Source organism: Trichomycterus rosablanca, chromosome 11 (assembly GCF_030014385.1).
Source record: "Trichomycterus rosablanca isolate fTriRos1 chromosome 11, fTriRos1.hap1, whole genome shotgun sequence".
Taxonomy (NCBI): domain Eukaryota; kingdom Metazoa; phylum Chordata; class Actinopteri; order Siluriformes; family Trichomycteridae; genus Trichomycterus; species Trichomycterus rosablanca.
The window spans coordinates 17,359,442-17,461,519 of NC_085998.1; the positions used below are offsets into that span (position 1 = coordinate 17,359,442).

Consider the following 102,078-nt stretch of genomic DNA (forward strand, 5'->3'; position numbering starts at 1 on the left):
TGGGAGGAAACAGGAGCACCCGGAGGAAACCCACACAGACGCAGGGAAACATGCAAACTCCACACAGAAAGAACCCAGAGCGCTCCACCTGGGAATCAAACCCAGGATTGTGTGAGGCGACAGTGCTTCTCACTAAACCACCGTGCCGCCACCTTTCCTATTAATAAGACTTTTTAATCGTTTGAGAATTAGAGGAATTGAGTCCATTCTTGTTTCATATGAGACTTCAGCTCCTCAACAGTCTGTAGTCACCATTGTCTGATTCTCCCCTTCATGATGCACTGTCTATTTCTATAGGTGACAGATCTGGACTGTACACAGGCCAGTCAAGCACACACATACCTTTTTTCCCCCAACAAAGTGCTGGTGCTTTTCCTGTGAACTAGCAACCCTTTTAAGAGCAAACCTACATTTAGACTGGTTTGAGAGCCCAACGATTACGTATGAGGATGTGGGTGTTCAACCATCCTACAACACAAGTTGGGAGACACTATAAAAAACATGAACACCCTCTTATTGTGCTGTCCTCAGAACAAAGGGATTGTCATAGACAAATATTACATCCAGGATAAAAGGCAAGTGCCTTGTTTGCTTTTTCTGTCATGATTGTGTACAATTATTTTTGCACCGACATCTGTGACCGTAACATAAACTGACCTCAGTGGGTCATTTCAATTTTTTGCATATTACATGTGCTTACACACATCAGGTTAAGTGGCTGCACTGTTTCTTATTTAATCTTTATTTCTCATGAGGACCCTTTCTGAAGTAATGTGTTAGTTTTCTCCACGGACCCCTGATGATTCATTACTGCTGTGTTTGCTGCATTTTGTTCTCCTGCTTTTAGTTGTACATGGCGAAAAGGCAGGTAAAAGGCAGGTAAATTGCCATTGGCCGCTTGCTCCACATGTTTGCTGGTTTCAGACTAGCAAGCTTATGGGGCCAGAATGGCACCCATTTTTCTGGGCAAGAATCTGTGATTTTGCAAAGTAAAAGCGCCAAACTGTTCAGGATTTTGGCACCAGCACTGGCACAAGGCCAGTGGAAAAGCACTAACACCTTGTTTCTACAGAGCACATGCAAAATGAGGCCTGGCATTGTCTTGCTGAATTAATCACAGACTTCTCAGGAAAAAAACATTGCTCTGATGGCAACATATGTCTCTCTACAGTACCAATGTATGCCTCTGCATCAGTGGTACCTTCACACATATGCAAGTCACCCATGCCATGTGCCATGGTCCATCTGAGATGAGCTTGGGCCCAGAGAACTCCAGACATTTGTGCGAATAACTGATGTACAGCTACGTATATCTTTGTGTATTTCAGTTTCAGGTTGCAGTGGTAGACTGTGTTAAATGACAATAGTTTTCTGAAGTACTCATGAGCCAATTAGGCTATATTTATCACAGTAGTATGACAGTTTTTTTATGCAGTGTTGTCTGAAAGCTCAAACATCATACATACGCAATGTTTCCGGCTTTGCCCTACACATAGTGAGATCTCTCCAGATTCCCTGAATCTTTTCACAATATTATGAACAGTAGATGGTGAAAGACTGAATTATTTGAATCTTGCATTGAGAAATGTTCTTTATAAACTGATTAGCAGTTCTTTCCTGATTCAAGTTGTGATTCACAACCCATCATTGCTTGTTATGACTGATCCTTGGTGGATCCAACTCTTATACCTAATCACCAATTTACTTGTTTATTGTGGAACGCTGTAACTTAAATAGTATATAAACTTTTCACTAGTGTTTTTTGCAGGCATCAAATTCTAAATGTGTTTTATTTAAAAATTCAACCTGAACCTGATCAGTGAAACACTAAAAATCTTGTCTTTCTACTTTTGTCAGTTAAATAAAGATTTAAAAGAATGAACAAATCACTTATTCTTCTTTTTATTGGATTTTACAAAATGTCCCGACTTTCAAAATTGGGTTTAGGTTGTTAAACAAAATTGGGTGTGGGTTGGTAAAATTTCACTGGTGTATGGCAACTCCATATAAATGCAAATGGTTTAAAAACTGGGTCTCCAACTGACTCATGGTCAGGTGTCTACATACTTTTGGCAGTACAGTGTGAATTACTGTAGTACAGAATCACTTCACCAGTGATATTGTTTAGTATTTTTTTGAATGTAACAATAATTTGCCACAGGGCCGGCGCTAGGGGGGGGCTGAGGGGGGCATTGCCCCCCCCAAATTGTGTCTTTGCCCCCCCAAGCACAATGCAAGCAATGGCTATTTTTAAAATTATCTCTGAACCAATCACAAAAATGCATTTTGTTTTACAGTGTGAAGATATTTCCTTGCTTATTCCTGATTGGCTCTTTGAGTCATATAAAAATCGGCAGACTGCCCCAAACAGTTCAGTTCGGCAGTATATGTTCTGTTAGTGTGAGCGAGAGGCAGGTATACTGGTAAACACTTTTTTTTTACAGAATTAGTATTCTTTTGTTTTCTTTATATTTTAATTTCCCAATAATATAAATATTCTCACTCATTCCTATTTCCACGTTTGAATATTCTCAGTCTGTGTGTAGGTACATTTGTCAGCTTTGACTTAAATTTGTATTAAAGCCTTTCAAGAAATAGAGTTGTTCTATTAGTAATGGCAATTTAATTAAGGGGGCGTATTAAAATGAAATACAATTAGATAATCTTTTTTCTCCATTTACATAATCAACATGTATTTTTTAATCATTGGGTTTTAAGTTTAAGTTCGAAAACATGCATTTTTATTTCTTTACCTCATACATCACTTTAAGCCAGTATCAATAGCTTGGCTGTCATCATTCATGCACAAATCAAGCCTTGAATATATTTCTGGCTTCAAAAACATGACTATCAACATGCCCCCTCATTAGGTTTTACTGCCCCCCCAAGCAAAGCAGTCCAGAACCGGGGCTGATTTGCCACATATCCTCACTCAGATCTGTTTGTTTCATGCTACTTGGAATTACCTAATCCTTTCCCCATTTCATGGTCCCCTGGGGGGTGGGAACCACCCAATTTTCCTTCTTTCTGACTAACAAACACCTCACTGTCACTGCTGGACTGAGAATAGTTCACCAACCTAAAACATACAGCCAACAGCGCCCCGTGGGCAGCGTCCTGTGACCACTGATGAAGGTCTAGAAGATGACCAACTCAAACAGCAGCAATAGATGAGCGATCATCTCTGACTTTACATCTACAAGGTGAACCAACTAGGTAGGAGTGTCTAATAGAGTGGATATAAATGCAAATGGTTTAAAAAGTGGATCTCCAACAAACTCATGGTCAGGTGTCTACATACTTTTGGCAATACAGTGTGAATTACTGTAGTACAGTATCATTTCACCAGCAACATTGTTGAATATTTTTTTTGAATGTAACAATAATTTGCCACATATCCTCACTCAGATCTGTTTGTTTCATGCCACTTGGAATTACCTAATCCTTTCCCCATTTCATGGTCCCCTGGGGGTGGGAACCACCCAATTTTCCTTCTTTCTGACTATTATAATCATCTCTATAATCTGTACCTTATTCTCTGTTATTTTTCCTCCCTTGCTTTATTTTTCAGCATTGCAGACACATTGCCTGGTATCCTCATTAGCATTGAAATGTAAAACACTCTAATTGAGTACTGATTGCAGCCTTTCACATGCTCTTTCTCAAGACGCCGCAGTACAGAGAAAGAGCAGCTCCTGAATAAATGAACCATTACCAGGGAGAAACCTCCGTCTCAAGGAGACCATACTTATCTCCCCATTCCTTGAGTAATTGCCTCTATTGTTGTCGGTCATTATCTGCTGCTGGTTTTACCAAACCAATCTGAATCCTTCTTCACTCTCCAGCTCCAAATATTTCATTCTGCATGATTTTCCCCCCACTTGTCTCTCTGAGAAATTGTAACCGCAATATAACAGACAATTTTCCCTTCTATCTAAATTCTGACTTCCTCCAAACAGATAAATTGTGGAGGGGAAAGGCAGAAAGGAAATTATCTTAAGCTGGTCTGTAAGCATAAACCTGTCTTCAGCCTTTAATCATGACAGATCTCATGGTGTTGGAATAAGGTGCTTCTTTATCAGGTTTCTGAACTCTGAGCTGGGGCTTTTGCAAACAAACGTCATTAATCCACCAGAGATGCCATAACCATGAAGGACTGAGAGATGTTACAATTAGTTGTGGCTTTGTTACATCGTTGCAGACCAACAGAGAAATGTGAGTGTAGCGAAAACAGCCATCTATCCAGTTTACACTGTTTAATTATATTCCAGTAGTATACAAAGAGGATAAATAAGAGATGATTTATAATTATCATTCATTCACACTAGCTGCAAACAAGACACTAATGTTGTTCATGTGGGATGCTGCTGTTAATAACCAACTAAAAATCTTTGGATAGACATAAATTGTGCCAGTGTAAGTGTTTAAGACACAACAACAGTGATTCACTGGGAATTTACACATTAAATAATTTCTTATATTAAATAAAATGAAAGTGTTCGTGTTGACAGCTAAACTATAGTTTGACATCAAAGCCTATACAGTGATTTAAATGTTGAGATGTCAGAAAATGTCATATACACCAATCAACCATAACATTAAAACCACCTCCTTGTTTCTACACTCACTGTCCATGTTATCAGCTCTACTTACCTTATAGAAGCACTGTAGTTCCACAATTACTGACTGTAGTCCATCTGTTTCTCTGCATGCTTTGTTAGCCCCCTTTCATGCTGTTCTTCAATGGTCAGGACTCTCCCAGGACCACCACAGAGCAGGTATTATTTGGGTGGTGGATCATTCTCAGCACTGCAGTGATAATGACATGGTGGTGGTGTGTTAGTGTGTGTTGTGCTGGTATGAGTGGATAAGACACATCAGTGCTGATGAAGTTTTTAAACACCTCACTGTCACTGCTGGACTGAGAATAGTCCACCAACCAAAAATATCCAGCCAACAGCGCATCGTGGGTGCACTGATGAAGGTCTAGAAGATGACCAACTCAAACAGCAGCAATAGATAAGCGATCGTCCACTCCTGCCTAGTCGACCAACAAGGTAGGTGTGTCTAATAGAGTGGACATTGAGTGGACACGGTATTTAAAAACTCCAGCAACGATGCTGTGTCTGATCCACTCATACCAGCACAACACACACTAACACACCACCACCATGTCAGTGTCACTGCAGTGACAGGGGGTCCTGACCATTAAAGAACAGAGTAAAAGCAAGTTAAAAAAGTATGTAGAGAAACAGATGGACTACAGTCAGTAATTGAAGAACTACAAAGTGCTTCTATATGGTAAGTGGAGCTGATAAAATGGACAGTGAGTGTAGAAACAAGGAGGTGGATTTAATGTTAAGGCTGATCAGTGTACATTCACCATAGGGATTCAAAAATGCTAAACTAAACCCTGTATTTGGCCTGCAAGATGTGTTTGCTAGATCATAAAATAACATCAAATTTATTTTAATCCTTATCTTGCAATATCATTTTTTATGGTTTAGTAAAGACATGGCTGACCTTTGTGGTTCGGTATGCTGGTGGAAGAGTTGGTGGTCAGTTCCTCTATGTTTTCTACAAAATCTTCACTTTCTTCAACACACAGAATAAAACAAGTCTTGTTCGTGTCCAACTGGGATTTCAAACAGACTTGAAGCCCCACATGCTGTTTGTACATGTAGCGAGTCTCCTTTGGTGCTTGAACTCCTAATAAATGTATGTGTCAGCCATTCAGATCTTACATGGGCCACAAATACATCAAAGCAGCCAATCTGTGTAAGGATAAGGGTGAAAGAGGACGAGAGGAAGAAAACGCGTGTACACGTACATATCCGGTGTCTTATCACCATACATCGTGCTTGTCATTGCAACTGCAGCAAGAAGGACAAGGGTTTCAACAATTGTGTGAAGCTTGTGTGCTTTTGTAATCAGGTGTGCCACTTCATATGAAGCTGCTAGGGCTCTGGTGGGTAGCTTGCCCATGTATTACAGTCTTTTGCACAGACAGAGCTGTACCAGATTGTGAACTTGATCGGAATGTCTCAAGCATTCAGCTTTTCTTGAATAAAGCGAGAAGGATCTGAGTTTGTGTAAACAGAGCATCTGGTCCATTTCCGTAAATTTCAGAGGAACATTAAGAAAACACTTAATCGTGCATTTCTAGCCTGCTTTATAGTTTTAAAGTAATAGATTTTAACATAAAAAAACATTAAAAGTTTAATACATTCAAACAGAAAATCATCTCGAGACCTCTCCCATTTTTTGGTGGCCCACCAGTTTGGCCGCTGCCCAAGAGCTTTCAAAAACTTGCCTCAAAGCCACTTCAGTGTTGTGTTGGCTCCAGTCCAATCTCTGCAGAGGATTTAAGATCTTTTAAAGTGACTCTCTGTTCTTTTTTACCCCCCTGTTTTTGGCCTGCATGCTCAGTTTCAAGGCTGGTTCAGGAAGGTTCAAGGTTGTGCAAAGCTTCTTCCATTTCAAAATGGGAATGTAGTTTTTTTATCCTTGCCCTAATGAATGCCTTTGATTGCAAAGCTGTACAGATGGTTATTTGGCCTTCATGGCTCATTTTTTCCCCCCTGACAATGCTGTGTAAATCTTGGGCTCTTATAGACCCAGGTATGTCCCGTTCCAAACTATGTACAATCAGTTTTGCAAAAGGTGGACTCCAGTTGAGTTCTAGACGTACAGTGGGGGAAATAAGTATTTGATCCCCTGCTGATTTTGTAAGTTTACCCCCTTACAAAGACTTGAACATAATTTTTATGGAAGGTTTATTTTAACAGAGAGAGACAGAATATCAACAAAAAATCCAGAAAAAATACATTAAATAAAAGTTATAAATTAATTTGTATTTAATTAAGGGAAATAAGTATTTGATCCCCTACCAACCAGCAAGAATTCTGACCCCCACAGACCGGTTATGTGCCCATGAGGCACACAAATTAGTCCTGTCCCTGTATAAAAGACTCCTGTCACAGAATCAGTTTCTTCCGTTCAAATCTCTCGACCACCATGGGCAAGACCAAAGAGCTATCAAAGGACGTCAGGGACAAGATTGTAGACCTGCACAAGGCTGGAATGGGCTACAAGACCATCAGCAAGAAGCTTGGTGAGAAAGAGACCACTGTTCCATCGAAAATGGAAGAAATACAAGATCACAGTCAATCACCCTCACTCTGGAGCTCCATGCAAGATCTCACCTGGTGGGGTAAGAATGATTCTGAGAAAGGTGAGGTCAGTCCAGAATTACACGGGAGGAGCTTGTCAATGATCTCAAGGGAGCTGGGAGCACAGTCACCAAGAAAACCATTAGTAACACACTTTGCCGTAATGGATTGAGATCCTGCAGTGCCCGCAAAGTCCCTCTGCTCAAGAAGGCTCATGTACAGGCCCGTCTGAAGTTTGCCAATGAACACCTGAATGATTTAGAGAAAGCTTGGGAGAATGTGATATGGTCAGATGAGACCAAAATTGAGCTCTTTGGCATCAACTCCACTCGCCGTGTTTGGAGGCAAAGAAATGCCCGGTGGGGATGGTGTTCTTGGGGTCATATCCAGCATTTCTCTGCTCCCAGCTCCCTTGAGATCATTGACAAGCTCCTCCTGTGTAATTCTGGACTAACCTCACCTTTCTCAGAATCATTCTTACCCCACCAGGTGAGATCTTGCATGGAGCTCCAGAGTGAGGGTGATTGACTGTGATCTTGTATTTCTTCCATTTTCGATTTCAACAGTGGTCTCTTTCTCACCAAGCTTCTTGCTGATGGTCTTGTAGCCCATTCCAGCCTTGTGCAGGTCTACAATCTTGTCCCTGACGTCCTTTGTTAGCTCTTTGGTCTTGCCCATGGTGGTCGAGAGATTTGAATGGAAGAAACTGATTCTGTGACAGGAGTCTTTTATACAGGGACAGGACTAATTTGTGTGCCTCATGGGCACATAACCGGTCTGTGGGGGTCAGAATTCTTGCTGGTTGGTAGGGGATCAAATACTTATTTCCCTTAATTAAATACAAATTAATTTATAACTTTTATTTAATGTTTTTTTTCTGGATTTTTTGTTGATATTCTGTCTCTCTCTGTTAAAATAAACCTTCCATAAATATTATAGACTGTTCAAGTCTTTGTAGGGGGGTAAACTTACAAAATCAGCAGGGGATCAAATACTTATTTCCCCCACTGTATCTCAAGGGTTAACAGATTTTGGGATGGCCTGATTGCTGATAGTATGATCTACATTTTGATGGAGCACATGTAGCTTCCACCCTTGAGCGTGGACTAGGATGTCAAAGCCATAAAACAGAGACAGGAATAACATGCTTTTAGATGTTTTATGTGCTGAAACACAATATAATGACTGTAATAAAATAGTAAATATGAGACTCTCAGGGAATGCTGTAAATTATTTTTCTATTTTACCAGCCACCAACTCCTGGTCAAGGTTCAGGTAAGTATAACATGACACGAAAAATGACAATGACTGGAAGAGAGTATTGAAACCTGGTCGACCAGCACCCATGTTGCTGAGTGGCAGCCATTCTATCAGTACTTTTAATGTACTGTACATACACTGATCATTCATAACATTAAAACCACCTCCTTGTTTCTACACTCACTGTCCATTTTATCAGCTTCACTTACCATATAGAAGCACTTTGTAGTTCTACGATTACTGACTGTAGTCCATCTGTTTCTCTACATACTTTTTTAACTTGCTTTCACTCTGTTGTTCAATGGTCAGGATCCCTACAGGACCACCACAGAGAAGGTATTATTTAGATGGTGGATCATTCTCAGCACTGCAGTGACACTGACATGGTGGTGGTGTGCTAGTGTGTGTTGTGCTGGTATGAGTGGATAAGACACAGCAGCGCTGCTGGAGTTTTTTTAAACACCTCACTGTCACTGCTGGACTGAGAATAGTCCACCAACCAAAAATATATTCAGCCAACAGCGCCCCATGGGCAGCGTCCTGTGACCACTGATGAAGGTCTAGAAGATGACCAACTCAAACAGCAGCAATAGATGAGCGATCATTTCTGACCTCACATCTACAAGGTGGACCAACTAGGTAGGAGTGGACAGTGAGTGGACACGGTATTTAAAAACTCCAGCAGCGCTGCTGTCTGATCCACTCATACCAGCACAACACACACTAGCACACCACCACCATGTCAGTGTCACTGGAGTGCTGAGAATGATCCACCACCTAAATAATACCTGCTCTGTGGTGGTCCTGTGGGGGTCCTGACCATTGAAGAACAGGGTGAAAGCAGGCTAAAAGGTATGTAGAGAAACAGATGGGCTACAGTCAGTAATTGTAGGACTACAAAGTGCTTCTATATGGTAAGTGGAGCTGATAAAATGGACAGTGAGTGTAGAAACAAGTAGGTGGTTTTAATGTTATGGCTGATCAGTGTAAATGCTAAATGTTTTGCAAATAAAATGGATTTTATTTTATTTGCTCATTTTCTTCTACTTAGTGTCATTAAATGTCTTTGAACAGCATTGAAATCAAAGAAGCCATGCTCACGTTTTCTCTAAAACCCACCCCAACAAAAAGGAGTTTAATCCACAACATTTATAACGCCATGTTGTCATATCTGTGACATTCATGGTAGGAATCGGTGTTTTATGCTGGTTTTATTTAATTTGTATTATATATACATTTTAGTTTGATATTATTAAGGACATTGAGGATTATTTCTGAATTATCTTGGGTGAAGATTTCTTTTAATGTATTGGGCATATGTATATATGATTTTGTCTTTCACTGTTGTATTTTGGGCATTCGATCAGAATGTGTTTTATGGTGATTGGCATGCGACAGTCTACGCAAAGTCTGGGGTCTTCCAAACTAAACATGGTGAAGCAGCATTTAGCTGTTGGGCTGCATATAACTGGAACAGACTGCCAGGAGATATTAGATGTTCCTCAAATGTAGAAATGTTTAAATCCAGGTTAAAAACTTTTTTTTTCTTGTGCCTATGATTGAGCTCGAAATTTTTGCTATTACCCTCATTTTACCATATTTCTTTTAGTTTTTCATGCTCTTAATAATTATTTTTATAGAGTAGTGTACATTCTAAATTGTAGTGTATATTTTACTATATTTTCTTTTAGTCTTCATGTTTTAATTGCTTATCTCTCTTGTTTTAATTTTGTATTTCCCAAATTGTAGGGTATATTTTACAATATTTTCTTTTAATTTTTCATGTTCTTAATTTTTTATCTCTCTTGTTTGAATTTCATGCTCTCTTAATTGTAACTAAATGTTTGCAAGAAGTCTTTCTGAGATTCTAGATCTCAGGAATGTTTTAATGCTTTTAATTAATTTTTTTTCCTTATGTAAAGCACTTTGAATTGCCACTGTGTATGAAAGGTGCTATACAAATAAACTTGCCTTGCCTTGCCCTAGTATTAACTGTTTGTGTGTAAATCTGGAATGGCCTGTTCTACATCTGTTGTATATTACTTGATCTGTACATTTTCCATAGTGCATTTTTGGTTTATTCTGGATGTTGGAGTAAATCTCATGTACTTTATTGTTTGTTTGCAACACAAAAAAGTAAAAATATTTATTACTCCATTACTCCATCTTACTTACTTGCGATAAATGCCTGTACAATCAACTGTCATTTTGTATGGTAATGTTTACTAAGGTGGGCACTGTCTAAAAGTTATTAGGCTGCATCTCGAACTGCCTACACAGTGTCCAACATAGGGTCGCAGCAGGGCCTGTTTCACCAGGAAAACCCTGGGTGCAAGGCAGATTTACCCTGGACAGGTCATCATTCCATTGCAGGGCTTGGGCCACACCCCCTTCTCAGACATAATCAATAATGTCTGCGAAAACGCCCAGCCGGCCGATAGCTCTGCTGGGATTCAAGCCCAAATGTCAGTGGTGTTCGGCTGGCAAAACAGACCACTCCACCATCCGAGTGCCTCTACATAGTGTGCAATTACAATATACCTTTGTGTACTAATTAGTAGAGTGCAGTTTGGGACTCGGCTGATTCTAATGGCATTAAACTTTGTCCTTCATCTTCTGGAGGCATACATTAGCTAATACAATTCAAACTAAACTTGTTAGCTTTTGTTCCCAGCCATTGTTATGTCATAATTACTTGTCAGATTTTCAAGTCAAAGTCTAGCCCCGCTGGACTGCAAATTTCTACAGGCCAGAATTGCCTCTGAATTGTTTTTTATTCTTTTTCTTTTCTTAAAAAAAAAAAAAAAAAGCAAATGTACCATGTCTGAATTCTCCTGCTGTCTTTGGAGTTTTGTATATTTTGGAGTTTGTATATTTTTATGTGACTGAAAGAATATTGCTTATGTGGGTTAAATAACGTTGCGGGGTTTTTCCCTGGAGCTGAGCTCACATTTTAATTGGTTCACAGGCCCCTTTTCATTGCCTGAATGAAAAGTCATTTAGCAACTTACTTTCTCAAAGAGGATTGTAATTGTCATTCCATTTTTTTCTGATCACTGCTGGCTGAGAAATTATATTCCTGTTTGCTACACAATACTGGGTCCATGTCTGCTGGATATGAAAATATTACTGTCATTACCATGACAATGGGAGCTAATTCCACTGTCCTGCCTCCAGTGCCTTTCATTCTCTGTCCGTCATTTACTGCATCTTATCAGGATGCCAACACAACCCAAATAACCAGGCGCTGTGACATTGGCCCTCCGCTTCAGTATGCATCCATCACTGCTCATGCCTTAAGCTTACAAAAATCTGCAATTCTGCACATCCTTATGGATATGCATGCACAGCCAAGCATTACATTAGCACAAACATGTGAACATCTACTGTAACATGTTCATTCCTCATTAAGCTCCCACCATTCGTACCATACGTATGAATTATTAAGAGTGGTGCTGAATCTTTCTTACAATTAAGATATGCCAACATCAAATCATGGGATTGTTAAGCATTCCTTTCCAAACCCAAGGGCATTAATATAAATTAAATTAGAGTATGTGTATGAAAATGTATGCTGTTTCAGTCAGAGCATTTGTGAGGTCAAATCCTTGTATGGAATGTTGGAAAAAGGTCTGGCCTGCAATCAACATTGTAATTTATCCTAATGGTGTTCAATAGGGATGAAAATCTAAGCTCTGTGAAGGCCACTGAAAAAAAACATTGTCTCTGAATGACAGAATGTGTTTTTTATGCATGAAGTGTATTTTGGATAACCTTAAAGCATGCTAATGATTTTTTAAATGCATTTTCTTCCCTTTTTTTCCCTGACTTTAGCGTATCCAATTACCCAATTGCATTATGCTTCCTCTCTACAGATGTTGATCTCCACCCTGGTTGAGGAGAGCCGTGACTAACACATGCCCCCTCCGACATATATGCAGTAGTCAACTGCATCTTTTCACCAGCATGAGGCGAATTCATATGCAGATCAGCTTTGTGTTCGAAAAGCCTCGTCTCTGCGCCATCAAGAGGTCAGTAATTGCATCAGTTATGAGGAATCCCCGTCCGACTCCCACCCTGGAGGAACAACAGCCAAGCGTATTTTACCACTGCGCCACCTGAGCACCTGAAGATTAAACTAGTTTTAAATACTAAAAAAAATTACCCAAGAATAGAACCTTGAGGAACACCTATTGTTAATTGCTTTAAAGAGGCAGTTGTGCTATTTTACTAAGAAAATGTCTATTTGGCAGATGTTAAAAAAATTTTTTGACAAGTTTAGTAATGGAGGAACTCTGCACAGAGCCTTAAAATCAAGCCCCTATTAAAACACTTTTGGGATGTTTTAAAACATTTACATTAAATTTGCAGCATTAAGCAAATGCTTTTATCCAAAGCAACTTACAATTATGACTGAATAATATTTGAGCAATTGAGGGTTAAGGGCTTTTCTCAGGAGCTCAACAGTGGCAAATTGGCAATGGTGGGGCTTAAACCAGTAACCTTTTGATTACTAGTCCAGTAACTTAGCTGCTGAGGTACCACTGTCCATAAAACATTAATTGCAAGCCAGGACTTCATGTCCAGCATAGATTTCTAACCTCACAAATGCTCTGTTGATGGATTGGAAACATGTTCACACAGACACACTTCACAATCTTTTGTAAAGTCTTTACAGAAGAGTGAGGGTTGTTATAGCCACATGGGGTGAATTTAATAACAATGCTCATGATGTGGAAGGGAATGTTAAACAAGATCACTGTCAGGTGTTCACATACTTTTGGTGTGTCCACATACTTTTTAGTGCCAAATAGTGTAAATCTATCTATTACCAAGATTACCTAGGTCGAACTGGAATATACAAATCCACTGCTTTGTATTTTCATTGACATCTCACATTCTGTCCCCCTGGAATTTCAGTTTGTATAAGTTCTGCAAGGTGTTTTAGTGGAGCATCTTACAGCTGCGATCCAGAGTTTGAATCCCCAGTGGTACTAAAGGCCGAGTGTCTAAAAAAGAAACACAGAAAGAAAAAAGAGAAAGAAGGAAAGTAAAGCAGTGCCAAAGAGAAAGTGCATGGAGGAATAACTCACCTCACAACAAAGCTGTTGGTGTGATGCAGAATCAGCCAGCAGCACCAACAGCCTCGAATTATCCGCAGTAATTTGTTATTTTCTATCTGGTCCTGAGAGGAAGATAAGGGTTCACTAGGGGGGAGGAACTAGATTACTGGTCTGTGGAGTGTAATTGATTTTGGACTGGGGTAAGACAGCAGCTAAAGTGAGAGAGAATTCAACTCGTGTCAATTGAATTTGTTTTTATTATCTGTGCTGCACAGAATTAACAAATATGTTCTTAAGAAAACTGCTGTGTATAAATTAGGGTGCTGATTCTGTCTTTGTCTCGTTAAATGATGTGCATTATAAGCATATGGACACACTGGGCACAAACATAAAACTGACCGGATTTATATTTTCACTGCGAGGAATTACTTACGTTTAGTTGATTACAATTCTCACAATGCATTTTAATACTTAATATATTATGAATGTAATATTTTTTCTTCAATGAAACAAACCTTAGGGCTTTCATTGCAGAGTAAATAAAGTAAAAGCAATTTCATATCAGAAAACCCCAAAAGAGCAAAGGATTTACATTTTAAACGTAAGTGTAAGTGTTAATAGTCTTCCTTAGTCAAATTATTGGCATGTCCATCACCTGTCAACCCCACATACTACACCCCCCGCTTTTTCTAACTTGCCCCTAGATGTCTGTGTGTGGTGTTTGTGTGTCTGCCCTATAATGGACTGGCGCACTGTCCAGGGTGTTTCAGTGTGCCTTGTGCCCATTGAGAGCTGGGATAGGCTCCAGCACCCCCCACTGTCACCTGACCTAAAGCCCATCTAAGCATTTACGAGAGCATATGAGGAGAGTAAAAGTCAAGCATTCAGTAACGTCACAAGATGCTCTTTGCAATGGAGCCCATGTCCGCTCAAGAGCATGCTGTCATAACAGCAAAAAGGGGGAACATACCAATCTAATGTCATATTTAATTAACTTTTTACCTAAATTATGTTTATATAATTTATAATTGCAAAACAAATGTATTTATTTTTGTATCTAAACTTCCAAAAATGCTTTTGGTGTGACAGGAATTAAAAAAAAAAAACATAGAGAAACATAAATATATGAACTTGTTTGTTTAACACTTGAGGTAAGCAGCAGCAGTAAAAGAAATGCGTGTAAGTGTTAAGTGGAATCAACTCTGATCTGTTTTGGCAATATAAAATGTATGACTTTTTTAAAAATTACTTTTTTAACTATTTTTTATTTTTAACTATTGTGTTTAAGATATAATGCATAATAATATTCATGAGTCAGATTGTTGTTTTTCTGTATGTACACATTTTCCAAAATACAGCATTACACATATTGCTAAAAAATCTTAATTCAGATTTATAATATCATATTAATATAATATTAAAATGAAAAGAGAAATGTAAGAGGTTTAAAACTGTATGTATGTGTCTATCTGTGACCCATAAGACTTCAGATATGCTGTTATAGAAAAAAACATCATTTTGGACCCACTGTCAGGTATGTGGACTTAAGGTTAAATATAGTGCGGATGTTAATTAGAACACACACTCAGAGCCGCAGTACATAAGCTCAGTAAGATTGACAGCAGGATTACAGTGGAAGTTTAGGTCCATATGGACAGCCTCTATTAATGAGCGGTGATTTATGAGAACTCGCTCACCACCCGCCCAGCCTTTCTGTAAGCACCAACTGGTGTTGGAGAAAAACAGAACACAAATTTACTCACATGAAAATCTCAAAAAGGACTTACAGTCTGGGCATCCTTGGTCAATTAATATTTTGCTGATTCCATAAGAAGCAAGCTTTTTATTTATGAATGTGGGTGGCACAGTATGGTGGCTCATTAGGTAGCACACAGCAAGAAGATCTTGGGTTCGATTCCCATGTGGAGCGGTTTGGGTCCTTTCTGTGTGGAGTTTGCACGTTCTCCCAGTGTGTGTTTGGGTTTTCTCCAGGAGCTCCAGTTTCCTCCCACAGTCCAAAGACATGCAGTCAGGTTAATTGGAGATATTTACTTATTTATTTCTTAGGATTTTAACGTCATGTTTTACACACTTTGGTTACATTCATGACAGAAACGGTAGTTACTGGTTACACAAGATTCATCAGTTCACAAGTTTAATCACGGCCAATTTTGTATCTCCAATTCACCTCACTTGCATGTCTTTGGACTGTGGGAGAAAACCGGGGTTCCCATATAAAAAACAATGCTGACAAAGGGAGAACATGCAAACTCCACACAGAAAGGACCCACACCACTCTACCTGGGAATCGAACCCAGGACCTTCTTGTGGTGAGGCGACAGTGCAACCCACCGAGCCACTGTGCCGCCCCAGTCATGGATTAAATTCCTATTGTGTGAAAACAGGGAAGATGTTAACAGGAGCAAAAACATAGTCCATTTCAGCAGTTTATAACAACATTTACAATGACTTTCCCCAAATGTAATCACACTGAAAAACTGAGATTAGATTGCAGCATTCCTGGACTGTTTTGATATTATTTTACTAGCAAAAGCTCTGCAAAATAAAATATCATGATACATACTATTTATTACAAACATGTCTGTTATCACAAAGCTATTGCACAGCCCAAATTTCAAAACACAATTTTTCATGGCTGTACAGAGAAGAATCCTTAAACTCTTCAGATTTTCTTTTATGGTAATTATAAAAAGCAAAAAAAAAAGTCTGCTGAGCATAAATTCTCCTTAACAAACATTTTACCTGTGAGTGAGCATGAAACAGGTGTTTATTTATCTCTCCTGCTGCTTGGCTGTACCAGCAGTTGGTTGCGCTCACACTGAGATGAGTATGATCCATTCTAATCAGAAACATCAGGCAGGAGAAGAAACAAGCAAGTGATTCATCACACATTTTTTAATAAATGCTTGTGCAGCTTTTATGAAGCATTGGCAGCTACATTTACAATTACAATGCATTGAATGACTGAGAGCTGTTTGTGAAAAGCGTTCGTCTGGAAAAATCTGCTACAGTAAAATATACAGTGAGGTAGAGTTGAAAGGACAGTGTGTATATACTAACTAAAATGTATCTAGACTGAGACTGCGGGGGAAAGAAATGGAATGGAGTGAAGGTGGAGGGGGAAAGACGGTGTGTGTGTGTGTGTGTGTGTGTGTGTCTGGTTGATCAGTCATGTGTTTATCAGTTAATTAATATGTATAAAGGGGCATGAACTTCAGAGTAGGAATTCACTACAGAGTAGGAAGTATTTAGGTGGTGGATCATTCTCAGCACTTCAGTGACACTGACATGATGGTGGTGTGTTAGTGTGTGTTGTGCTGTTATGAGTGGATAAGACAAGCCAATGCTGGTAGAGTTTTTAAACACCTCACTGTCACTGCTGGACTGAGAATGGTCCACCAACCAAAAATATCCAGCCAACAGCGCCCTGTAGGCAGCGCCCTGTGACCACTGATGAAGGTCTAGAAGATGACCAACTCAAACAGCAGCAATAGATGAGCGATCGTCTCTGACTTTACATCTACAAGGTGGACCAACTAGGTAGGAGTGTCTAATAGAGTGGACAGTGAGTGGACACGGTATTTAAAAACTCTAGCAGCACTGCTGTGTCTGATCCACTCATACCAGCACAACACACACTAACACACCACCACCATGTCATTGTCTCTGCAGTGCTGAGAATCATCCACCACCCAAACAATACCTGCTCTGTAGTGGTCCTGGGAGAGTCCTGACCATTGAAGAACAGCATGAAAGGGAGCTAACAAAGCATGCAGAGAAACAGATGGACTACAGTCAGTAATCGTAGAACTACAAAGTGCTTCTATATGGTAAGTGGAGCTAATACAATGGACAGTGAGTGTAGAAACAAGGAGCACATGGTTTTAATGTAATGGCTGATCAGTGTATATAGATGAAGGTCCATAAGAAAAGAAGCTGTCATTGAGTATGTATAAACCCAATTTTTTTTTTTAAATAGACATTTCTTTTTAAAGCAGCAAAATGTGATTTTTTTTTATTCTCTTAAACATTTATTTAACTGACAAAGTTTGCTTCTATCAAACAAGAATGGGCAAAAATTCAATTTCCAGACTGCAACAATTACAATCCTTAATAATTGTAATTGTAATAATAAAAAGGTGATGTAGCAAATTTAGAATTTGTTTATATTTACAAAATAGAATAAAGTTGGTCAATGAAAAGACTTGAAATCCTTTCTTACGTTTCTAATTGCATTCTAATTGCATCCTAACTTCTCTGGAAATGAGGTTTGCGTTACCAATACAATAAAGTCAAATTTTTACATACACTTATAAGTAAAATGTACGTCATGGCAGTTTTAGGATTTCAGTCATTTCTGCTTTAATTTTTTTTCTCTAAATGAGTGTCACACTGCCTGCTAAACCTGACCAGTTCTCTCATTCAACACTTTCCGCTATCTCACATCGGTGGGAGTCAGTGGGAGGTCACATGGTACTGCATTAGTTTATTTGTGCATATAACACAAGTATGTTTTTGGTTCTTTGCAAAGTATTGCCAACCTAATTTAATTACATACAGAGCATTATCTAATTATTTTGTCTTAACATGTATGGCCCTGCTTGTGTGCTTGTGCTGACCACTCTTTTGGAATGCCACTGTGAAAGGCTGGCAGCAAAACAGAAATACCCTGGCCACGGCACCAATCCATTTCACACAGCAAGTAGCAATCATGGGGTAAGCATGTGTGGTGTAATGGTGAGAGTCACACTACTGGTAACAGCAGCGCCAGAGTCCGGGGGGTTGGAATTCCAGGCTGGACTCACAAATACATAAATAAGTAAAGGAGCTTCAAATCATCTAAAGATGATTAAAACGTGAATGGAAAAAGCTACAGAGCTTTGGAAACCATCCTTGTCAGTACAAATGTTTCGATAAGTGCAAAGTTCACAATAACTACAACTCATATTGCACGCGCATGTGCTTTAAGACTACTTATAAGGAAGGACAAAAAATGACATTGCAGCATGACCTGAAGACAGTAGAAAAATCAGTTACAGAGTAATCTATAAGCAGTGAACTGCACAGCAATCTTTTTCGCTTCTTTACCCCAGTCTTATATTTGCCCACAGGTTTTTGACAATAAAATGTTAAACATGATTTAGGGCTTAAAATATAAAGTTTTTTAACAGTCCCTGCTGTTGAAGTAGAAACCAAAATCTCAAACCTCCAGGACTTCTGCATGTTTTACAGTATTTTGTCTGTATCAGTCAGAAGTCATACTTTTGCTTAAAACCTCTGATTCAGTCCAAGTAAATCTGACGCAGTCACAAAGTACTCATAGTTCTCATCGTCCGATCTCCCACAGAGCAACATGTTCTGGACCTGTGTATGAAGAAGAACATTAATTCAAACATACACACATACAGAATTTCAAAAATAGAACTATATCCAGTGACACAAAGAAAAAAACAAGACAATTTTATTCTAGTGTATGAAGGTTTTCACTCATCCAGGCTATTTAAAATTCCTACTAGAAGGAATAGAAGTTCTATTTTATAGGCCAATCTATCTGATTGCACAGCGATGCTGTTGGAACACATGCTACATGTGGCTTGCTTTTGTCTTGTTTAAATAAGCATGGACATACCTAAAAGTTGTTTGACCTCAGAAAACACAGCAACCATTATTATTAGAAAACACTGTGAAAGGTCGACTTGTCTGATTACAGTATACACTGATCAGCCATAACATTAAAACCACCTCCTTGTTTCTACACTCACTGTCCATTTTATCAGCTCCACTTACCATATAGAAGCACTTTGAAGTTCTACAATTACTTACTGTAGTCCATCTGTTTCTCTGAATACTTTTTTAGCCTGCTTTCACCCAGTTCTTCAATGGTCAGGACCACAACAGGACTGTGTGTTGGGCTGATATGAGTGGATCAGACACAGCAGTGCTGCTGTAGTTTTTAAATACCATGTCCACTTACTGTTCACTCTATTAGACTCTATCAGAGATAATCATTCATCTATTGCTGCTGTTTGAGTTGGTCATCTTCTAGATCTTCATCAGTGGCGACAGGACGCTGCCCACAGGGCGCTGTTGGCTGGATATATTTTTGGTTGGTGGACTATTCTCAGTCCAGCAGTTACAGTGATGTGTTTAAAAACTCCAGCAGCGCTGCTGTGTCTGATCCACTCATACCAGCACAACACTCCTGGGGGAGTCCTGACCATTGAAGAACAGCATGAAAGGGGGCTAACAAAGCGAAAGATGGACTACAGTCAGTAATTGTAGAACTACAAAGTGCTTCTATATGGTAAGTGAAGCTGATGAAATGTACAATATGTGTAGAAACAAGGAGGTGGTTTTAATGTTATGGCTGATCGGTGTATGTTTATTCATTTGTGCTGGAGTACAGAGTACACAGTGTTTACTGACAATGGTCAGTCAAAGTATTCCTGTAAAAAATCTATATTTACACTTACACTACAGCAAGTGTAAACAAGTGTTTATATTTTCATGGGACTGCATGATTATGACTTTAAGTTTATTATGAGTTACCTCCTATACCTCCTACTTCTTTGTTAGCCATTACAAATAACTACAGCTGGTGATTTCATACAAGACCACACATTTAAATGGTATTGTAAAAATAAACTAACAAGTAATCTAATACAAATTTAAGATGCTACATATATTATAACCAGGCAATTGATGACATTTTCAGAAACCCACAAGAAACTGAATTTACATTTATACATTTTGGACAAATAAGTACATAGTCTAATCACTTAGTTACAGAAACAAATCTTCAAGACTGTCATGACATGCATGTTTATGTAAAATCTATGTCAAATTTTGCATCCAACTGTACTTACAACACATCATCTAAACACTAACACACTGTTTTTAATTGCTTTGTGTGTGTTAATGTAGCCCCTCAATCTGCCAGGCAGAAGGTGGATACAGACAGACCAAAAGCAATTAATACCAGTCAGACTCTTTTCTTCCCACAATTTGTTGCTCCATTGAATTTACCCTTATGGAGTTTAATTCGATGTGTGTGTCTGTATCAGGTGTGTTTACTTCAACTGATCATTCTCTGTCAATCAACTCTCTTAAGAGCTTACAAACATGTTCTTAAAGTGTCACCGTGGCAAGAATTACAGCATAGAGTCATCACAATGAATCAATAACCACTTTACAACACAAAGCAAAACAGAGCGGAGCAAAAAGAAAACCAGATAAAAGCCACTTTGGTTTTAATAGGGCAGCGAGAAAACCTTCACCCCAGAGAGATTTTTTTGAAAGCAGCAGCACTGCTAGTGACATGGTTCATATTGATCCCAAAATGCTGTTCATGTTGAATGCCAGTCTTCTGCTAAGTGTGCATCATTAAGATCTGATGGTGCAGCTGATGTTTGTAGTCATACACCAGTGGCCTCATAAAGGAGAGCAAAAGAGAAGCTGTTACACATGCTCTCAACTGAATCTAAACTGAATAAGTTTCTACACTCATTAATTTAGGTAATTCCTTTCTAATAATGCCAATTTAGTAAAGTGGTGGAAATTTTATTGTGATAGTTTTTGAGCAATTTCTATTCATCCTTAGGATCATTGCACAAGTGATTTCAAACATTACTTAATGCCAGTTAGTGGGATCACAAACTTATTTGCAATATATCCAAGTAATCATTAGGTTTAATGTACTTGTTAACTGCTATTTGCTTTGTAAATGGACAATGGAGTTGGTCTTCCAGTGTAAAATTATATTCTCTGAACTTCTCTGAAGTGAAGTGGGCTAAGCAAATTATTTTAGAATATATTTTTTTATTATTTTAGAATGGTCTTCAGCCAGGGTTTTAAATTAACATATCTGAATTCTGAGCAGGCAACTTAGGTCAACAAATGAAGAGGCAAAGTCACGTAAAGGCATATGCACATCCATACGACACCTGTTTCAGCTTTGACAGCAGAGAACTTATTTCTAACTTATTTATTTCTTAAGTTTTTGGAAACTTGATTTTTAAGCTACATCAAGCAGAAAAATAAACTTTAATGTTTTACACACTTTAGTTACATTTATGACAGGACAGGTAATTACTGGTTACACAAGATTCATCAGTTCCAGTCTTTAAAGTCAAACACAGTCATGGACAATTAAGTATTTCCAATTCACCTCACTTGCATGTCTTTGGACTATGCGAGGAAACCGGAGCTCCTGGAGGAAACCCACGCATACACTGGGAGAACATGCAAACTCCACACAGAAAGGACCTGGACCACTCCACCTGGGAATCGAACCCAGGACCTTTTTGCTGTGAGACGACAGTGCTACCCACCCAGCCACTGTGCCACTAACTTTAGATTACAACACAGTATGAAGGAGGCAATGAAATACAGCATAAAATAATAAATAAATGTAATTATTACAATAAAAAACTTGGATCTTATTGATGCTAACTTGACCAAAACCCTATTTAAAAAATGCTGCTCTTTGAAATAAAGCGAGTTGTATTTAACACTGGCCTTAAACAGCATTGTATTAGTTTTTGTGTATTGTAAAATTGTTAACATCATTTGCTGCCATAGCTACTTTACCAGAGGTCTTGTTTAAACTGTCTTTTTTTCATTTAACTTAATTCTTCTTTAAGTTAATATGTTAGACTGTAAACCATGTCCATTCGAAGCCAGAGATTTATTATAATCTTACATGATTTGTTTACATGCAGGGGCGGATCTAGAAAAATATTTATGGGGTGGCAAGAGGGGGGCAGGAATTTTTGAGGGGTGGCAACATATGGCAGACGTATTTATACTGAATTTAATCACAGTTATCACAGTTTGATGAGAAATAGTATGTACACACTACAAAAGGGCACGGGCTGTCATTTACAAACTCATACAGACAAACTTAATCTCATGCAATCAATGTCTTGCATTTAAGGTTTCATGTGAAACAGTTCATATTAGGAATAAGTGACCATACAATGTAATCTCAATAATAGGAGATAAAAGTATGGTAGCACTACTGCAGGTGGGGCATTATCAAAGGAAAGGCATTAAGGTAAGACACAGGTGATGAGTGGCAGATGTATGAGAGGGAAAGCAAACAGTTTTTGACTGTGTCAGAGTGGCAGCGTTGCAAATTGGCCATAACTTTTCTTTTAATTTGTTGCTGCCAACTGGGGTGGCAGCAGGGGTGGCAAGGCTTTCTTTTAGGATGGCATTTGCCACCCCGGTAGATCCGCCCATGTTTACATGGCATATTGTAACAACTTTGTGCTGATTATTCACGAAGCTGCATATTAACAGCGTTTATTCTAGTATAGTTTCACACACCTGTTGCTGAAACAACTTTCAGCTGCCAAGAAAACCCAGACACCTTTTTAGTGTTGTCATTATAATGAACAGAAGAACATGTTCACTAGATCTGTATCTCTCTAATGAGAACTGCAGTACTCACCGAACTGGCAGATATATCTGTTTCGAGTCTTGCAGCGCTGATCGTTCCAGTTAAAAGCGCTGGATGCTTGCAGCTCAACACAGTTCCCAAAGCTCAAATCAGAGAGAAGAGGGACACCCAGTGGTCAAACTCAAACACTACAAGTCCTTCATACGTACTAACTTCTAAAACATCATTAGAGCTCCTTTACGAACCAATGCAGCTGTTTCATTAACACATCTGCTTCGCAAACACCACAGCTCTGTAACAGTCATTACAGCTGTTTTACAGACAGACAGTACAGCTTTTTCACAAACACTACACCACATCTTCCTTGCAAACACCACAGCTCCCACTACAATGCAGCTCTTTTTTAAACACTGCATCTTTCTAGCAGACACCACAACTCCTAAACAATAATTACAGCACCTTTACAATACATTTCTTTTAAACACTACATATCGCTTACAAACATCACTGCTTCTTAATCATTATAGCTGCTTTACATACAATACAGCTCTTTTACAAACACTACATCACTCTCGCAAACACCAAAGCTCTTTAACAATCCTTACAGTTCATTCACAAACAGCTCCTTTAGAAACACATCTTATTACAAACTCTACATATCTTAAGCATTAACACAAACATTATAACTTCTTTAAAAAATTTTGTTTGCTTGTATGTTTGTTTTTTTGCTTAGCATTGTCAAGTGTCCAATAATGTCTCATGCTATAAATAAATGCTATGTGGTAGAGGTAGCCCTGTTAAGAGGCTAAACCACACCACAATTTTTTATTTTTATTTAAATTTAGCTATGGCCTTTTTAATGAAACACAACCTGCTATTTTTTAGTTCTATTTTACTCATTGATAACATTGTCACATAGCAAGTATTCATTTTAACCACCACTGGTGTCCATCATTAATACCAAGCTTAGTAAAAATGAAGTTATATTAGTAGAACTTAACTAGAATACAGCAGAATATGAATATACGTAATAAACACTACAATGTTTTGACATTATTATACACATATAGCCTATGCAAATATTTTTATATGCTAGAGTTATAGTCATTGTAAAGTCATATAATTACACTTTTGAAAATACAGTATGTTGCATTGTCTTACCCCTGGTTGTCTGGTTGTCCAAAAGCAAAGCTGGTATATAAGGGAATTTCTCCTGTGTCCCAGCGAAATGAGTCTTTCAGTGGTTTATACGTCAGACCTGTTTTTATAACAAAACAAAGCTTACCCATTAATTAAAGTATTTAACCAAAACTCAATGCAACATTTTAAATAACAGATATTAAGTTCTAGCACAATGTTTTCAGTTCTCTCATACTTACTTCAAATGTGTTTGTGTGTATATGTATGCATTTAAATGTGTGTATATGTACACGTGTATTATTACATTAATAACATATTATTAATACATTACATACTGTACACACACATATATGGAATATATATGATGAATACATAAAGAGAAAAATCAGAAGGGAGGTGGTTGGCTGCTCAGCGTTCACAACCCTTCCCTTACAGTCTCATAATAACTCTTCATTCACTACAGTTGAAAGTGTAGGCTGTATTTGTAAATGCATTTTAAGAAAGGAAAGGACCCTTTTTAAACGTATAATTTTCTTTATTTAACTGATATAAAATATAGATCAGTAGCAATTTGCTCATCTATGCTTACATAACTCAAGTACTTAAATAATCAACTTCTGCTGCACACCACTGGTGTAAAATACAGTACAATGTGAAGTAAAATGGATAATCACAGGCTTTCGCAAAGTGCAGGATGAGGCATCCTCACCTATCCAGAAGTTGCGTGTCTCAAAGTCAGGGTCAGTGACCTCATTGGTGTTCTCCAGCTGGCCGAGATAAAAGGTCAAGATATCCTGGACCTTCTGATTGAGAACTTGGGCCAGAATGCCCCCTCTTTCCTGCCAGCACAACACACAACCAGGTCTATTTTCAGGCCTGATGTAAACTAACTGCACCGATATGTGCAAGTCACAGGAAAGCTGATGATAAGATTTATCTGCGTGAAATCTTCCTCACCTGACAGCGCAGCTTGGCTATGTAGTATGTCTCCGCTTCAGAGGACACCATAAAACACTTGCCATCAATCTGCAAGTCACAGCTGTGATGAGGAAAGCGTAGTTTCTCTGGAAACAGCAGCAAATAGGGGAATAAGAGAGCAGTTTTAAAAAACAAGGATTTATTTGTGATAATGCACTGCCAGCGACATTTGTCCAATTGATTTAGATGAGCTTTACATTTTGCAGTATTACAATATTGTAATCCTTTTTATTATAATGTGTATTAAAATTTATGGAAACAAAACCAATTCTAGCCACATCCACCTTGGTGTGATTCTTATGGCTTTCCAAATCTTTACCTGAAGCCATTTAACAGGCTTAGCTCTCACCTTTCAATATGGTCACTGGTTCTTGTATCTGACTCACTCATTTAATTTATCACTCTTTCAGCCTTCATAATTGTACTTGAGCATATGGTAGAAAGCCAACAGTAAACAGTAAACAGAAAACAGAAATTTTATATTTTACAGGCAAATGATATGAGGTAACCATAAGTGATATGTAAGTAGTTTAGATATTTAGTAACCACATGGTGCCACTCTTAGCTATGCTTTATAGCCAAAAGTCTGTAGACAGAACTGCTAACTACTGACTTAAGGTGTTTTAGTCATACCAATTTTTAGCAGTTATAAAATTATAAAACTTTATTTTATTTGATCTTGTTTAGGATGGTGGAAAGCAAGGTTCTACTGAGAACAACTTGGCAGGAATACCCTGGACAGGGCACTAGTTCATTGCCGGCTTTAACCACCCCAGACATGTGTTGGTGGACTGTAGTAACAGACCGCTGCTTTACCCAAGCACCAGAGTATAAAATTAATATATAAAAATTAGGGCTGTCAAACGATTAAAATTTTTAATCGCGATTAATCTCAGAATTTCATATAGTTAATCGCGATTAATCGCATTAAAAAAAATCTGTGTAAATGTTATAGAAAACAAGGATTTTTATGTGAAATGTTACAATTAAAATGGTGAACACATTTTATGCTAAATGTACTGATGTTAAAAACTGCTGGGACAAGAGAAAACTGTAAGGGAGTTTTATTCACTCACATACTAGGCAGTAAATGTCAGATTGTAGTTTAGAATTTCTCCATCAGCAAACACTGTAGATCAGCGGTGCTTTAGGTGGGATAAGGCGTAGTTATTGTAACAGACTTTTCTGTGGTTGTATTGTGACAATGGTTTGATGGCCGTTTCTACACGAAGTGAGTGTGTTTTGACCCTTTGGGGCTTCCATAGTGCATGGACTAACGTGCTTGACTCAGCTTTCCGGTATTTGGTACCTTAACAGAATAAGTTAATAAAAGTGTTCTGCTCCCGACAACTTGTGAATATAGCGTGTATTTATTTCTTTATAAGTGCATCACTACAACGCTCGGTTACATTATGTTAACAAACCGCAAATGAAAAACGGTGGCAAGTCCGACATTATGTCTCAACATTAACTAGAATTTGCGTTAACGGCACTATTATTTTTAATCGCGTTAAATTGAAATCGCGTTAATGCGTTATTATCGCGTTAACTTCGACAGCCCTAATAAAAATCAATTTCATGCTTCCAATGAGGCACAGTTTACAGAAAGACTCTTTTCTGTTTAAGCATGACTGCACCCCTGAGTTTAATAAAGACATGGTCTGACAGCTGGTATGGCATGGACGAACTCCAGTGGTCTATACAAAGCTCTAACCCCAGTATTTACATAATTTTAATAAATGGGTGTTAATGGGGAAATAAATCTTTAAACATGCTGTCACTGAAGCCTTGTATGTCTTCACTAAGCAATACCGGTTTCCAGATTTTTCACATTCAGACTTGTTACACTCATTTTTGGTCATTCTGTCATCCGTTCAAAGCAGAATGGAACAGAGTTACAGAAGTTATCATCCAATCAGCAAGTAGCGTAATGCAAACATTTGCACAGACAGATCAAGGTTCAACTAATGTTCAAATTAAAAATCTAAATCAAAAATTAAAAAATGAAAGGTCTAAGTAACTAAGTGACAGAGTCCTGGCTGTCGGTGTCATTCGAGCTAGTTATACAGGGTGGGCCATTTATATGGATACACCTAAATAAAATGGGAATGGTTGGTGATATTAACTTCCTGTTTGTGGCACATTAGTATATGGGAGGGGGGAAACTTTTCAAGATGGGTGGTGACCATGGCGGTCATTTTGAAGTCGGCCATTTTGGATCCAACTTTAGTTTTTTCAATGGGAAGAGGGTCATGTGACACATCAAACTTATTGAGAATTTCACAAGAAAATTAATGATGTGCTTGGTTTTAATGTAACTTTATTCTTTCATGAGTTATTTACAAGTTTCTGACCACTTATAAAATGTGTTCAAAGTGCTGCCCATTGTGTTGGATTGTCAATGCAACCCTCTTCTCCCACTCTTCACACACTGATAGCAACACCGCAGAAGAAATGCTAGCACAGGCTTCCAGTATCCGTAGTATCAGGTGCTGCACATCTCTTATTTTCACAGCATAGACAATTGCCGTCAGATGACCCCAAAGATAAAAGTCTAAGGGGGTCAGATCGGGAGACCTTGGGGGCCATTCAACTGGCCCACGACGACCAATCCACTTTCCAGGAAACTGTTCATCTAGGAATGCTCGGACCTGACACCCATAATGTGGTGGTGCACTATCTTAAGTGGTCAGAAACGTGTAAATAACTCATGAAAGAATAAAGTTACGTTAAAACCAAGCACACCCTTGTTTTTCTTGTGAAATTCTCAATAATTTTGATGTGTCACATGACCCTCTTCCCATTGAAAAAACTAAAGTTGGATCCAAAATGGCCGACTTCAAAATGGCCGCCATGGTCACCACCCATCTTGAAAAGTTTCCCCCCTCCCATATACTAATGTGCCACAAACAGGAAGTTAATATCACCAACCATTCCCATTTTATTTAGGTGTATCCATATAAATGGTTTTTGCCAGAAGGAAACGGTAAATAAAATTTCTCTAAAACAAATCTACATGTGGTTTAGACAAACTACGTACTTTTGTTTGTTATGTAGAGGACTTTATGTTGAAAGATAAAAGTGACAGATAAACAATGGCAAGTCTGACATAATGTTTATCCACTCACCTGCACACTCCGCTCCACCATAGCCAATATCACACAGACAGGAGCACTCTTCTTCTCTATAGCGTCCATGCACACACTGAACACTGCAGCGCACTGTAACATAACCACAGAACAGGGGTATTATTGCCCACAATAATAATAAAACTATCATTTTCAAAACTTGGAAGACACCAGCAAGCCTTCCTGGATATGTATCTACAAGCTTTGTACATCTGGATTTGGGTGGTTTATCACATCTAAAGCATTGAAAACTCAGATCTGATGCTAAGCATTTGTGAAGTGCCAATTAAAGGTCTCTTTACAAATACATGAAGTGAAATAAGTTTGAGCTTTGGCCACTTAAAGGCTGTTTTGGCTGTATGCTTTGGATCATTGTTGGGTTGAAAGGTGACATGTTGCCCCAGTCAAGTTTTTCTTCAAGAATGTTGCTGAATTCATCCATTCACCAATTCTTACCAGTTTCCCTGTCTCTGCCACTGAGAGGCACATGCACAGCATGATGTTGCCAACACTACGTCTTACTTTAGGGACTGTATTAGCCAAGTCGCATGCAGTACCTGTTTTTCACCAGACACAGTGCTTGCTGCTCTGAACAAAGTGTTCAGTTTTCTTCTCATCAGACCAGTGAATCTATTTTCTCATACTGAGAAACAGTCTTTTGTATGTATTTATTAAACACTAAGTGGGTTATCACATGCCTTTTACTCAACAGTGGTTTGTAACTTACTACTGCCATAAAGGCCTGATTTATGAAGTGCTGCAGAGATGGTTGTCTCTGCACAGGACTTTTGGAGAACTGATGGCTGTTTCCTTTTTGCCTTTCTGACCAAGGCCCTTTTTAGACAATTGCATTAAGGGTAAAGGTGATTTTGAAAAGTGATGTAAAGCACCAGTACAAAAAGGATGGACAATCACCCTGACAGAAGCGGCCAGTATATCCAGAATAACAGTGACACTGACATGAAGAAACGTTCAGCTGGCCATGCTGCCCACAGCTCATCCGGCATGGGTTTTGGGGCGTCTCTGAAAAAATGACAACACCATAAGTTACTGTAATTAGTTGCTTAAATTAATTGCCAATGTTGTTTATAATTGAAGATAATTTAAGGGGGCAACACTCAATTAAAACCTGCTCATTTGCTTTATCTCAAACAGAATAATGATTGCATAAATAGGCCAGTGTTCATGTTTAACTTTTAAACTTAGCAGTTAAACACAGCATTTCTTATTTAGAAAAAAAACAAGTTGAAAGCGCTTTATTTTTTAAAACCAACATCGCCACAAAAATGTGTCAGAAGTAACGTTTAAAAAGCTGCACTGTGCTTCCAGTCATGACTGAGCTTTTTATTATATGGGGTTTTTTTTTTTTCAAGGCATATTTATGGTACACTGACCTGCAGTAGATGTGAGGTTAACCTTACAGCATTTTAAGTAGACTGGCTCACATGAGACATATGGCAGGACTATCGTTTATTTACAGTAGACTAGCCAAAGGATTTTCCACAATTCCACAGAATCACCTATTTACCATTACTATGCATGCAGTTGAGTAAAAATACACATAAGTGATGTCTAAAAAAGTGTAGATCAAAATGTAATGAGATAACTGCAGTACAAACCTTCTATATACCAGACATAAACAAAAACAAGTCCACAACCTCACACCAATAATTGCTTGCTTAAAAGAGCACTTTCATAGAACCATATTAAAGAACAGATCTTCTTTTTCTCCAGTTTTGGTAGTATGAGATGCAGATATAACTTTATTTGTAAACATATTTTGAAGTAATCATAAGTCAAAAAGTATCACCAACTAAAATAAAGTCTCTTTTACAAGATAGACAAACTACTTAAAATGTACATGTCACACTTTTTAAGTTTCCCTATTTGTAGGGTCTTAGACAAAATTCAAGAAAAATTAAAAAAAATGGAGCCACCAAACATACTTAACTCTTTGCTGCTGACTTGCTATAAAATAAATTAAAGCAGAAATCCAAATGGCACCCCACCCAGTTACCCAATTACCTAATGGGGTGTGTTCAACGACAGCCTTGCTTTGACACAAAAATGTTCATTTGTCACTCCGTCATGCCATGCCATCACAGTTCATCAATTTCCAGTCAAGGTTCCTTGAGACCTTTCCCCAGTGCATGAACCAAGTTTCATCAACTGCTTTATCCTGGTCAAGGTCATGCCAGGTCCGGTTCCACTAGGAAACACTGGGAACAATGCAGGGATACTCTGGACAGGGCACCACACCATTGCAGGGCTTCAACCACCTATCTTACCCCCAAGCTCAGGTGTAGCCATGACATGCTTAGATGCCCTCAGGTCCTCTATTTGGCAACCTGCTCTTTCTCTAAAACCATGATACCGGGCTTGCTACGGTCCAGTTTTTAGCTGGCGTGGGATGCCAGAATACCTTTACCTTTGCATGGGAACCTGGTTATGAAACCGCTTCTGGAAGACTGAACTGCCCAGGAGCCGGCTTGATGTCCTTTGTCAAAGCAGACATATCAGTAAATCCATGTAGCTTAGTGGGGTTGGGGTGCCTATTGTGCATTTCTGTCACCAGCTTATCTTGGGGGTTTGTAATCGTTCCTCTTTTTCTGAGAACTGGGTTGTTGCAGATGGCTGGCGTGCTCTGTCATATTGTGACAACCAGTTCTCATTCTTTGCAATCCCTTTTCTATGAACTTTCTCTGTTGCAGGCTGCCAAAGTTTTTTGTGTCTTTCACTGGTATTTCATTTGGCCACTGAATTCATTTTACCTTACTCCTTTTTGTTTAAGTTTTTTTTGCAACAGTATTGTTCTACCTTGGTCAAGCATACTACACTTGGGTTCATTTTTAATTCTTGCAGTTGTGTGACCCACACCTTCACATTAGCACAGTAATAACTAAATTAAAAGCAGACGATTAATGTTAGCACAGCCACAACAGGAAAAAAATACTTACTAAAAATACCTGCAAATCTGAGCTGTTCATAAAGAAAGAAAATACAAATATAATGTCTCTCACCACACAAACCCCCAACGTGGTCCCAAAGACGCAAGCAACCAGACATTGACGATGTGCAGAGAGAGCAGTACAGTCCAGCTTTATAGGGCACCACCTGTCTGCCATTCACCTCCCAGTTTCCCCTGCACACATACAGTATATATATATATATATATATATATATTTAAATTAGTATATCATAATTTCTCTCAACACTTTCTCTTATCGATACTACTGCTTGTAGGAAACAATAAGTTAGCTTTCTGACTTACATAACCGTGCAATCTTGTTATAATTCATGGAGTGAAATCAGATTGTTGGATCAAGCTAAATATATCAAAAGACTGCAATTGCAACAGAACTAAAAAATATACAGCCACATAAAAAATAAACTCCACAAATAAAAGTAGACTCTCTTACCCAGGGTAGTACGCACAGACAAACATGTCCCAGTGCTTCACTCCAATCCTACAGACGTGCAGTGCACAGCCCACCTGACTGGACGTGGCCCACACAAGCTGGCTCAAAAAGGGTTTTGGGACAAATACATTCAGTCTTAGAAAAAGAACAGTTGCATAATTCATTAAAATCCCACAACATAAACATTCCTAGTTACTTGGACCACAACTGCAAATTTTAATAATAGCCACTGCTGTTTCTTTTAATAAGTGGTAAACATTTTTACCTGGGTGTAATGCTTGCAGGTGTGGTTGCCCTTGCACTGCCCATTTTGATAGATGTAGTTCTGGCCCTCTTGGAACCACAAGGTGATGATGTCAGCAAAGGAGACCACACCATGTGGAGACTGATGAATGTTCCACCCTGTGTGCTTCATGTCCTCTTCCAGCCCTACATTTTCCTTTGCGCAGGACTTTGCCTTTTCCCAAGCCAGTGTAGCTAACTTCACACTCCACTCCTAAATACGAACAATGTTATTAACCATTAGTAAACATTTAGCTGAAACAAATACCAGGAAAGTAGCACTCGGTGGTGTAGTGGTCTACTGCAGTAGCCCACCACTGCTGAGATCTGGGTTTGAATCTCAGTGGTGCGATTAGTCAGTTGGGCATTCAAACAGACATGATTGACTATGTCTGAGTGGGGTTGAGAGGGGGGGCCAAAGCCCCACGATAGATTGGTGCTCTGTCTAGAGTATTCCTGCCCTGCCAGTATTGTCCTGTGGAAACGGATCTGGCATAAGTGTCGTTATTTAAAATAATTTTACTTGTTACTACAAAATATCAGTGTTTTTTTTCAACTAATATGTAAGTTGTTTAGGCCAAATTCACAAGGTAATGTACAGCTTTAGTAGATTAGATGTTAATAAGTTGTACTTGTGTAGATGCCACCCACATATTCTCTCAAACTCCTGTGTCAATTTCATTAATAGGTCTGGCTGACATCCTGTGCCATGCCATCTTCTCTTGTTTTTTTTAACCTTTAGAAAAGAAGTCATAGCATGTGTATATCTGTAACACTAATCCACTTGACCTAGTTACTTCCTCTGACTCAAGAACAACATCATTGTGTCTGTGCGGACACCAGCATGATATGCCTGAGTATTCCTTTAGACACGGCTGTCAGTGCTGCAAAATCTATGAAATCAAAGTAGAGGGTAGTTTCCACAACCAGGTCCCATTTCAAAGATATAGTCTGGGAAGGTAAGGCGGAAAATATGGTCAGTGCTCACTAGCACAAATCAGTGGCCATTTAAGCCACCCTGTTGCCATTTACGCAACAGACATGAAACTTAGACACAGTCACTATAATTCTGTGATGCTACAAATGCACACTTTTTTACTAGTCTAACCACAGAAATGAGATGGTTTGCCAGAGATGGTTTGGCAAGATGGTAGTGGTAGCTCAGTATTTAAGGTACTGGACTAGTGATTAGAAGGTTGTCCACCACTGCCAAGTTGTCACAGTTGGGTTCCTAAGCAAGGAATTTAACGATGTAGTATTTAGTCACAATTGTATGTCGCTTTAAAAAGGGAAAGGGAGGCACACTGAAAAAGGGAGGCATTATATCTGCTTAAGTCAAATTGGTATATAATGTCCAAATAAATGAAATATATGAACAGTTATTGCCAAGAGTAATGTCCTTCCAGTCCAAAAAATATTCGGCAGTAGGTATATGGAGGTATGCATATTTAAAAAAAGCTAATTGTTTGTACTTAATACTCTACTGAGTGCATATACAGCATAGACTAATGGCCAACATTTTGTGAACACCATTCCCACTTATTGAGTTCAGGTGTTTTAGCCACACCGATTGCTAAAGTGTGTATAAAATTAATTATGTAACATTAATTATATTCATTTTGTGGCAACAGTTTGGGGAGGAGAAACTGTGCATGAGTTTGGTGTGGAGAAACTTCAATAGCTAGTACAGAGCACTAAAATAAGTCCTATAGAACAGTGGTCCTCAACCACCGGGCTGCGGACCAGTACCGGTCCGTGGGTCATTTATTACCGGGTCACACAGAAAGAATAAATAATTAGAAATCGCTACATCAGCAATTAAAACACTGCTTCCATTTCCAACACACAAGTGTTTATCATCTCATATCACCCCCAGGTGGAAGCAGCATCTCGTAGCAGCGAAAAAAGCTCATTTGTGAGCAGTATAGTTATTCTATTTTGAATCCCTCTCCCCCGCCGGTCAGTAAAATTTTATTTTATATGAAACCGGTCCGTGGTGCAAAAAAGGTTGCTATAGAACACCTTGAAATGAATGGGAACGTTGATCATGAGAAAGGCCTTCTTGTCAAGCATCATTGCTTGACTCTAAAAATGCTGTTTTTACTAAAGGGTCACACAGCCACAACTGACAAATTCTACATTCGTGTTCATGATTTTAAAACCGGATATCTAACAAGCTTATCTTCAGTTGCCCAGTTTAGCCATATGGTTTATTCACATGAATACACAAGGTTTATTCTTTTCACCACAAACCAGAACATACATGAACTTTAATAACAGCATTTGAAAGAAGAATTTAAGCTGTTCTGAGGCCAAAGTTCTCATTAGAGTCTTAAAATAAATGTGTTGTCATTAAGTTTTTGTTATTTTGTTCATTCTCTGTATGTAACTGCGGGGTGGCACGGTGGCACGGTGGCTAAGTGGGTAGCACTGTCGCCTCACAGCAAGAAGGTTCTGGGTTCGAACCCCAGGTGGGGTGGTCCGGGTCCTTTCTGTGTGGAGTTTGCATGTTCTCTCCGTGTCTGCGTGGGTTTACTACGGGTGCTCCGGTTTCCTCCCACAGTCCAAAAACATGCAAGTGAGGTGAATTGGCAATACAAAATTGTCCATGACTGTGTTCGATATAACCTTGAGAAGTGATGAAACTTGTGTAACGATTAACTACCATGTGTCTTTCATGAATGTAACCAAAGAGTGTAAAACATGACGTTAAAATCCTAATAAACAAACAAACAAACAAACTGTATGTAACTGCAGAGGGTAAAATATCAACAGTGAGACTGAGCAGTGGGTTTTTTTGGTTGAGTTTATTAGACCCCAATTTGCATGCTAAGCCCTTCTAAAATTAACATCTAATTTACTGTAGCAAGACTCTAGCGAATTATACAGACTGCACCTGGTCCTGCCGAACAAACTTAAACTGGTGGAAATTACAAAGCTGTCAACAACCTCAGGACGAAAAAGAAAACAAGTATATACAAGTATATAGGAATACATTTAAATAGAATATGTAAAGATTTTATATCATTGGACATTATGAGGGAAAGAAGAGGATTTGTGGATCGTCCATCATGTGTACTACCTTCATAAATAATACTCAAGTTTTCTCTGTGCAGAATGTGTCTGAATTGCACCTGATATTGAGGACAAAAAGCTTGGTACATCTAACCCTGTCTGTTAATTCAAATGCTCTTCACTCTCTAATAATCATAAGAGGGGTTAGGAGAAAAAGGACTATAATTTAAGAAATGATATGAAATTAGGAAATTTTATCTGTTTGAAAGGAGGGCTTAGAGCTTTAGTGCGAGACTCTAATCTCTTTACAGACACAATCAGGATGTGCATATGACTTCCTGTGCAAATCTTCATGAATGATAATCACAAAGCCGCTTCAGCCAAAAGCCTTTTTAAATTGATCACTAACGCACTTTAATATCCATTTTTAACTCCCCGGGAACTTACTTTAAGCAAATTATCTAACTTGCTAGAGACCTGAATATAAAACAGTGACTGATAATCACACTTCTTTCAGTCTTCATAAAAACAGCTATTCAAAACTGTAAACAATGTTTTTGTATGTACAGTGTATCACAAAAGTGAGTACACCCCTCACATTTCTGCAGATATTTAAGTATATCTTTTCATGGGACAACACTGACAAAATGACACTTTGACACAATGAAAAGTAGTCTGTGTGCAGCTTATATAACAGTGTAAATTTATTCTTCCCTCAAAATAACTCAATATACAGCCATTAATGTCTAAACCACCGGCAACAAAAGTGAGTACACCCCTAAGAGACTACACCCCTAAATGTCCAAATTGAGCACTGCTTGTCATTTTCCCTCCAAAATGTCATGTGATTTGTTAGTGTTACTAGGTCTCAGGTGTGCATAGGGAGCAGGTGTGTTCAATTTAGTAGTACAGCTCTCACACTCTCTCATACTGGTCACTGAAAGTTCCAACATGGCACCTCATGGCAAAGAACTCTCTGAGGATCTTAAAAGACGAATTGTTGCGCTACATGAAGATGGCCAAGGCTACAAGAAGATTGCCAACACCCTGAAACTGAGCTGCAGCACAGTGGCCAAGATCATCCAGCGTTTTAAAAGAGCAGGGTCCACTCAGAACAGACCTCGCGTTGGTCGTCCAAAGAAGCTGAGTGCACGTGCTCAGCGTCACATCCAACTGCTGTCTTTGAAAGATAGGCGCAGGAGTGCTGTCAGCATTGCTGCAGAGATTGAAAAGGTGGGGGGTCAGCCTGTCAGTGCTCAGACCATACGCCGCACACTACATCATATTGGTCTGCATGGCTGTCACCCCAGAAGGAAGCCTCTTCTGAAGTCTCTACACAAGAAAGCCCGCAAACAGTTTGCTGAAGACATGTCAACAAAGGACATGGATTACTGGAACCATGTCCTATGGTCTGATGAGACCAAGATTAATTTGTTTGGTTCAGATGGTCTCAAGCATGTGTGGCGGCAATCAGGTGAGGAGTACAAAGATAAGTGTGTCATGCCTACAGTCAAGCATGGTGGTGGGAATGCCATGGTCTGGGGCTGCATGAGTGCAGCAGGTGTTGGGGAGTTACATTTCATTGAGGGACACATGAACTCTAATATGTACTGTGAAATACTGAAGCAGAGCATGATCCCCTCCCTCCGGAAACTGGGTCGCAGGGCAGTGTTCCAGCATGATAATGACCCCAAACACACCTCTAAGACGACCACTGCTTTATTGAAGAGGCTGAGGGTAAAGGTGATGGACTGGCCAAGCATGTCTCCAGACCTAAACCCAATAGAACATCTTTGGGGCATCCTCAAGCGGAAGGTGGAGGAGTGCAAAGTCTCGAATATCCGCCAGCTCCGTGATGTCGTCATGGAGGAGTGGAAAAGCATTCCAGTGGCAACCTGTGAAGCTCTGGTAAACTCCATGCCCAGCAGAGTTAAGGCAGTTCTGGGAAATAATGGTGGCCACACAAAATATTGACACTTCAGGAACTTTCACTAAGGGGTGTACTCACTTTTGTTGCTGGTGGTTTAGACATTAATGGCTGTATATTGAGTTATTTTGAGGGAAGAATAAATTTACACTGTTATATAAGCTGCACACAGACTACTTTTCATTGTGTCAAAGTGTCATTTTGTCAGTGTTGTCCCATGAAAAGATATACTTAAATATCTGCAGAAATGTGAGGGGTGTACTCACTTTTGTGATACACTGTATAACTGTCTATTCCTTCAAAATCTACACATCATGCAACTCAATAATTCTGTACACCAAGTGCTTTTTGAACACCTTATTTTAAATTCACAAGCATCATTATAAAGTTCATCCCCCTGCTGCCAAACCAATCTTCACACTGTTAATCTGACGTTCCATTAGATCAGATTTTAAACATTAGGGATTTCTTTAAAATCAGCCACAAGAACATTAATAAGTTCAGGCACTGACATCAGGTGATAATGTCTGCGTTGTGTTTAATGATCACAAATGTGCTGGATGAGGTGGAATGATGTCGCAGTGGGTAGTGCTGTTGCCTTACAGCAAGAAGGGCCTGGGTTCAATTCCCCAGCGGAAAGCTAGGGTCCTTTCTGTGTGGATTTTGCATGTTCTCTCTGTGTCTGTGTGAGTTTTTTTGCAGTGATTGTGTTTGTATGTGTGTGTCTGCCCTGTGATGGACTGGCAACCAGTCCGGGGTGTTTCCTGTATTGTATTGACCTTGTTTTTTTCTGAAACACAATAATGATGATGTGGCGTTTGAATGGCTCAATGGTCTAATGTGTTAGCCCATCAGATCCTAGTTAGTATCTCAGCTGTGTTATCGACTGACTGTCTGTAGGGGGAAAGGACAATGGTCAAGCAGGGATTCCTCATAGCTGCTGCAATTATGCCCTTTGCTGGCCAGTTGAGGCGCCTGCATAAAGGGGTTATTGATCATGAATGGCAGTGCGAGACTATCGTCTTTAAGACCCCATATCTAGTAGGTTTTTCAGCAGTCTATGGCAGTCTGTGTGTTACAGGGGATGCGTGACAGTCTATGGCATCCACTTACTTACCTGTTAGCAATTGATGTGAAAGAAATAGCCAAAGTCACTAGGTATTGTTTTTAAAAAAAAATCAGGCTGATTTAACACAACCAATGGTGGACCTGTACTAGGCACACAAGCCTCCCACATAAGAAACTAAATATTGGACAACATTTGGCTCATACACTGCACAATGGTGGTTGGTATTTTGTCTGGCAAGCTTTTAGAGCCTGCAGGCTACCTGGTAATGGACTACACGGTCATTGGGATTAGCACCTTGACTTGTATTTGCACAAAGCTGTGCTTGTGATACCACTGCACCTGTGTCCGATAAGACACACTGTGATTGAGCTATCACTGTTTCAACATAGGATCTTCTTCGGGAAAAAGACACTTTCTAATTGGATTAACTGCATTTTGAAACAGGATCTCTGCCAACTGGCTTCAGAGGCACATTCCACATGCCTAATATGTGTTTTTAAAACTCTCTGTGTCTCTCTGGAGGAAGCACAGGACAACAGCAGTGAAGATTAGTGTTCAAGGTCAGTAGGTTCTGTCTGCTTGAGCTGCTTCAAAAGAGCATTCCATAATAAAGCACATTCTACGCTGAATGACTTTGGCACGTTTCTTATGGTGTTGACACCCACCATGCTGACATGTTTATAAGCTCATTGCCCTAATAGTGCGATCTGGCTTCAGTCCAAAAATATAGGTGGAAGGATCCTGGGAAAACTAAAGAGGAATATTTCTGGTCGAGTCTCAGCTTTACTGTGACCTTGATAATGGAAGTAAGTCCATACATCACAGACTATTTAGAGGAGCTGACAGTGATACTTGTAATTGTACAATATAGGGAGAACATAAAAAAACACTAGTGCAAGTACTGTTTCTCTGGAGCACTGTGAACACTTGCAACAACCATGATGTAGCACTTACAACTTTTATTTGTACACGACAGGGGATCTCAACCTGCTGCCTGTAAGCCATTTGTAGCTGCTACTGCAAGTGCGGGGCTAATGATGATGGTTTAAAAAAGGCAATACTCATGCCACTTTAAATTTAAACAACTATGATAACCTTCCCTGTCTGGTCTGATTCTGTTTCTATATGTATAACGTCATGTTGGAAGGAGAAAAATACACCTCTTATTCAGTGGTAGACCTTAGTTTAAGCAGTATGGGTGATGAACCAAGCTAGTATGCCAGTATGTAAACAGACCCTCAGAGAACTAAAACAAACTTACCATTTTCTGCATGTTTGCTGCCATGGGGTTGACCTGACTGCGCAGTCGGTTGTGTTGTGCAACAATTTGAAAATGGTCCTTTGCACCAAGTCCTGAAATAAAAAAAAAACATAATATGCCCCATAATTATTTCACCCGCCCCTCCATGACAAATGAAATAATAATCTAAATAAAAGTTTGCAGTCAAAAGTTTTCCTCAAGGGCTGTTGAGATAAATACATTAGCGGCATTTGTTAGAGGCCTTTATCCTAAGCGACTTACAGTTATGACCGAATACCCAGCCAGCAATTGAGGTTTAGGGCCTTGCTCAGGGGCCCAACAGTGCCAACCTGGCAGTAGTGGGATTGAATAACTGTTCTAAGTAGAAATGTTTTCCCATTCATCAACATACTGAAAGCCCAAAAATATATCAGGCGCTACTAACCTTTTTTATTAAACACTTAAATATATAATAATAATATATACTAAGTTTAGTATTGTAAAGGTTATTAATGTATATTTGATTACATTTTGTTGTTAGGCAAAACAAATTTATGTATAACAAGAAAATATTGATATATGTAATAGAGCTTTCAATGTCATCAGATCTTTATTGCTACAGTATGTACAAAATGTATCTATTTTTAATATCATATTAAAGTCACAGTAATGTAAAATTCTGAGGGCTGTTTTTTAATCAAACTGCAAAAAATAAATCACTTTTAATCGAATTTAGTCTGAATATTTGATGTATAGACGCATGGTTCGAAAAAAACAAACTGCAAAGTAAACTTCTGTCAGCAACAACACGTGTAAAGCACTATATGAAGCGGAACAAAACCAAACATTCATCTTTAGACTGTAGCATTCTTTATGAAAGATATAGGGGCAGTGCTAAATTATTTAACTTTATGGAAGAGAACATATGCAATACAAAACATGCAACCCTCAATCAGAAAAGGTTGGGACATTATGTAAAATGCAAATAAAGAAAGTATGAATCCAAAATATTTCATGTGTTGTCTGGTCAACTTCATGTCATTTGTTAATATACATCAATTTCTGCATTTCAGGCCTGCAACACATTCCAAAACATGTTCGGACAGTAAAGCATTTACTTTGTAATGTTGTCATTCCTTCTCACAACTTTTAAAAGACATTTTGGCACTGAGGATACCAGGTGTTTCAGGGGTTATTCTGTCTCATTATTCCTGCAAACATGTCTTAAGGTGTGCAACAGTTCAAGGTTGTTGCTGTCCTATTTTTCGTTTTAAAAATTCTCCACACATTCTCTATTGGGGACAGGTCAGGACTGCAGGCAGGCCAGTCCAGTACCTGCACACTCTTCTTCCATAGCCATGCCTTTGTAGTTTGTGTAAGTGTAAATTACCTTTGCCAAGGGCACTGACACGACCCTATACTGTGACACACCCTGGTATTTGTATTTGTTGCTGAAATAGTCTGGATGGTCCTTTTCATCTTTGGTCAGGAGCACAAGGCATCCATTTCTTCCTAACGAGATCTAGAATACACCTCTGTTTTACCTTTATTTTCTTCTAACAGGGTATTTAGCAGATTTGTGTCTAGTACTAAAGTATGAAAATGTTCACTGAGGTAAAGGGCAGTGGTAGCTCACATGTTAAGGTACAGGACTAGTAATCAGAAGGTCGCTGGTTCAAGCCCCACATCTGCCAGCTTGCCACTGTTGGGCCCTTGAGCAAGGCCCTTAACCCTCAATTGCTTGCAGTGTGTATACTCTGAATTGTAAGTCGTTTTGGATAAAGGCGTCTGCTAAAAGTAAACAAAGCATTTAGTCTCTGGATAAAAACGTCTGCCATATACTGTAAATGTTAATAATAATGTATTTAATTAAATATATTTTTGTCTTTAATAACTGATACTGTCAGTGTTTTATTTACAAATGCAGTTCAATGTATACATTTAGTACGTGTAATGTAAATTTCGTCGTGTAACTTACCAGTCACAGGTGAATCAGGGCTGCCTTTTTTCCCACCGAGCGTCCGACTCTCACAAGTGTTTAATAACGAAAAAATAAAGAAATTAAACGACACCAAACGACGGGGGTTCCATTTAAAAGGTCCCATGGCTGTGAATAAGTGGTATAAAGTGTTAATATTAGTTGTATTTGTTGTACAGTGGCTGTTTTCCTCAGCAGACTTTCCTCTTCACTCCCCAAACTTTTTACTGAGCGCCTTTATCCCCCGCGCGCTTCTCCATCCTGATGACGGAACGATAGCGCGCGCTCACCCACACTGCCTGTTCAAATGCATACTTGTACAGTGGGGGAAATAAGTATTTGATCCCCTGCTGATTTTGTAAGTTTACCCCCTTACAAAGACTTGAACAGTCTATAATTTTTATGGAAGGTTTATTTTAACAGAGAGAGACAGAATATCAACAAAAAATCCAGAAAAAAAACATTAAATAAAAGTTATAAATTAATTTGTATTTAATTAAGGGAAATAAGAATTTGATCCCCTACCAACCCAGCAAGAATTCTGACCCCCACAGACCGGTTATGTGCACATGAGGCACACAAATTAGTCCTGTCCCTGTATAAAAGACTCCTGTCACAGAATCAGTTTCTTCCGTTCAAATCACTTGACCACCATGGGCAAGACCAAAGAGCTATCAAAGGACGTCAGGGACAAGATTGTAGACCTGCACAAGGCTGGAATGGGCTACAAGACCATCAGCAAGAAGCTTGGTGAGAAAGAGACCACTGTTGGCACGATCATTCGAAAATGGAAGAAATAGAAGATCACAGTCAATCACCCTCACTCTGGAGCTCCATGCAAGATCTCACCTCGTGGGGTAAGAATGATTCTGAGAAAGGTGAGGTTAGTCCAGAATTACACGGGAGGAGCTTGTCAATGATCTCAAGGGAGCTGGGAGCAGAGAAATGCTGGATATGACCCCAAGAACACCATCCCCACCGGGCATTTCTTTGCCTCCAAACACGGCGAGTGGAGTTGATGCCAAAGAGCTCAATTTTGGTCTCATCTGACCATATCACATTCTCCCAAGCTTTCTCTGAATCATTCAGGTGTTCATTGGCAAACTTCAGACGGGCCTGTACATGAGCCTTCTTGAGCAAAGGGACTTTGCGGGCACTGCAGGATCTCAATCCATTACGGCGAAGTGTGTTACTAATGGTTTTCTTGGTGACTGTGCTCCCAGCTCCCTTGAGATCATTGACAAGCTCCTCCCATGTAATTCTGGACTGACCTCACCTTTCTCAGAATCATTCTTACCCCACCAGGTGAGATCTTGCATGGAGCTCCAGAGTGAGGGTGATTGACTGTGATCTTGTATTTCTTCCATTTTCGAATTATCGCACCAACAGTGGTCTCTTTCTCACCAAGCTTCTTGCTGATGGTCTTGTAGCCCATTCCAGCCTTGTGCAGGTCTACAATCTTGTCCCTGACGTCCTTTGATAGCTCTTTGGTCTTGCCCATGGTGGTCGAGAGATTTGAATGGAAGAAACTGATTCTGTGACAGGAGTCTTTTATACAGGGACAGGACTAATTTGTGTGCCTCATGGGCACATAACCGGTCAGAATTCTTGCTGGTTGGTAGGGGATCAAATACTTATTTCCCTTAATTAAATACAAATTAATTTATAACTTTTATTTAATGTTTTTTTTCTGGATTTTTTGTTAAAATCTCTGTTAAAATAAACCTTCCATAAAAATTATAGACTGTTCAAGTCTTTGTAAGGGGGTAAACTTACAAAATCAGCACGGGATCAAATACTTATTTCCCCCACTGTATACTGTGTACTTCGATAGAATATATAGTATTCTACACTATACAAACAAAAGTATGTGGACACCAGTGCTTATTATTGAGTTCAAGTGTTTCATTTACATTTACATTAATGCATTTAGCAGACACTCTTATTTGTTACTTAATACAATGCAAGCAATTGATGGTTAAGGACCAGGCTCAGGGGAACTTAGTGGTGGTGGGGCTTAAACCAGCAACCTTCTAGTCCAGTATCTTATCCAAAATCAATTGCATACATTTCGTTTTATGTTTTAGCATGACTGCTTTCCAGTCCATATGGACACTTTTTGATTACTTTGGTCTACAGCAGGGGTGGGCAATTAAATTTTCCAAGGGGCCACATAAGAAACTGGGACTGTTGTGGAGGGCCAGACCAATAAGGTGAACTTAATTCTGCTCAATATTAATTTTATCTCTTTATAAAAAGCAGTAAATTGTACAGTTCTGATGATCTGTTACTGTTTAGATGTTACAATCAGAAGAAGTAGGCAGAGTAAAAACATCATTTCACTATTTAATCAACTAATTTTTCAAGAACAAAATGTGCAGGTTTTTAAACTTTACACTATTTTGATTGGAGTCTAATTACCCCATTTGCTGTTTTTCAGTCCTTTGTTATTGTTGGATATTATTTTTAAAATCACAAAGCTGGTCTTGACTGCTTCAGTTCTGTTTGTGTTAAACTTTATAAAAAAGTCCTTGTTGCTTTTGCAATGCCCAGGTCTGGTCTAGAGGAACCTCAGTGGGCCTGCATAGAGCACTGATCTCAAGCCAATTAAACTCCTTTAAGATAAAATGAAAGGCCAACGAGATCCAGACCTTCTGGTCCAGTATTAAGTGTATGAATTCACAAATGCCTGTTGGACTAATTGCATAAATTTGCACAGGCACACTCTAAAGTCTTTTATGAAAAGGTGGATGCTGTAAAATGGAACGTTAATAATGGCACGTTAATAATGGCTTTATCCTGATTATGAGTTTTGGGTCTAAAGTCCAGCCAGAAACAGGCACCAATCTATCTCACCCACTTAAATTCAGTGACAAATTATGTATAACAACCAGTCCAGCTATTTTATGTTTTGGGCAGGAAGGAGGAAACAATTTTTAAGCAAATTGTGGACAAAGGAAGAACTGAACTGACCTTTTATATATAAAACTTTTAAACTGAACTTAACACTCAACTTTAATTCTGATCAGGGTTGTGTTTGGTTTGAAGCCCACACAGAAACACAAGGTGCAAAGCCCAGACTGGGCACCAATATATCTCAACTAAACTATTGAAAGACAATTTACAATATTGTCCAACTACTTTCATGATTATAGGAAGTAAAATAATAATAATAATAAAAAAAAATAAATAAATAAAAGTAAGAGGTCGCTCAGGTGGCGCAGCGGTAAAGTACGCTAGCTCACCAGAGTTGGGGTTTCGAATACATCGTATCGAATCTCAGCTCTGCCTTTCCGACTAGGCTGGGCGGCAGTATGAACAACGATTGGCTGTTGTTCAGGGTTAGAGGGTAAAAAAGTCCGATCATAGGTCCTCATAACTGGTGCGACTGCGGCCCCTGCACATGGCTGAGGAATAATGCTGATGGGGGTGTGGCCCTCCATACACAGTGCCCGTCAAGTGTATGAACTCGACTCGTGCAGGTGAAAAATGCACTATCTGTACTGATTGTACGTACCGGAGGGGGCGCATGTCCATTGAGAGGCGTCCTCAGTCAGCAGTGAAGGGTACCAGTATGGAGGACGCATTCAGGGTAATTGGACATGACTACACTGGGGGATAAAAATTGGGGAAAAAGAGGGGAAAATATATAATAATAATAATAATAATAATAATAATAATAATAATAATAATAATAATAATAATAATAATAATAATAAAAAGTAAGAAAATCTGTGTGGGTATGAAGAGAACGTGTCAAACTCTTTACAGACAGTAACAGAATACAAGGAAAGTGGATTGGTTCAGATATGAGAGTAAATGTGTCAGTGTGTGTTGCTCTACAATGGATTGGTGCCCTGTCTATGATGTATTCTCATCTAGCAAATGTTTGCTAGGGCACTACAACCTTGATCAGGATTATGTGGTTGGTATAACATTAATATCTAAACGAATTCACTATAAGACTGGCTGACATGGTATATCAAAGGGTTTTGGCAGCCTATCAAAAAATATTTTCTTTTACAATATATTATGTCTTTTATACTTAATTCCCAATGCAGTATTTTTTATTTGTTTTCACAAGATTAATCTTAATTTAGAATGTAAATGTTAGGCAAATTATTATTTAGACTTTTCTAGAAGGAAAGGCTTTTAGAAGACAAAATCGGTGGAGAAATTCTCTTTTGTCAAATTAAAAGTTTCCTAAACAGAAAACTACAGATGCTAAAAATGGGTGTAGGTATGGCACTACACTCTATAGCCTGTAATCAGCATTCAGAACCTGAATTCTGTAAACAATGCATATGCTACCTAGTAATTTCAAACAAGTTTAAAGCTCTATTGTAGGGGTATCAAACTCTACTGCTCTATTGAAGTGGTGCTATTTGATGTGGACTTAAAGGGTCATTAACTTGAATGTTAATTCAATATAAATGTATACATGGCCAAAATGTGTGGACACATTCAAAAATTATTCATAGCAGGGAAGACAGAACAGATTGATAGTAGAACGGAGAGCTGATTTTTTTTAAATGTTGCATGCCACTCCTAGTGTTTTGTCCTTTTCACAGATTTTATTGTCAGTTCCCAAAATAGTCTGAAAAAAGAGCAGTAATCTGACAGATATCACTCTATAGCACAGGATAAATTGTAAATGAATACTTTAATAGATAAATGTTTACAGAAAAAAATCTATTTTAACTGAAATCTTTATGTAAGGCCATAGTGTTTTTTTTTTTAGATTTGAAAGATGTAAAATTGTTATAGAATGAAAACACCACACTAACTTTTACTGTTCTGGCAGAGATGCTTTAGTCACTATGACTAAATTATTTACTATGACTGTAGAATTACAATCCTTATGGTAATGTGTATCTAGTTGTTTAACCTACATCAAGGTTGTAATCACAATATATATTGGGGGGAAGGGGGGTATGCCCCCCATATACTGATGTAGAAATGATAAATAATCATATCAACATATCCAATTTAATAGCTGTGAGTATTGTTTATATTTATATATTTTTTATTTTATTAGGATTTTAACATCATTTTTACAAACTTTGGTTACACTCATGACAGGACAGGTAGTTACTGGTTACACAAGATTCATCAGTTCCAGTTTTAATGCCAAACACAGTCATGGACAATTTTGTATCTCCAAATCACCTCAATTGCATGTCTTTGGACTGTGGTAAAAAACCAGAGCTCCTGGAGGAAACCCAGACACAGGGAGAACATGCAGACTCCACACACTTGGGAATCGAACACAGGACCTTCTTGCTGTGAGGCGACAGTGCTACCCACCGAGCCACTGTGCTGTCCCTGTCCGTAATGTTAGGATCCTCAGTGTTCCCATCATTGGTTAATATGACAGGAATTTTTTGGACTGGCAGGAACCCCAGGTGGTAGATTTGGTACCCCATGTCTATGGAATGTGAACACCAGCAGTCCTTATTACCAAGTTCAGGTGTTTCAGACACATTCATTACCACCCCATTAAACGCCTTTTGGAAAAATTGAAACTTCAACTGCAAGCCAGACCTTGTTGTCCAACATCATGTCCTGGCTACAAAAATGTCTTTTAACTGAATGGGCACAGATTTACCCATACACTATCCAAAAACTTGTGGAAGCCTTCACAGTACAGTGAGGACTGTTAAAGCTGCAAAGAGTTCAACTTCATAATATGCCCATTGTTTTAGAATAAAAAGTCCAACAAGCTTGTGGTAAAGTATACACATACTTTTGGCCATATATTTTGTTAATAAATCAGAGTTGCCAGTCAAATCCTATCAACACCACCTGTTTTGTCACCATGCTCCCCCTGGCAGCTTTAAAACCAAGTAAATACTTTTCAATTATACGTCTATTTGGCTGTTATAGTATGAGTCTAATTCCAGTAGGGTTGTTTCTCCTAGTGTCTGGAAGTAATGAGAATCCATAAATGTATTCATTCAATCACTCTAAAGCCAGTGATTTATCAGAATTTATGGTGAATCTATCACAGAGAACGAATCACTTACTCACTCACATATTCAGACAACACTTCCTGCTGTGCCAGTATAAAAGTGCCTAAAAGCTTAATAACAAGGTCAAATCTATTTTTTGTTAAGTGTAATTGGCTTTCAAAGCAACAAAAAATTGCCATATCAGATGTATCATTTGTTACTGTTATTTTAATCTTTAATTTATTATTTAAATCATTTATTAATCTACAGTGGGGTCAAAAAGTATTTAGTCAGCCACTGATTGTGCAGGTTCTCCTGCTTAGAAAGATGAGAGAGGTCTGTAATTTTCATCATAGGTACACTTCAACTATGAGAGACAAAATGAGAAGAAAAAAAATCCAGGAAATCACATTGTAGGATTTTTAAAGATTTTTTTTGTAAATTATGGTGGAAAATAAGTATTTGGTCAATAACAAACAAGCAAGATTTCTGGCTCTCACAGACCTGTAACTTCTTCTTTAAGAAGCTCTTCTGTCCTCCACTCGTTACCTGTATTAATGGCACCTGTTTGACCTCGTTATCTGTATAAAAGACACCTGTCCACAGCCTCAAACAGTCAGACTCCAAACTCAACCATGGCCAAGACCAAAGAGCTGTCGAAGGACACCAGGAAGAAAATTGTAGACCTGCACCAGGCTGGGAAGAGTGAATCTACAATAGGCAAGCAAGTTGGTGTGAATAAATCAACTGTGGGAGCAATTGTAAGAAAATGGAAGACATACAAGACCATTGATAATCTCCCTTGAGGTCAAGATCTCATCCCGTGGGGTCAAAATGATCATGAGAACGGTGAGCAAAAATCCCAGAACTACACGGAGGGACCTGATGAATAACCTGCAAAGAGCTGGGACCAAAGTAACAAAGGCTACCATCAGTAACACACTACGCCGAGAGGGACTCAAATCCTGCAGTGCCAGGCGTGTCCCCCTGCTTAAGCCAGTACATGTCCAGGCCCGTCTGAAGTCTGCCAGAGAGCATATGGATGATCCAGAAGAGGATTGGGAGAATATCATGTGGTCAGATGAAACCAAAATGGAACTTTTTGGTAAAAACTCAACTAGTCGTGTTTGGAGGAAGAAGAATGCTGAGTTGCATCCCAAGAACACCATACTTACTGTGAAGCATGGGGGTGGAAACATCATGCTTTGGGTCTGTTTTTCTGCAAAGGGGACAGGATGACTGATCCGTGTTAAGGGAAGAATGAACGGGGCCATGTATCGTGAGATTTTAAGCCAAAACCTCCTTCCATCAGTGAGAGCATTGAAGATGGAACGTGGCTGGGTCTTCCAGCATGACAATGATCCCAAACACACCGCTCGGGCAACAAAGGAGTGGCTCCGTAAAAAGCATTTCAAGGTCCTGGAGCGACCTAGCCAGTCTCCAGACCTCAACCCCATAAAAAATTTGTGGAGTCCGTGTTGCCCAGCGACAGCCCCAAAACATCACTGCTCTAGAGGAGATCTGCATGGAGGAATGGGCCAAAATACCAGCTACAGTGTGTGCAAACCTGGTGAAGACTTACAGGAAACGTTTGACCTCTGTCATTGCCAACAAAGGTTATGTTACAAAGTATTGAGTTGAACTTTTGTTATTGACCAAATACTTATTTTCCACCATAATTTACAAATAAATTCTTTAAAAATCCTACAATGTGATTTCCTGGATTTTTTTTTTCTCATTTTGTCTCTCATAGTTGAAGTGTACCTATGATGAAAATTACAGACCTCTCTCATCTTTCTAAGTAGGAGAACTTGCACAATCAGTGGCTGACTAAATACTTTTTGGCCCCACTGTATGTCTTAGGCTTTTAAGATGTGAGAGAAACTTATACCACAGCTTAAGATGTGAGAGCACTAATACCACAGCTAAGGTTTATTTATTTTATTAGGATTTTAACGTCATGTTTTACACTTTGGTTACATTCATGACAGAAACGGTAGTTACTCATTACACAAGTTTCTTCAGTTCTTAAGTTTAATGTCAAACACGGTCATGGACAATTTGGTATCTCCAATTCACCTCAGTTGCATGTCTTTGGACTGTGGGAGGAAATCGGAGCTCCCAGAGGAAACCCACACAGACACGAGGAGTTTGTTTGTTTGTTTATTAGGGTTTTAACGTCATGTTTTTACACTTTGGTTACATTCATGACAGGAATGGTAGTTATTCATTACACAAGGTTCATCAGTTCACAAGTTTATATGAAACACAGTCCTGGACAATTTAGTATCTTCAATTCACCTCACTTGCATGTCTTTGGACTGTGGGAGGAAACCGGAGCACCCGGAGTAAACCCACGCAGACACTGGGAGAACATGCAAACTCCACACAGAAAGGACCCGGACCGCCCCACCTGGGGTTCAAACCCAGGACCTTTTTGCTGTGAGGCGACAGTGCTACCCACTAAGCCACCGTGCCGCCACAGACACGAGGAGAACATGAATTATGAATTATTAGCTCCTGGGCTACAACACCACCTTCTGTGCCACCATGTAAGCTTTAAATACTTAATAACCAAGTCTGATTGTAGTATGTCAAGTGTACTTGGCACGGTGTTTACAACACAAGTTTGTTTCTTATAAAGACATTTTAAAACATGAATCGTCATTCATTTAGTTAATTATTTTTTATAATATTAATTTTTTTAAAATAATTATTATTAACTTACCAGCAACTGATTTATCCTGGTTTTTCTTTTATTTATCAGCAAGCAATAAATGGCATTGTCTTTATTCTTTCATCCATCCACACATGCTGCATGCTTTGGAGACCCTAAAGCTACAAAGCACCAACACTAACTCACTTGTAAAACAATGGTACTGGGTTTACAAACCATTATTCAGATTCTGAAGAAACTAGAGACCTCCCTTAGTTGTCTGAAATAATTAATAATTCTCTAGGAAGAAACCTCATCCAACCATTTTTATGAGTCATTGTGGATAGATTGCATCTAAAGCATCATTTAAGCTGCTCCTGAAAATGAAGTATGTACTGTGTAGAGGGAGCTTCTTTGCATGATATGAATTCAGAAGCACTGACTTTCCATCTGCTTTGTGAATTATGTTAATGCTGAAATATTATATCCAGATGCTCACTTGCTCTTGATGACAGCATTCCATCATGGATTTGATGACTCTATCCCAGAACCCCTTTTTTCATCTAAAAGCATTACTATTGCAGGAATTACATAATAAGGCCAGTGCAAGGGTGCATGCTTTTTAATGAGACAGTTGCATGTAGTTCTACATTTAATATCTAAAAAAAAAAAGAGTAAATACCTTTAGTCCTAAAGGACAGTGTCTCTGTTGTCACAGACCTAGTCATTATTAGGTTTGGAAAAGTGACACACCAAAATGTGCTGAACACCAGCCCCCCCAGGAAGTGTTGTTCACCCCTAAGATGTGATTATGTTCCTCTATAGTTAAGTGCAAAGTATTCAAGTGTCCTGCGTCTTAAATGAAGAATAAAAATGTTTAAAAAAGAATTAATATTTCTAACACAGTAGGGTTTATATTTGTCTTGCAGTTTGTCATCTGATCTGAATTAAATACTGTATAAGTTATGTAGACACCCATTAAATTATAAACATTTGTAATTTCAGGAGGTGATGCAGAACCGGATTGCCTGGCTTGCAAAAGAAATGTCAAGGTGATCTCAGGCTTTATTGGGGTTGAGGTCAGGGCGCTGAGCAAGTCAATTAAGTTCCCCTATACTAAACCTGTCAAACCATGTGTTTATAGACCTCACTTTGTCCACAGGAACACAGTAAGCATGACTTTATTCCATATAAAGAGATGTAGTAGAGATGGTGGTTTAATAAGAAACCAATAGTTGTAAAAAAGTGCACAGTTATCAGGTGATGTGCATATATTAGTGCAATATGTACAGGAAAAAAACACAGAAAAACAACATTCTTCAGGTGACAAACATGTAAATCAGTTAATATTTTGCCCCTTACACACAGCTCACACAATCACTGAATAGATTAGTTAATAAAAAAATTATATAAAATAATTTTCTGTGGTCTTTGCAGTCACATCTACTGACAGTTAAAGAGATATGGAAGTTTGGAAGAGATTTTGGACCAGCTTGTTAGACAGTGCTCTCTACCACCATCATTAAAACATGACTTGGGGATATACGCCAATTATGCATAACATTACAACCACTAATATAATTAAAATGGCCTAATATTGTGTATGTCCGCCATGTGCCACCAGACAGATCTGATACTCTAAAACAGGGCTTCTCAGCAGAATACAGAAAAACTGCTTACAGCATTACGCTGTCTTCACCAGCTTGCATTCTTTCTATGCATCCTGGTGCCATCTCTTCATTAGGTAAGCGACGCATACATACCTGGCCATACGTAACGTAAAAAAATTTGATTTATCAGACAAGGCCACTTTCTACCATTCGGATTCTCTCATGTCACCAATGACTCCTGGGCACCCATGACCATGTCAGTTCACTGGTAGTCCTTCCTTAAACCACGTTGGTAGGTACTAACCAAGAAAACCACACAAGACCTGTTTTTATGAAAATGCTCTGACCCAGCCATTAGCCCATCACAATTTCATTCTTATGAAAATCTATCATATTATTTAATTTGACAGATGTCCATCTTTCAACACATATCCCACCCCTTGACAGGTGCCATTGTAATGAAATATTCAATTATATTAATTTTTGTGTTCCATCCATCCAGCACAGTTCCATATAGTACAGTTCCAGAGCCTTCTAGAATATACAGTCATGATAAAAAAATAATGCCACCCCTGCACTTCTTTCAGAAAATTGTTGCAATTAGAAATGCTTTGATATTTACACATTTATTTCTTTTGTCTGCATGTGAACAACACAAATCAAAGTCAAATCTGATATCATTTCATACAGAATTGTAGAGATGAGCTGGACAAAAGTATTGGCACCATTAACTTATTATTTGGTTGCACACCCTTTGGAAACAATAATATCTAGGCAATTTTTTTTTACTAACCTTGACTGTAGATACAACTGATTCTTGTACTTTTTTAATGAGGGCAGTCAAACTCTATAAACCTATTAATATATTTACAAAGAATTTACCAGCTTTTGCCACCAACCCTATAGAAATACCAAATCTAAGTTGCTGTATGCATATTATTAACCAAGCCCATTTAGAAAACCATTGATACTTCTTTTGTGACAAAAAGTGTAGACTTCAGATTTACAGAAAAGGACAGTTACAGAATTTATTGAAATCCCAAAACTGCTGTGACATGCACTATATAGCCAAAAAGTTCCCCTTTTAATTATTAGATTTAGTTGTTTTTTTTCAACCAAATCCTAACAGGTGACTGTACTGTACATAAACTATAAACATTTGTGGCAGTTTAAGGAAGGCCCACTCTTGTTCCAGAAAGACTGCGCAACCTTTCGGTGAGATGTCCACATACTTTTGACCATACTTCAGGCAAGGTATTGTCCAGTAGTTCTTACATTCTTCATTAGAAATCAGTAAAGCTCAGCAATAATCAGTCTGTCCTGGTTGCACCATGGCTCTTAAGCACCTTCCTGCAGAGGGCAGAATATTTCTACACTCGTCCCTATTTAAACAACTCTGCCAAATTCATGTTTTTGTTTACATACCTGAAATACAGTAAAATGTCTAACTGTGGAAAAGATACCAACTGGGCAGGACGTTTCACTATTTTAGATTGACATCGATGTTGTCCATCTATATAGGTGATGATAAAAAGCAGGCACATGTAAGTCTAGCTTGTACAGCACATAAAACATAAAAATGTATCCTTTCCACATGATGGGACACTAATATAAATATGAAAAGAAAACATCATATTTATTTCATTAAATAGGTTCTGACCTATTTCTCACCAAGTTTGTTTTCTATTCCTTCATGTTAACAAACAGGCTACTAGAACTGAGACGCTTTTATGAGCAGAGAATTTGGCATGTGTTTTCCAAAAAAGAAAAAAGGAAAAGAAGAAAAACATCAGCCTACGGTTGTGGGTTATAAAAATGTGCTTTCCAGAAGACAGGAGTCTCATTTGGATTGCTCCTTGAACTGGCCCCAAGTTCCCTGTACCGTGTTATATTTTTTTGAAGTTTCAGAACTTTCCTGCAGGTATTTTAAATGTGGCTGTAAGGAATCGCAACGTGAAGATTTTGCATTTACTGCTCCTACCAGGTTGTTACTTCGTTGGACAGGTTTTATCTTGTGCGGATTTTTTTAAATACAGAAAATGGATGTGATTGGTATCACACTGCTGATGATCTGTATCTGTCAGATTCAAAGCATCAATGGGCAGGTGAGTAACAAAGATACCATTCTATTTTTTTCTTTTGGTTTTGGATTTCTTTTTTAGGTCCCATGTATTTACTGGATATTTATATTCATTTTGTATAGTAATTAAAATTGGTTTACATGATTATGCAAGTCAATAGTTAATGAGCAGTCTAATAGGTGTACTTAAACTTAAGATATCAGTTTTTTTATTTGAAATCCCAGGATGTTTGTTTTCCTTAGACTGAGACAACCAAAAGTTCTTCCAGTAAAAATGAGTTAATTGTAGTTTCTTGTAGCTCGTAATATAGTAATATTACAACCTCAAATAATAATAAAAAAGTTGGGACCGTATGGAAAACACAAATTAAAAAAGCAGTGTTTCTAACGTTAACCTTGACTTTTATTTGATTGCAGACAGTAAGAACCCAAGATATTTCATGTTTTGTCTGATTAAGTACATCTCATTTATAAATATACATCCATTTATGCATTTCAGGCATGCAGCACATTCCAAAAAAGTTTGGACACTAAAGCATTTACCAATTTTTAATGTCATTCCTTCTCAGGGCAGATTGTTTGTTTCAAAATTCTCTATTGGGGACAGGTCAGGATGGCAGGATGGGCAGTTCAATATGTGTACCCTCTTCTTCCAGTCAAACCTTGTGCAGTATGTTTTGCATTGTCTTGTTGAAAAATGCATGGACGTCCCTGAAAAAGATGTCGTCTTAAAGGTAGCATATGTCGCTCTAAAATCTCAGTGTACTTTTCTGCATTAATGCTGCCATCACAGAAGTGTAAATGACCTTTATTAAAGACACTGACACAATCCCATACCATGACAGACCCTTTTTGCTAATAATAGTCTGGATGGTCAATTTTGTCTTTGCTTTGGAGTACACAGCAACAACATCCTCTTCTTCAAACAAAACTGCAATACTGATTTGTCTGACCACAATACACATTTCCACTGTGTGATGGTCCATCTCAGATGCCTCCAAGCCCAAAGAACATGACGGACGCTGCTTCTGGACATGATTAACATAAAGCTTCTTTTTTGCACAGGAAGGTTTTAAGTTGCTATTAGCTATTCATGATTCTTGATGCAGTGCTGTCTGAGGGATCGAAGATTAAAGGTGTTCAGCTTAGGTTTGTGCCCTTGCTATTTATACAAATAAATTCCTTCTGATTTCTTGGATCATTTAATTATGCACTGTAGATGGTGAAATGTGCAAATCCTTTCCAATCATCTTAAAGGTACATCTTTTTTAAACATTTCAATCATTTTCTCATGAATTTGTTGACAAACTGGAGATTCTCTGCCCAACTTTGCTCCTTAAAGACCAAGCCTTTAGTTGATATTGTTTTGAACTAAATCATGATTACAATCACCCATTAACATGAACTGTTAGAAATTTATTTCGTTGTTTTACCGCATTACTAGCCCCACTTTTTTGGAATGTGTAGTGTGCCTGAAATACAGGTATAAATGTATGTATTAATGTATGTAATTACTACAAAGCAAAGTTTACATTTTTGTACATTTCGGGCTCTTTCTCATTTCTGCATCCTCTTATTGACGATGTGACTGAATCTCTGTGCAATAGAAATAAAAATACTTTTAAAAAACTTACTCTTTATATTCCAAAACCAATTATTCTTACTATAAAGACATGTTCTTGTACCCGACTGAATTTAAAAGAAGCAAAAGTTACACATACAGATGTACTACTAACTTTATTGCCTGGGTTGATATCATTTGCACATGTGCAACTTTGGTTACTATTCAGGTATGCACCTGGCATGAAAGATGCGTGGGTAAAAACTGAGGACAGAAAAATCAACAGGGACACATCACTACACATGCTGAATACATTATTTTGACTGTGAACTTATGACCACATCATTTTAATCTAATAAAAGCTCAGAAAGGATTAAGGTTGTAATTTTGCATGGATCAAAAAAAATATGTAAAAAAAATTTTTTTATATTTTGATGTGGTTGTTGGTTTTTGGAATCTAATCATGGCAACTAGCTATATAAAAATCCTAAATGGCTAGCACAGACCATATAGTAATGCTTTTACACAAATCCCAAACATCATTTTAAGCATTCTATTATTTTATTGAACTATCTTTTAAACCCACACACCTGAAGAATGTGATCACCTGACCATAAGCTCATTAAACATCTCTTTTCAACACCATGTGCACTAAAATTTCATCATTGACCCCTTTGCAGCTGGATCAGTCTCCACTTATCTGGAAAGGCTCTTAAGATTTGAGTGTGTCTGTGCTGCTCATCAAACCATGCCTTTATGGACATTACTTTTTAAACAGGAGTTAAGTCATGCTGGAACAAAAACTTTCCTACTTTTCTAAACCGCTGCCATAAAGTTGAGAGATTATGATTTATTTTATCTAAATTATCTGTTGGCAATTGGTGTGGCTGAGGAATCCCAAATCAATAACTGGTTTCCACATTTTTAAACACTGACAGTAACATTGGATTAGAAACTTGTAATACCACCTTTCTAATAAATCTGATTATTAACTATCTGCCCTACTAAAGCAGACTTGCTAAAGAAAAAACCTGTATTGATAATATAAAGTGGAAATTTCAGCAATAATGTGGTAAGCCACACAAGCACACCGATTGACATGTAAACAATACGCAACACATTACAACACATTACTTACAGCCAGGTATATCGGCATGGATTTGGTAGGAAAAAAGGAAATCTAAGCATCTGAATCAACCCATGTCGACATGGAAAGAATAGACTAAACTCCTAACAGACAGTGAGCAGAGATAGGACCAAACCCAGCTTCAAATTAAGATGATTTTATTTAAAATTAATTTTAAAGGCTCCTAAATACTGCAATATAAAAAGTGCTGGCCAATACCTGGCATCTGTAAGCTTATGTAATTAGAGGGTGCTCTCCTCAAAGCGCTGACCTGCCCAATGGTCAGGGTTGCACCAGCCCTCCCAGAAACACTGGGTAAAAAGCAAGAATTTTCTTTGATCAGGACACCAGTCCATAAAAGAAGAATAGGTAAAGAAATATATATATAAATTATATCAGTTTCGATAAAACAGGGTTAGAAAGCAACTCCCAACAATCAGTTTGTGTGGCATCACAAAGCTATCTACTGTGTCTGTTTTACCACAGTTTATCCTGGTCTGGGTCGCGGTGGGTCTGATTTTTTGGGCAAAAGGCAGGAAACACCCCGGTCAGGTTGCCAGTCCATCACAGGGTAGACACACACACTCGGGACAATTAGTGGCTCTAATTGGCCTGACTGCCTGTCTTTGGACTCGTGGGAGAAAACTGAGGCACCCGAAGGAAACCTACATCAACACGGAGAACATCAAACATCAAGCAAACACAGAAAAGACCCTGGCCGCCCGGCCGAGAAATCAAACCCAGGCCTTTTTTGCTGTGAGGAGACATCTCTACTCACAGCGCCACCGCATAACGTAAACCTTAAAAAATGAAATTCTTATCTTGTAGGAATTACTTTGCACAATCTTGTCCTTTTAGTAAATAAGCATCATCTTATCATGACAAATATCATCAACTGCTTGTTTTTGTTTGTTTACCAGAAATACATTTCATACATTTTAGAAACACAGTGTAAAAACTTTGTGGACATAAATTATAGTGGTTATGGTGGGAAGTAGTATGTCAGTCTTTCCAACAGTGATTTATCCCAAACTGGCATTCCCACACACACTTTATATAATTTGTCAGTGAGCTGGAAACAATATAGTCTCAATTTAACAATGTTAGATTGCCCATACTTCCTGTAAGCTTCAAGGTTTTCTCTTGGCTCACATAAAGCCCTGCATTACACTATGTTCACTCACGCTGCCAGCACAATTCAGTCTTTTACGGCGTTGAGCGCCAACTTCCACTTACAGGTTACATCATTCACATCACAAAGTAAAACAATGCAGCTTTCATAACTCAACAAATAAAACTACAAGGAACAGGAATCATTTACAGGGTTGGCAATCAGGGGAATACAGCTGGAGTAGAAGTTGGTACACTGTTCTAATTGGTAAAAAGTTCTAGGAAATGAGAGTAATATGTAATATTTATTTAGTTGTATCCAACATGATACAAAACTTATAAAATTACAAAATTACCATCTGACCCTACAAACACTGTGTATGCTCTAAACGCTCTAATAGACACAAATTCACACATACATACTCCCTGAAAAGCCTTAATAAATTATTTTAATACCCAGTGATTTGTTTATTTATTTATCTATTAGGATTTAAATGTTGTGTTTTACACACTTTTGGTTACATTCATGACAAAACTGGTAGTTACTCATTACACAAGATTCATCAGCTTACAAGTTTAATTTGAAAGTCATGGACAATTTTGTATCTTCAATTCACCTCACTTGCATGCCTTCGGAGTGTGGGAGGAAACCCACACAGACAGAACATGCAAACTCCACACAGAAAGGACCCTAACCGCCCCACCTGGGGATGGAACCCAGGACCTTCTTGCTGTGAGGCGACAGTGCTATCTATCCACTGAGTCACCGTGCCGCCCCCAGTAATTTGACAACAAACTATCTGCATTTGAGCCACAGATTGTAAAGATTTAATTGGCTGGCTGCACATGTCTGACCCCTCCAGATCGGAATCTAATATAAGACAGAAAAGGATCACAAAGTGACCTGTCTAAACTGGGGGAGAGACATTTACATTAAAAGTGTAAGCATTAACAGGCAAATGAGGGTTAAGGACCTTGCTCAGTAGCCCAACACTGGCAACTTGGCAGACATGGGGCTTGAACCAGCAAACTGCCAGTTTTTAGTCCAGTAACAACCACTGAACCAATAAAAATGAAAATGTTAAGAATGCCAATAAAGATCACAAAACACTGCAAAAACATTATTTATGCCATTTTAAGATGAACATAAAGCAGATCTAGGAATCCTGGAGAATTTGAAATAGTTTTTGTGCTATTATGCACTGTTATACCTACGTAAACCCAAGTTTTACATCCATCCTGCCAGTACAATTCAGTCTTTCATGACTGAGTGCCAACCTCCACTTACAGAGCAGCATCGACTACAGGTGACATCATTCACATGCAAAGTAAAACACTGCAGCTTTCACAAACCAGCAAACTTTGAGGAATAAAAATACAAGCTCACATTTAGCCCATTTATTGGGATGCGGTCTTAGAAATGAAGGTTAAGTGGAAGTTGTTGCACTGGCCTGATTGCAGAAAAGCTCTAGCACCTACAAGCAGTACAGAGTTTTTTTGTTCTCTTTTCAGTTTGCAGCTAGTATCAAATATTCAGAGATGATATTTAGTTCAGTAGCACCATGAGGGTACGTTGGAATATGATAATCGTAATTAGTTATACCAGTAACATTTGGGTACACTGAAACCATGTTGCAATAGGAACATTATTTCCAGATGTTGAACCCCTTTTGAAAAACATGGCAATTCTTCTCAAAGAACAAACATGCAAGGTTTTCGATAAAACAACAAACAGCATGTGAAGGGTTGTAGGCATTGTAGTGACTAAATTACAAACACAGCTGTAGAATGACATTGGGTTGAGGGCCAAAAACGACATGTTTCAGCAAAAAAAAAAAAAAAAGCTTTGATAATTAGTATTTCTACCATGTACAAACAATCACATGCCTTTGTTTTTCAATTGGCTAATCACATCCTGGATTGTGTTTCAAATATTAATAAATTAGGTCCTGGATGTTCTACACAATTCCATGAAATATAATCATGATTTCTACCCTGACATCATCATAACAATGTAGCTATTTCTGCAGGAATGTCCAAGTACCCAGGAACTGCAAAATTCTCTCCGCCAAGCTCACAAAATGCTAACAGCACATGAAACTACATACTTGCAGAGCCTCCGAACCCTGAGGAAGAAAATCAGCCAACTACAGAACAGCTCTGCCCGTCTTCCATCCAAACCCAACAACAGTCAGTACTTTCAATTATTACTTTTTTCTGGCAGACAATTTGAATAAAAAGAGAGAACATGATGCACTAAAGTTACATACATTTTCTTTTGCTGCACAGTTACCTGTCCAAAACTGGATGCTCCTCTCAATGGCAAGAAGCTGGGAAGCGTTTTGCTGCCAGGGCATGAGGTTCACTTTGTATGCGACGTGGGATACGAACTTGTGGGTTCTGAGACTCGGCAGTGTAAAGAGTCACTCACCTGGAGTGGGCAACAACCAGTCTGCAAAGGTAAATTAGAAGTACACATTTAACATTTTAATAGAAAAGAGAGAAAATTAAAAAGTATTCCTAATTATGTAAAGATTAGCCTTTCTCTTATTACACAGGACCTATAACACAGTACTCACTCAGTTTGTTGAAAAACTGTTGTTCATACAGGGTTAGGGAGCCGGATAGGGGCCTCATAACTGATGCAATTACGACCTCTGCTGGCTGATTGATGGCGTCTGCACAGAGTAGAGGAATTATGCTGATCAGGGTGTGGCTCTCTGTGCACAGGGCTGATTCGCATATGAACTCGGCTACTGCTCACGTATCTGAGGGGACGTGTGTCAGTTTGCTCTCCTCAACCAGGGGCGGGGGTCAGCATAACGCAAAGAAGCATTTTTTTTTTTTTTGGTTTGTGAGGTATAAATTTAACAATGTACACCAGCCAGAGAATAGTATAGTGGTGGTATCATCTACTTATGGGGATGCTTTTAGTAGTAGCGATTGTTAATCTGGTAGGAGAACGATCAAATAAAAACTCTTAACTCTGCCAAAATGCTTAAACTAGGATATAAGCTCGTGTTTTAGCAAGACTGGATTAAAACAAACAGAATTCATATTCTTGAGTGATCTTAATCATAAATATCTTCATGTACGTCATTGCTTTCCAGCTAATCTGCCAGCATCGACTAGAACTCTTCTAAATACAGATGCAGAAAGTGGCTCATTCAAGTAATAACAGAATGATTTTTTTTTTAAACAAATATCTTTCTTTGCTTTTATCAAAAAAGTGTCTCAAGGTTTTTAGTCATTTTTCATCAGTTTCTAAGTATTTTAAATGAAACAGTGTTCAAATTGTTAATGCACTACAGCTGTATCAGAACTTTTGTCTCTACCCTCATGTTTTATCTATTTATCACCCTCAGCTCCCTCATCAACCTGATTTCTGTATTTCATATTTCCTTCCTCGTATCACTTACAAAAACCCTTCATTTTTTTTCACAGGAAAATGGGTTTTCAATTTCATGTGCATCCCAGCATGAGTTTCATTTGACTTTCAGATTTTTAGTCACTGTTTCTGCAGAATGGCTTGTCTTGGCTCATGCATTGTTTTACAGTCCATTTAATACCAGGCTGCAGTCCAGCATTTAAATACACTTTGCAAATGCTCCATCAGCACCAGAGAATGCACTCTATGTAACCACAGAGCACCCAAAGCATGGGTATTTTTGTTTAATCTTTTCATAAGCAGTATAAAGTTACATGAGTTCATTTTTAGGTTCACAGGTGCTGCTATTTGTTTTATTTACATTTGTTTGCATATAGTAGGTTCTAGATTAAAATGAATTCTAAATCGTTGGTTTTCCTCAGAAAGAAATGAGTGTGCCTCCTTACCTTGTGCCAACGGTGGTACATGTACAGATGAAGTAAATGGTTTCACATGCGCATGTACCAGAGGATGGGCTGGGCCTACTTGCCAGTCTCCAACACCTACATGTAAGTGAAATCACATTCCTCTTCATCTACAAATGCTATACAAATATAGTCTAAAGTCAACTATAAGCTACGTGTGTATTGATCCAATTTAATACCTGAAACATCACTGTAGCAAATACTGATTCACTTTTGTAATTAGACAAACTTAAGTGTGAGCATGCCAGCATGTTTACTAATCAAGTCCTGTGGTCCACAGCCTGTACCCTTTCAGTGACTATCAATTTTTGCTTTTTGTCCACTCTGCCAAGTTTCGTCCAGCTCAGGCATTTGTTTAGATATCGATTCAAGCTCAGAGAAGGGGCGCACTACCTAAAATACTAAGAACACTGTCTAAAATAAAAAGAACTCCAATAAAAAAGTCAAAGCAAGATCTGAAAGACCAAAAGAAACTTGGCAAACAAAGCCAAAATGACAGCAAATAACCTGTTGGTGGTATGGGTAGATCTTAAAAGAAAGCTTTTAAAATCTTCTCTCTTTGTAAACGTATTCATGACAGCCCACTCTCTAAAAGATCTAAACATGTCATGGTTATCAGGATCATTAGCAAATTACCCACAAGACACCTTTCCACTGGTGCAATCTATTAATTTGCATACACAAATAATTATTCTGTGTGACCTTGGTCAATAAAGACCTGAACGTGTACATGTGTTAGGTGACTAAAAATCTATAGGAAAGCTTTTGTTCAGTTTTAACACACAATTCTCTGTCTAGTTTTCGTCACCACAACAAACACATCTCTTGCCACTGCTGGAGCTGCAGCCGCCACCTCGCTTCCTGCATCGACTGTGTTTCCATTTGTGCGACCATCCAAGTGCAGCCAGGTCCAGGGTACCACACACTGCACTTGTGAGGCAGGATATACCATTTCAGGTCGAGACACCAGCATCTGTACAGGTAAATGGTGTAAATGTAAGCTTAAAATCAGGACATTACTGTGGGAAATAAAGCCTTGAACACAACAATAAGTTCTACATTTAGTCACATTTTTGTTTATCAATAAAATTGAAGATCATGAGGTGGGGATAAACACCATGTATACCTTTTTTTTTTTTTACATGAGTAAAGAAACAACCTTCATAATGGCATGTAATGAGAACGCTAAAAGACCTCTAGAAAATTCTTAGAACTGCTTGGATGCTCTACACATTTTTGTATAACAGCAAAGGACTTTCAGGAAAGTTTAGCAAACACAGGAGTGTCATTAATCCATGTGCCTCTAAAACTGTAAATAAGCAGTGTAAATTTTTGTGGTAATAAGGGTATCGCTGCTAAATGCTTTTCGTGTTAGGAGTACCCGAATATTGTTTGGTGTGTTTGTGTTCAACATATTCTCTCATGAAAACCTTTATTTATTTGCAACTTATCAGAATTAATTACTTCACTTCATGCTTTGTTAAATATCACGCCAGCTATTATTTATTATTTCGCTTAGCAGTTATTTAATTATTACAATTGTATTTGGAATCTCAGCACAACATACTTACATGCAGTAGCTTTTGTAAACTCACAAACAGAGAAGACACTACCATTCAGCTTACTTATAGGGGGGTTTCCCGCCATTGAGAGTGGAAAGTACCATTGTTTGAGCTAGCGCAGGGGGGTTAGAATAGCGTTGTCCTGTAATGTTTTGTAACATGAATTTAGTGTGGAAATGATTGGTTTATGCTTATGAGTTTTATAGTGTTTGGATTAATACATTTAGGGTGTATTGCCTTTGTGTGTAATTTTCCTCCTCTGTATGAATTGAAGTGTGATTAAAATTACTATAGTTAAATTGACCTAAAGGCAGGACTGAGGCTATTTAAGTACTTGATGCATAGCACCAAGGGGGTTTAGTCTGATTTAAGCCATGGTGGAAGCAAGTCCATAATGTTAAACATCTCTATCATTTGGGCCAAGTCCTGTGATATAGCTTGAATTGTATAGCAAGCCTACTGAGGGAGTTTTTTCTAGTTCTTGCTCATGTGCTCACTTTTAATAGTTGCACCTTCAAAAAGAAAAAAAGAAAAAAATCAAATAAATGCTGGAAATTTCTGTAAAAATGTAACTGGGAAAAACATACGTGTGATTATAAGCAACATGGAACTTAAATACACGATTCGGTCATAAGTGGGTTTGTTTAACCAAAACCAATTGCTTAAAAAGAGCTACAATCTCCATAAACATTGGCAGTAGAATGTGTTGTACTAAAGAGGTCAGTGACTTTCAAAGTGACATTGATTTAACCTGTGCCGTAAGTGTGAAGTGTAGTGGTGAAGTGTAGTGGAGGAGGAACAATGCTCCTGGGGTGTTTTGTATGGTCTGGACAGGGCACCTTAATTCTAGTCAAACTTTTTGTTGCAATGCCTCCCTTTCGTAAATATTTTCGAGGTCCCCCACTCTGACACACATGTACATGTCTTTTGCTTCCAAACTCCACTGCGATTTATTTTAAACATTGTAATCCATGCAAAACTGCAGCTTTTTATCAAACAAAACAAAATAAAGCAACAAATTACCTTTACAGTGGAATTATTAAATGCTATATGCATGTCTTACATTTTAACCGTGTAACTGCATTCATTGCTAGCAGTGTTCCAACATTCCTCATGTTTTGCTTTGCTGCAAACCCCACACTGTAATAGCTCCACCGGTGTGCCCCCCCATTATGAGAACCACTGCAGTAAAAGGAAACTTTAATGCTACAGTATACAGTGACATTATAGAAAAAAACTTAAAAGCAATGCTATTATTTTGGAATGGAATGTTTAAGAATACCATATAGATATGACTTTTTTGATCCATGTGTGGACATGTAGATTTTATGCATGTTATATTTCTATAGCACAAACAAAACTCAACTGTCGTCTTAGGTCGATTCCAGTCTTGTTAGGGGGCTCCATGTAGCGCTACAGCATTGTCTATAGTACAACAGTTTTACATACTGTTCCCTCTGTGTTTTGTTTTTACTTTGTATTTTGCAGACATTGACGAGTGTGAATTGTTCCATAATGGGCAGGCAGGACGGTTGTGTTTGCACGATTGTGTAAACACTGCTGGTGGCTATCGCTGTGCATGCCCAGCAGGGTACAATGTGACCAGAGAAGGCAGAAGCTGCAAAGGTGAGTTTATTGTGGTCTTATATCCTAGTAATGATGTGACCTTTTTATGTTAAATGGATCATGGGTAATGCAGCAGTCTATCATGCTATGCTTAAATGTGGCCTGTTTGGGTGCTCTGCAGACACAAGTGGTTGTGTGTATTAAAAGGGAAAGGAGGATGAATACCTTGTTGCTACTGTATGGTTGGGGCTTTGGCATGGACAATGGAAGAATACTTGAAGTATAGCATGCTCCTCTGTGCATGTTACAACTATAAGAGTCCTAAAGAAGAGCCTGGTGGTTAAAAATTTGCCTCTGTTTATATGGTTATAAAGATTTTCAAATGTTCTCCAGTTATTCATCTTGGTTCCTTAAGGGTACTTCCTTCTAAAATATGATAGATTGGCTGCTTTAAACTTCCCCTATGTATGAGTGAATAAGTTTACATGTCAGTGTGTGTTGCACTGTACTGAACTGGCTCCCTGTTTTGCGCCCAGTGTTTTCTTTTATCCCGTCCAGGATAAAGAGGCCTATAATAATACATAAATGAATAAATGAATGTTCAATGGAGATGGATAAAAAGATTTTCAGTTCTTCTGCATATCCACCCCTTGAATTGATCTTCCTTACAGATATTGATGAGTGCGCCACAAGGCAGAACAACTGCACCCGTGATCAGATGTGTATTAATACTTATGGAGGATTTCAGTGCATCAAGGTGGAGTGCCCACGCATCCGAAATGCGTCCTACGTCAAAACCTCACCCACGTAAGTATACTGTACACAGTGGCTAGAGAAAGCTTTCTGAAGTTGATTTCTGCAGTTTCACCCCTTTAGCATTGCACACTGTACTGTGTTTAATCTTTACATGAAGCCCACTCCACTGTAGAGTAGCAACAGTTATGAATTTCTAATTCTAATTGTAGACTATTTTTTAATTAGGGACTGATCAACACCAAGGTCTTAAATGCGTTTGTAGCAGTTTCCAGAAGATTAGCCCAACTCCTTTCAACTAGTTTAACTGAACTTCTAATACTTTTTGCTGAACAGGCTCTGTGAGAGGAACCCTTGTCCAGTGGACAATAAGGCATGCTCTCAGACTCCCAACTCTGTGTCCTACCATCACATGTCAGTGGTGTCGAACCTCTCAGCCCCCCGGGTCATGTTCAGAGTTTCATCAATACGGATGATAGGCGAGACCCTACGTTTCTCCCTGCTAGGAGGCAGAGGACGACGCCATTTCACTGTCCAACGATCGGACCGACAGACGGGCCAGCTTGTGCTGCTCAGCCCCATTCAGGGCCCCGACACACTCGAGGTAGAGGTGGAGATGAGCGAGCTGGAGAAGAGGGCAGTGATTGGACGCTACATCACCAAGATCACATTTTTTGTGTCGCCTTATGAGTTCTAGATCCTGAGATGTGAAAAAGTCTAAAGAAATGTTTGTTTCATTGTTCCTTGTTTGTCATAAATACAGGGTTTATAATCTGAGACTGGATCTACTAGGTATTATGACCTGACCAAAAGGGAGCAGATCTATTTTGTGTCAAATACATTTGTTATAGTTTATGTACTTAATTGTAGGGTCAAAAGGTTTGACTATGATTATGTAAATGGGAATTTTATTCAAGAACAAATGACATGATTTGTGAAAATATAAACAAATAGAGAACATTTTGAACATTTTATATGTGGCAAACTTAGGCTACACTATATTACCAAAGCTACACTGATCAGCCATAACATTAAAATCACCTCCTTGTTTCTACACTCACTGTCCATTTTATCAGCTCCACTTACCATATAGAAGCACTTTGTAGTACATGCTTTGTTAGCCCCCTTTCATGCTGTTCTGTAGTGGTCAGGACCACCACAGAGTAGGTATTATTTAGGTGGTGGATGATTCTCAGCCCTGCAGTGACAATGACATGGTGGTGGTGTGTTAGTGTGTGTTGTACTGGTATGAGTGGATCAGACACAGCAGCGCTGCTGGAGTTTTTAAATACCGTGTCCACTCACTGTCCACTCTATTAGACACTCCTACCTAGTTGATCCCTTGTAGATGTAAAGTCAGAGACGATCGCTCATCTATTGCTGCTGTTTGAGTTGGTCATCTTCTAGACCTTCATCAGTGGTCACAGGACGCTGCCCATGGGGCGCTGTTGGCTGGATATTTTTGGTTGGTGGACTATTCTCAGTCCAGCAGTGACAGTGAGGTGTTTAAAAACTCCATCAGCGCTGCTGTGTCTGATCCACACATACCAGCACAACACACACTAACACACCACCACCATGTCAGTGTCACCGCAGTGCTGAGAATGACCTACCACCCAAATGAAACCTACCTTGTGGTGGTCCTGTGGGGGCCCTGACCATTGAAGAACAGCATGAAAGGCGGCTAACAAAGCATGCAGAGAAACAGATGGACTACTGTCAGTAATTGTACTGTAGAACTACAAAGTGCTCCTATATGGTAAGTGGAGCTGATAAAATGAACAGTGAGTGTAGAAACAAGGAGGTGGTTTTAATGTTATGGCTGATCAGTGTATGTGGATACCTGACATGACATTGTTGGACGTTCTATTCCAAAGCCATGGGCATTAATATTGAGTTGAAACCTCACCTGGGCGACTATAACAACCTCAACTATTTTGTGAAGGCTTTTCATGGACGTTTGGAGCATGTCAGTAAGAAGTTGGCATTTAATATGGGTTGGAATCAGTGCTCTAAACAGACAACATGAGTTTGTTCAATCCAAACTTATTAGACAATGTCTTTATAAGCTTTGCTTTGTGTTCAGGGGTCGTGTGATTCTGAAACAGGAAAAAGCCTTTCCCAAACTGTTGCCACAAAGTTTAGATATTACAGAGCCACAATTGATGTGGCTGAAACTCCTGAACACAGTAATTATCAGGGGTGTCACACATACACAATACTTTTGTGTTTGTCATACCATATAGTATAAGTAATGATTGTTTTTGTTTTTTGTATTTTATTTTTAAATAATGCAACCATATGTGGCAGGGCATGATGTTTTTGCTTCAAGACATCACAATTTTGAGGTAATCATTGCACTGTTATAAGTATTAGTGGATGGCATGGTAACCTAATGCCTTCAGCTGCAAAACCTTTATCCCAAGCTGAGCTATCAAGCTTACTGACTCACACCTACTGGTGTAAGTGCATTACCACATGCTGGTAAGTGAACATATACACAACCAAATGTGCAATTGTTAGTACCGTCACCATCTGCTTACTGCTAATCAGAATATAAGTGAGGTTTGTTTGGTTTTATTGTGTGTGTGTATTTGAAATCTACTGAATATAATAAAGAGAAACAAATGTTTAACTTCAGTTTTTTTTCTATTTTATTTATGCATTTTCTCCCATTTCAGTGTAGTCAATTTGTCTTCCGCTGCTGGGGGATCCCAGATTGCAGTCGAGGTGGGTATAGTGCTGCTCACGCCTCCTCTGAACCCTTTTTCACTCTTGCACTCTGCACGGGGCGCCTCTCTATCTGCTAATCAGGGTCCTTACACAGCGTTTGAAGACCCCACCCACATAGTCCGGTCATCCCGCCCTAGCAGAAACGTGTCTGCAGCAGGCACTGCCAATTATGCCTGCTAGATGGCGCCCAGCCGACCGGTGGCAATGCCGAGTTTCAAACCGAGGAGTTCAGAATCTCGGCGCTGGTGTGCTAGCGAAAATCCCCCAATGAATATAACCACAAAATATGTATCTGTAAGGACAAGCAAATATATATTTCAAACAAAATTAATTGGAGGAATAATGTGAGCTGGTTTAGATTGGTTTCAATATACTATACAATTATATTGATAAATATTAGTTAATCCTGAAATGTATTTAATAAGTTAAAAGTGTAGAGCTTTTCAATGCAAGTTTAGTACTACACAGTTTATTTCATGGTTTTATATTCTATGCAGTTTTAACATAAAACAATAGGCATTATTTGAATGAACATGTTAGTATGATATTTAAATATACCACGTATAAGATGCAAGATATTAAAATACAATTCACAGCACATCTTAAGGAGTCCTGTGGTATCTGGGGCCAGGACATTACCAGCAGATCCTTCAACTACTGTATGTTGTGAGTTGGATCATTCTATCCTGGTACTTCCACAGGGAAACAATACACACATGCCCAGACAGTCTTATGATCTTGAAGAAAAAATGATTCATCAGACCAGTCGACCTTCTCCCATCGCTCTGATGCCCCGTTACAATGCTTGTGTGCCCATTGCAGGTTCTTTCAATGGTCGACAGGAGTAAGCATGGACACTTTGACTGGCCTGCGATTACGCACCTACATACACTATAGGGTTTGATGCACTTGTGTGTTGTGAAAAATTTACATCATCAACAGTATTTAAATTATCAGCAGTTTGAGCCACAGTAGCTCCTTTGTTGGTCTGTAAAGTCAGAGACGAGCGCTCATCTATTGCTGCTGTTTGAGTTTGTCATCTTCTAGACTATTCTCAATCCAGCAGGGAAAGTGAGGTGTTTAAAAACTCCATCAGTCCTGCAGTGTCTTATCCACTCATATCAGCACAACACACACTATCACACCACCACCAGTGTCACTGCAGTGCTGAGAATGACCCACTACCCAAATAATACCTGCTCTGTAGTGGTCCTGGGAGAGTCCTGACCATTGAAGAACAGCATGAAAGTGGGCTAACAAAGCATGCAGAGAAACAGATGGACTACAGTCAGTAATTATACAGTAGAACTACAAAGTTCTTATATATGGTAAGTGAAGCCGATAAAATGGACAATGTGTGTAGAAACAAGGAGGTGGTTTTAATGTTATGGCTGATTGTTGTATACACATGACTATTGGTGTAAAAATTATTAATATCTACTCATAACTATTCAAATTAGGACAGAAAAAGGACAGAATTGCAGCTTGGCTTTTTAAAAGTAGAATATCAGTTGACTGGGATAAAACTTTGTATCGAACCTCTAAATAAGACATCAGACCTGACACACAGAGCTCTTGCTTTACAACCAAGCAGAAACTCCAGTCAAAGAGCCCCTGTGTTCATGCTTCTCTCTGCCTAACACATGTTTATGCAAAGAACCTTGTAAAAACAGCGCAAACTCTCTGGTATATTTAGATATGCACTGAGATGTGTTACATCCAAGTCATATGAGGTATACTTACACAGCCTTATCACAGTAAACGCTGACATGTGTACGGAAAAGTTCGGGTATGCGTTTACATAAAGATGTTTTACTTTTGATCCAGAATAACAGTGTGTGGATGAAGGTACAAATATTCCACAATTGTATAACAAAACACTTTATAAAATAACCATCTGCCAATGTGTCTACTGTCTGACACACAACAGATATGCTGCAACCATTTAGGAAAATGTGGGATACACTAAAAGCAATACAAATAGATGACAGCATTTGGACTGGATGTGCTGTATAAGCTGTGAGCCGCTGTGGTTTATATTGCATTTCAGACCAAGAAGTGTGTCAGGCATGTAACAGTGCTCTGAAAAACCCTACCATATTTTATATTCTATTGTCTCAAATCAAACAGTGTACAGTTTGTGCCTTTTAACAATATACAGTGGTACCTTGAAACTCAACCTCTGTTGGTTCTGAGAGTGGCGTTGAGTTTAAAAGGCATTGAGTTTCAAGGTATTTTTTCCTATAAGGATGTATGGGAAACCTATTAATGCATTCCATGGTCCTGTGGAACTGCATATATTTTAGGCTCATGTAAAATAATGGGGTTGTTTTTGACACTTTTACACTGAAAATATAAATATATACAAATATAATATAAAAAACACAAAAATACAATTAAAAACAGTTAAAAATAACAATAAATAAGACAATAAAACCTTTACTTTTTATTGTTTCCTTATGCTTCTTAATCGTGAAGATATTTGGAGTATAGAGCAGTGTTATGGGGCACAAAACTTAACATGACATTGTACTAAAAACAACAAGCGAGGAATTTCATTAGTGGAGAGAACTTATGAGCAGTAATAATTAAGAGAGGTTTAGTATTTGTCATTCTTGTAATACATTAAGTCACATCAAGCCTTTTTTTTTTACAATAAGTGTTTTACACTCCCTCAGAAAAGCTTATTCTCACTATTTGTCAATACCCCAACCTATAACAGAAGTTTAAAAGTGAAACAGGAGGAAACACAGATACATGTGGAGCTTTCAGAGTGAATTTGACTGTTTTTCCACACAAATGCACATTCATCTCATATGCACACTTTGATGACGTTTTACTTCACCACTCCTGCCAAGCACCGAATAAAGTGGATGTTCATTGTTTATTTGAAATTAAATTTATATATATTAAAAAAAGCTGAACATGTTAAGTTTACGGTGAACGTCGAGTTTAAGGCTACAGATTTCTCGATGAAGGGCAACGAGTTTTAAAGATTTTGAGTTTAGGGGACATCGAGTTGCAAGGTACCACTGTACTAAAATGTAAAGATTCAGCTTGACCAGTTTGCCTGCAATGCATCATTAATCTGCCCTGATGCATAATCTAAAGAATAGACACACATAGATACACACCATCTCTCTTCCATCATTTTTTGTTTCAGCAGAGGGACTCCTACGTATTTTTTAGCTGCCTGGCACGTCTCGCTGATGAAAAGCCTCCTTTTCCTTTCTATCTCCCAATCTGAGTGCATCTGTAGTGCAGTGGATAGTGAACACCACCTTGATGTCTGTCGCTGAGACATCAAGCAGAAAAAAATGTGGATTACCATCTGTCGTTCCCACCCCATTACATACAACCACATTACTCGAAAGGGAAAAACATTCCTTTGTTCCTAACAGAGTACAATCTTGTATAACGACTAACCTTTAAAACTGATGTTATTCATTCTGTTATTTACACTGTAAACTGTACATCTACTTATCTTGGTTAAGATTGTAGTGGATCAGGAGCTTGTCCTTGCAACTATGGGCACAAGGAAGGTTCATTGCAGGCGACCACATACTTAGTATTTCAAACATTCTACAAACATTAAATGGAATCAGCTCTCGGATTCAGGAACTTTAAGGCAATGTTGTCCAAACTGTTATTTGTTGTGAGGGTGTTGGCATATTTTCTCAGCACAAAGTTTATGTTTTAAAACATTTCGTTTCCTACGAGGTAACAACAACTTTAAGTAGGAGATGCTATTTCACTACTATACAACGACCAGGCAGTGAATAACACTAATTATCTCTTCATCACGGCACCTGTTAGTGGGTGGGATATATTGGGCAGCAAGTGAACATTTTATTCTCAAAGTTGATGTGTTAAAAGCAGGAAAAATGGGCAAGCGTAAGGATTTAAGTGAGTTAAATCCAAGGGCCAAATTGTGATGGCTAGATGACTGGGTCAGAGCATCTCCAAAACTGCAGCTCTTGTGGGGTGTTCCCAGTCTGCAGTGGTCAGTATCTATCACAAGTGGTCCAAGGAAGTAACAGTGGTAAACTGGTAACAGGGTCATGAGCAGCCAAGGTTCATTAATGCATGTGGGGAGAGAAGGCTGGCCCGTGTAGCTCAAATTGCTAAAGAAGTTAATGCTGGTTCTGATAGAAAGGTGTCAGAATACACAGTGCATCGCAGTTTGTTGCGTATGGGGCTGCATAGCCGCAGACCAGTCAGGGTGCCCATGCTGACCTCTGTCCACCGCCGAAAGCGCCAACAATGGGCACGTGAGCATCGGAACTGGACCACGGAGCAATGGAAGAAGGTGGCCTGGTCTGATGAATCATGGTGCGTGTGTGTCATTTACCTGGGGAACACATGGCACCAGGATGCACTATGGGAAGAAGGCAAGCCAACGGAGGCAGTGAGATGCTGGGAAACCTTGGGTTCTGCCATCCATGTGGATGTTACTTTGACACGTACCACCTACCTAAGCGGTACTCCCTGATGGCTGTGGCCTTTTTCAGCAGGACAATGCGCCCTGCCACAAAGCAAACATGGTTTAGGAATGGTTTGAGGTGTTCACTTGGCCAGCAAATTCCCCATAAATATAAAAATAAATAAATAATTCAGCAGCAAAGTTAACAAGGTATGAATAACCAATGCCTGGATGTTTTTTTGAATAGAGTAAATAGACAGAGATACACAACCCCGCTTTCATCTATTTTTTTTTATCTATTTGTTTTGCAGTACAATCTTTATGCACTGAAATATTTTGGTGATTGATTCATAACGTAACTCTCTCTGAATGTGTCTGTGCTGTCCCAGCCTAGTATGAGAAAAAGAGGGAAGAAGAAAGAGCTTCTCTAAACCCCTGCCCTGTCCTACTAACCTGAATCTGATAGTAATCAAACACCTCTCTTCCCACCGCATGATGGGAAACCTGGTACAGCACTGCTTTCTTCTGCCACACAGTTCTGACCTTGAAGCTGTCGGTGATCTGAGCCAGTCAGGAGCTTTTACAGAGACGGATCAGATTTAAAGCAAGACAAGTCACACATCCACTGAGGAGGGCCCGCTGGAAATCGATACCGAGGAAATAACAAAAGGGGAAACGAAAAGGTTACATACACTTGTAAGGGACTTTTCCTGAAAATGAATAAAACACACTTATACTTTTACACATTTGTTTTCTAACTTAATTATGGGATTTTAAAAAGCTACTGGGTCAAAAAATAAACATTCAGCATTTCAGAGTGGTTCTATAAGGTCATTTAAGTCATTCATTCACTGTCTGTTTTATTGCTGCTTTACCCTATTCAGGGCTGCAGTGGGTACAATTCACTGGGCGAAAGGTATAGGAAACACCTACTTGAACAGGTCGCCAGTCTATCAAGGGCAAACACACACATTCACACCTAGGGGCAATTTACTATCTTCACTTAACCTGACTGCATGTCTTCGGACTGTTGGAGGAAATCCACACAGAGATGGGGAGAACATGCAAACTCCACACAGAAAAGACCCAGACTGCTCCTACCTGGGAATCAAATCCAGGACCTTCTTGCTGTCAGCAACAGTGCTACCCACCAAGCCACTGTGCCACTCTAATTAAATCTAGTGGCTTCTAATTTGATAAGTAGGACAATGTTGGTGGCAGGGTGATGGTGTGGCGGTAAGTTCTGCAGCGTGATAATGAGTGCATGGATGGCGGTAAACTGCACTAGCCCACTACCGCTGGGATCTAGTCCAAAGACATGCAAGTGAGGTGAATTGGAGATGCAAAATTGTCCGTGACTGTGTTTGACAACTTAAAAAAAAAACTTGAACTGATGAATCTTGAGTAACCACCTGTCATGTCATAAATGTAACCAAAGTGTGTAAAACATGACGTTAAAATCCTAATAAATAAATAAAATTTAAAAAACACTAAAACAAGCAGTTCATGCCCTAAAATGCAGCAATGTGGCTGATTTAAGGCAGGCATCAAAAGCAGGACTGGCACCTCTTTGTGTTCCAATCCACTTGAGTCTGCAAGTGGAAAACCACTAGTTTGGAAGAAAACAAAGCCCAGAGGAGTAATGCTGCCCCCTAAAGGACAATAAAGCAAACGACTTAAATCCTTTATATTTAATTCTAGTGGAAGCAGCACCAATTGGTTTTTACATGAATATCACTCAAAATCAGCATGGTCATAAAACAAAACATGATCTACATCTTAGCTGACTTTAATTAACTGTAAATCTAAATAAATAAAGAAATACAAACCCCATTTCCAAAACTTTTGTAAAACACAAGAAGAATCTGATTCGTTAATTCTTTTGAATCTTTATTTACTAATAAAAGTGTTTACCCCAGTGTTCCATCACTTTTCCTATTAACAAGACTTTTTAATGGCTTGGGAACTGAGGACACTAATTCTTACTTGATATGAGACTTCTGCTGCTCAACAGGCCGTGGTCACTTTTGTCCGATTCTCATCTTTATGATGCACCATAAATTTTTAATTGGAAACAAATCTATCTCAAAATACAGGCAGACCAGTCAAGCACATGCATTTTGTGTCAACAACTCTAGCACATACCCCATAAAAGACACACACACACACACACACACACACACACACACACACACACACACACACACACAGACACACACAGACACACACAGACACACACACACACACACACACACACACACACACACACACACACACACAGACAGATTTGGGTGAGAAGGATCAGTGTCCCAATTCATCCCAGGTGTCTTTTATGGGGTTATCAGAGGTCAAGTTCCTTCATATTAAACCTGTCAAATCATGTCTTTATGGATGCAGAGAATTTCTTTTCCTAATTGATTTGAAACACCTGTTAGCAAAAGACAGGCCTGGAACACCTGAGCATAGTAAGTAGAAGGTGCGTTTTGCATACTTTTGTCAATATTATGTATTTCGTATTTAGCTGTGAATTCAATGCTTGAATGTTATGTGTGGAAAAAGACCTAATCACACAGCATGCTGTTAAAGCAGCAAATGGGCTAAATGTCCATTATAATAAGGGCCTTACTAAATTTATTGGAAACGTGCTTCATTTCACGGCAGTCATTAAATGACACTCATAAATTGAACAACAGAATAAATAGAAGCTACCTTACAGTTTACCTTAATGGTTAAATGTAAACCTAGAACATCCAGAATGTCTCTCTCAAAAATCCACAGAATTGGTTGGGAGTTTTCCAAACTCATTTATGTGAGTAGTGTTTTAAACTGCTTTACACTTTGACATCTTGGACATTTTGACTAAATGATTGATAACTTAATTGCCGTAGGATCGCTAGCACCGCCTTATAGTGCAAATGAACCAGTAAACGTGAGGCACTTAAATGCTACGTAAACAAAAGGTGTTGAATCGCTAAATACAAACCTTTCATTTTGAATTTCGCAACAAATTCTATATTACAAGGAAAACAAGAGGGGAGGGGGGGGAAGAGGGGGGGGGGGAGAGGGGGGGGTGTTTCTAATCTCAATCACATAACCACCAGAAGCATTTAGAAGATTTACTCACTTTTATTAACAATGATACGGATACAACTAAAAAGCTGTACAACAAATATAAATACATAAAATAGAGCACAAATGTGTCTCAGTTCATGAAGAAGATGAATCGCCGTTTCAACTGAGATACACCAACAGAGATACAGAAGACACACAATGCTAGACTGCCCCCTTTTTGATTGCCTTTATTACTGCATGTCAGTCTGAATTATTTTACATTATCGAACAAAATGCAATATTACACCAGTGTGGAACACAATTTTTTTTATAGCGAAAACAACTGTCCAACCTTCAGGGCACTCAGATGTTGCACTAGCCCACCACTGCTGTAATCTTGAGCTCTCGATTTCAAATCCAAGCTGTGGTATCGATCACCCGGCAAATACACAGACAAACGATTGGCTATGTGTCTCTAGGATGGAGGGACAATGGTTGAAGCAGCGTTCAATTATGACCTCTGCTGGCCAGTAGAGATGCCTGCACAGGGAACGAATGATCACAGACGGCAGTGCCTAAATTGGAGCTATGTGAGGCCCCACCCCTGGCAGGTGAACAAACTCTTAAATAAGTGAAGCCTGGAATAGTACTTAATATAGGGACAGTGGTAGCCTAATGGGCAGAGCTGTAGGTTACCAACTGAAAGATTGTGTTTGAATCCTGGCTCTGCAATGCAGCCACTGTTGGGCCCTTGAGCAAGGCCCTTAACTCTCTAAGCTCCAGGGCTGCTGTACAATGGTTGACCCTGTGCTCTGATCCCAGCATCCATACAAGCTGACAGATGCAGAAAAAGCCATTTAGTTGTATGGTACATGTGTATATATGACAAATAAAGGCATTCCATCTGTCCACGATTTTCATTATTATAAACCCTGGGGCTTAGAAACAACTCATTCAAAGTCCCAGGTTAGAAATAAACAACAACAACAACAAAAACACCAGCAACTGGCAGAATGACTTGGTCAAAGTCCTGACGTGAACCCAATAGTGATGGCAATTTATAGCCAACAATCTACAGGTGTGTTTGATCAAATTTCTCTTCTACAGCAATTATTTAGTGTGACAAATATCCCATAATAATAAATATAATAATAACAACAACAAAGGCAATCAGAAAAGGGGGCATTTCTTTTTAACAGCATGTACTTGTAGCTGAATAAATATTTTAAGTGCAATGAAAATAGGGATTATCCATTACTGCTCCACTTGAAATGATCGTTTTGTATAATCTTATGCAAAAATCTGAACACATTACAGAAAACAACCATAAATATTTTCCCGACATAATGCAGCATTTGCAGAAGTGTTTTTAATCAGTGTGATTGTTACATTTTTACTTACTTTACAAAACATGGGAGATCCAACATGTTACATAAGTTCACTATGCACACATTGCAGCACAACATTTTATTTTATTTTCATGTTTTCCCCAGATGCAAGTAGTAACACACCCCGAGCAGAATGACAATTAATTGTGGGGCATCACTTGACCCTGGATCCCAGTGGTAGCTGGCTCGAGTTGTTTAGTGCTGCGACACCCACGGTACAAATCAATTCCTTCTCACAAATACAACCAGCCAAAAACAACACATTCACATAATGTGCTAACCCATCTGACAAAAGCCACATTTCATGATAGACAAACGATTTGATTCTGATCTGTTCTTCTAGTACACAAATAAGCAAATTGAAACAATAAAAATTCCCAAAACCTAGACAAGCTATGAGCTATACTGAGCTAGATAATGAGACAGGTGACACACTGAGATATGGCTTGGACGGAAAATGGAAAAGCACAATAAAAGATCTTCAACCACCCTGCTCTGCACATCCAAAACCTTGTTTATTTCAACCTTTGGCCAGCTGCAGAAGTACTAGGAACGTATCTGAAGCATAAAGTCCTTTACTGTATAAATCCGTAATTTACAATAATGTACCCAGATTTTGCAAGTGTTTTAGTCTCAAAAACTTGATAACAAAGATAGTAAATGAAAAAAGGACGATTATTTACTACACTGAAGTGCAATGAAGTGCCCTGCACCAAATGTGCTTTAGAAAGTTTTAAGCTCTCAAAGAAGCATTGTTTACACAGTACATGACTGTCGGGTTCAACAAGGATGTTTGTACATTTTGTCTATACAAAAATACTTCTTTTTTTTTTTTTTTTATTATAAGTGGCTGCTTCTCACCTAGAGACTGACAATGCACACCAATACCACTGTTAATCACAACCTCTCTCAATATACAGACAAGCATCCAAAAAACTAAGCACACACAAAAAAAATCAAATTTAACATAACATAAAAACTAATTACAAGCAATTCGATTGTCAAAGGCCAATTGGTGAAAAAAATAAGATTAGCAGACATGAACAGTGTACAAGTGGACTGAGCCACAATTTTAAGTGAAACATTTTATCACTTGACCAGTTTTTAGGATTCTCTACAGATACCAGTAACTGGAGACTAATGGTTTAAAGCTAAACAAAAACATTCCAAAACGATTTAGACGCAAACTGTTTAGACATAAAAAACTACAACATAGTGCTCATTTAAAAAGCCATACATTAGCACACTAGTATGACAGTTTCTCAGTCCAGTGACCAATGATTTATTAATCTACACTATATAGCCAAAACAATGTGGACACACAACCTAATTATTAAGTTCAGGTGTTTCAGCCACACCCACATGCAAATGATACACTTCCATCTTTAAATAAAAGTTTGGACAGGTCCATCTCTTATTCCAGCATGACTAAGCCACTGTGCAAAACTCGAGATCCATAAAGACGTAGTTGGACCAGTTTGGTGTGAGGAAACTCCAGTGGCCTTTACTGAGCCCTGGATACCGCCCCACTGAACAGCTTTGGGAGGAATTAAACATTGATTGTAAGCCATTTCGTCAAAATGTCTGTATGTTACTTCACAAATGCTCTTTTGAATGAAAAGGGCACAAATTCCCACAGAGACAGTTCAAGGTCTTGTGAAAAGTCTAGCAAGAAAAGAGGTGTTGTTACAGCCTCAACTTTAAATTAATGACTGGTGTCGACATACTCTTGGGCCATACAGTGTTTTTGTTTCATTCAGTTCCAGTTTTAAAAGCACCAACACTAACTGCCATTGATTGATTGCTTGATTGATTGTAATAGTGGCCTCTGCTGGCTGGTCAAGGCATCTGCATGAGAGATGGTTAATATACAGAAAGTAGTGTGTGACTGTCGATACATGATACCGCTCTCTATGAGACCCCAAGCCTAGCAGGTAAAAAGAAGCAGTCAGTGACTGTGGGCAATTTGTACCCATTATGATTGGGTATAAAAGGCACATTACCAAAAGCCTCAGTCGTTTCCAAACAAGAATGTGTTAAGGTTCGACGTGTAGTGAAATACTACGTGAATTGTCCAACAGTTTAAGTACGTTGTTCTTGATGCACGATTGCACAGATTTTGAGGGAATTTGACCATCTACAGTCCATAACATAATTAAAACATTCTTGTTATATCAAGCAGAAATGGGAAATCCACTTTTACAACTGCGATTATTGATTAATGAATATTATTACAAGAATGGGTGATGTACAACACAGAGAATGTCTTCATGATCCAAGCCAGGTGGTAGTAGGTCTGGAACAGAGTTGAATGGGTCTGTAGCTGGGGGGCTCGAAGACTGGACTGAGACTCCTGATATAGACTAAACAAAAACTGATATAGACTAAACAAAAACTGATATAGACTAAACAGCAGCATCTGTCATAAAACATTTGATGCATCAGAAATATTGCACTTGGGAAGCAAAGTGAAAAAAAAAACAGTTAATGGTGCATTAGGGCTGCACAATATATCATTTGTTAAAGAAAAATAGTCACGTTTGACTTTTTGTGTTAGAAATGGGAGGGTTTAATGCCAGAGATTTTAAGAAAATGCTTTACTTTACTGCCATTTACTGCCAGATAGAAATGTTAATTCCTTTCTGCACTCCTAGTTCAAAAAAGATTGTACTAAAATAGTGACCTCAATGTGATCTTTTCAGCTATAACAACAGCCACTTTTCTGAGAAGTCTTCTCACAAAACTAATGTGGGATCTTGTGCCCAGTTAGAAAACAGAGCATTTGTATGGCTGGGCATTGATGTTGGTCAAGAAAACCTCAATTGTTGTTTCAGTTCATTCAAAAGCTGTTTGGTGATATTGAGGTCAGGGTTCTGTGCAGACCACTGAAGTTTTTTACACCAAGCTTTTCTTTATATCTTTATAGACCTTGTTTGTGCACAGGGGGATGCTAATGCTGGAACAGGAAATGATTACCTAAACTGATGCTTTAAAGTCAGAAGCAAATCATTTCCTTTATGTAATTGATTTATTACACCTGTTAGCAGTTGTTGTGGCTGAAACACATGAATTTAATATTTAGAAGGGGTGTCCCTATACTGTTGTCCATACAGCGTATGTCTGTGTAGATGCCCGGCTGGTTGATAGCACAGCTGAGAACTGGGTTTGAATCGAGAGGTTGGTTGAGCATATTTTTTCCAATATAAAAAAAAGCAAAACATGACTGCTCTCCTTTAACCGGTATTGGAATATCACCTTGTGATACAGAAGTCTGCAACATGACTGTGATCCCTTTTTCAATTTCTTCACTGCAAACAGTACAAAACAGGAACTGTGCTTCACTACTAGACACTAGTCCAGTACCAAAGTATTTTGGTGCCAACTGGACCTAACGGTGCTCCTGGCAATGCATACTATAGTTTAATATATAAAAAAACTGAATACTGAGGCAATTTCAGAAACTCTACACTAAATGTAAGAGTGTGTCAAAACAGTGGGCTTATCTGTGCTGTTTTTGCAGTTATGCAATGTTTTTTCTAGAAAATAGTCAAACGTGACCATTCCACTTTAAATATAAGCACTTTTTTTTTTTTCAAGTGCAGGGCAAAAATGCTCAGATAAGCCAGAATATTTTTGCCATGGTCTTTGGGCATTCTGGCATTTACATATGTTCCAGATAAATCTCTGTGGTATTAGATTGTGGCACTGGAAGGATCCAAAAAAGGTCAGATTAATACAGGCCGATCTTCAATCACAGTATTACCCGTTTGTTTCTGTATGTTTCCGTATATAAGGCATGTAGCAATAGCGGTGTGGAGCAATTTAGATTATTTATGGACATATCGTGCAGCTCTCCTGCATTTAGAAGGAAAAATACTACTAATACATTCTACTAATCACTTCTCGTAATCTGGACCCTTCTACAGGGTCAAGGCACGACTCACTTTACTTGCCCTGAAAGTTGCTAAGCTCCATGTCCTCCTTGCGCCGTCTCTGCTGGGCAAAGAGCGAGCTGAATGGGTACAGCTTGGCCTTGGCTGGGTACTTTTGGCCAGCAATGTCCACCTTGTAATCGCCGCGGTTAATGAAGTCTGCCGTGATGATGTTGGCCGTGCCGTCTGGGCCGTGTGAGCTGACGAAGCCCAGGCACACGTGGCGCTCCAGCGTATAGCTGTAGGCGCTGCTAGTGGTCACACCCACCAGCTCACCGTTGCGGTAAATGGCTTCTCCCCACCAGGGCCACAGGTCCAGCTCAGCATCGTGCTCTTCCAGGACCAGCATGATGAAACGGCGGGTGACTCCCTGCTGCCGCTGCTGCAGTAGAGCCTCCCTACCCAGGAAGTCTGTGTTCTGAAAGACAAGAGGAAAGAGAGTTGTTGCATGTTAAACTAGCCGATGTGTGTTATGTTTTTGGTGCCGTCTACACTATTTGGACTAAAGTATGTGGACACCTGACCATGAGTTTGTTGAAAAACCCTTTCCAAAAAATATAAGCATGAATATAGAGTTGTCTCTCACTTTGCAGCAGTAATTTTGGAGTTTTCTGTGGAAATTTGAGCTCAGTCATTCCTAAATCGTTTATTGGGGTTGAGGTCAGTGCTCTGTGCAGGCTGGACTTTATAGTGCTCCTTAGTGCATAGGGCCACAGTTGTGCTGGAACAGAAAAGGGGTATTCTCTAATCTGTTGCACAAAGTTTTTTAATAGCCGATTGATTGGCATCCTTTCCGTCGTGTGTTACAGCACTGTGCCCAGTGATTCCGGGGAAACAGGATGGAAAAAAATGTCACTGACTGAATGAACAAATGAAAAAAAATCACCTAAACCAATACATTAGAAAGTGTAGTCACATATTTTTGGTCATATAGTGTATATTGTAGGTGTGCTCAGTTATAAACTGTCCATTTTCATCAGTTGCTTTATCCTGGTCAGGGTTGCAGTGGGTCTAGTTCCACAGGCAAACACTGGGCGCAATTCAGGAGTAGCTGAGACAGGGCGCCAATCCATTACAGGGCTTCGGCCCCTTTCAGACATAGCCAATTATGTCTGTGTAGACGCCTGGCTGTTCCAGCTGGGATTCAAACCCAGATCTGAGCGGTGAAGAGCTTGCACAGTAGACTGCTTCGCCACCAAAGCGCTATCGAGATCTCCCAATCCAGTCATTTCCAATTCCGGATTGTGAGTCCACTGCAGCTTGCACAATCCCGGATGTAAACAAGAACAGCCAGATCACCACATGCCCCAACAATAATGTGTCCAATCTCCAGCTGCTTCTTATCACCTGCCAGTATTTTTATCCTACACCGAGCCATATCGCATACAGAGAGCCACAATAAGCTCCATGTGATTAATTTTAACGGCAGCCTCTGCTGGCTGGTCGAGGTGACCGCATGGTTGAAGGCTAATTAATGGATAGTAGTATGTGACCGTACGCGATACTGCTCTCGGGGAGACTCCGTCTCTACTGCAGTGTAGGAAGCAACAACTAAGGAATTGAATCTGACTGAGTGAATAATGCAAAATTAAAATTAAAAAAGTCTTTGCTCATGTCCATCCTGTCACTTCTAAAATACATAATCTTAGCAAAATGGTTAAAAATTAGATTAGTGCTTTTACGAACCTTGTCGAACTTGACCCGGAACTCGCGTCCGCATTCGAGGGGTGTAGTGAAGGAGTCCAGATCCTGTCCCCAGAAAGCAAAGAACTTTTCAATTCGCAGGCTGCGTAGGGCATAGTAGCCTGCATTACGGATGCCGTACTTCTGACCCACTGACATCACCTCGTTATACACATGCAGAGCATACTGGGAAAAAAACCAGAAAATAACATTCAGCAACAGATCAGAATCATGTTCAAGATGTACACTCTGTGGCCAAAAGTATGAGTAAACTATGGGTGGAAACACATTTCCTACCCAGTGTGGAAAGCCTACCCAGACTAGTTTGGAAATGGAATGTCCAAAAAGCTCATGGTCAGGTGTCCACATATTTTTGTCCATATAGTACATATAAATTGCAACTCACCTCTATAGGGATGTAAAGCATGAAGCCTGGCTCTCCAGTATGAGTCATACTCATTACTCTTATTCCATTGGCGTAGCCCACACTCATTTCCTGTAATGACCACAACATGATTTATTAGATATTTATTTTTTACTTTCATTTTCATCAACTGCTTTATCCTGGTCAGGGTCGCGGTGGGTCTGCTATGCCACCATCACTTCCCTATCAAACATGGCTAATCATGTCTGTGCAGAGGCCCAGTTGGTCGATAGCACCACTGAGAATCAAACCCGGATCCAAATGGTGGGTTAGCAGAATAGATGGGTCACCAGTGCTGATCGTTAGACATAACGTTTGTATATGTTTTAATTACTATCACCATTTACACATTAGGCATCATTAGAAACACCCAAAGCCCTAACTGTCTCTGCATTAAATAAACCTGAGAGAGAGAGAGAACAACTATTACTTACCTTACAGAACAGAGAGGGGAAATGCTCTGGAGTCATCGAAACGTAGGAGAGTTCAGAGAGTACGTCCATGGCACGAGGGCCAATCAGATTAAGAGCTTAAGCATTTCAAACAGATATTTGATGTGTCAGAATAAGGAAAAATAAAATTTAATAAAAATAACAGATTTACACCAGTAAACAAAAACATTTGGTGCACTACCCACACATCTATATTGCAAGGCCTATTTTGTCACTATTTTGAGTGACTTTGATATGGACCAAATTATTATGCCAAACTGGTTCAAGTATCTTGAAAAACAAGGACAAGTGGTGCTCCCAGACAGCCATTTTCGATGATTCGGCTCATCAGTGTATACATTCTCTGTTAAAGTAATGTTGGAACACTGAACTGAATAAGAATGTCTCACCAGTGTATTTCCAGCTGACGTCCTCTAGGTAAAGCTGTGGATCGTTGGGCATGTGTCTCTTGATCCAAGACCAACAATGAACCTGCTGATCCGTAGGCGAGATGATGAAGAAACTAGTGGATTGCACAAAAAGAAAAAGTCAGGGCACATAAATCACAAATTCTGTTTTATCTAATGCAGGATTTTACTCCAAAGTTTTGAATCTCACATTAACTGACTCACAGCATCTCATTAATGCTTCTCCAAACCTATGTCCATCACAAGTAAATTAGTTGTGGCTGGTCTTTCTACTTTAAATGGGTTAGGGCCAGGTGTTCCACAAATGGAGCTACTGCTCTGTATAGTAAGGGGTAATCCGTAGGCTTTTAACAAAGCTACTGTTGAACTGTCAATTTCACTTCAGGTTTGTACACTTGTAATGGATTTAAATGTTTGTCCAAAAAATTCTTTTTCAGATTTAGCTTTGTAACATGGCCTTATAATCTCTTTGTTAGTAATTAAAACTGACTATAGCTGGTGACTAGTTCCCAAACTGGAGAATGGGTCCCGGTTAAACTAGATCTATTCATAAAAGGACACAGAAATGTCACCTGTTGTAGTTGATCATAATCATGAACAAGGAATAGGCAGCCATGCCACAAAGCTAAATAACATTATTAAGCCAATTTATTAATCCAAGTTGTTGTGTATGCATTTTGGACCCCAACATTTTCCACTGGGGGAACTATTTAAACTCCAGTATTCTGTGCACATAACAGTGCATGGCAGTTTGTATTAATGTGCAACACCCCAGCTGCCAAATAAGCTGAATTAGTTTTTTTATGCTATTACACCTCCAAATGTGATCTATTTTTATCCCATTTTTGCTTAACCAACCTATTTTTGCTGAGGCGTACCACGCTGCAGTCGTTCTCATAGCCGCCCCTTTCGTTGAGCATGCCTGTGTGTACAATATGCCCTACAGGAACATCCAGGTCATTAGAACAAAGGCGCTGCAGCAACTCCAAGGCTTGGTCCCCTGTGGACTAGAAGGAAGGGCAGAAAGTGCACCACAAAGTTAATGAGCTTTAATGCACAATGTGTGTATAATGATGCAGAGAAAGGCTTATTTGCAAGTGTATCAGTAAAAAAGAAAATCTTTTAAATTTAAACTTGCTACATGACACATTCCAGAGTTCCAAATGCCATAGACAGACATATAATTTTACACTGGTTGGTTGGAATTTTATTGGTGCCAAACACATGTGACTAATACAAAAGCTATTTTGGGTGGGGAAGGGGGGGGAGGGGTTTGAAGGAAAAAAAAGAACTGAAAACATCAAATACATTTTAGTGTAAGCTTGAGTAAACAAAGTTAGTATATCGGGCGGGGGGGTCACACCTAAACACTGAGATGCCAAGTTTAAGCCCCACACCAGCAAAAATAAACCCAATTTTTTTAAGAAGCGTAACCACGATAAAACTATTAAAAACAACTATTTAAACAGTTAAATAAAGAGTTAAGAAAATTAACAAATCACGGATTTTTCTATTTACTGCATTTTACAAAATGTTCCAACTTCTTCAGAATTGGGTTTTTATCTTTGTTCCGTGTTTGGAGTCTCTGATGAGCATACAGTATATGCTGCATGACCAAGAAAGCATGATTATGTTAAGCCCTCTGCTTTCATGTATATGAATGCAACTTACTGTGAGCTCGAACTTGGTGAAGGAGGACATGTCTATAACACACACTGCCTCTTTACAGCACTTCACCTCAGCACCAACAATGTCAAACCAGTCTGGCTTGTAGAAGGTTTTACTCTGGTCCAAGGCCAACAAATCTGTATTGAAGGAAAAAGGTTAAAAAAAAGAGGAGGTCTGCATAAGTGTCTTTATGAAAGCTTGAAAGATCATGATGTAGTCAAATTAATATTTAATTTTTAGTTCAACCTACCTGAATATAAAAATTATATGATCTATTAATTATGAATAGGGCCCTACTCTCAGGAAAATGTACTCAATTTCATGGACCTCGATTTTTTCAAAAATCACAGATTTCACAGATTTTTCAAGAAAAGTGCCACATTTAAATGAAATTACACTCATACATTGAATGATAGAATAAATTGAAGCTACAATACACAGGACAGCCGACCTTAAAATTCTTATCCGTCTTAATTATGAAACATCAGAAATGAATAGAAAACAACCACAAAAAGCTGTTTACCCTTTCCAATGGGGACAAAATATTTGGCCCTTTCAAATCCATGCTTCTCCATCCAGCGTGCCCCCTGAGTGTCCAGACGATCGTACAGGGGGCTGGTGCGCAGTTGCCTGCCTGTCTGAAAGTCCCATCTTGGCACCTTCAGCTCATATAGCAGAGCTGCGGAAATCAGACAGGGGAATAGAAATGTGTATTAGAGTAAGATTAAACGCTATACACACACAGGACATTCGGATGAGCTGCAAATGCAACTTAATCATTGCATGGTTAAATGGGTAAGAGTTCAAACACAAGCTAAAATACAGACTAAGAGCCACCACAAACACTTTAAAAAACCTGCAATATATTTTAAAGGACCAATAAAGTACAAACCACACTATATTGCCAAGTTTAAGGACACCCTGAGAGCGATTCATTCAGGGGAACTTAGCGGTAATGGTCCAGCATATTCCTGGAAAAGACTCTTTTTTATGATTCCGCATGACACTACCCCGGTCCATAAAGACAAGGTTTTACAAGTTCAGTGTAAAGTATCCCCTGTGCCCTGTACAAAGCCCTGACCTGAAACAAATACTGCAAGCCTGGCCTTCTGGTCCACATCTGTGTCAGACATCTCAAGCACTCTTTTGACTGAATGGTCACAAATTCCCACAGACTTCCCAAAAGAATAAAGGCCGATATGGGCACCAAGCAGGGGGCACTTCCATTTTAATGCACATGGTTTTGGAATGAGACGTCCGACCAGCTCATGGATAGATGTCTACATACTTTTATTATTATTTATCTTTGCTTGGGAGCTAAACTTGACAACAATGATTATGATGAAAATGCAATAAAAAAAGCGATTATGAAAAAAAGACAACGATTACAGGTGACTGTTGCTTAGAACTTACGCATGACCTCCATGACACGATGGCGCAGAAAGGTGCGACTGCTCTGCAGATTGCCAAAACGCTTGATGTCCAGAGGCCAAACATTGGCACTTGGGTAACCATAGGTCATCCATTCAGCCAAATATCTAAAAATATCATGTGCAAAGGTAAAAAATAAAAATTAAAGCAAGATATCAATAAGAATAAGCTTAAATTTAGTGTTAACCTCTTTTTATCCTTACTTGCCGGCTCCTCCTGCAAACGACAGACCGGAGGAGTTCATGCCTGCCAAGACAAAGTAACCATGCACTCCTGGAGTCTCACCCATGAGACAGCGCATGTCTGGGGTGAACGACTCTGGACAGTTAACCAGCTGATGGATCTCACACGAGTCCAGGCCTGGCATCCTTCTTAATAGTGCACTCAACATGGGTTCTGGAGTACAGAGCAAAGAAAGACACACAGTGAGAGCTGAGAGATCATTTAAAATAATAACAGCACCAAACCTAAAAAATTTCTAATTCCCCTGCTGTATTGTAATTCCAACCATCCTAAGCTGACCACGAGCAAATCATCACTAATGAAATATAGACCAGTGGTTCCAAAAGTGGGGCGTTGGGGGGAAACAGCAAGGCAAATAAATAAGGCAGTTTGATTTGTTAGATGGCACAGTGTCAGTGATGTGCTGCACAGCTAGACTCACCAAAATGGTCCCAGTCCTCCTGCATGTTCTGGATCTCCAGCTGATTACGGCCCTCTGTGAAGATGGGTTTGGGGTTCTTTTCAAAGCCTCCTGAGAGAATGCCACCCTGCCAATCTCGTACATAGATCCGCCCATCCATATCCATCAACACTATGCGCAGGTACAAAAACGCATTCAGTCAGATTTCTTCATCCCTAACCAAAGAATCTCACAAGAGAAACTGTTACAGCAAATGTCAACAACGGGGTCAAAATGTCAGATGGAAATGTTTATTAAAATCAATACTCAATTTTTGAACTGAGCATAAAAAATCCTTACTCTTATCGTACAGGGATTATGTTGAGATCAATTTATATTTGAGGCATTTAGCAAACGTTTTTATCCAAAGTGACTTACAATTATGACTGAATACAATTTGGGCAATTGAGGGTTAAGAGCACTGACAGTGACAGCTTGGCAGTGGTGGGGCTTAAACAGGCAACCTTCTGGTTACAAGTCTAGTACCTTAACTACTGAGCTTTTACTACCTAGAAGGAATCTAGAAGTAACAACAAGACATATTTACATACACCGGCCAGGCATAACATTATGACCACTGACAGGTGAATTGAATAACACTGATTATCTCTTCATCACGGCACCTGTTAGTAGGTGGGATATATTAGGCAGCAAGTAAACACTTTATCCTCAAAGTTGATTTGTTAGAAGCAGGAAAAATGGGCAAGCGTAAGGATTTGAGCGAGTTTGATAAGGGCAAAATTGTGATGGCTAGATGACAGAGCATGTCCAAAACTGCAGTTCTTGTGGGGTGTTCCCAGTGTGCAGTGGTCAGTATCTATCAAAAGTGGTCCAAGGAAGGAACAGTGGTAAACCCGGCGACAGGGTCATTGATGCACTTGGGGAGCAAAGGCTGGCCCGTGTAGTCTGATCCAACAGATGAGCTACTGTAGCTCAAATTGCTGATTCTGATAGACCGGTGTCAGAATACACAGTGCATCACAGTTGCAGGGCTGTTTTGGCAGCAAAAGGGGGACCAACACAATATTATGAAGGTGGTCATAATGTTATGCCTCGTTTGTGTATGTGTCTAGTCTTTGTACTTAAGGGGTAGCACTGTTGCCTCACAGCAGGAAGGGGCTGGGTTTGTTGTTCTCCTTGTGTCCATGTGGGTCGGGTGCTCCAGTTTCCTCCCCCAAGCCCTATTGGAGCTACTAAAAATTGCCCTGTGTGTGTGTGTGTGCGCATTTGCCCAAAGAAGGGCTGGCAACCTGTCTGGGTTGTTTCTTGCCTTTTGCCCAATTCATTAGACCCACCACATCCCTGACCAGGATAAAGCGGTGATAGACAATGTATGAATGAATGAATGCTCTGCAGTCATTATAAATATTTTGTCATTTCATTTTATTTTTATTAAGCATTTTATCCTGGTCAGAGTCACGGCAGATCCGGTTTCACAAGGAAACACTGGGCACAGGACAAGGTTCTAATCCAATACAGGACTTTGGCCATCTCCCCTTCACAAGAATCAACAAATCACATATTCATGTTTTTCTTGCATTTTACACAGTGTCCCAACTCTTTTGTAAAACAAAGCTACACGCACTGTGTGGCCAAGAGTATATAAAGAGCATTTGTAAGGGGGTGGAAAAGTACCCAGCAGCACATTTAATGTCACATGTAAAAGGTTATGGATAACTGAGGTATGGCATACTGCAAAATAACAAGAGGCCCCACTGGGGAAATGCAACCCTCTATGAGACAAGCTCAGACCTCATCAGGACACAGCTGTTTAATATTGGAAATTTGTTGGCATATTAAAGCAGTGAACTTGATTATTGATTTAAGTTTATCAACATTGGCCACTGCAATTTGTAGCCAATAGATCAAAGTAGTTTTTTAATACCAGTGTTCATTTGCACTGTCATATCTTCAATCACTCATAAAACAGTAGTCAATTCTGTTAAGTTATTATTACAACACTATTGTTGATCGCCAACACCAGCTAGACACTAAGCTAGCTAACTTTTTAAAGATTTTGTATTTTTCTTCTGAGATATAGACATTTCAAATGCTTTTTGAGGATTCAAATTGTTTTAAAATACCAAAAAAAAGCATATTTACAAGTTTACAGCTTATTTTAATAACGTGGTAGCCAATTATTATCTGATTATGCTAGCTAGTTAATCTAATGTGTTTGGCTGGTGTTGACCAACATACAAAACACTGTCAGGCGAAATAACTTATATTTTATTGATGCAAAAGCTTATAGAATTCAAACTATTATAAAGAAAATAACTCCAAAAGAGCTCCAGTTTCCTCCCACAGTTTATAAACATCCAAGAGAGGTGAATTGAAGATACAAAATTGTCCATGACTGTGTTTAAACTAATGAATCTTCTGTAACCAGTAACTACCTGTTCAGTCATTAATGTAACTAAAGTGTTTAAAACATGATGTTAAAATCCTAATAAATAATAAATAAATAAAAGAAAGACGCTGAACAGGTAAAGCTAGTAGCAGAGTGTGTGTGTGTGTGTGTGTGGTGTATCACCTGGCGTATTGGGTGATAAAGGTTGCTGGAGAGGTTTGGTTAGGAGGTAGAAGTGCTCACAGCCGTGCAACGGCACCGACACTTTAACTTCACTACTTTGGCCAAGTTCATACGCCCACTGAAACATAAACATGAGAGAATCATCATTACAGAGTAAGTGAGGCACTGATATGTATGTGGTAAGTGGAAAAAAATGAGAAAGTGAGAAAAAAATATGGTGCATTAACAGGTTAATTATTTAAACAATCTCTTCTGCATCAATAAACATCTCAATAATCTGATTCTTTAAAGATATATGTTCAGCATTTTGCAGATGCTTGTATCCAAGCGACTGAATACAATCCAAGCAACTGAAGGTCTTACATTATGATCCTAACAATGACAACCTGGCTGTACTATGGTTTGAAGAACCAACCTTCTGATTACTAGCTCATTATCCTAACCTCTGAGCTACGATTGTGGTCCAACAAGTGGTCGCAGAATAAATTACGTAGCCCACTACTACTGGGATGCAGGGTTCAAAGTTTCAGCAGTGGTCTTGGTCGGATCAGGCTTATACATACAGAAATGATCGGCTGGGTCTGAGGGGGATGAGGCCACACAATGAACTGGCGTCCTATCCGTGGTGTTAATGCATTGCCCCCAGTGATTCTGGGGAACCTACCAGACCCACTATTTGACCATCACTATTATAACGTACAACAAAGTGGTGATCAAACATGAAAATGAAATGAACATGGGATTCAGTAAGACTTCTGATAGAGTCTCACTCGTTTTATTCCTAGTTTTAGCCCTCACATTATAGCAATGAGGCATATTTTATAATCACCCAGAAACAACAAGCTTGTGTTGCATAATAGTGATTATTATTTTATTGCATGAAATCATAAATATTCATAAAAACTGACTTTTGCAGTTTCACCCAGAAAGGCTAAGTGCAAAGCACCCTAGACAGAGTGACCATCAATTGGAGGGCTTTAGCCATTCATGTCAAACATCTGGCCAGACGGTAGTGATGCTAAAACTTAAATCTGAATCTCAGCATGGGTAAGCTAGTGTAATAGGCCGCTGCATTACCAAAACAGCTACACCTTTAATTATACATAAATACATAAATTTGAACTGGATATACAGTACACACTTGAAATATATCAACTAACAAGAAAAAGAGATACAATTTTTATGCACTCACAGCCACACAATACATAAAAGTCACTTTAGTAAGTACAGTCGTCATGTCTGTACTTTCCACCATTTACTTGTTTCAAATTTTAGTAGCATTTGAACATTTTAAAAAGGGAATTATAAAATCCTTCAATAAACCAACCTGTCCGGCACAGTTGACAAAGTACTCGCACTCAATAGAGCCTCGGTCGGTCTCCACTCCTGTGACATGTCCCTTCTCCACAAGAACGTGGTTCACACTGGTTCGTTCATGGATCTGGACTCCTGCAATGATTGTGGAAGAAAAATAAAAGAATCATGAATAGAAAAAAGGACGATTGCTTTTAATGTAAAAAATTAAATAAAGAATGAGGCCAAAAACATAAGCCAAAATAATCTCACCATGCCTAGCTGCCGCTACTGCAAGTGCACGATTGACGTCTGGTGGAGATACCACAGCGTCTCCTGGGAGATGAAGAGCGCCCACCAAATCATGAATGTTCACCAAAGGGTGTAGCTTGAAAATGTCTTTGGGTTTGACGATGTTACAGGCAATGCCCAATACCCTAACAGCAGCAGGGAAGAGATAGTAAACTTTAAATGGAATAAAGAAATTCAGTACAATAAGTGTATATCAGTTCAACTACAGTACATTTATCTAAAAATAATCACCTAAATGCCCAAAAGAATAAGCCTGTTACTATGGAGACAATATTTCGTGAATGAATTTTGGCAGTGACTGGCTGATCCATACGTTTATTACTATTACTATTATTATTATTATTATTATTATTATTATTATTATTATTATTATTATTATTATAGTGCCATCAAGTCAATTTCGACCCCTGGCAACCATATGAATAGTGTTTCTCCAAAACATTCTGTTTCTTGTTGATGGCAGATTTCTTCCTCTTTACCTTCAACCCTTCCAACTATAATTGTCTACTGAGACCAAATTGCAAAAAAAAAAATTTCTGTAGTGCGAGTTTGTTTATTAGGACTTTAACGTCATGTTTTAACACTTTGGTTACATTCATGACAGAACAGGTAGTTACGGGTTACACATAATTTATTAGTTTAAGTTCAATGTCAAACACAGGCATGGTCAATTCTGTATCGCCAATTCACCTCACTTCTTGGACTGTGGGAGGAAACCAAAGCTCCCGGAAGAACATGCAAACTCTACGTAGAAAGAACCCCGGCCGCTCCACCAGGAAATCGAACCCAGAACCTTCTCGCTGTGAGGCAACAGTGCTACCCACTGAGCCACCTTGTTGCCCAGTTCCTGTAGTGAATGGTCAAAAGACACCCATCCAAATTATTGAGTTCAAGTGTCTCAGCCACACACATTGCGAACAGGCTTATAAAATCATTTCTAAAAGATAAATTATATACCCAAAACCACAGTTTGGAAAGGGCCCTTTGTTTTTGCAGCATGGCTTCAAGGTCCACTCGGACATGGTTTACTTGAAGTTTGCGGTAGAGTAAGTGGTCTGCTTAGCCCTGACCTTTGGAATGAATTTTAAACATTCATTGCTGGACAGGCCTTCTCATCACACAACAGTGCTCTAACCTTTCAATTTTGACTGAATTGGCACAAATCTTTACAGACAAGCCACGAAAGGAAGTTGCAAAAGGAAGGAGAACTACATATTACTGCCTATGGTTTTGGAATGGTATCTTAAAAAAGCTCAACTCTTTATTTGTTAGGCCTAATAACATGCTACTTCCAAATAAGCTAAATCAGTTAATTAGTAGCTACGTTTAGTCCTAAATAATGAGGAAATATGAATATATTTGTATAAATAATTTGCAAGAACAAAAACAACATGATTGACATGTAGAATTGTACAAAAACTGATCAAATGTGTGTGGGGGTGGCTTACTTAAGTCTGGATGCTAGGCGCTTCAGAGACAGAAAACGGTCCTGATTTTGAGCCAAACACAATGACCCCGTTCTGGCAAAGCCTGAAAGATATGCACATACAATCACAGTCACCAATGGCCCAGTGTTACACTGTAAAATTATTCTAAGCAAGAGATTTTTCGCACCTGTTTTGACTCCAGTCTCTTCTTCCAAACGCTCATAGAGCGCGTTCGAGTAATCTGCCATTTGGCTCTCAATAAAAATGGGTTTGGCAACACTTACTATTCCTGCACAGAGCCGAGTTGTGCCAGCACCAAGTCTACAATACAAATATATATATTCAGAAATGTACTCTCTATCATATTCCCTTCTTTTTTTTAGCTTTCTTAGCTTATTGTTGATGACAACACAAGACACTTGAATTCTACATTTAGCAAATTATACGTTAGTTTAATAATCAATATAATGCAAGTATATTTATTGCAGAAACAAACCTGTTTAGTACTCACCTTCCCTGCTCTAGCAGCACAATCTCCGTCCAGCCTAACTTAGCCAGATGATAAGCTACAGATGTACCGACTATTCCCCCACCACAGATCACCACCCGGGCCTGACTGGGTAGAGGTGTGGTCTGGGCTTCTGGAGCTGTGCTGAAAAACTGGACCGAGCTCCGAAGGCCACGGTGATCCAGTCTGGTTCTACAGAACCAAGCATCTGTGAGGAGTCTTAGATGCAGGGCAGGGGACAGAGCCCGAGAGCTCCAAACATGGCCATGCATGGCGCTTCCACCTTCAAAAAAGGGTAAAATTCATGGGATGATAAACATACAGCTTACAGTTGCTTTAAAAAGTAATCCTTCCCGTTCTGATTGCTTCTGTTCAGGGATCTTGATGATTAACCAGTTTCTGGTTTTAAGTCATTGTTCAATTAATGCTGTCAGTTAAATATGTCTTTTAAATTCATTTCCAACAGCTGTACAAAGAAAGAGCGCCGACTTGAAAGGCACCCCGACCCACATTTAGTTGCGCATACCCCAGTCCTGTGTCCATCATATGTGCATGCCCCAGTCCTGTGTCCAGCCACATTTGGAGTTTTTCATCTGAAGTTTTTTTTATAAATGTATTTACAGTGTATCACAAAAGTGAGTACACCCCTCACATTTCTGCAAATATTTCATTATATCTTTTCATGCACTGTAGACATGAAACTTGGATATAACTTAGAGTAGTCAGTGTACAGCTTGTATAGCAGTGTAGATTTACTGTCTTCTGACAATAACTCAACACACAGCCATTAATGTCTAAATAGCTGGCAACATAAGTGAGTACACCCCACAGTGAACATGTCCAAATTGTACCCAAATGTGTCATTGTCCCTCCCTGGTGTCATGTGTCAAGGTCCCAGGTGTGAATGGGGAGCAGGGCTGTTAAATTTGGTGTTTTGGGTACAATTCTCTCATACTGGCCACTGGATATTCAACATGGCACCTCATGGCAAAGAACTCTCTGAGGATGTGAGAAATAGAATTGTTGCTCTCCACAAAGATGGCCTGGGCTATAAGAAGATTGCTAACACCCTGAAACTGAGCTACAGCATGGTGGCCAAGGTCATACAGCGGTTTTCCAGGACAGGTTCCACTCGGAACAGGCTTCGCCAGGGTCGACCAAAGAAGTTGAGTCCACGTGTTCGGCGTCATATCCAGAGGTTGGCTTTAAAAAATAGACACATGAGTGCTGCCAGCATTGCTGCAGAGGTTGAAGACGTGGGAGGTCAGCCTGTCAGTGCTCAGACCATACGCCGCACACTGCATCAACTCGGTCTGCATGGTCGTCATCCCAGAAGGAAGCTGACGCACAAGAAAGCCCGCAAACAGTTTGCTGAAGACAAGCAGTCCAAGAACATGGATTACTGGAATGCCTTGTGGTCTGACGAGACCAAGATAAACTTGTTTGGCTCAGATGGTGTCCAGCATGTGTGGCGGCGCCCTGGTGAGAAGTACCAAGACAACTGTATCTTGCCTACAGTCAAGCATGGTGGTGGTAGCATCATGGTCTTGGGCTGCATGAGTGTTGCTGGCACTGGGGAGCTGCAGTTCATTGAGGGAAGCATGAATTCCAACATGTACTGTGACATTCTGAAACAGAGCATGATCCCCTCCCTTCGAAAACTGGGCCTCATGGCAGTTTTCCAACAGGATAACGACCCCAAACACAACCTCCAAGATGACAACTGCCTTGCTGAGGAAGCTGATGGTAAAGGTGATGGACTAAACCCAATTGAGCACCTGTGGCGCATCCTCAAGTGGAAGGTGGAGGAGTTCAAGGTGTCTAACATCCACCATGATGTCATCATGGAGGAGTGGAAGAGGATTCCAGTAGCAACCTGTGCAGCTCTGGTGAATTCCATGCCCAGGAGGGTTAAGGCAGTGCTGGATAATAATGGTGGTCACACAAAATATTGACACTTTGGGCACAATTTGGACATGTTCACTGTGGGGTGTACTCACTTATGTTGCCAGCCATTTAGACATTAATGGCTGTGTGGTGAGCTATTTTCAGAAGACAGTAAATCTACACTGCTATACAAGTTGTACACTGACTACTCTAAGTTATATCCAAGTTTCATGTCTATAGTGTTGTCCCATGAAAAGATATAATAAAATATTTGCAGAAATGTGAGGGGTGTACTCACTTTTGTGATACACTGTATATAATTTAAATACATTTCATCTCATTGTCATGTTTCACCACGCCTTATCCGGACCAGTGTTAGGCAGATCCATCTTTTCATCTCTGAATCACTGGGCGCAATGTGGTAAGACACCTCAGACAGGAAGGCAATCCATTGAGGGGCTTTGGCCATCCCTACACCCCCTCAGACACAACCAATCATGTCTGTAAGGATACACCCAACTGGTTGATAACACCGCTGCAGATTTGAACCCTGAATCCCAGATGATATGAGAGAAACTGTACAAAGTATTACATTCATATACCTGACAGCTTGCAGTTCTGCAAACCGTACTGTAAAGATACATGATGGACACTTTTTTAGGAACACTTGTCAATCTGGGTCACCAGATTTGAATAAAAAAAACTGGAATCTGGTAGAATGGGAATTTTGCAATGTAAACATGCAGCAATCATGTAATATAATCATGTCATCACCTTGTGAAATAAAGCTACCTACCCAGTATTAGTGTGGGGTTCCTAATGAAGTGGCCAAAGCCTGCATATAGCTTATAGAAGAGCAAAGTGCAAGGTGCAAATTTCGTTTATGATTTGATCTAACCAGCGGTTAATGATTTGCATAATTTATGAAGCCCCCAATATTTTGTCTCTAGGTTAATGCGAGTTGAAAACATTGTTAGTATTTAAGTGTGTGCAGAACTACCACCGCAGTGCGTTCTAAACAGCATACTACCGTACTAGGTAGTACGTTAAAATAGTACGCTACGCTAGTACCAGTGGCGTAGTATGAGCGTATGTACTATTTAGTATTATGGTAAACGGATTGGGACACAACTTTTGCAGAACTGCATACATTATAACATGCTAGCTTAATAATGCTCGTCTTTGCTAACAATATCTAACGTTACTTATATATTTAGGACAATTTAAACGTAATGTCCGTGTATAAGCAAGGTTAAAAGCACAGAAGTTGGCGGACTAACGTGACCAAACACACCCGTTTACTGCAAAGCTAACATAGCAAACAATCCTAGCCAGTGCTATTTAAAGCACTATGGAAACACCAATGCTATGTTTAAGAATAACAACAAAACTAACAGTGGCGAACGAAATGGCAGCTGCTTACCTGTTCTACCCGCTCCGACTCCAAAATACACAATGTTTGAGTTACTTTATACCTCTGGTTACTTTATACCTCTGACTGAAAGAAACACACAGATCAGTGGCTCAGATAGTAAACAGTGTCAGTGTCGGCTAGTGCTAGCTAGCTGGTACATGTCAAAAGTTGTTAGCTTGTTTGCTAGTTACATGACGTGCGGGTCAGTTATGATGGACATCGGTCACCGGTCCTCATCAAAAATACAGCACTGTCTAACCAACACAGTCCCATAGGCTTCCTACGAAGTGTGCTATGTTATAGTGTACAGTGAAGCGCTCTTTTAGATGGAGGTGACTTTTAACCCTTTCACAACCTGTCTGTATATGATCAACCTTTTCTGAGTAATAAATCCCTCAGTCATGTTATAGATGAAGTTCAAATTTGGTGGCGCTTTAGTGGCCTGACCTTAACACCATTTAAAACCTTTGGGATGAGGGGAGACAGACCTTCTAATTCAGGCGTGTCAAACTCATTTTCACAGAGGGCCACATCTGCATCATGGTGGCCCTCAAAGGGCCGATTGTAACGTATCCTGATGTGATTGCAGTCTGCCTTTTAATTCTTAAACAATTTGTTGTTTTTCTTGGAGGCTAAATTCTGTGTTTGGTGTCAAAATGCCAAATTCATACCACAGACGCAGCCTCATAACACAAGAGACGCACCGATTTGCAAACTTGTATTCACTTTCCCATCTTTCATTAAACTACCTTCCTTCTGCTTCAGTTTTCTCGTCCTGCACATTTTGGGATTATTTGTAAATATTTCTCAACATCACTTGTTGGAAAACCGCCTCAGTTTAACGCTGATATGGAAACACTGCCATCTAGTGGCACGATTTTGGGGAACATGGTAGCCTAGTGAGTAGAGCTTTGGGCTATCAACTGAAAGGTTGAGAGTTTGAATCCCAGCTTTGGCATGCAGCCACTGTTGGGCCCTTGAGCAAGGCCCTTAACCCTATCAGCTTCAGGGGCGCCATACAATGACTGAGCCTGCACTCTAACCCCAGCTTCCAAACCAAGCTGGGATATGTAAAGAAAGAATTTTGGTGTACTACACGTCTGTATATGTACAGTATATATGACAAATAAAGGCATTCTAAGAATGCGGGTCACAAAACCAGCATGCATTGTGAAAGATGCAGTTTATGTATGATTTTACAGTGTATTTTAAGACAATCATACCTCTTTTAAGCTCTTGTGGGCCACATCAAATGACGTGGCGGGCCGGATTTGACCCGCGGGCCTTGAGTTTGACACCTGTGTTCTAATTGAACACCAGTCTGACCTCACAAATGCCCTTTTGACTTTATCGCTACAAATTCCTACAGACACACTTAAAATACATTTGTTTGTTTGTTTATTAGGATTTTAACTTCATGTTTTACACTCTTTGGTTACATTAATGACAGAAACAGCAGTTACTCATTACACAAGATTCATCAGTTCACAAGGTTATATTGAACACAGTCATGGACAATTTAGTATCTCTAATTCACCTCACTTGCATGTCTTTGGAGTGTGGGAGGAAACCGGAGCACCCGGAGGAAACCCACACAGACACAGGGAGAATATGCAAACTCCACACAGAAAGGACCTGGACCACCCCACCTGGGGATCGAACCCAGGACCTTCTTGCTGTGAGGCGACAGTGCTACCCACTTAGCCACAGCACCGCCCCTTAAAAAAACCCTTCTAGAAGAATTGAGGTGGTTATGGCTGCAAATGGCTACATATGAATGTCAATAGTTTTGGAACAGAATGTCCAAGAAGCTCTTGGTCAGGTTTCCACATACTTATATTATATTGCCATAAAACATATGTCAATGCAGTCAAGTTTATTGTTTTCTGAAAATATGACAAAATTTACGTACAGCAAATTACATCTACAGTTTCGTGGTGTAAAGTTTCAAAATGAGGACACCCACAAGGAGAACATGCTAACTCCACACAGAAAGGATTCCGGCCACCAGTCCTGAAAATCAAGTCCAGGCCTTTCTTGCTGTTAGGCAAGAGCACTACCCACTGTGCCGTTGCCACAATCAAGCAAGCGTTAATTTGCTATAGACTTAAAAGATGCCAGGCAGAAAAGAAGCCCATGTACCAAAATTGCCAGCTTTAATCTGAACTGAAGTTGGCACCCTTGTTCCAGCAGCTTCTACTTTATAACAGACCTGTTTTTAGTGGTTCTTTGGGTGCATTATGCAAAAAATTATCTGTGAATAGATTCTTTTAAAATAACAATTTGCTTACTGTACTTTTCCCAACCAATGTTACACATATATGCTCAATTGAAAGCTGAACATTTTTGATAAAAAATGCCATGAAATGTTTTTTCCATCATAAATGCTTGGACGCTATAATTGCAACTAGTAGTCACAACACCATGCAAGTATTAGCAAGAGTCTTTTCTTAATAGATCATGGGTCCAGTACTGAGCTGTCCAAATAGGGTGTATGTTGTATCAACTATCCACCTGTAGGGTGAGCTCCATGCCTGTTATATTGTATGAGAATTGCTTGAAAGAGAAAAATGAGCTGAAAACACTAGTTCTTTGCTTTAAATCACTGTCTATTTTGTATGTTCTGTGTGTCTGTGTGGGTTTCCTCTGGATACTCCGATTTTCTCTCACCTTTCAAAAAAACGTGCAAAGGTAAAAATACTGCACATAATCGGCCTATATGGGTGAGTGAGTACATTTTGATGGATTGGTGTCCTGTCAGCACTTGTTAATGTTCTGCACCCAGTGCTTTCAGGTGGTGCAGCATCCACCGCGACTATGACTAGGAGGAAGCAGTTTTGGTTAGAAGTTGAAAATCTATGAGTGTATGAAGTGGATGTCTTTAATATTAAACAGTTGGCATTGTATTTGTTAGTCAATAAGTTCCTTAATTAAAGTGACAATATTTTTATTGACCCTCATAGTTTAAGTGGTCACACAGGTTTTGTGTTTTTTCTGTTTTTACTACCTTTATATTTAACTGATGTGATGTATCTTCATCCTGCTCAGGGTTGCAGCGGGTCCACTTCCATTGATAAACAATGAGCACAGGGCTGGAACACCCTGGACAGGGTGCCAATTTATCACAAAACTTTGGCCATCATTTATCATCGGGGCTTCCTAACCCAGACGTAGCCAGTCATGTCTGTGTAGATGGCTGAAGGGCTGATAGCACCTATGAGATTCAAATCTGGATCCCAGCATCGGTGGGTTTGCTTAACAGACCATTAAGCACCTTTCTAAATATTAAACTTTTGGAATCATTTTTATACCAACATTTTAAAATCTTTTTATTAAAAACAAAATGTATAAAATCATTAAAAATACAAACTAAAACATTCAAACAGTTATTTATTTATTTTTAAGCCCTCAGGACTTATTTAGCTGCATGGCACCCATCCTATCAGCTGTACTAATCTGCCACCTTTAAAAATGGATACACTATTCAAGTTAAGTACATACAGAACAAATACCAGATAGCACTAAATAGCACTGAGAAGTATTTTAACCGTTCAATATATTTTTTGTTTCTCAGTCTCATAAAATAAATGTCACCAAACTGTTGGATGTGTGCCTTGGCCTTTAAATGTCATTGATTTTTCTTAACCTATCCCTGTTATAGGGTGCCACCTAACAAGCACTCCCTTCTGTCAGTATGAACTCATGTGTCACAGGCAGCAGTGGGGAGGCTAATTAACTCAGAAATCAGTATGATTTTTCAATATTTGAACAACAAAGGCTGTAACAATTGCGGTCACAATACATTATTCATAATGCACAGCTAATTCATAATTACTGCTAGTCCTGGAGATACTAAACCGCTACCAGAGAATCTTGTCATGTTGCAGATAATGTGTCATTTTCCACCAAGAGTCACCTGAATTTGTGCAAGAAAAGGAAGTCATTGACTTTTACTTCTGTTCCTGTGTTCAGTCCTCTCCTCTGGTCACTGTTTCACTTGTTCACATCATGTCTGTGTTTCCTTTGTATACTTCCCTTTGTATACGAAAGGTGACTTTAACTTGCCCCTAGGTGTAAGTCAATGAATGTTTAAGTATGTCACCCTGCGACAAACAGGCACACTGTCCCAAGTGTGTACCTGCCCTGTGCCCAGTGTAAAGGCCCTTGGTATAGAGCAGCTGTACATTTATTAAAGTTCAGTAACACAGCTGGATGGTTATTGACTCATTTGTCAACTATTTAAACCTCTACCCCATACACATTGCCATGGTGTCACCAACGACATGAAATAACCCCCCTCCTTTCCCGAACCAGGTGTCCTCTTTTTTAAAAACCAAAATATGGTCATCCTAGATTGGGTCATTCTCATGAACCTTTATTTAACTGACAAAATACAAAGAAATAACTATTAACATTTTGGCCGACCAACTTACTTGATGCCTGCCTCAAAAAAGTTGTGAGAGGCAGAGTAAGAGTAAAAACTATAGAATATTCAAATTTTACAAGACCTATTGACCGTGCTGGAGGCCCACATAGGCTAGATTGGCTATTCAATTGCGACCGCTGTTGTCTGGCTGGTAAGTCTGCACTAGCTTTGGACGATCTGGAGGGGTAAATGTGTCTCTTTTTACCCAATAGCTTTGCTGGCAGGTGAAAAGATGCGTCCGGTGACTGTACACATATTGGAGGGGGTGCATGATAGTCTCATCCTTCTTGTGACGGCTTCCTAGTCATCCAGGGTTGTGGTGCCAGCAGCAAGATTCCAATGAGAGGGAATTACAGACAAGATTGTAAGCGAAAAAGGAGGCTCCACCAAAAGCTCAGTCTTTACAAGCAAATATGGGTCATGTCCAACCCCCCTTTTGAGAGAATTGTCAGTCAGTTAAAAAAAAAAGAACATTTCTCTACACAAGATTAAAAATAATTTTGTGACTCTGGAGGCCTCAGATGAAAATGTATGAGAAAACATCAGTCAACTGCAATAAATATATTTATATGGGAAATATAAAACACTATCACACAAAGAGAAAGCCAGACATCTATTCTACGCAGAAAGGCGTCCAAGCTGTTTCGGCCAAAGATCATCTCAGATAGCCCAAAAGACACAAACATACTGTAGTTAATTGAGTCCAAGGGAAAAACTGATGTTGAGTGCTCCGAGCCGAAAAGGACCATCCAGATTTTTATTAGCACAAGGTGCGAAAGCAAACATCTGTCATGGTATGGAGGTGCATCAGTGCCCACGGCAGATTTGTGAAGGTACCATTAATACAGAGGCGTGTGTTGGGATTTAAGAGAGACATATGCTGCCATCAATGTGTCGTCTTGTTCTGGGAAGTCTGTGGTTATTTTAGCGCATCATGGAAACGAGAATCAGACAACAGATGACGTCTTGCATCAAGCAAAAATTCCACTTGCAATACTGCAACAATAAGTATCCTCAGTGCTTAAATGATTAAAAAGTGTAATTAATAGGATTGGTGATGTAAAACATGCCCCTGTCTTAAC

General features: G+C 39.2%; 3 protein-coding genes across 4 annotated transcripts; 1 reads left to right on the forward strand and 2 right to left on the reverse strand.

The window, feature by feature from the left end:
- Positions 1-18,514: 18,514 nt before the first annotated feature.
- LOC134323075 (C-type lectin domain family 18 member A-like) lies at positions 18,515-59,842 on the reverse strand. The gene is made up of 13 exons (XM_063004494.1): positions 59,769-59,842; positions 59,483-59,641; positions 39,139-39,230; positions 31,850-32,080; positions 31,585-31,682; positions 31,186-31,307; positions 29,081-29,188; positions 28,166-28,258; positions 25,017-25,123; positions 24,769-24,898; positions 24,081-24,177; positions 22,971-23,062; positions 18,515-18,880 (listed from the first exon to the last, which is right to left on the reverse strand). Exons 2-13 carry the CDS (start codon positions 59,544-59,546, stop codon positions 18,843-18,845), a joined length of 1,272 nt encoding a protein of 423 aa, XP_062860564.1. The 5' UTR covers positions 59,547-59,641; positions 59,769-59,842; the 3' UTR covers positions 18,515-18,842.
- Positions 59,843-60,847: 1,005 nt separating this feature from the next.
- Positions 60,848-65,619, forward strand: LOC134323527 (fibulin-7). Its single transcript, XM_063005065.1, has 6 exons — positions 60,848-60,851; positions 61,000-61,125; positions 61,840-62,022; positions 64,092-64,229; positions 64,841-64,976; positions 65,259-65,619. Exons 1-6 carry the CDS (start codon positions 60,848-60,850, stop codon positions 65,617-65,619), a joined length of 948 nt encoding a protein of 315 aa, XP_062861135.1.
- A 14,805-nt stretch (positions 65,620-80,424) lies between these two features.
- Positions 80,425-93,343, reverse strand: pdpr (pyruvate dehydrogenase phosphatase regulatory subunit). 2 transcript variants are annotated; one of them, XM_063004495.1, is made up of 17 exons: positions 93,273-93,342; positions 92,949-93,082; positions 92,783-92,864; positions 91,296-91,459; positions 91,057-91,178; positions 89,730-89,847; positions 87,179-87,328; positions 86,718-86,910; positions 86,497-86,621; positions 85,607-85,762; positions 85,087-85,220; positions 84,274-84,422; positions 83,398-83,510; positions 82,991-83,085; positions 82,539-82,628; positions 82,136-82,318; positions 80,425-80,867 (listed from the first exon to the last, which is right to left on the reverse strand). In XM_063004495.1, the coding sequence occupies exons 2-17, from the start codon at positions 93,007-93,009 to the stop codon at positions 80,463-80,465; spliced, it is 2,340 nt and encodes a 779-aa protein (XP_062860565.1). In that variant the 5' UTR covers positions 93,010-93,082; positions 93,273-93,342; the 3' UTR covers positions 80,425-80,462. The 2 variants fall into 2 exon arrangements, with proteins under 2 accessions (XP_062860565.1, XP_062860566.1); XM_063004496.1 differs by lacking the exons at positions 89,730-89,847; positions 91,057-91,178 and having other exon boundaries at positions 93,273-93,343.
- Positions 93,344-102,078: the final 8,735 nt, after the last annotated feature.

Bases quoted from the DNA above. Each gene is read 5' to 3' on its own strand.
- LOC134323527 (XM_063005065.1), top strand. The intron at 62,023-64,091 runs GTAAATGGTGTA...TGTATTTTGCAG, and splicing joins AGACACCAGCATCTGTACAG to ACATTGACGAGTGTGAATTG. The intron at 64,230-64,840 runs GTGAGTTTATTG...TCTTCCTTACAG, and splicing joins AGAAGGCAGAAGCTGCAAAG to ATATTGATGAGTGCGCCACA.
- pdpr (XM_063004495.1), bottom strand. From the start codon at position 93,009: ATGGCAGATTACTCGAACGCGCTCTATGAGCGTTTGGAAGAAGAGACT. The intron at 89,848-91,056 runs GTTGGTTTATTG...TTTATGTTTCAG, and splicing joins TTGTCAACTGTGCCGGACAG to TGGGCGTATGAACTTGGCCA. The intron at 85,763-86,496 runs GTAAGTTCTAAG...TGATTTCCGCAG, and splicing joins TCGTGTCATGGAGGTCATGC to CTCTGCTATATGAGCTGAAG.
- LOC134323075 (XM_063004494.1), bottom strand. From the start codon at position 59,546: ATGCCCTGGCAGCAAAACGCTTCCCAGCTTCTTGCCATTGAGAGGAGC. The intron at 28,259-29,080 runs GTGATTGTCCAT...GTTATGTTACAG, and splicing joins TACTGGCCGCTTCTGTCAGG to TGCGCTGCAGTGTTCAGTGT. The intron at 24,899-25,016 runs GTGAGGAAGATT...TTGTGCTGGCAG, and splicing joins TAGCCAAGCTGCGCTGTCAG to GAAAGAGGGGGCATTCTGGC.